Source organism: Nicotiana tomentosiformis, chromosome 12 (genome assembly GCF_000390325.3).
Source record: "Nicotiana tomentosiformis chromosome 12, ASM39032v3, whole genome shotgun sequence".
Lineage (NCBI taxonomy): Eukaryota > Viridiplantae > Streptophyta > Magnoliopsida > Solanales > Solanaceae > Nicotiana > Nicotiana tomentosiformis.
The window spans coordinates 102,772,710-102,893,097 of record NC_090823.1 but is presented as its reverse complement, the minus strand read 5'-3'; the positions used below and the strand labels follow the sequence as shown (position 1 = coordinate 102,893,097).

The 120,388-nt window shown below is 38.0% G+C and overlaps 6 protein-coding genes, 1 long non-coding RNA gene and 1 pseudogene across 14 annotated transcripts; 4 read left to right on the top strand and 4 right to left on the bottom strand.

Annotated features, from left to right (window-relative positions):
• Positions 1 to 24,160: 24,160 nt before the first annotated feature.
• On the top strand, positions 24,161 to 39,251 carry LOC104098418 (uncharacterized). 2 transcript variants are annotated; one of them, XM_070191440.1, is made up of 10 exons: positions 24,161 to 24,371; positions 25,709 to 25,791; positions 25,896 to 25,973; positions 26,760 to 26,872; positions 26,974 to 27,039; positions 36,564 to 36,665; positions 36,764 to 37,301; positions 37,810 to 38,015; positions 38,105 to 38,268; positions 38,344 to 38,498. In XM_070191440.1, the coding sequence occupies exons 1-10, from the start codon at positions 24,250 to 24,252 to the stop codon at positions 38,354 to 38,356; spliced, it is 1,485 nt and encodes a 494-aa protein (XP_070047541.1). In that variant the 5' UTR covers positions 24,161 to 24,249; the 3' UTR covers positions 38,357 to 38,498. The 2 variants fall into 2 exon arrangements, with proteins under 2 accessions (XP_070047541.1, XP_009603435.1); XM_009605140.4 differs by lacking the exon at positions 38,344 to 38,498 and adding an exon at positions 38,755 to 39,251 and having other exon boundaries at positions 24,163 to 24,371.
• A 2,173-nt stretch (positions 39,252 to 41,424) lies between these two features.
• Positions 41,425 to 48,967, bottom strand: LOC104089043 (casein kinase 1-like protein HD16). Of its 6 annotated transcripts, XR_011413060.1 has the most exons (20): positions 48,306 to 48,967; positions 47,326 to 47,457; positions 47,150 to 47,223; positions 46,974 to 47,043; positions 46,815 to 46,870; positions 46,627 to 46,698; positions 46,324 to 46,418; positions 46,146 to 46,212; positions 45,919 to 46,048; positions 45,620 to 45,838; positions 45,376 to 45,518; positions 45,128 to 45,302; positions 44,876 to 44,966; positions 44,625 to 44,782; positions 44,333 to 44,521; positions 44,147 to 44,220; positions 42,979 to 43,057; positions 42,757 to 42,877; positions 41,781 to 41,913; positions 41,425 to 41,682 (listed from the first exon to the last, which is right to left on the bottom strand). XR_011413060.1 is itself a non-coding variant. In XM_070192184.1 (17 exons), exons 1-16 carry the CDS (start codon positions 48,714 to 48,716, stop codon positions 44,161 to 44,163), a joined length of 2,142 nt encoding a protein of 713 aa, XP_070048285.1. In that variant the 5' UTR covers positions 48,717 to 48,967; the 3' UTR covers positions 42,455 to 43,057; positions 44,147 to 44,160. The 6 variants fall into 6 exon arrangements, 2 of the variants coding, with proteins under 2 accessions (XP_070048285.1, XP_009592153.1); XR_011413058.1 differs by having other exon boundaries at positions 42,757 to 43,057; XR_011413061.1 differs by lacking the exon at positions 42,757 to 42,877.
• A 6,135-nt stretch (positions 48,968 to 55,102) lies between these two features.
• Positions 55,103 to 85,336, bottom strand: LOC104101842 (uncharacterized). Of its 2 annotated transcripts, none has more exons than XM_070191643.1 (11): positions 84,962 to 85,336; positions 84,567 to 84,611; positions 84,430 to 84,486; positions 84,036 to 84,105; positions 83,748 to 83,789; positions 83,513 to 83,586; positions 82,892 to 82,962; positions 82,658 to 82,740; positions 82,419 to 82,528; positions 75,883 to 75,945; positions 55,103 to 55,557 (listed from the first exon to the last, which is right to left on the bottom strand). In XM_070191643.1, exons 1-10 carry the CDS (start codon positions 85,157 to 85,159, stop codon positions 75,883 to 75,885), a joined length of 813 nt encoding a protein of 270 aa, XP_070047744.1. In that variant the 5' UTR covers positions 85,160 to 85,336; the 3' UTR covers positions 55,103 to 55,557. The 2 variants fall into 2 exon arrangements, with proteins under 2 accessions (XP_070047744.1, XP_070047745.1); XM_070191644.1 differs by lacking the exon at positions 55,103 to 55,557 and adding an exon at positions 75,627 to 75,724.
• Positions 69,266 to 69,895, top strand: LOC138903551 (uncharacterized; annotated as a pseudogene).
• On the top strand, positions 73,368 to 74,620 carry LOC138903484 (uncharacterized). Its single transcript, XR_011412616.1, has 2 exons — positions 73,368 to 74,165; positions 74,369 to 74,620. It is a non-coding gene; the product is annotated as an uncharacterized lncRNA (long non-coding RNA).
• A 969-nt stretch (positions 85,337 to 86,305) lies between the features above and the next one.
• LOC104101841 (protein NRT1/ PTR FAMILY 1.2-like) lies at positions 86,306 to 91,296 on the bottom strand. The gene is made up of 4 exons (XM_009609367.4): positions 91,103 to 91,296; positions 89,787 to 90,004; positions 87,841 to 88,391; positions 86,306 to 87,460 (listed from the first exon to the last, which is right to left on the bottom strand). Exons 1-4 carry the CDS (start codon positions 91,203 to 91,205, stop codon positions 86,602 to 86,604), a joined length of 1,731 nt encoding a protein of 576 aa, XP_009607662.1. The 5' UTR covers positions 91,206 to 91,296; the 3' UTR covers positions 86,306 to 86,601.
• A 12,897-nt stretch (positions 91,297 to 104,193) lies between these two features.
• LOC138903144 (uncharacterized) lies at positions 104,194 to 104,712 on the top strand. The gene has a single exon (XM_070191065.1). It carries the CDS (start codon positions 104,194 to 104,196, stop codon positions 104,710 to 104,712), a length of 519 nt encoding a protein of 172 aa, XP_070047166.1.
• Positions 104,713 to 112,195: 7,483 nt separating this feature from the next.
• Positions 112,196 to 113,004, bottom strand: LOC104101844 (uncharacterized). Its single transcript, XM_070191064.1, has 2 exons — positions 112,810 to 113,004; positions 112,196 to 112,684 (listed from the first exon to the last, which is right to left on the bottom strand). Exons 1-2 carry the CDS (start codon positions 113,002 to 113,004, stop codon positions 112,196 to 112,198), a joined length of 684 nt encoding a protein of 227 aa, XP_070047165.1.
• Positions 113,005 to 120,388: the final 7,384 nt, after the last annotated feature.

Below are 120,388 nucleotides of genomic sequence, written 5' to 3'. Positions count from 1 at the left end.
TCCACATAGGCCTTGTACTGGGCCACCATTTCCTTGGGATCAGCAAAGGTTGTGTCCAATTTGGACCTCAATGCCGCATATTCTCTTCCAAGAGCATCCCGTTCCACGACAGCCGAGCTCACATGTGCCCGGAGATCATCGTTCAACCAAGACCACTTATCGGCTTTGTCATTCGCCACCCGAAGTTGGTTCTCTACCGACGCCAACTCTGCCTTCACAGCTTCCTTCTCCTAGGCCAGCAGGTCCATCTTCCCCTTCTACACTTCGATCGTGGCCTTGACCTCGTCCATCTCAGCCCGTGACTGGTCGATCAGGTCAACATTTTGTTAGACCTGCGAAGTTGTGTTGTTAGTCACCATGACTAGCTCCTTGTTTTTAGCTTCAAAGACCTTTACCTTCTCAACCAAGTCGGCATGTTCTCGCTTCAGGGTTTAGGCCTCCTTCTGAGCTTTTTCCAGCTCGGCTTAGAGAATCGGGAGGTCTTTAAGGGCCCCGTCGTGTTGCTCACTAAGAAGCATGTACATGTCCTTCTTCCAGACCTGCTTTTTGAGCTTGAACTCGAGCTAGCTAATTTCCAAGCGGGGCCTGGAGGAAGCTTTCATGGTGAGCCTATAAAACAATAAAAGTAGTAAAAGACATCAAATCCTAAGTGGTACAAAGGTGTTGACGTCTTACTCGGTTCAATGCCTGCTGCACCTCATTGAAAAGACTTGACGTGCCCACCTCGTTCATCTTTGTCTAGTTCTCCTCGGTCACCAGGAATCAGAGGTATCTAGCTATGCCCACCAGAGCAGACAGGACCCGAGAATCCTCTGGGATTGTGAGAAAAACCGTTCTCTTGTGCTCGGGGTCCTCGCTCGACGCGGGAAATTGCTTCACTAGTTTTGGGCTCGAACTCGGCCCTCCAGCTCCCGAGGGAACGTCCTTCTTCGGGATCTCCAGGTGAACTAGCCTGGAAAATTCCTCCAATGTGGACATGTCCATGCCATCAAAAAAGGAGATAAGGGGATCATCTGAGCCCTGCACTCCTTTACTTGACTTTTCTTGGCCCGCTTGGGCCTCTTCGAGCATGGACTCGGTATAGGAGGGTGTCTCCATGATGTCAATGACGTCGGTCGTCGCCTGCTCCCCCGTGGGGGTCAATCCATGGGCGACGAAGATGTCGTCTTATTCGGGCTCATTCCTGAGTCGGTAGAGATAGCCAGGGTCCGGTGCCCTGGACTAGGTATTCTTTTTGGGATTCCGGGACCAGGTGGCCACCCTCTTCTTCCTCTTCCCCTCGGGGTCTGGGGAACCCGAGGACTTTCTCTTTTTCTTCTTCTTCTCCTCCTTCGCGGAAGCCCCGGGTTGTCCCGAGACGGAAGGTTCGGCAGGCAAAGACGGATACTCATCCTCATCAAGCGGCCTAAGTTCGGTGGTCTTTGGCAGACCTTTAAGAAAAAAGAAAAGGTTAGCACTGTATAAGTTAAGGGCATGATGATAACTATTTCAGGGAAGAACCTCACCATGAGAACGGGCCTCCCATTTTCCCTTCGAAAGTTTGCTCCATGCGGCTCGCAGTACAGTATCTGCTTACAAATCCCGTCGATCCACTCCTAGAATCGGGGGATTACATCGGGAACTTGGGCAAAAGTTGCATGACCACAAACACAGGCGATGAGAAAAAGAACAAAAAGGAAGAAACATCCCGGAAAGACTATACTTACGGGATGCGTTCCACTCCTCGGGGAACGGCAGAAACTCGAGGGGGATCAGGTCTTCGGTTATCACCCAAACAAACCTCCCCCGCCAGCCTTGGTCTCAGTCCTCGTCAATGCTCAAGAAATGAGCCTTGCTTGCTTGGCGAACGAGCTTGATCAGTCCCCTTTAGAAGATTCGTGGACTGTACAGGTGGAATAGGTGGTCGAGGATGAACCGAAGAGATTCAGTGTTATTCACGAAATGGCACAAGAGGATCACAATCCTCCAGAATGATGGGTGGATTTGCCCAAGGCACACCTCGTACCTCTTACAGAAATCAAGAACTATGGGATCCACAGGGGCGAGCGTGAAGGGATAAGTGTAAACACTCAGATACCCCTTCATGTGAGTAGTAATATCGTCATTGGGCCCTAGGATGACCACGTCCTTACCCTCTCACTTACAGTCCGCTCGGACTACGGGTAGGGTTTCTTCAGTGACGGAGCATATGTATCTCCATGCTCCATCGCCTCGGCCTTGTTGACTAGATGCCTTCTCGATCTTAAAGTCACCCTCGATAGAATAGCCCCCAGGTACGAAGCTCTTCATGGAGGGCTCTGGAGCCACCTCGGGAGGGGCCACCTTGACATCTACGACCGGATAGGAAGATGAAGGGGCAACATGCTGAGGCACTGATTTGGAAGTTTTAGCCATCGTGATCTGGGAAAATATGAAGATTTGAAGGGAAGTATGGAGACTTGAAAGAGAATATGAAGATTCGAAGGAAAAATATGAAGATTTGAAGAAAGAGTATGAAGGTTTGAAGGTGGGATGAAGATATAAAGATCTCAGTTGGAAATCCAAGAACAAATATGAAGGTTTGAAGATCAAAGATGAAGATATGAAGGCTCAAGAAGTAAGGTATGAAGATTTGAAAAAGTTAAAAGCCGTTAGAAAATTCGAAGGTAAAAGCGAGGATCGAAAAGTGAAAGAAGTGTAAAAGGTCGAAGCTTTTATAGGAGAAAATGCAATCAATGCGCAGCGTTTCACATTCAAAGACAGACAGCCGATGACTGACACGTGTCCGAAGTCAGAACGACGCGACTGATAGGACGTTTCGATTTACCCGTCATCTCAGTTATAAAATATAAGGGAAGAAGTCGAGGTTCATCTATTCGTTTCCCATCGATCCGACGAACCTACTCTCCGAAAAATGATGGGACTATCTATATACGGATAAAATTGGGAAAAATGCATACCCCAATTTCTTGGTGAAAAAGACGAAAGATGGGCACGAACACACGAGGTTGAAATCGAGGCTGGGTGCCTTTTGTACCGAGACCCATGAAAGGTGAACAATGTGCTCTTCGTCAGGTGTGATAAAGCAACAGTCCCCGGACCCTAAACGAGCTCTAATACCTCGAAAAATATGGCAAATGATTACGCATGACTAACAGAGGGACGTGATATCCGTATCTAACTGAATATCACATCGCAGATCTCGTTCGATGTCAGTTACAGATCAGTAATTAACAAGAAAGGAAGATTTTTTTTTACCCTTTTTAGACTTGTACTAGGGATGAAACTCTCCTACTATATAAAGGGAAAAATTTTCTTTCATAACACACATTGTGACACGCAAACCAATACAATACAAATTTAATTTTTCTACTTTTTAGCTATTGACAAGTTCTTACTTTATTGTTTATTCTTCATTGACAATTGGCTTCGAACCAAGGGTCTGATCGAGGGCAAAACTATTGTTCACCCTAAGTTCGAGCTGGGTCGTAACATTACAATTGGTTTGATTATTCATTTTGTCTTTAACTCGTTTATCTAATATTCTTGATTATTTGTGTTGAATCAATTCACATATTCTTAAAATCACGTACAAATTTAATTGTTATTCATTTTAAGGGTAAACAAAGATGAATATCATATTTAATTTTTTATTTTCTGAGGGATTGTTCACGATAAATAGAAATTTGTGGACTTTCAACAGTGACTCGTTGAGGCAATGGCTAATTTTACTGATTTAGGAGGTCTTTTGAGATGAGGACTTTTAAGATGAAGAGAATGAAAAAAAATAATGATGGCAGCGTATTGAATATGGTGGAATGGTGGTGGACCGACAGGAGCTTTGATTGTGAAGAAAAAGACAAATTGATTTTTTAAAGAGGTGGGAGAATGAAAAATTGGTAAAATGAATTTAGGCGGTCTTTTGAGATGAGGACTTTAAAGATGAAGAGAATAAAAAATTGGTAAAATAATTTTTTTAAATAGTGGGACCCACATCTTACACATGTCAAAGAATAAAATGCTTAGTATATGAGGTGTCAGTCATGTCACAACAAGTGAAAAATACGTTCAGCCGGATGTGTTTATTAGTGTTCATTTCATCAAGTAGAGGTGTCCAAATAGAAAAAATAAAAATTTATATATCGTGATGGTAAATTGATGCAAGTTTAAGTGGCTACGAGGTCGTTTTGCCTGATTTATAAGCATTCTTTGATCGCGATTTATAAGTCTGCATCTGCGAAAAGCGAGGTATAAGTACAATTATAAGGCCAATATAAACTTAGTTATGGCGATATAGCAATTAGTAAGTCGCATTTACGTATTGCGATAGTGCGATTTACACGTCGCATTTATGTATTGGAATTTATAAGTCGCATTTTGAATTGCAATTTATATGTCACATTTATTTGCAATTTACCTTACGATTTATAAGCTGCAACTATATTTGTGACTATTGTCATTGCGATTTATAAGTCGTATTTTTTAATTACAATTTATACGTCACATTTTTAATTGTAATTATAAGTCGCATTTTTCAGTTGTGATTTACAAGACACATTTCCTGAATGTGATATATAAGTAGCATTCCTCAACTTTGATTTATTCACAAACTACACTATTTTAATATGCGACTTAAGCTAACTTTATCTTTTAGGCTGTCAACAACCTCGATTAACTTAAGATGCATGTAAATTGCATTTCACTTTTGTATTTTACATATTTTTGGAATTTTGACAAAAATTACCCGCCGAAAAGAAATTTTCAGCCAAATATCCCGCATTTTAGGGGGACTCCATGTTACCCTTCTTATTGTGTCATTTTTATTACTTGTGTCTTCCTTACTTAAATTGAATCGTCATATCATTAATACTTTGAATTCAAGTATTTCGCTAATATGAATCTTGGTACGGAACTTTGGATGATATGCAATACAACATACATATACTCAAAAAAGAAATTAACTTAAACCAACAAAAGATACACACAAAAAAATGCCACGGTAGCAGTCCAAATTTGGAGTTTTGGAAGTTTGAGTTAGTTTATGAGCTTGGTTGTTGTGGATGTACTTATCACATAGTAATACCATTTTTTAAGGAAACTACACAAACTGCCTATTAAAATCAAAGTATTTACCCGTTTTTACCCAATGTTAAACTTATTATAATATATACTTTTCTAACTAAAATTAATTACAAGTCTACACATCCCCAATTTTGTTTGACCATCTAATAATCTTTTCTTCCTATTTTAAAGATCCAAAATCATGTAAATACCATCATAAACCTCCATCGTTGTCACGACCCCAAATTCCCTCCGTAAAATATCGTGACGGCACCTAGTCTCTAAGACTAGGTAAGCCTAACAATATGCGGAACATTAAATAAAACTTAGAATCTCAAAACTCCAACAATTTCATAAATAGAATCTATAAACACAATGCGTACAACTCCCCAAAATCTAGTGAAATATAAGTCACAAGCTCTAGATACAGTGATAGACAATCCTATATATCACTTTCTATAAAGTATAAAGAAATAAGGAGGACAGGATAGAAGGGGACTCTGAGGCCTACGGACGCGGACAGGTATACCTTGAAGTCTCCAATAGCAAGCTCAGCGCGCTAGTGCCGGGACTAATAAGATATACCTGAATCTGCACAAAAATAAGTAGAGAAGCGTAGTATGAGTACACCATAACGGTACCCAATAAGTGCCAAGCCTAACCTCGGTAGAGTAGTGACGAGGTCGGGTCAAGGCACTACTGGAGATAATAAGAAACAAGACCGAAGATATAATGATATAATAATAATGACAAAGGAAGTGAAACAATAAAGAATTTACGGAAAGTTAAAAACATGGAATCAAGGCAGTTAATACAACACGAAAGGAAAACAAGGATTTTACATGCTAAGAAAACGACAACCAAACAAATACAACAAATAGAGAAGATCTACAGGGGGCCCTACCTATGTACCGTATCGTAGTCCCAAATTATAAAAGTAACTCACAGTCTTTCCTTATATCACCGCGGGAGCCTTTACATTTAGTTTTGAAAATTATTATCCCAAAATAGCACCCCACGTTTTAGCCCACCTTATCACACCGCATGGCTTCTAGTAGTTTCCCTACTAGCCACGCGTATCAAGTCCACCTTATCTCACCAGATACGTTTCAACACCCAGACCTTATACTACCGCATGTGTATCAATAGTAACAACGGCACGACAGAAACCTCGTTCAAACAACTAAACAATCCTCTCAACAATAACACGAATGCCAAAAACATAACAACTCAATAAAATGATATTTCATAACTTACACTTTGCCTCAATAGAAACCACGGCCTTTGTAACTCAACACCAAACTCAACAATAAGATATTATAAGGATAGCAAATTTCAAGTAAAGAATCCCACAGTTAAATAATGAATACGGAATTAAGAAAGCAAGTAATTCAATTAAACATGCAGTACAAGTTGCAAATAAGAGATAAGACAAGTAGACATGTGAAATTAGACTAAACATGGTGGCTATAACATGCTGAAGTTACTCAATTAAAGCATGAAAGAGAAATTATGTAGCTAAAACCAAAATTTTAACATTTAGCCAGTGTACGCACTCATCACCTTGCGTACACGGCCTCCACATATCACGATTGGCACAATAATACCAAATCCTAAGGGAGATTTTCCCCATACAAAGTTGGACAAGTCACTTACCTCAAACTACGCTAAATCAATCAATTAGAAGGTCTCTCCCTCTATTTTCCAACTCCGAGCGGCACTATAGGAAACTAATTTAAATAAGGAAATTATGATCTTAGCAAAGAATTGAAAAATCGCCCCAAAAGTCAACTCGGGGCCGCATTTCGGAACCCGACCAAAGTTATAAAATCCGAACCCTCATTTGATATCGAGTCCAACCGTACAAGAATTATCCAAATTCGAACTCATTTTACCTTTCAAAACCCTAAAACTTAGCATAAGAACTTCTAAACGTTTTTCCAAATTTTTCCAACTCAAATCCTTAATTACATGCTAATAATAATGATAAATTAGTATAATTTAACCAAAATCGAGTCAAGAACTCTTACCCCAACAATTTATCTGAAACTACCTTGAACTTTCGCCCCAAACCGAGCTCTCAAGGTCCCAAAATGAATTATGAAATCAAACCCTCGAACTCCCCTTTCTGCCTAGCGACATCCGCTTATGCGGCCTATGGGTCGCTTCTGCGATGCCGCACCTGCGGAAAAAACTCATCACGGGTGCGAAAAACACTTAGTCCTAAAATTTTGCTTATGCGTACCATTGCTCGCACCTGCGAGCCCGCTCCTGCGAAATATTTCTCTACTTATGCAAAGGACGACCAATCACCCCTCTTCCGTATCTGCGACCACATATCCGCATATGCGGACGTGCAGATGCGGTCCACTCCTCGCACCTGCGAACCCAACTAGCTAGGTCATTTTCGCAACTGCGCTCCCTAGCTCTCTTTTGCGAGTCCGCGCCTGCGGTCAATCCCTCTGCATGTGCAATGACACCAAAACAACCCAGCTTTAGTAGAACATTAAGTCCAACAATTATCTGATTTTAATCAGATTCACACCTGGGCCCCCAGGACCCCGTCCTAATATACCAACTAGTCCCAAAATACATAACGGACCTACTCGAGGCCAAAAATCACATTAAACAACACGAATTCTACGAATCACAACACAAATTCAAGCCTAAGAAATTATGAACTTCCGAATTCCAAAACCAACGTCAATTCATACCAAAACAACTCCGATTGACCCCAAATTTTGTACACAAGTCATAATTGACATTATGGATATATTCCAACTTTCATAATCGGGATCCAGCCTCGATATCAAGAAAGTCAACTCCCAGTCAAACCTTTTCAAATTTCTCCAATTTCCAACTTCGCCAAATCACGCTGAAACGACCTACGAACTAGGGCTGCTTATCGGGCAGATCGGGCGGTTATTTACGCTTAACGGTTCAGCTTATAGGTTATCAGCTTTTAAATATATTAATCCGCTAGCCATCTGATAAGATATCAGGCGGATTGGTATCGATTTAACTATTATCGGACAGTTTATCGGCCTATTTGAATATGTATTACAGATGCCTATTTTGGTAACATACTGATACAAACAATCTGAGGCATATTTAAAAGGTACCATCATTCGGCGTAAATTCTACTCGGCCTAACAACTAGGTGTTGCTGATGTATACTAACTTCAACTCATGTTCATATAGCTAAATAATTTGTAAAAATACATATGCTTATACTAATTTCAAGATAGATTTACCCCAACTTCTAGAAATCTGAAGCATACTTAAGGTTACAGTGATATGGTGATACCACAACGGCATAATAAGATATATTAAACTTTTTCAACATACTAATAGTATCACAAAACACAAACAATAAAGTAAAAAAGAAGAAAGAATCTTATCGTCTGATGCCATGGCTATGGCCGTAACTGACGAGTGGGTTCTTAGATTAGAGGTGACATATGGAGGAAACGAGGAAAATATTAGAGAAGAGAATCAAAGGCGAGAGCGGTTGGGTTGTTATTATTGTGGTGTTATTGGTGTGTTGACTGTTGCCTCAACCTTTAGAGAGTAGAGAGTCTGAGAGTGAGAGGCGACGCCAGAGGGAGAGGCGAGATGGCTGGGTTCTGTGACTTGAGGGAAATTAGAAACTAAGAATTTAAATTTTAGGATTTCTAATAGTGGATAAGTGGAATGGATATTTAATATACATATGGATAAAATTATAAAAATATATAAATATAAAAAAATTTAACGGGTTAACGGTTTATGATAAGAAAATTGAATAATTCGCCCCCAAACCGATAAGCTGTTAATAATAAAATTTCAATCTGTTCACCACCCGTTAATCCGATAACCCGATACCAATAATCCATTAGCCACTTTTGTGGTTTGATTTTCGGTTTCGGCTCGGTTTTGAACACCCCTAATACAGACTTTCGAATCAATATCCGGACATGCTCCTAAGACCAAAATCACCATACGGAGCTATTGGAACTATCAAAACTCCATTCCAGAGTCATCTTCACACAAGTCAAAATGCGGTCAACTCCTACGACTTAACCTTCCAACTTAGGGACTATGTGTCCCATTTCACTCCGTAACTCACCCGAAACCAAAATCAAACACCCCAACGAATCACGTAACTATAATATAACACGGATAAGGCAATAAACAGAGGATCAGGGACGGTACACTCAAAACGATCGGCCGGGTAGTTACATCCTCCCCCTCTTAAAATAAATGTTCGTCCTCAAACGAGTATAAAGACATACATGAAGTGGTGAAAAGATGAGGATAACGGCTACACATATCATGCTCGGTCTCCCAAGTCCCCTCCTCGACTGGCTGACCCCTCCACTGAATCTTTACTGAAGCAATATTCTTCGACCTCAACTTTCAAACCTGCCTGTCCAAAATGGCCACCAGCTCCTCAACATAAGATAAATCCTTGTCCAACTGCACTGAGCTGAAATCCAACACATGAGACGGAGTACCATGATACTTCCAGAGCATAGAAACATGGAACACTGGATGAACTGCAGTTAGATTAGGTGGTAGTGCAAGCCTATAGGCCACCTCCCCAATATTCTCAAGCATCTCAAATGGTCCGATATACCTAGGGATGAACTTTCCCTTCTTCTAGAACCTCATAACACCATTCATGGGCTAATCCCGAAGCAAGACCCGCTCCCCAACCATGAATGCAACGTCGCGAACCTTCCGATCCGCATAACTCTTCTGCCTAGATTGGGCTGTACGAAGTCGATCCTGAATCAATATAACCTTTTCCAAAGCATCCTGAACCAAGTCTGTACCTAATAGCCTAGCCTCACCCGGCTCAAACCAACCTACTGGAGACCGACACCGTCTACTATACAAAGCCTCATACAGAGCCATCTGAATGCTCTACTGGTAATTGTTGTTGTAGGCAAACTTCACAAGCGGCAATAACTGATACCAAGCACCCCCAAACACCATCACACACGCACGAAGCATATCCTCCAATATCTAAATAATGCGCTCGGACTACCCGTTCGTCTGAGGGTGAAATGTCATACTCAACTCCACCTGCGTGCCTAACTCATGCTGAACGGCCCTCCAGAACCGCGATGTAAACTACGTACCCCGGTTAGTGATGATAGATACCGGCACACCATGAAGCCTGACGATCTCGCGAATATAAACTTAAGCCAGCTGCTCTGAAGAATAAGTAGTCACCACTAGAATGAAATGAGTTGACTTGGTCAACCTATCCACAATCACCCAAACTACATCAAACTTACTCTGAGTCTGTGGGAGCCCAACAACAAAATCCATAGTAATTCGCTCCCATTTCCACTCTGGGATCTCTAACCTCTGAAGCAATCCACCAGGCCGCTGATGCTCATACTTTGCCTACTGACAGTTTAGGCACCAAGCTACATACTCTACTATGTCCTTCTTCATTCTCCTCCACCAATAATGTTGCCTCAAGTCCTGATACATCTTGGGGGCACCTGGATGAATGAAGTACTGCAAATTGTGAGCCTCCTCGAGAATCAACTTACGCAAGCCATCTACATTAGGCACACATAGCCAACTATGCATCGGTAATACACTGTCACCCTTAATAGTGACCTCATTGGCATCGCTGTGATGAACAGTGTCCTTGAGGACAAGCAGATGAGGGTCAGCATACTGACGTTCTCTGATACGATCATAAAGAGAAGATCGAGAAACCACACAAGCCAAAACTCGGCTCGGCTCAGAAATATCCAATCTAACAAACTGGTTGGCCAAGGCCTGAACATCCAAAGCTAATGGCCTCTCTGCTACCGATAGATATGCCAAGCTGCCCAAACTCTCTGTCTTGCGACTCAAGGCATCAAACACCACATTAACCTTCCCGGAATGGTATAGAATGGTGATATCATAGTCCTTAAGCAGCTCTAACCACCTCCGCTACCGCAAGTTAAGATCCTTCTATTTGAACAGATGCTGTAGACTCTGGTGGTCGGTGTAGACCACACAAGGAACATCGTACAAATAGTGCCACCAGATCTTTAAGGCATGAACAATAGATGCTAACTCGAGATCGTGGACATGATAGGTCTTCTCATGCACCTTCAGTTGTCTAGACGCATAGGCAATCACCCTACCATCTTGCATCAACACCGCACCGAGACTAATACGCGACGCATCACAGTACACAGTATAAGACGCCGAACCCGAAGGCAACACCAACATTAGGTTTGTAGTCAAAGATGTCTTGAACTTTGAAAGCTCTCCTCACACTCCTCGGTCCACCTGAACGGAGCACCCTTCTGGGTCAGTCTGGTCATAGGTGCTGCAATAGACGAGAAACCCTCTACAAATCGACGGTAATACCCCGCCAAACCAAGAAAACTCCGAATCTTTGTAATTGAAAATGGTCTTGGCCAACACTGCACTACTTCAATCTTCTTCGGATCTACCTTGATCCCCTCACTCGACACTAGTGAATCAAGCTAGAATTGACACTACTGAATCGAGCTAGAATTGACACTTTGAAAATTTTGCATATAACTTCTTTTCTCTCAAGGTCTGGAGCACGGTCCTCAAGTGCTGCTCATGATCCTCCCGGCTCCGGGAGTACACCATAATGTCGTCAATAAACGCAATGAAGAATGAGTCAAGATAGGGCTGAAATACGTTGTTCATCAAGTGCATGAATGTTGGTGGGGCATTGGTCAGCCCAAAAAACATCACAAGGAACTCGTAATGACCATACCGAGTCTTGAAGGCAGTCTTCGGTATATCTGGCTCCCGAATCTTCAACTGATGATAGCCTGAATGAAGTCAATCTTAGAGAACACTCTGGCACCATGTAGCTGATCAAATAGGGCATCAATACGTGGCAATGGATACCTGTTCTTCACTGTAACCTTGTTCAACTGGTGATAATCAATACACATACGCATAGAACCGTACTTCTTCTTTACAAATAAGACTGGAGCACCCCAATGTGACACACTGGGCCGAATGAAGCCCTTATCAAGCAACTCCAGCAACTGCTATTTTAACACTTTCAACTTTGTTGAGGTCATATGATAGGGTGAAATAGAAATGGGCTGAGTTCCCTGAAACAAATCAATGCTAAAATCGACATCCTTATCGGGTGGCATGCCTGGAAGATCCACCGGAAATACATATGGATAATTCCTCACTACTGGAACTGACTCCACGGTAGGAGTATCAACATTGACATTCCTCACGAAAGCTAGATAAGCATTACACCCCTTCTCAACCATACGTTGAGCCTTTAGAAATGAGATAACCTTGCTAGGAACGTAATCTAAAGCACCGCTCCACTCTATCTGTAGTAATCCTAGTATAGCCAGCATCACGGTCTTGGTATGACAATCGAGAAGAGCATGATAGGGCAACAATCAGTCTACACATAAAATAATATCAAAAGCTACCATACTGAGCAATAATAGATCGGCTCTGGTCTCAAAACCACCAAGAACAACTAAACACGAACGATACACAAGATCAACAACAATAGAATCTTCCACAGGTGTGGACACATAGACAATAGAACTAAAAGAATCACGGGATACACCCAAATATGGAACAAAGTAAGACGACACATAGGAATAGGTGGAGAACAGATCAACTAAGACTGATGCATCTTTATGACATACCAGAACAATACCTATGATGACTGAGTCAGATACAAATGCCTCTGTCCTAGAAGGAAGAGCATAATATCTGGCCTAGCCTTCCCCTCTAGGTGACCTCTACCTACTCGACCTCCATCTCGAGCTGGCTGTGCAGGTGGAGTGGCAACGGGTGCGGTAACCATGGCCTGAGAAGCTTGAGGACCTGGTGGAATATACTGAGCTTGAGTAGTCGGTGGAGGTGGACCCCTCCTGAGTCTGCGGCAATCCCTCACCATATGACGAGTGTCACCACACTCAAAATAAGCTTTCAGAAGGCATGGCTGTTGTGGATGGCCCGGGCCTGATCGGCTGGACTGGCCGCTGAAAGCACCCCGTGCAGGAGGTGCACTAGACAATGGTGGCGCATAATAGGGAGCCAACAGCCTAGGAGTGGCCACAATACCGCTGGAGGCTAGAGGTGCTGAATGAATAGGGCGACTCACATAGCCCATACCATGACGAGCTGCAATTGGGGCACGAGTACCACTATATGTACCAGAATCTCGAGGCCTATTGGTCTCCCTCTCCTCTATCTCCCGAGTCCACATACCCTCCAATCTCCTAGCGATCCACACTACCTGTTGGTATGTGATGTCCATCTCCAACTCTCACGCCATGCTAAATCTGATACCGGGGTTGAGTCGCTCGATAAATCGACGGACTCGCTCTCTAACAGTAGCAACCAAGGTTGGTACATGCCTAGCCAAATCACTGAACCGGACCACATACTCTGACTTGGTCATAGAACCCTGGCGCAACTGATCAAACTCTAAGCGACATGCATCTCTGAGACTCTGCGAACAAACTCCCTCAAGAACATATCTGAGAACTGAGTCCAAGTGAGTGAAGCTGCCTCGACCGGACTACCCAAATCATATGCTCGCCATCACTGATAAGCCGCTCCCTTAAGCCGGAACATAGTGAAAACAACTCCACTAGCCTTCCTAATACCCATAGTACGGAGGATACGGTGGCACTCCTCAAGAAATCCCTAGGCATCCTTTGACGCTAAACCGCTGAAAGTAGGAGGGTGGTACTTCTTATACCTCTCGAGTCTGAGCTACTCCCCCTCAGAAACTACTGCCCTAACCTCGGGCTGAACTGGGGTGACTGGCTGTAGAGGGATGACCTCTAGAACCTGATCAACCCGGACCTGCTGCTCTAGGGTACGGGCGCCGAGAGTCGGTGCTCCTCCCCCGGTCTGAGATGTGGCAGGAGCAAGTGGGATCAACCCTGCATGAGCTAAGTGACGAACATGCTCAAAAACTGGCCGAGAGTCTCATGGAGTGCTGATGCGTAACAAGCGTCTCAGGTGCCTACTCTCCAACTGGAGCTACTGGTGGCTCCTCTGTAGCAACTCGTGCAGGTGCTCTGGCTGTACCACGTAGACGTCCTCAGCCTCTACCCCGGCCCCGGCCTCTCGAGGCTCTAGCAGGGGGCGCGGGTGTCTGGTCATCTGATCCGGCTGTACATGTCCTCACCATCTTTGAGAGAATAGAAAGATATAAATTTAGAATTCCAAAGCCAACAATTTCGCACGATAAGGAATCAAAGAAGTGAAGATTTTTCCTAACAATTCCATAGCCTCCGGAAGATAAGTACAGATGTCTCTATACCGATCCGCGAGATTCTACTAAATCTTCTTGTGACTCATAACACCTATGAACCTAGATCTCTGATACCAACTTGTCACGACCCCAAATTCCCTCCGTAGAATATCGTGATGGCACCTAGTCTCTAAGAGTAGGTAAGACAAGTCACTTACCTCAAACCACGCTAAATCAATCAATTAGAAGGCCCGGTCAAATTTTCTCAAATTCCTTCAATTTCCAACTTCGCCAAATCACGCTGAAACGACCTACGGACCTCCGAATCAACATCCGGACACGCTTCTAAGAACAAAATCACCATACGAAGCTATTAGAACCATCAAAACTTTATTTTGGAGTCATCTTCACACAAGTCAAACTATGGTCAACTCCTACGACTTAACCTTCCAACTTAGGGACTATGTATCCCATTTCACTTCGAAACTCACTCGAAACCAAAAACCAAACACCCCGGCGAGTCACGTAACTATAATATAATACAGAGGAGGCAATAAATAGGGGATTGGGGTTAGTACAGTCAAAATGACCGGTCGGGTCGTTTCAATCGCGGTTGCCAAGAGTACTACACTATGATATCTTATTTTCAACTGATTATTAGTCATTACCAGATAAAAATAATTGATGAAATTTCAAATATGAAAAAAATAAAATTGAAACTCCAAATGAATGAGTTCAAGATGTCAGATCTGATAGTGTTTTACTGTTGAAATTCGTTAGTTATTGTTTTTTAACGTATATATTTTACCTTTGATGCTGATTTTTGGAGATTTATTGTAAAAAATATTAAATCCACCATTGAAGGACCTTGAAGTTTGAAACTCATAAACTTGGTTTATTGAGTTTTTAATTATTTTGATCCGATTCTACGTGGATTTTGTTTGAAAAGTTGATTGGAGGTTGTAGCTAAAGTTTAAGTCAATTTGATGGAGATTTTACAGTAGCTTTCAGAAATTTGGTTTGAAATATAGTTGAACTAGCGAAGAAGACGAATTTGTATTGTATACTCAAATGGTATACAAATATACTATTTTGGTACACAATTCATTTCAACAGTATATTGTTACAGTATACAATATAATATAATATAATAGTATATTGTTATAATATGGTCCTTTTTAAACTTTTCCATTGGGTCCTCTTTTAATTTTCCAACGCATTTCACATAGTTTTTCAAAAAAAATTCTTAAGCAAAAATATTTAGTTTAAATATTGATTGGAGGTTGTGGCTAGAGTTTGAGTCAGTTTGGTAAATTTTAGTAGATTTTTGAAATTTATTTCAAAATTGAGTTGAGTTGACGAAGAAGAACGAATTTGTACTATATACCAAAATGGTATAAAAATATATTATTTTGGTATGCAATCCATTCCAACAGTATAATGTAATAGCATATTATTTTAATTTGGTCCTTTTTAAATTTTTTGAATTTTTTCGGGTCCTTTTTAAATTTTCAATAGAGTTCTTGTATTTTTTTTTAAAAAAAATTCTTATGCCAAACTTTTTAGCTTTAATATTGATGGGAGGTTGTGGCTAAAGTTTGAGTCAATTTGGTGAAAATTCTGGAGTACATTTTAAAAATTTAGGTTGAAATTGAGTTGAACTAGCAAAGAAGACTAATTTGTACTATATACCAAAATAACATACTACATACCATCTGAACTGGCGAAAAAGAATTTGTATTGTATACTAAATGATATACTATATACCATTTTGGTATACAGTTTATTCCAACGGTATACTATTACAGTATACTATATAATATAACAGTACACTATTATAGTTTGGTCCTTTTAGAATTGTTAAAATTTTCATTGTGTTCTTTTTCAACTTTTCAATGGAGTTCTCATATTTTAAAAAAAAATCTTAAACCAAAATATTTAGTGTGCGTTTTTTAGTTGGAGGTTATGGCTAACGTTTGAATCAATTTGACGAAAATTTTGGGGTATTTTTTTAAAATTTAGGTTGAAATTAAGTTGAACTAGCGAAAAGGACTAATTTGAACTATATACCAAAATAACTTATTATATATCATTTGGTATATAATATTAAATTCAATAGTGTACAATTTAATGCGTCGAACTGGCGAAGAAAAATTTGTATTGTATACCAAAATGATATACTATATACCAAAAAAAAAAAGGAGCAAAACATATGTGCAGAATTAGATTATGAAAACAAAAAGGGAAAAAAAATAATTTGAAATAATAATAAATTAAATTAAAAAATAAAATGAAAGCAAAAAAAAGAGAAGAGAAAATAGTTACAATGTATAAGTTGTTCTAATAATTGAACAAAAAGAATAAAAAAAAATAAAAAATATATATATATATATATATATATATTAAAAAATGAACGAATATTTAATATATCAGTTATATTTTCTTATTGTATAAAAAAGAAGAAGAATAAAAAAGATCAAAATAATAATAAATAAAATTAGATTATGAAGAGAAAAGGAAAATAAAAGAAAAAAGGAGTTAAATAAAATTAGAAAAGGAACAAGAAATAAAGAATAAACAAAAGAAAAAAAATGGAGCCAAAATTGAATGTGAAATATAATTACGGTATAAATAATAATAATAATAATAATAATAATATGATCAGGGCAAAAAATAAATGAACTGAAAAGGAGAAAAGGGAAAAAAATAAGAAGAAACCGATAAAAAAAAAGGAGAAAAGAAAGAAAAGAAGGAGAGAAATAAAAAAGGAAAGGAGAAAAAAGATAAAATTACTCACAAAAGCTACAATGGATAGAAAAGATAATTAGTTTGATGGGCAAAAAAGTAATTGAGCAGGGACGGGTCAATATTTTTATTTTTGTGGGTAATTGTGTCATTCATCCTTTTTTCAAATACAAGACGTTTCACCTAGAGTTTTAGGATTAAAATTAGTGGTTCGTTTGAAAAGAAAAAGGGGTTTCATAACTAGATAGCAAAAATTATTAACTTAAAAGAAATAAAATTTCAAGCTCCTAGAAAAAGACCGGCTTAAGTAATAATGTGATTTTTTTAGAGAATTCAAAATATTAAATTGATAAGTCCAAAATTTCTTTAAGTTTTATTTTTTATCACATTTATTAATACGTCTAGAAAATTAAAATTACATAGAATTGATGTGATGAAATAATAATAACCTCCTAAATCAAACATTATTAGATAAACATACTTTATTTACTTGGTATGTTTGAATTGCAACAAAAAAACGATATCAAGAGTAAATCCAACATAGTATAATTTTATATATATAAGACAATATAAATTTATTATACAATTACTGAAATAATATTTTATAAAGTGCAATACATTTTGAATTATAAAACACTATTTTGTTGAATCCTACTTTAGTAAAATTTATGTATACATTGTAAATTTATAAAATATGAGACTGGAGTTATCTTATTTATACATATTGAACATTGATAATCTATCTATCTATCTATATTATTATTAAAATGTGAATACAATGTCAGTTTACAAAAATAACCTTATAATATTAAGTATAATAACTCATAATAAAAGGACATTGCCGGAATTTTAGACATTAGCCTTATAATCCTATTAATTTTATGACATAATACTACACGTTAGAAATCCTACATGATTACCTTTAGGAATCATATTAGTATAATTATTTTCGGACTGTCTAATTCATATAAAATTAAACAAGTAGATATCTTTAGTCATGTAATCCTATTACTTTTAGGATATACTTCTTACAAATTTCCATTACTAATTTAATTCGAAAATGTACTATAATGTCCTATTACTAATTTAATTTGAGAATGTATTACATTGTCCGAATCTATTTAGAAAAAATGAGAGTCTATATTACTATAAAAGCATAAATACAATATTAATATACCAAAATAGCCCTTAAAATATTAAGCGGGAGAACTCATAGGGAAAGAACATAACTGCAATAACCTATTTTTTGGACTACAATACCTTCTTTGTTAATTTTTAATATTTAAGATTTTAAAATTAATACAATTTTGTCTATTAAATTCTCATTAAAAATATGCAGGAAGGTTTAATAAAATCAATTTCATACAAAAACCTCTGTATTGGCAATACATTACCACTCCATAATGTCCAACACCAAAAAAAATAAAAGTAATATTAAATGGACTGCATAAAGAGTTGAAAAAAATAATTGCTCAGAGTTCTTATTAATGAACTATCTGGTTGAAAATTAATTGTTTGCGGGGGAGGGGGGGAGTGATTTATGTCAAGTACTACCAGTAGTTCCAAAATCGACAAAAGCAGAGACTGAAAAGCCAGCTTGCCAAAGTTATACTTTTGGCCTCAAATGAAAGAGATTCAACTCACAAGAAATATAAAGTAAGAACAGATCTAGTATTTAGTGTCTTCTTGCTTCGTGTCGGAAACGAATAAGAGCATCCAATAAAAGATGATTTGGTTTTTCCTGAATACTTAGTTATCAATCTCAATAGTAATAGTAGTGTATTTAATAAGAGAAATATTTCTATCATTAGATTAAAACGCTATTTATGCAAATCGCATGATAGAATTAAAAAAATATCCTAGTTAGAAGAAATGAATATGTTGATCAACTAAATAAAATGTTGATTGTAAAATTTTACAATAAAAAAAAATATTTTTCAGTTTTTGCCTCAGCAGAAAATGATACCATATTTATTACCAAGAAGAATACTTAAATACTTTAATGCCAAATGGCCTTCTACATGTTTGTTATCAAATTTATTATTTCTTATGTATGTTAGTGTCATCATATATATAACAGAATAAGTTAATATTGATATTCCATTGTATATAGGCTAATTTTGAAAAAATTATGTCTGTTATTGTAACGACCCGATCGGTCGTTTTGAGCTCTAGCGCGTCGTTCGGCGGTTTGAGACCTTGGGTTGCTTCATTTCATGTAATATGACTTGTACGCGTGGGCGGAATTTGATTTCGGGAAATTCAGAGTTGATTTGGAAAGGAAATTCTAAATATAGAAGTTTTAAGTTGGAAAAGTTGACCAGTGTTTGACTTTTGAGTAAAGACCTCGGAATCGGGATTTGAAGGTTACAACAGGTTCGTATGATGATTTCGGACTTGGGTGTATGTTTCGAATTGAGTATCAGGTGATTCAGGGGCATTTCGGTGATTAATAAGGAAAGTTTGCATTTTGAGGTTTTAGAATATCTTTAGTTTGATTTGAAGTGGACTCTAGTATTATCGATGTCCGTTTGAAGTTCCGAGCCTTGGAATAGGTTCGTATCGTGATTTGTGAGTTGTGCGTAAAGTTTGGCGTCATTCCGGAATATTTAAGTATGAATCGGACGCGTTCGTCAAAGTTTGAATGTTTGGAAGTTTAAAGAAAGGTTTTGATCGCCAATTTGTAGTTTTGATGTTGTTTGGTGTGATTTGAGGCATCGAGCAGGTTCATGTTATGTGTTTTGGGACTGGTTTGTGTAATTGGACGGGGTCCCGGAGGCCTCGGGTGTGTTTTGGAGATGTTTGGGTTGTGTCACGCTTTTTTTGATATTCAGGCGTCGTTTCTTTGGGCATAAAGGGCACTATATTGAGCAAACGATCGTTGATTTGTGATTGGATCAAAATCTTAGATCCGCATCGTAATTACGAAGCCATAGCAATAAGAATCGTCGAATTCCGATGTCGTATGAGAGAGTTATGCCCATTTCCGTGTCGGACAAATTTTTTTGTTTCTGGTGCGAAGCTTTGTTCTTCGCGAATGCGAAGAAGGATTTCTGGGTTGATCGGTCAACGCGAAAAATTACTCTTCGCGAACGCGAAGGTCTCCCGCAAAGGCGATGAAGAAAAATTACCTGGACAGTATTTTAAACCGAGAATTTTAGTATTTTGGGCATATCTTGAGTTCTAGAGCTCCATTTGAGGTGATTTCAAGGCGTTGTTCTCGTCTCAACACGGGGGTAAATATCTGACCTTTATTTTGATATTTTTCCATGATTATTTTTGTTGGATATTATTTTTATCCGTATTTGGATTGTAGAAATGGGGATTTTGAGCCCCAAAGTTGAGAAATGGTAAATCCTGAATTTGAGGGTCGATTCATAAATGAAATTGGATGATTTTCTCGATATAGACCATATGAGTTATGAGTAATATTTATTTTCAATAATTTTTGAAATTCGGGCACATGGGCCTGAGAGTTGACTTTATTGACTTTTCTAGCGGAGTTGGGAATTGTTATAAATTGATCTATTATGAGTATTAGAGTATATTTTTATTGGTTTGCATATTGTTTGACTAGTTTTTGAGCGACTAGTTTGAGGTGTTAGATTGACGTTGGAGCCGGTTATGGAACTTCGGAGCGAAGTAAGTCTCTTGTCTAACCTTATGAAGGGGAAACTATCCCCTAGGCGATATTATTGTTATGTGCTACTAGTTGTGGGTGCTACGTATGCACGAGGTAACGTGAGTCCGTATGTGGCTAAATCATGTTTATGTTCGAGTAGACTTAGGACTCTACCATGTAATATTTGAATTATTTGAACTCATTTTGCCGGCTTAATTAATTGAAATTATAATTGAACTTGATTTAGAAATTACATATATATTAGGCCGAGCCTTATCACCTTGAGTTGTTGGCAAGTTATTTGAGAATCGGTAAAGGTTATAGTCACTTTGTGTTCATATACCGTATCGTAATTCAAAAATTCCTTTCCTTTCTTGTGGAGCGAGCCGAACGCCTCTGTAGGATCATATACCACACTCTTATGGGAGCGGATCGTTCACCTCGGCAGTATAATATATGCATCTATGGTTCATATCGCTCGACCCTCGACACTGTATATGTTATGATGGGACCAGCCCGTTCGCCTCGGCAGTATCATGTTTCTTTTGGGATCGGACTGTACGACCTCGGCATAATCGTACGTTATATCGCTAGCAGTCCGAATATTCACGAGATTTTTCCTTCCACTGATACCTTGCATTTTATATGGTATTTCTTATTCATTTGGTATTGGCACTAGATTTTTTTCGAGCCGTCGAGATAGGATACGAGATTGAGAAGTTTATATTGTTAAAAGAAATTTTGAGAGGTTATGTTGGTTACTGTTTCATCCTACTATTACTGTTGTGCTTCATATTTATTTAGGATTTAGCATACTGCTTTATTGGACCTCTAGTAAGTATCGGCGCTGACCCCTCGTCACTACTTCTCCGGTGTTAGGCTAGATACTTACTAGGTATGCGTTGATTTACTTACTTATGCTACACTTGTTGCATTTATTGTGCAGGTATATATATATATATATGTCTAGTGGTCTTTTGGGCGCAAGGGCGCGGCTATTGCAGAGACTTTACGGCGAGCTACATTCCATGTTACAATCTGCGGCATATAGAGTCTCCATCAGAGTTATTTATATTCTTCTGTCTAACTTGTATTCCAGACATATGTTGTATTATTATTGTACTCCTTAGTAGATGCTTATGCACTTGTGACACCGGGTTTTGAAAGTTCCTACTGGATGTTCATTATTGTAGTTCACGTAATTATTATCATTTCACCTTGTAATTTATATTTTATATAAAAATTGGAAAATAAATTTACGGGTTTTCTACGAGTACCAGATTTTACTCTACTTATTTATTGTGATTCATAATTTCGAAAATAATAAAATGAGTAACTAAGTTGATTGATCACTGTTGGCTTGCCTGATGGCGGCGTTAGGCACCATTACGACCTACAATGGATTTTGGGCCGTGACAGTCATATTACTGAAAAACTTAGATACGCCGAATAGCTTATGTAATAGAATACATATGGTATATAGAAGTTTTGACAATAACGTCATACGTGCAAAAAATGTGATACTGGTCAATGTGCTTCTAAGTATATTCTTATCCGTGATTTCAACTTTCGTCTTCCGAAACTAAGAAATATCCTTTTAAATTTGTGTGAAAATAAATTTTAGTATATTTATGTTTTGCAAATATAACAAATAAAGTACAAGGACAAACATCATAAATATTGGACTATATTTACCGCAATATGTTTTCTTGCACGAACAACTGTATGTTGCACTTTCAAGAGGGATATCAAGATTGACAACAAGAGTTTTGGTTAAGGCAGAGCAACCAAATCATTAGGAGGAAACATACACAAAAAAATATTGTCCACAAAGAAGTGTTCGTTAAGATACCATCACGTTAAATACTTTTAAACTATAATACATAATTATCTAACTAACATGACAAAATTGATCACAAGTTTTGATGATATTCTTTTATTTTAAATTCATGTATTATGTTAATGTAATAATATTTTCCGACATTTAGATGATTGTTATATTATTATACATAAATTTTCTCTCATTAATTAAATTTTATTGTTCCTTCATATAAATAAATGTTTAAATCATCACGTGCCATTATTAACTTGCAACGCACGTTCATAGATACTAGTACTATATTAAAAGCTCGAAGGCCCTTAGCGAAATGTCGTTCGCCTTTTTTACCCTTTAAAAATAAATTTTACACTGGACAAACTTGTTATTTAATTATTCTCCTAATATTTAAAATTTTAATATCAATTAAATTTTATCTATTCCTAATATTTAGGATTTTAACGTTGACTAAAATTGTGGTCATTAAATCTTTCCTTATTAGGATTGGGTAGTAACCCCTAATATTTAGGGATTTAAATCCCTGCAAAATCTATAAATATTTTATAATAATTAAATAACAAGCACGCATCCACCTCAAGCTTTCTGCAAAATTATACATATCTAGGCAAATTCATAAGTCATTTATGTTCAAAGGAATCATTTATATAAAAGAAAATGACGTCTGGGCCACAAGAAACAACTTATAAATCCAGTATTTAAATTTAATTAAATGCATTATGTGAGGTGAACGTTTAAATTCTAAACCCATTGCTCATACTTAATTACTTTTATGCATGTTTTTTCACAATATTATTTATCATCCATATTATTTCTATTTATGCTGTTAAGGTTTTTATCACATGTTTCTATATATTATAATAAATATGTTCAAGTTAATATTTCTTTTGAGGTATCCATACATACAAGAAAATGAAAAATTAATCGCAAAATTAAAATTGTATTTTGATTTCAATTTTCATAAATATATTTCATATGTTTCATGTTTATGAGAAGATAGAGTTTACTTCTATTAGATGCAGTTATAGAATTTAAAAGACAAATTTCAATGTCTAAACTTGTAAGGAAAATTATTTACGGTTTGAAGTTAACTAATACTAATAAAAAATTTAAATACAAATCTGACTTAAATAATAACAATGTAAAGCTGAATGATTGGTATAAACTTCCAATTCAATTTGCAAGTGGTTCTCTTGGAATAAATAAAATGTTCCTTCAATTAATAAATGAGTGAATAATTTGACTTAAGGCTATGAGGAGTCTATGGAGCAATTTTCCTTCGTAATTAAGTTAGCTAAATAGGAGAAATATTTATCATTTTTAGAAATTTATATTATTGTCTTGGAATTTTATTATATAACTCAAAATACAATCTTTTATAATATTTATATGATTTCTTAAAATCTTTTGCTCATCGACACAGGTACTCGCGCAACACGCGTACGTTGAGACTAGTAATGTCTAAATGTTGAAATGAGTGATATTAATAAGAGTTGGAATTAAAAATCATGTCATTTAAAGGAAATCAAATTAATTATGTTTTGGCAATTTAAAGTAACCAAATACTATTAAACGTCTGTTATCCTCGCGGTTTACCGTTTATTACTTGTGTGTTGATGCAAACGCTGTCGTTTAAGGATCCATCGGGCAAATCTCCTGCTCTTCGCGGGTTCTCGTAGGTTCATTCATTAATCAGTCTACCAAACTTAGTAGTGTATTTTTACTACTCGTATAAAACACTTACAAATTGATTGAATCGAAATATAGTAGAAAAAAATGGAGGAAGATAGAATTCTAGAGAGAGAAAGGTACCAAATGGAGCAGATTCGCCAGCTGGAATCTGAGGAATTGCAAGTTGAAGAAGTGGATGAAGAAGAATCATCAGACGATGAATTAACGTAAAATTTTACTGTTTATCGTACTCTGATTTTCCGTTTCAATTTCGATGTGTTATTAAAATTTTGATTTAGGGTTTTTAGTTTAGAGTAATCGTTGTGCTTGGAGAGTTCAAGGAAAGTTGTTGGACAGATGGGTCTATTTTTTATTTTTTTTTGAGATTTATATGCTTAATTTAGCTATATCATTTATTTGCAAATTGGAAACGGAAAATGAAAGGAATAGTATATACAACAACAACCCAGTAAAATCTCACAAGTGGGGTCTGTGGAGTTAGTGTGTACGCAGACCTTACCCCTACCCCCTACCCGAGAGAGCATAGAGTTGTTTCCGAAAGACCCTCAACTCAAGAATACGAAAAGAGATAATATATCAGTACCATCAACATAAAACATAGAAAGGAATAGTATATGAAGCTCATAATTTTCTTTTGTTGAAAATTCCACTAAATTATATATATTTTGATGATGTGGCGTCGGGGCAAGATACACTTTTAGCTCTTCTTAGATCTTTTAAAAAGGACGCATTTTTCATGTTACCTGCATAGCTTCATGTCTTAATAAGTACATTAATGTATTCTCGTATTAGTTACGTTGGTTCAAACTTATATTGATAATAAAAAATAGAAATTTATAAGAAATTTGAAAATTTATAAGGGTGTGACTTTGCAGTCAATGAAGTGGGATGAAAACCATAGGAGATCATGTTCAAATCTTAGCGGAGACAAATAAGTGCTAAGTGATTTTGTCCTATCTACCTAAGCTTTGGTAGGTAGAGTTACTCGATAGTTTTGCTTGTGAGAAATAGCAGGTATCCGTTTGTATAGTTCAGGTGCGTGCAAGTTGTCCCAAACACTAATATGTTCAAATCTGAGTTGGAGGCCAGTCAATCTGATTCTTCTGACATAGTCCCAATGTGCTGATTGATATGTTCAGTCTCCTCTTTTTTAAAATGACGGTGCTTGATTGGGCGTGAAACTTAAGAAAGAACTTTTGGCACATAGCAAAAGTACCCTTTTTTTTTAATAACCAACGTAACAAAAGTATCCTTGGAACTTGTAGTCTTAAACATGCCATGATATTTCTATGGCTATAAGAACATTTTATTAGGGTAGAATGACAGGTTTAAAGTTAAAGAATTTCCAATTAAAGAAAGTTGTCATGCTTTTTGGAATTGACTAAAAAGGAACGAATGCCATATAATGAAACATAGTGAGTAACATTTTTCAGCTATGTGATCTAATGGAGTTTCATCTCCTAACAAGTATCAATTAAGAATTTCCTTACAAAAAGTACCAATTATGAAATGATCTTTTTTTGTACTTGGCTGTTGATCATAGTTATCGTACTTCGGCGGGAGCATCCGCATCTGGTGAATTTACTTATGACACCTCTTTGGCTGCCTTACATTCTTACCTTGGTGGTAGGTGTATTCTGCTTTTCAATTTTCATTTTTCATATACTTTTTCAGGATGATGTATTTCTCCACGCTGTTTGACTTATTGTTTTTACATTTTCTTGTGTCAGATGTCGAGGATACTCATAACAGGCTGTCCTTCTTGGACGGCGGGGCTGTCTTAAATGTTCCTCTATTCTATCTTGAAGGTGCTTGTATTATTCGGTTGCCTTGTGGCTATGCCTTTTTTCTATTAAAATTTAAAATAAATAAAAATAAATAAATATATATAAGTATTTATGGAGGAGAAGGAAATATGACCACAAAGTGTTTGACACAAGCTGTCTTAGTTGTGCAATTCTTGATGTGAGGTATGTTACTATATGATGTTTGTGAAGTTCAACTAGATCCTATGTTGTCTCAGTTTCTTCTTGAGAAGTGGCTGCACTTCATGAGTCTTTTACCATAAATGAATTTCTCTTTTCCTTTTAATTTTTTTTTTTTTTGAAATTTGTGTCTCTTTTATATCTAACCATGATTTTCTAGTGATTATTTAGATTAACCATTTCAGAAGTTTGGAACCCTAAATACTTTATTTAAGATTCATGACAGTGGTTTCTCTACCATTTCTAGTTATCTAGCTACAAGAATCATTTCATTTCCTTCTGATACTAATGAATGTAAGTTAATTCTAGATGGTAGCTATGGAGTAATATCTTAAGCTTTCATTCAGTTAGCACTAGTAGAGCTGTAAAATGGTCAAATGCTATTTTTCCAGCTAATTTCATGGTATGTTTGCTTAGTTGTTCCCAAATTAGCATGTAAGCTTTTCTTTCAGCTCAACAATTACTTCAGAGTTCAGATTTCTAGGCAGCAAATGTTAAGTTCCTTATCATAAATAAAAAAAAGGCAGCAAATGTTAATTGTGTGGGTTTCTTGGGTAGTTTAACATCCGTTATAGTGTCTTATGTGCTTTATTTTACTCATCTTCTTAGGAGTTGTTTTATTTCCCGAGGCTACACTTCCTTTGCGAGTTGTTCAGCCTAATTTCATAGCTGCTGTTGAAAAGGCACTGAGGCAAGTTGATGCTCCTTACACGATCGGCGTGGTAGGTGGACGCCTAATGTCTCTGATATTTTGTTCTCTTTCCGTAGAATTTGTTTCTCTCTTTGACTTTTGAGTGCGATTGCTGGTAAAATTTTATTCCAGATTCGAGTTCACAGGGATCCAATTAATGGAAGGATAAAATTAGCAACCACCGGTACAACTGCTGAGGTATGGAACTTGAATCCTCCGCCTTTCTTGATAGTTATTTTTTCGAATACCTAGTCGAGTTGATTATATTTCTCTGATAAAGTAATAAGTGACATGAATTTTGACTGTTTCTGAAGAAGAAGAAGAAGAAAGTTCATGTGGGTTTTTGTGACATTGCATCTTGTTACTATATCTGAATTCAGGTCCATTTATATCCCAAAACTGTTATAAGGTTGAAAGGTTTCTGGTTCTACATAATCTAAAGTAAAACATAAGGGAGAGAGCTTTCTGTTTTAGTTTATTTGAATTTTGAAAAAAGACATGCTCTAGAAGCAGGTCGAATCTGTATTGTCAACTTTTTGTTGGTAATACATCCTTTTCTACTGTAGTCGAAACTAATGAGGTGCATACAGTTTCTTGATGGCAAGTTCAAAATGGTGAAAGCAATGTCTAAAGTTCTTTCTTTCTGCTGTATGTTAGTTGCATGAGCTAGTTCTATTTGTTTCTGTTATTCCCTCTGTGCTTTCGATGTTGCAACTCATGGTTGTTTGGGATATTTAAGCTAAGAGTTGAAATGCCTTTTTCTTTTCCCTCTACATTAGCCAGAGATTGGTGGGAGAGACAATTTCTTTCTTTATTTATTTTGGGACTAAAAGTGTCACGATCCAATTTCTCCTATATGCCGTGATGGCGCCCAACGTCGCTGCTAGGCAAGCCTACGATGAATTTATTGCGTGATTACTTCTTTTAATAGGCTTACAAGTAATTAAATTTCATTTATTTAGAAATTTGAGAAATAAAGAGTCAAATGAATAAAATGAAAGCTTCTGAATGCAAGCATAAATATGTAAATACTCCAAAACCATAAAGTCTACTAAAGTGTGTGCCATGATCTGGTGTCACAAGTGTATGAGCACTAGTAGAATATACAAAACTCTAACTAATGTCTGAAATAAATAACATAGACAGAAAAATAAGTACAAAAGAAAAGCTCTAGGTGCTGCAGAACGACTCAGGATGCAGCTCACCACTAGGCCTCCGGGTAACGGGGGTGTGCGCCGGTATGTCCACCAGATGCACCTGCCTCAGATCCTGCACGATTAGTGCAGAAGTGTAGCGTGAGTACATAAACAACATGCACCAGTAAGTATCAAGTCTAACCTCGAAGAAGTAGTGACGAGGGGTCGACATCGACACTTACTATGGGCTACCAATAAAAGTACAGAAGTTCTAAATAAGCATGAGTTATGTAATCAAAATAATCACTAAATAACAAGCAACAACAACAACAACAACCCAGTATAATCCCACTAGTGGGGTCTGGGGAGGGTAGTGTGTATGCAGACCTTACCCTTACCCTGGGTAGAGAGGCTGTTTCCGATAGACCCTCGGCTCCCTCCCTCCAAGAACTCCCCACCTTGCTCTTGGGGTGACTCGAACTCACAACCTCTTGGTTGGAAGTGGAGGGTGCTAACCACTAGAGCAACCCACTCTTGTTTAAACACTAAATAACAAGCAGGAAGTAAATAATTCTTTCACACATGGTAAGTCCCAAATTAATTCCATCAAGTATACTTTTAACCTCTCAAGCCATGAAATGATATCAAATATATAATTAAACTCTGAGTATTAACACGCACGATTATGCCGAGGTCGTACAACCCGATCCAGAATAATGTGTACACTGCCGAGGGTCGAGCGGCACGAACCATAGATGCATCTATCTACTGCCGAGGCGTTCGGCCCGCTCCACAAGAAGAGAGGATACTTTATAAGCATTTGACTTAAACGTTATTAAAGGCTAATACACAATGTAATACAAATTCCATTAACGGTCTTTCACGATTCCTCTAACAAGTTCTAATATAATTTAGGCACTTTAATTAACAAGTAGAGTGCAAACATTTCAAATAATTCGTGATTCGGGTCCTAAGACTACCCGGACATAAGCATAATTAGTAGCTACGCACGGACTCTCGTCATCTTGTACGTACGTAGCCCCCTCAATTAGAAGCAAACATTAATTTAAATCACCTATGGGGTAAATTCCCTCTTACAAGGTTAGACAAGAGACTTACCTCGTCTCAAAGCTCACTTTCCGGCCTCAAATTCACTCTAAAGCCTCAACTCGGTGCCGAACAATCCGAAACTTGTCAAATGTTGTATAAATCAATCAATATATGTTCAAAAGTTCATATTCTAACTATTAAAGTGATTACCCAACCCTAATTGAAGGATTCCTAAAATTCATCCCCGGGCCAACGTGTCCGGATTCCCGAAATTTTCGAAGAAAGTTGTTACCCATAACCTTACGAACTCAAATATATAATTTTTACTCAATTCCATAACTATTTTCGTGGTTAAATTCCATTTTTATCAAAACCTAGGTTTTTCAACTAAACCCACAGTTTTTCACAATTTTTCATGTTAAAATCTACCCATAATCTATGTATTAAACTTACATTGGGTAGGAATTACTTACCTTCAATAGCTAGGTTGAAATCCCCCTCTTTAAAGCTCCAAAATCGCCCAAGTGTGTAATAAATGAGCTCAAAAATAGCCTAAGTCCCGTTTTAAGGTGTTCTGCCCAGCTGCCCCCTTCTTCGCGAACGTGGAAAGGGCCTCGCGTTCGCGAAAGCAAACGGTTCAGGCCTAGAAAAATATTGGCCATCGCGAACGCGGAGGCTTACCTGCCCTACGCGAGGGCAGCGTCGCGGACGCGAAGAACAACGGTGGCACCCCCACCCAGCTCGCCTTACCCTTCGCGAACGCGTCCCCCATCACGCGAACGCGAAGCACAAAATTTCCCCAGCCCAATTTCTTCCTCACAAACGCGAGGGTCCTTCCGCGTTCGCGAATAAGGAAACCAGAACTGGAAAATCTGGTTTTCCCAACTTAGCTCCAGGTGGTCCGAAACACACCCGAGCCACTCGGGACCCCGTTCAAATGCACCAACAAGTCCATAAACATAATACGGACCTGCTCAAACTCTAGAAACGCGTAAAACAACAACGAAACTAAGAATCACATCCCAAAACCAATTAAACCAAATTATGAACTTCAAGTTTCCAATTCGCTCCGAACGCGCCGAATCGTACTTAGACTACTTGAAATGACACCAAATTTTGCGTGCAAGTCTTAAATTACCATTCGGAACTATTCCCAGGCTCGGAATCCCAAACGGGCATCGATAACACCAAAACCTACTCCAAACCAAATTTAAAGAACTTTTAAATCTTCAATAAGCCAATTTTCAATATTAAGCGCTGAAACGTTCCCGGGTCATCCAAAACCCGATTCGAACATACGCCCAAGTCCAAAATCATCATACGAACCTATTGGAAACGCCAAATCCCGATTCTGAGGTCGTTTACTCGAAATGTTGACCAAAGTCAAACTTAGCCTTTAAAAGCCAAACCACGGAACCAAGTGTTCCGATTTCAACCCGAACCCTTCCAAATCCCGAACTAACCATCCCCGCAAATCATAAAACAGTAAAAGCGTATACGGGGAGTCTTATTTAGGGGAACGGGGGTCTAGAAAGCAAAACGGCCGGTCGGGTCGTTACAAAAAGTGATCCCATACATAATATTCAAGGTAATGTGTGATCAATTGATGAATTTTCCTTGAAGTTGGAAAAGTTTCCAACAGCCCCAAGGTACCAACCAAGACATTCAATGTTGGAGAATATTATTAATTTTAAGGATATCTGTATATTAAAGATGATCCTGCCTGTATCTAAACGAAACAACTGAAAGATATACATCCTTCAGATGAAAGCTGTTTTGTGTGGCAAAGTCTTAGATGTGGGTTACAAAATATCAAGCATGTCGAAACATGGAAATGATTTAAGTATGACCTTGGGACTATGAAACGGTGCTCCAATATGAAAGTGATGTTAGTTAGAGAAGGGGTGAGCATTGCCACAATTCTGATCTAAAAATGGCTAGAATTTGACACTATGATAAGCTTGTCCTGTTACAGAATGAATGTAAGTTCAGATACAGGGTAAGTTTTAGTACAACAATAAGGTTTCTCCATTACAGCAACAACAAATCCAGTGTAATACCACAAGTGGGGATTCTCCATTACGGAATTGATTTGATATATAGGGACCTTGTTGCTTGATGTGCTGCTCTGAGTTCACAGGTATCCTTAATTCTTGGGAATTCTCAGTTTAAGGTATTGCTAAGTTTTTATATTTGTCTCTTGGCGTTGTAGTGGAACATGCTTTCTTGGTAGCACTTGTGAGAAGGCACGGGAGAAAATATGTTATTGATATTGAATGATAAATACAATACAAGAGGTCCCTATTTATAGCTATACACTACAAGGAGATATTACTCCTCTTCCAACATGGGACAAGACTACACTATACATATCTGTAAACTAACACTCCCTCTCAAGCCGGTGCATACACATCATATGTACCGAGCTTGTTACACATATAGCTAATATGAGAACCAGTAAGAGACTTAGTGAAAATATCTGCTAGTTGATCATTCGACTTTACAAACTTTATAACAATATCTCCTTAAAGTATTTTTTCTCTGACAAAGTGACAGTCGATCTCAATGTGTTTAGTCCTCTCATGGAACACCAGATTTGAGACAATATGAAGAGCAGCTTGGTTATCACACACTAGTTACATCTTGCTGATTTCTCCGAACTTTAACTCCTTGAGCAACTGCTTGTCCCAAACTAATTCACACGTCGCCATAGCCATGGCCCGATATTCAGCTTCGGCGCTAGATCGAGCAACTACATTCTGTTTCTTGCTCTTCCACGAGACCAAGTTACCTCCTACTAGAACATAATATCCAGACGTAGAACGTCTATCAAAAGGTGATCCTGCCCAATCAACATCTGTGTACCCAACAATCTGCTCGTGGCCTCGATCCTCGAATAGTAATTCTTTGCCTGGAGCTGACTTTATATACCAAAGAATGCGAACAACTGCATCCCAGTGACTATCACAGGGAGAATCCATAAACTGACTTACAACACTCACCGGAAAAGAAATGTCAGGTCTAGTCACTGTGAGGCAATTCAATTTGCCAACCAACCTCCTATATCTCGTAGGGTCTCTAAGAGGCTCCCCTGTCCAGGCAGAAGCTTAGCATTCGGATTCATAGGAGAGTCAACATGTCTGCAACCCATCATTCCAGTCTCCTCAAGAATGTCTAAGGCATACTTCCGTTGTGAAATAACAATACCTGAGCTAGACTGAGCGACCTCAATACCTAGAAAATACTTCAATCTGCCCAGATCCTTAGTCTGGAAGTGCTGAAAGAGATGTTGCTTCAGATTAGTAATACCATCCTGATTGCCAGTAATAACAATATCATCAACATAAACCACTAGATAAATACACGGATTAGGAGCAGAATGCCGATAAAACACAGAGTGATCAGTCTCACTACGAGTCATGCCGAACTCCTGAATAATTGTGCTGAACTTACCAAACCAAGCTCGAGGGAACTGTTTCAAACCATATAGTGACCTGCGCAATCTGCAAACACAACCATTAAACTCCCCCTGAGCAACAAAACCTGTTGGTTGCTCCATATAAACTTCTTCCTCAAGATCACCGTGGAGAAAAACATTCTTAATGTCTAACTGATAAAGAGGCCAATGACGTACAACAACCATGGACAAAAAGAGACGAACAAATGCTACTTTAGCCACGGGAGAGAAAGTATCACTATAATCAAGCCCAAAAATCTGAGTATATCCTTTTGCAACAAGACGAGCCTTAAGCCGATCAACCTGGCCATCCGGGCCGACTTTGACTGCATAAACCCAACGACAACCAACAACAAACTTACCTGCAGGAAGAAGAACAAGCTCCCAAGTGCCACTCGCATGTAAAGCAAACATCTCGTCAATCATAGCATGTCGCCATCTTGGATGAGATAATGCCTCACCTGTAGACTTAGGGATAGAAACAGTGGACAAAGAAGATATAAAAGCATAATGAGGTGACGACAGGCGATGATAACTTAAACCGACATAGTAGGGATTAAGATTAAGTGTGGATCGTACACCTTTGCGGAGTGCAATTGGTTGACTAAGAGGAGACAAGTCCGCAGTAGGTGCAGAATCTAATACGGGGAGTGAATCACCTGGGCATGATGCTGGATGTGAACGACGATGATAAGTCAAGAGTGGTGGAGCTGTAGAAGGTTGAACTGGATTATGTGGAGGAATTGGAGCTATAGTTGGTGGAGCTACAACAGGAGCTGTAGGTGGTGGAACTGGGAGCTATAGGTGGTGGAGCTGGAGTGACTGAATCTCCAAAAGATGAAACTGGTAGTACCTCAGAAATATCTAAGTGATGACCGGAACCTGTGAAGTATGGTTGTGTTTCAAAGAAGGTAACATCAGCGGACATAAGGTACCGCTGGAGGTCAGGAGAGTAGCATCGATACCCCTTTTGTGTTCTCGAGAAACCCAAAAATACGCACTTAAGAGCACGGGGAGCTAACTTATCTGTTCCCGGAGTACGGTTATGGACAAAACAAGTGCTTCCAAAGATACGGGGTGGAAGAGAGAACAAAGGTAAGTGGGGAAACATGACAGAGAATGGAACTTGGTTCTGGATAGCTGAAGATTGCATACGATTAATAAGATAGCAAGATGTAAGAACTGCATCCCCAAAAAAACGCAACAGAGCATGAGATTGTATGAGTAGGGTACGAGCAGTTTCAATAAGATGTCTATTCTTTCTTTCAGCTACCCCATTTTGTTGAGATGTGTACGGACAGGATGTTTGATGAATAATCCCATGCGATTTCATAAACTGCTGAAATGGGGAAGACAAATACTCTCTGGGCATTATCACTACGAAATGTGCAAATAGAAATCCCAAATTAATTTTGAATTTCAGCGTGAAAGGTCTGGAAAATAGAAAACAACTCAGATCGATTTTTAATCAAAAATATCCAAGTGCACCTGGAATAATCATCAATGAACTGACAAAGTAGCGGAATACCAAGGTGGAACTTACCCGACTAGGATCCCAAACATCTGAATGGACTAAAAGTAAAGGGTGACTCTGTTCGATTATCAAGACGTCGAGGGAAATGGGAGCGAGTATGCTTACCGAGCTGATATGACTCACACTCTAGAGCTGACAAGTGAGATAAACCAGATACCATTTTCTCCAGTTTTGACAAACTGGGATGTCCCAACCGTTTATGTAATAAATCTGGTGAATCAGTAACAAGACAAGTTGTAGAAGGAAGACAAGATGTGAGTCCATGTGATTTAGCAAGGATAAGGTAATAAAGTCCGTTTAATTCATGCCCGGTACCAATGATCTGCCCCGTACTGCGTTCCTGTATAAAAACATGGTCATCAAGAAATAAAACAGCACATTTAAGTGATTTGGCTAAGCGACTAACAACTATGAGATTAAAAGGACTATTGAGAACATAAAGGACTGAATCTAAAGGTAAGGAAGGAAGTGGACTTGCTTGACCTATTGCAGTTACCATGGTTTGAGACTCATTGGCCATTGTGACTTTTGGAAGAGATTGAGAATACGAAATAATAGTGAAAAGAGATTTGTTACCAGAAATATGATCTGATGCACCTGAATCAATGACCCTAGACTAAGAGGATGAAAATTGGGAGAAACAAGTCACGCTATTACCTGTTTGAACAACATAAGTTATCTCAGAAGATGTCTGCTTACATGCTTTGTACTGAAGGAACTCAATATAATTTGCTAAAGAAACCATCCGACTATTCAAAACATCGGTTCCCATATCGATACGAGATGTCTGCTTATATGTTTTGTACTGAAGGAACTCAATATAATCTGCTAAAGAAACCATCCGACTATTCAAAGCATCGGTTCCCATGTCACTACAATTTGTAATAGTAGGATTTAACTTAAAATAGTGAAAATAAGTAACTCCTGCGAGAAAACTGAAGAAATAGCTTGAAAAACACTGTTTACAGCATGAAAACAGAACATTGTTCTGCGCCGGAAACACTGTAGCTCGCCGGAATCTACTGTAGCTGACGGAAAAACTCAAAGTGGTCGGAATGAAACAAAACCAGTGAGGGTAGAATCGGAATTACCATGCGATCCTACTGTTCAACTGGAGCCTTTTCAAAATCTGGCCGGAACAGTGCTCACGCGCCAGCGCGTGGGTCAGATCTCGCCGGAAATGTTTTTCTTTTCCAGGCGCATGAGGGCGCGTGGACGTGTGTTTCCGGTGGGGTTGACTGGGGTTTGGTCGCCGGAGCCTGAGGAGTCTTGTGGTGGTGTTGGTTTTTGCACAACACCAACAGAAAGTGATTTGCTTACGGACAACCTTCTAAGTCGTCGGAAAATTGCACGGCGAAGAGGTCTTTCTTCCCGGAAGTCGCTGGAATGATGCACAACGACGGGTTTCTCACTAATGCTCTGATACCATGTGAGAAGGCACGGGAGAAAATATGTTATTGATATTGAATGATAAATACAATACAAGAGGTCCCTATTTATAGCTATACACTACAAGGAGATATTACTCCTCTTCCAATGTGGGACAAGACTACACTATACATATCTGTAAACTAACAACACTTATTATTTCAATGCTCTAAAAAGAATTAAGGGTAGACAGTATCTTATTTCCCTTTAGATTCTTTCTCACAAACCCTTCTTCTGCGGTTCTGCCTTCTTTCACCGAGAAGGAGAATAACATTCCTTCGGGATGAAGACTTTGCATTACACTCAGCTGAGAAAGTACTTGATAAACAGAAAACTTTATGAAAGTAAAAGCACCAAGTACAAGAGTCATACAAGAGATCCTATTTTAGAAATAGAATTTGCTATTAGAAAGCCTGCGGAAAATTAACTATATACTACCTGGTCAAATATTGTCAAGAACCGGCGTCCATGCATTACTGACTTGGATGATTTCAGCTTTCTGAACATAAGACGTGATGATATCAGCTGATATAATGATTTTTGTCACGTAAATGTGATAAAATTCTTTCCATTCTTTAAGTGTGCAGCACAGAAAAATAGCATGGTTGTTTGCCTAATGTATCCTTGAAACATGACAATGATGAAATTGAGATCTGAAATAGCATGCCATGTCCTGTACATGATGTTTGGTCCTGTCAAAGTGACTTTGGTTAAAACCTAAATTGTATTATATGATTGGCATCTTGTTGGTAATATTTATGCCTATGTTTATGGATCAGTAACATGCACCGTAAAATGCTTGATGTCCATTGGAAATTAGTACATTTTATGACTCAGAAATTTAAAGTTCATGTTTATGCAATTTAATTCCTGAGCATTGTCACTATGATGTGATGTTTTTGGTACTAGTCCAACTTTTCCAGAATAATTATTTCGTTTCCTACTACCAATATATGTTAGTCAAGTTGATTTCTTAATCACCATGCCCTTTCAAATTGACATGCAAAAGGAGTAGGTGCATTGTATGGAGAGTTATGTATTTATATTTCAACAACACATCGAAAGATGGCTTATTCTATGACGCTGATCCTGGGTAGTTATGTTTATACTGTTTTAGATTAGGCAATATCGGCACTTGGAGGATGGTTCAGTGAATGTTGTAACTCGTGGGCAACAGCGTTTTCGTTTGAGGCGCCGCTGGATGGATGTGGAGGGATCAGTAAGTGTACAGCAAATATTATAATATTTATGAAAAAATAGGATATCCTTATCTTTAAATCCTAACAATTTCATGTTCCGTTGCACCTTTTTATCTAGCCTTGTGGGGAGATACAAATCATCAACGAAGATTTGCCATTGAGAACACCCAGGGAGGCTGTTGGAAGATTGGCACCATTAAGTATCCTTAGATCTGGTGTACATAATCAAATGCCACCTATAAATGGCTCTCGAGCTGACCAATATGGCCTTGGGAATGAAAATGATTCGGATGCAATGTCAGAGGAAAGTTTTGAGAGTGAACTTTCACCCACAGAAAGGAGGTTGCACCAGTCTGCTCTTGTTTCTTCTGATATGCTTGACGACTCAACAAGCAGTGATGATGAGAATATTGAGCAGCAGTCTCATATTCAACCTGCGAGATCTCCTTTTGATAATTTTCGGTCTTTCAGCACGGGAAAAAACAGAGAGGCTGTTGGCGTGAGGCTGGCTTTAGGGAAAAGGTCTATGCCAACTCACAAGAATGACACATGGAAAAAGTATTCTTTAAACCAGTTTCGTGAAGTTCCAAGGGCCTTCTGGCCCAGTTGGGTTTACCAGATGTACGATTCATACTCTCTTGCTCAAAGGGCAGCAGGTCGTGTGGTCTTCACTTTCTCTTTTTAGAAAATTATGGATGATTAATGTTCCAAATTTGATCACACTAGTTTGGATTCTATATAGCTGCACTATGACATTGAAATATTGGGTGAAAAGATCCTTGCTTCCTTTTCTCATCTGTTAAAATCAGTTTAGAAAAAAAAACAATAGGCTAGAAGATGGGTATTTTAATCAAAATTTACATCATGCTATATGTGATTTATGCGAGGGACTCATCTTTGCTTAACACTGACTCACTGAGCTATCCACTTGTCTTAGATGGTAATCGCCTGATTTTTCACAAAAATCATGGCTAGACTGATCTATAAAAATCTGAACTTTTTTTTCTCTGTTATCTCTGTACTTTTGTGGTCTCAATTGCACTTTGATAATTTTATTCTTCTGGTGTTTTCTCGTCTTTGATTCCAGTGGATCATTTGAATAAGAAGTTAGATTCTCCGTGGAATTGAGATGGTTTTGAGTAACATTGAGTTGAAATTTTGCAGGCCGATGGAAACAGATAGTTAGGGCACCAAGCATGGACAGTTACGTAACGAAGCCAGATCTTCTTTCATTTCATATTGCAAGTAAGATGCCCGTGTCAGTATCAACAAGGCAAGAGCTTTTGGAGATTGATGGAATATCCTATAGACTGAGACGGGAAATTGAACTCCTTGAGAGTTTTGACTGCATTCGATGTAAAACTTGTGAGGTAATGCAGAAAATGACACTACTGCTATTCTGCTGTTTTAAATAACTAAATATTGTGTTGCCAATTCTTGTCTCTTTTCCTCCTTGTAGCTTCTAATTGCCAGACGAACCGATATGTTGGTGATGTCTAGTGAGGGTCCCCTCGGAGCTTACGTTAATCCACATGGTTTTGTGCATGAGATAATGACACTGTTTAAAGCTAATGGGTTGGCTGTTATTGGCAATCCTGTTAAAGAATACAGCTGGTTTCCTGGGTAAGTTTTTTCAGTTGGCTGATTTTTACAGTCAATCATGTCAATTATTTTCATAATTGGACCTTGTTTGACCAGAATGCATGAGTAAATGGGTGTTTCTAATCCTCACTAAGGTGTCAAATGGGGGCACTTTGAAGACATCAGTGCCCAACAACTTTTGTGAGGGAAAGCAAAGTGTAACCAGTAGTTAGAGCCATCTTTCATTAAACTTCATCATTTGCTTATAGCTTCTTGTTCACCCATCTGGAATACGAGAAAGGACTACCTTCCTGCATTTATTGGCAATCTTTCTGCCGGATATCGATAATGAAGTATGGGGATTTGATATTTTAAGGGTAAATTGCAATCATGTCTTCATACTTATCCAAGAAGGAAATACTCTGGTTGCTGCTTAAAACCTTTGCAATAAGATATGATATGTCGGTTGCTATATCACACAATCTCTGTGTGAAGAGATTGGATAAGTAAGAATTGATTTTCTTGTAGGTACGCCTGGTCAATTGCTGAATGTGCCTCTTGTGAAACTCAATTGGGATGGCTGTTTACTGCTACGAAGAAGAAGCTTAAACCCAGGTCATTTTGGGGCATTAGGAGTTCTCAAGTTGCAGATGAGTCGCATTAAAATTCTAATGTGTTGTTTGCTTATAGCTATTTCTTTGGCTGGTCTTGTAAATTTGGAAGCTAACTTTTAATGTAGAGCTTTTGCACTTAGATAATAGCTCTTTCCTAGCCAATCTGGGATATAACAATTTTGTTTTTTCTTGAAAATATGTTCCTAATTCTGTTTGGGGGTAAAAGTTAGACTCTTGGCTTGCATATTAGACATCAGGACCTCAGGTTTGAATGTTTGGAGCGGTATTTGACATTATTACAAGAAGACATTGAGAGATGTAGTAAGAATTTTGGAGAGATAGAACTATTCGTTGTAAAACATGAACTCTTCTACCTTAATGTTATGATGAGTAACGGGGTTATGGAGTATAGCAGCAAGAGTGAAGGATATTTATGGAGTATTGTGCGAGTAATGCTTTTCTCATGAAAAGCTTACCAAGAAAAAATCTATTGAGAAAACATTTTAGCTCATTGAAGCGTGTCACGTCAGGTTGAGGCAAAAAAAAGTATCAGATAAAAAATCCTTATTATGCTACCATACCTCTTCCCCCCCCCCCCCACCCTCCCCTCCCCACACACACAAAACCCTTTTCCTAATAAGGTTGAGAATTTCATCGACTACCTGCTACCTCCCACCAGCACAAGTAACTCTTCCCACCAAGATCTAAAATCATCACCTTTGTCTGCGCTAGGAGTTGAACCCTGATCTCTGAGGTCTGCATTTACCTCATTAACCACTAAGTCCCACCATTTGGTGCAAAAAGACATTCACCACTCAACGCGTCACATCAGGTTGAGGCAAAAAAAGTATCAGATAAAAAATCCATATTATGCTATCATATCCCTCGCTCCCAAAACTATTTTCCTAATAAGGGTGAGAATTCCACTGACTACCTGCTACCTCGCACCAGCACAAGTAACTCTTCCCACCAAGATCTAAAATCATCACCTTTGTCTATGCTAGGAGTTAATCCTGATCTCTGAGGTCTGCATCTACCTCATTAACCACTAAGCTTCACTATTCGGTGCAAAAAGACATTCACCACTCAACAATCAAAGTGCAATAGCAATTGATCATAACTCATCGAGGCGTGTCACATCAGGTTGAGGCAAAAAAAAAAAGTATCAGATAAAAAATCCTTATTATGCTATCATATCCCTCACCCCCAAACCCCCCCAAAACCCTTTTCCTAATAAGGGTGAGAATTCCACCGACTACCTGTTACCTCCCACCAGCACAAGTAACTCTTTCCACCAAGATCTAAAATCATCACCTTTATCTATCTAGGAGTTGAACCCTAATCTCTGAGGTCTGCATCTACCTCATTAACCACTAAGCCCCACCATTTGGTGCTAAAAGACATTCACCACTCAACGCGTGTCACATCAGGTTGAGACAAAAAATGTATCTGATAAAAAATCCTTATTATGCTACCATACCCCCCCCCCCCCCCCCACACACACACACACACAAAAAACCTTTTTTCCCAATAAGGGTGAGAATTCCACCGACTACCTGCTACCTCCCACCAGCACAAGTAACTCTTCCCACCAAGATCTAAAATTATCATCTTTGTCTATGCTAGGAGTTAACCCTGATCTTTGAGGTCTGCATCTACCTCATTAACCACTAAGCCCCACCATTTGGTGCAAAAAGACATCCACCATTCAACAATCAAAGTGCAATAGCAATTGATCATAACTCATCAAAGCGTGTCACATCAAGTTGAGGCAAAAAAAAAATATCAGATAAAAAATCCTTATTATGCTACCATATCCCAAACCTCCCCCCCCCCCCCCCCCCCAAAACCATTTTCCTAATAAGGGTGAGAATTCCACCAATTACCTGTTACCTCCCACCAGTACAAGTAACTCTTTCCACCAAGATCTAAAATCATCACCCTTATCTATCTAGGAGTTGAACCCTAATCTCTGAGGTCTGCATCTACCTCATTAACCACTAAGCCCCACCATTTGGTGCAAAAGACATTCACCACTCAACGCGTGTCACATCAGGTTGAGGCAAGAAATGTATCTGATAAAAAATCCTTATTATGCTACCATATCCCTCGCCCCCAAAACCCTTTTCCTAATAAGGGTGAGAATTCCAATGACTACCTGCTACCTCCCACCAGCACAAGTAACTCTTTCCACCAAGATCTAAAATAATCACCTTTGTCTATGCTAGGAGTTGAACCCTGATCTTTGAGGTAAGCCCCGCCATTTGAGTGGTGCAAAGACATTCACCACTCAACAATCACCACTCAACAATCAAAGTGCGATAGCAATTGATCATAGCTCATCGAAGCGTGTCACATCAGGTTGAGGCAAAAAAAAGTATTAGATAAAAAATCCTTATTATGCTACCATATCCCTCACAGCAAGTATAACGGAAATTACTTTTTGACCCACTAAAATATTCTGCTCAACAGAGGAAAGCCAAGGAGCCAGCTCCAGTCATACGTAGATTGGAGAAGGATCTATGTGGACCACAGAATAACACGTACCATATTTGACATGGGGTCACCCAATAACAAAAACATACACCACAAGACTAGAGGGGCCAAGGATTGCATTTGCAAGCAGGGCCACCTTCATACAAAACACAGGTCAGCAGGTAACAATTTTAAGTTCAACCACAAGTACAGATCTCATCGGATTAACAGCTATCATTCCCACATTAATAAAATTGGTAAGTGGACTGTTGTAAGAATATTACATCGCAATGTTGCCACAATTTTCTGCAATCTCTTGGTCTATAACCGAGGCACACTAAATATAACCTACAAAATATAGAATATCCTGCAGGCAGCATAAGCATATAAAAAAGAACTAGTTATTGACAGCAGAATTCTCAAATCCTGCAACAAAAGAATGCAACCAACTGCCATTTGCATTACCTAAAAACCCCTAGACAACAGAGTCTGGACTCCACATGCTTGACCAGCTGATACAATCTTTTTGAAAAAGCTTACTTCCAATTTGCCAAAAAAGGACTACAGCTCCGATGGGAAACCGGCAGATCCCAGAATCCTTGGTATCACCCCCAAGAATCACAAGAAAATTTTAGATCCATATGGAGGGGTAATATCATTTTGAAATAAAGATCCGATAGTGAAAAACAATCCTAAGGAACTAGTAAAGTTAGACCTCTGTATAACAGCATCACTATATAACAATCATTCACTATAAAAGTCAAGTTTCTTTGGAACCAATTTTCATGTTATGTTATAATATATGTTCTTTGTAACAACACTTAGCTATAACAACCAAAAAAATCTAGAATAGATGAGGCTGTTATAGAGGCGTTTGACTGTAATTAAGGAGACAAGCAAGCAGCAGCCGATCAAGAGAACATCCCTGGAGAAGAGAGAACTTGAAATCACAGTCATGATTAGTTTGTCATTTCCTGAATTAGCCTAATTAAATTAATCAATGTTAAGCTGATCACTTTCACGTGAATTTAGACAATCTGTTCTCTTCTCTAAAGATACCATGCATACAAGGTGTACAAGTGCAGGGAAAATTCAAATTAATCAGTTAACTACATATTTGACTTTGACAAAGCCAGCCAGACACAAACTGTGTTCTAGCTACTGTGCAGAGTCACAGAAACAATAAAATGAGAAGTGCAATAAGCCTATTGGAGCTTATATTTTCAAGGAACCAAAGTAAGAAAAATCTGAGCATTCATCATCAAGCAACGGTTATAAGCCGGAGAGGAGTCCGCATACTTTTATAGAGTTCATGTCAAAGATAGACATTAACTCTAAACATCTTGTTACAGGGAATGGCAACAAAACAAAAACTAACAAGAGCTGGAAATATTGGATACTGTTTAAAAAAAGAAGTAACATGGGCAAGAGGCCAGCCAACCTTCCACCAGAATAGTTGCTTCTGAAAAGGCCTTAGATACTCAAAATCCAATTAGTTGTAACAGACTGGTAACTCACATCTTAAGTGACTCTCGTGTTGCTATGTGATAATAGACAATCTTCTGCAGCTCCAGTTATGCAACCACGTTGCAAATTTCAGAAGATAAACTATTGAGTACACACTTCAGTATGGTACCTCAAGTACTTGTTAGAAGTTTCTTACCTGCAAAGACTTCACTTGCAGGCAAATGTACCGGACATGCCTATTACATCACTCTAATGCACGCTAATGTCTTCATATCCTGAAGCTTAAATGAAGGGAATGACGACAGAACAAGAACTAACAAGAGAATGGAAATTTTGGAACTGCTAGGAAACAAATAAAGGTCCGGTTTGGAAGGAAAACCAGGTGAAAGAAGTCCCGGCCAACAATTTTTCACATTGTTTTCATTCCAAACGCCACCTGAATATCTGGAGTAACCACCCCTTTTCCGAGGCTAATAGTTTATAAGACAGCCTCAGAAACTGAAATATCCAATAATTCGAAACTGGTAGGATGTACTCTGAGATAGACAACAATTCTGTATTGTGAGGATTCATATTCTGAGACAGAAATTGGAAAATATCAACTAATTAAGATATCCAAGCCAAAACACTATATATATATATATATATATATATATATATATATATATATATATGTGTGTGTGTGTGGGGGGGGGGGGGGGGGACATGCACGCGACTCAGCAGTGCTAAGAAACAAAACTTAACAAAGAGTACTTGAGGATAAGAGTTCACTGTAGTGTAGAGGTATAACAGGAGGAGAGAGACCTGTGCTGAACAAATTATAATTCCCAGCAACCAAAGAGCCAAAATGATCATGAATACATAAAGAGTGATAGAGCTAACATATAAAGCAACAGGATCTATACAAGTAAGTTAAAATTCATTTCCAGGACAAACTCACAGTGAAGAATTAACCAACGTAATATACGGACTGAAATGAGACCAAACCAGGAAGAGGGGCAAGAAAGATAGAAATAGAAAATGAGATCGACTCCCAGCGTTCAAACTCCTTCACAAAACTTTAAATTGCAGGGTTCATAATACTACAAAATATACTTGCCTAAGAAAAGTATTTATTGTTCAAGCTGTACAATCTTTAACCAATATGTAAATTACTCCCATCCTAGCTCATGTACTGCCTATGCTAATAATCACATACATTGATGGCAATGGATTTTGAGAGTAGCCTCTCCAAACAAGGAGAAAAGCCAGCCTGATAAGCACGAAACGGTGTCGTCTATTTTTCTCCATTAGTTAAAAATATAAGCAGGAAATTGCTGAAGGCACATTAAGGGTATCTCATGACACCCAGAAAAGTTACCAACAAAACTTTGGTGCCTCAAGAAACAGTTCGCCCATAACAGACAGATGCAAGGTAAAGATTTTTTGCCCATTTCTCCTGCAGCGAGCAAAATCAATGGTTAACTCTGTAACCAGGAGGCCAAAAAAACGAGAGAATGACAAAAGGAGTGGATCATGTTAAGAAAAGCATAATTGATTAAATAAACAACCTTGACATGAGTGCTAGGAAAAGCAGAAGTACGAAGTGTCTCTTGTGTTTCATCTGCAGGTTTCCTTCTTGGAACACTTAGAACAAGAGCAGCTTGATCCCATGTGGCTGCAGTCGATGTGATCCTATAACCAGCATCCCATCTCCTATGGATCCCTTCACTAGGATAGAGAAAATCTAATTCCACGACCTGCAAATTATATAAAGCATTAATATACCCAACTCCAAATTTGAAGAAAATAGCAAGTGACCCTATAAATAAATAAAATAAAAATAAAATCCATGATAAAAACCTGATCAGAGAACCCAGCCCCACGAGACATAACAATTGCCCATCTATTTCCTGCAGTTGCCATGGCAGTGACATAAAACCCCTCTTTCCATTTTTTGTTTATCCACTTGAATGGAAAAGACTCGCTGACTTTGTATGATTGCTGCAGATACTGGGTACCTGACATATTACCAACAAAACTAGGTTTAGTCTGCTCTAATTTACAGATTATGGTGCAAAACATGTATAGCATGTTATCAAAGATACACTAACCCTTTGACATGATAACTAATGAGCTCCCATTATTAGCTCCTGCTATGGCACTAATATAATAATTCTTCTCCCATTGCTCCATAATCCATTCCTATGTTTAAACATAAACAGAGGGAATTAGCTAAAGCCTGAAGGAGTAAACTGAATTATGCATAAGTTTACTATAGGTATAGCACATTAGACATGCAAATATACAACATAATTTAATTTGAACATGCTTCAAGATTAACCATTCATTGGGACATGAGAGACCTTGTGAAGAAAAAGAGGTGACAGTTCATAAACTTGGGCACTAAACCCAGTCCCCGCATCCATGATTAGGGCCCACAAGTTCGAACAAGATGCCACACTGCTGATAAATAGTCCGTCCTCATTTCCTTTCTCGATGTGCTGAGCTAGCCTCATATCAGCAACGTTATAGTGATACCTGCAAGCCCAAACAGTGTCACTGCATTGTTCACAAGCTCAAATCAAAGATATTTCGGCCAAACTGCATATACCTTTGCTTCATTGGGCGCCGAGCATTGTAAACACTGATCCATTGTGTCGCAGGCATTCCCATGCGAACCTTCTTCTTTGGCTGTTCATCATCATCTTCTTCCAATGTCAATCTTCCTCTTTTCTGCCCAACTTGGTATATAAGCTTTAGAAAATGAAAAACACGTTAGCAAAATTCTACTTCTGCTGCTGATTCTTCAACATAAAGAGAAGCCTGCAATAAAGATATATGCAAATAATACCTACCTTCTGTGCACCATCAGTGTTGATTGGCCTGATGTCCGGATTTGGACCTACTACTCCATCAAACAAGGAGATATATTTAGCATAGTTAGGCTCCTCGTCAAACTTCAAGTTCACAACATATTCCACAAACTGTCTAAACGGAGCAGGGCAGAAGCAGCAAAGAGTTTCTGGAGAAGTTGCCATCTTTTTCTTACAGACAAGGAAACCTTTGTTCTCGCCCTACACACAAAATAAATGGTGTCATCGCAAAGAGATATTTACAAGTAAAATGCCGCTATTAAGTTGAGAAAAATGAAAACCTGGTATCCCTGCCAAGGCAGCCGGCCTCGGAGAAGAAAGACGAGAGTGTAAGCCAGCGACTCTAAATCATCCCTTCGGCTTCCAGTCCTTCCAAGGTGAGCATGCACACTAGCATACCTTACAGTTCCTCTGAGGCAATGGTTCTCTTGATCGTCAGTGGCCACAGACACAAAACAAATGTAGCCAAACATAGAGATAAGACAAATAGAAGTACTGAATATTGTACCTAAAGACATCAGGCCGTTGATCATATTCCACATGTAAGCCAGTAGAAGTATCACGCCACCTTGTTGCTGGAGCATTCAAACAGATTGATCAGCATGACCATATTATGCAGAATAGAGCATGATGAAGATTCCAAATCGAAAGACAAAATTCTTCTTTTCTAATTTTAATTTACTCACCTAACCCAAGGTCAACAAGAAACAATTTTTTCTCATCAGGAGTTCCAGGAGTTCCAAGAAGAAAGTTTTCAGGCTTTACATCTCCATGCACATACCTTCAAAACAATATAAGTGAGACAAACCAATCAGATCAATTAAACATTGTTTACCTATTGTGCCTCTTGTTTTTTGTTTTTCTTTTCGGGGAGGTCAGAATAGACAGTGTAAGTCATAATGCCCAGAATTTGTAACTATCTAAAGATAGAAAACAGCTTCCTATATGTAATATGCTAGGAACTGCTGATCTACGCATGACGTACTTACCCTCTGGAGTGCAATTTCTCGAGTATGGAAATTGCTTCAATGGCAATGCATGCTACCATTTCAATAGACATCCTAAATCAAAAACATAAAAACCAAAAGGCTGGCGTTGAGGTCCAAGGAACAGCAATATGTTTAAAGATAAGAATGTTCTATAATACTATAAATAATAAATAAAGAATAGATCTTACGCATGGGAATTATTGTTCCAAACATCCCACAAACTAGGACCAAGCATATCCATAACCTGCAATTTGATTACAGGAATTCAGCAGTTCAAATGGAGATAGGAATCAACTGCAACTTGAAACGAATGATAAAATAACCCCATTACACTGCAGATGACATACCATAATATAGTAATCACCTTGACGTCCCTTGTAATGTACACGTGGTATACCATGACTACCACCAAGGGCACTAGAAGCAACAGCAAAGGGCATCAACTATTAGAAAATCTTTTGTTACCAGATATCAATAATATAAAAAGACAAACAGAAGGAACAAGTGTTAAATGACCACATACTTGTAGACCTGCCACTCATAAGGTGGTCCATAGTTACAACCTTTGCTGCTTCTGTGCTCGAATTTCAAGGCAACCTAGAACCAGAAATGATAATTTCATCATATGCATAATTAAGAGAATCATCATCAGCATACAACAAATAAAACAGTAAATAATAGGAAAAAGTAATGGTGTACCTCGAAAGCTCCTGGGCCAGTTCTTTCATGTGGATTTGGTGGGTTTGCACGACGACCCACATACACTTGACCAAATCCTCCTTTACCAAGTTTCCTATCAATCCTATAAGCTGGTGATCCACCAACCTGGACCTATTGCATGCAAAAGGAAACAATGTAATACAACAATCAAATCAAATATTTCAATGTAAAACCAGGGAGGAAGTGAACAGCTGGAAGAAAAACAGTATAATATCTCCATGTTGACGGGACTAGAGACCTAATAACCCCAGCAACCACAAACAAATATATCAGAACCAAAGTTAGTGACGAATAACTAATAGAATAGAAAAATATATGTGTCTATTTGTGTGTGTGATGTCACAGCCCAAACTAGGGGCCATTCCCTGCACTCAGTAGGTTAGACCCTACCAAAGCATCTCAACCCAGCCCATACTCAGCATGTCCTTCAATTCCCATAAACAAAACCTCAAAACAACAAATTCTCACTGAGAAAACTGACGATAAAATTCAAAGGAGGCAGAACAAACATAAGGTATAAACCAGTAATCTAAGTGCAGTCCCAAATACACCCTAAAAGACTATCTTTCCACAGTAAACACAATAGTACTGCAAAACGTTTTTCACCAATTGCAGATAGAAGTTCTATGCCCTGATGGTGCAAAAAATAATTACACAATCAAGTCACTTTTAGATAATTACAGGTAAATCTCTTAACTAGCATTAATTGATAATCTAGTAACAAAGAATAACTAACCTAATATCACAAGTTAAAATTCACTATCTTTACACTGGCAGTATATATAACTTAAAATCCTTTTAAAAAAGCTATAAACTCGGACCTAGAAATCTGCAACCTCGTGACTTGCAGAGTACAGACTGAAAATCACATGGTCAATTTAATGGAAATCACACAATTATCTAACTTAAGAGACAAATTTGTTAAATGAAAACAGAGCATAAATAAAATATAGTAATACCCTTTCAGGCAGTGGAGCAGTGCTGCCTTCATCCTCAGCAGCCAAATTCTTATCGCCGCCGCTTTGGCCGCCTCCACTATCATACTCATCCATCTGTTTTTCTCCTACTTCTTCTTCCTCCTTCTCTACTTCCTTCTTCTCCTTATCCTCTTCACCGCCAGACGCTGTTTCCTTTACAGCATTCTCATCATCTACTGGTAAAATTACTTCTTTAACCTCCTCGTTATTTGTATTTTTCTTCTTCCTTCCTCCAACTACTCTATTTCCTGGCGCTCGCCTCTGTCTCGTAGTCCGTGCGACAGTCGCTCGCCTTGTAACTCTCTTGTTGTTGTTGTTGTTGTTGTTAGGTTCTGCTTCAATCGGTCGACGGCCTCTGCGCACTCCACTACGCAGTTGAGGCATATCGATCATCCATCAACTTGACAAAACCCTAAATCGACCTTCATCAATCAGGCTGCCTTCGAACTTCTAGAATCTTCCACTACCTCACACCACCACCAACGGATCTTCGAGGTATAATCGGAATTATATCAATTGAAGCTTTAGGAGATCTGTGGAGAGAGATGATGAAAACAATGGCTCCAAAACAACGTGCTTTGCCTCAAGAGAGACGATGAAAGTGATGAATTAAAGAGAAGGCAAATTCTGGTTCTTCTCTTTGATTTTTGTAAATTTATTACTCTTATAATTTTATTTTGTTTTCCTTTTCTTTAATTACTCTTTAATTTTATTACTCCTATTGGCGATAAGTTTTCTCCACTTTTTCCGGGAAAAAAAAAATGAAAATATTGTTTGGTTATAAAAGGTGATGAGTTTTTGGACAATTTTTTAAGATTTTAAATTTTTCGCTCACAAAATTTTAACTTTTCTCTCAAGTAAAATACATGTATAAATACAATTTCAACTTTCAAAAATTATTTTTCATCTCATATTCATCTTCAAAGACATTCAACCAAATCTAAATCTGAACTAACTTAGTGACTCAGTTAGTTGGCTACCTTAACTACAAGATAAATTTTTACCTTGTAATCCCCCCCCTTATTTCCCTCCCATATCCTTAATTTTTTTTCAAAATACAATATATAGTTTGAATTAGCATATATTTTAAATATTTTAAAATTTTATGATAAAAATTATATAATATTTATGTGCTTATAAAATTTTGAAAATTGTGGTTTTAATATGTGATAACATTTATATTGTCACGATCCGAAATTTTCACCTTCGGACAGTGATGGCGCCTAACATTTCACTTGCTAGGCAAGCCAACGTTAGAATAATATTAACCATTTTAAAATAATTTTTAAATTTATCAATAACAAAGAAATAAATGCTGAAGTAAAGTCTGAAATATAGTGAATAATCCATAAAAAGAACGGTGTCTAAATACCATCCCAGAATTGGTGTCACAAGTGCACGAGCTTCTAGAATAATACAAATAAAAGTCTGAATAAAATAAAGCTGCCTAGAAACAAACACACAGCTAAAGTAAAGTAGACGGGGGACTTCAGAACTGCGGACGTCGTGTAGTTATACCTCAAGTCTCCTCTAGTAGCTGAAATCTGAGCAAGTCCATGGTACGCCGCTGGGACCAACTCCGAAACCTGCACAAGAAGTGCAGAGTGTAGTATCAGTACAACCGACATCATGTACTGGTAAGTGTTGAGCCTAACCTCGACGAAATAGTGACGAGGTTAAGGCGGTTCACTTACATTAACTTGTACGCAATATTAGTAACAACAACAAATAATAGAAATAAATCAGATAACTCATTTATAATAATTGAAGTCAACTCAGAAGTTATAACTCATTATTATTTCAACCAATTTCCGTTGTAGCGTGTAAACCGCTCCCACAATATATTCATATTCAATCCTCTAATATATTTGTTTTAGTCAAATATATATAGACTTTTAACAAATCTGTTGCAGCGTACAACCTAATCCTCCAATATGGACTTTTTAATAAGTTTGTTGCGGCGTGCAACGTGATCCCCCAATATATTCATTTCAATCAATTCTATTACGTATATGGACTTTTTTTAATAAGTCTGTTGCGGCGTGCAACCCGATCCCCCGATATATTCATTTCAATTGATTATATTACGTATATTGACTTTTTAATAAGTCTGTTGCGGCGTGCAACCCGATCCCCCAATATATTCATTTCAATCGATTCTGTTGCGGCGTGCAACCCGCTCCTCCAATATATTCATTTACCAATTCTTATAGAAGAAATTGCCCCAATAAATACAACAATTAATATAAAATTTTAAGACAATAAGCATAGAATAATTATGATTTAATTATGAAACAAACAATGACAAATAACAATTTATTATGAAAATCAGGGAGAAAATAGGTAGTTTAATGTTTAATATGCTAAATGTCAAGTAGCAATTAATACACATAATTCAAATAAGATATAACAATTAATGCATGAATTCAAGAATTAATATTTGACAAAGAATAGGATAGAAACAATTATTATAATAATTAATTCATGATTTAAAATAATTTATGATTTTTCAAGTAAATATGCAAACAATTAATTTGACGACGTATAGACACTCGTCACCTCGCCTATACGTCGTTCACATGCATTTCACATAACAAATTATTTAAGGGTCATACTCCCTCAAGTCAAGTTTAACCACGACACTTACATCGCTTTGCAAATTCCAATCAATTACTCGACCAAAGCTTTTCCTTTTAAATTTGTCTCCAAAAGATTCAAACCTATTCACAAACAATTCGATATACTCAATACGAATCATAGGAATTAATTTCATATGAATTTAATAATTTTTCGGATAAAATTCAAAATTTATTTAAATATTCGACAGTGGGAGTCACGTCTCAAATCTCGAAAAAACTTACGAAATCCGAACACACGTTCCGATATGAGTTCACCAATACAAAATTTATCCAATTCCGATGTCAAATGAACCTTCAAATCTTAAATTTTCGTTTTTGGAAGATTTTATAAAAATCTAATTTATCTCCCAAAATTTCACGGATTTATGATATAAACGAGTATGGAATCATGAAATATAATCAATATATGATAAGTAACACTTACCCCACTGTTTTTTCGTGAAAATCGCCCAAGAATAGCCTTACCCGAGCTAAAAATTGGAAATGATTGAAAATGGGTCGAAACCCCATTTCTAAAACTTAAGTTATGTTTCTGAGATTTTTACCCTTCGCGAACGCGGCCAGTGCCTCGCGTTCGCGAAGCACAAATTTGTGCTACCCAATTTTACTCTTCGCGAACGCGAGGGCTACCTCGCGAACGCGAAGCTTACCTGGCTTGGCCTTCGCGAACACGAGATGCCCTTCGTGAACGCGAAGGCATATTTCCCTATTAGCCTCTTTCCCTTCACGAATGCGAGGCTTCGATCGCGAACGCGAAGCTTAGCACCTCAAGCCTTCGTGAACGCGAAGCACAAAATGTGCCAGCCCCAATTTGCTCTTCGCGAATGCGAGACTCCCCTCGCGAACGCGATGAAGGAAACCAGAAGCAGGTTCCTGCAGTTTCCTCGGGTCCAAAATTGATCCGTTAACCACCCGAAACCAACCCGAGCCCTCGGGGTTCCAAACCAAACATGCACCCAAGTCCTAGAACATCATACGAACTTGCTCGCGCGATCAAATCGTCAAAATAACACCTAGAACTACGAATCGGACACCAAATCAAATGAGGTTTTCAAGAAAACTTTAAAACTTATATTTTTACAACCGGACGTCCGAATCACGTCAAATCAACTCCGATTCTCACCAAATTCGGCAGACAAGTCATAAATATTATAATGGACCTATACCGGGCTTCGAAACTAAAATACGGGTCCGGTGTCAATAAATCCAACATTAGTAATTTCTTAAAAATCATTAAGCTTTCAAGCTTTTAATTTTTTATCAAATTTTCATATCTCGGGTTAGGGACCTCAAAATTCGATTCCGGGCATACGCCCAAGTCCCAAATCACGATACGGACCTACTAGAATTGTAAAAATACTGATCTGAGTCCGTTTGCTCAAAATGTTGACCAAAGTCAACTCAATTGAGTTTTAAAGTTCTATTTCACCTTTTAATCCATTTTTCACATAAACACTTTCCGGAAGATTGTACGGACTGCACACGCAAATCGAGGAGTGATAAAATAGTGCTTTTTGAGGTCTTAGAACACATAATTAATTATTAAATTTAAAGATGACATTTTGGGTCATCACATGTATAGTTATAAAATCTTTTTAATAAAGATAAAAAATAAAAATTTAATAATTTCCAAATTTAAAAATATATCATTTTTTGTAATATACTAAAAAGAAAAATATATTTCACAATTAAAAAGGAAGAAGTAGTTAGTGTGTGCTCAAAGAGGTGTTATTATGTGGACATATGAGTGGTAAAATGGTTAAAAGAAAACTGTTAACCACTCATATTGTTTACTAAAAATTAGAATGAACTTTTTAAAAATAGGTCAAATATGGATAAGAACCATATTATCCATTTAGAAAAAGGATAACCAATGGATCTAACTTTTACATTTGTAATGTCTCAAACTGGGGGTTTCTCAAATTAGGGGCACTAAGAATTCTCCCAAAAGTGATTATATGCAAGAAGTCATGGATAATATGGGTAATATCCGCAGTTAACCTATTTTTTTATCCTTATTAAATATGAGTCAGGTCGGATAATTAAACCGCTTTTCATTATCCGTTTTCGACCCGAGCCATATCCGCCCGACCCGCCGGTTTGACACTCCTATGTGGACCCATCCTTTATTTCTTATTCATTAACTTCTCGAATAAACTACTTGTGATGATCGGGGCTTTTGGTGATTGTATTTCATAGTGGCGGTTGGCGAATGAGAAAACGGCAAATAATATAAGTGATTCTATTGGATGTAGTTTATATAGTTAGAAGGACTAATTACTTCAAATTTGTTCTCTTTTGTCAACTAAACCTAAGTTTAATAAAATAGTCTAATATGACATAAACACACTCTTAAAATTCGTTTGAAACAGTAAATAAGCATTCTCTTGCTTGAAAAAAATAGTAACTTGACCAAAATTACTGTCCAAGTTCTTGCGCTTATTTACGCAAATGTCTGTTTCAAAATTACTATTTAGATTTTATCCTTATTTTCAAAAATATTGTGCAAATATAGCCCTTAAAAAAATTACCCTTCTAGACAACCTTAGGCTTAGGTCTAATGTTTGCTCATATATTGATCAACCTTACAAACAAAATATTAGATTGTCATCTTAAGCTTGCAATAACTTATAAAATTTTCGGATTGTCGCTAATGTTTCTCATAAGTTGTAAAGAAATTAAAAAATGGTCATCTCTAACTATCCCAAAAGGGACAATAACAATTTTTTTTGAAGTTCTTGCATCCACTACTCGACTTTTCTTTCATTACTTGAACCATTTTCCTTTCATTTTCTTCAAAACCCCAAAATTTCAGAGAGAACACTCTTTTTATTCGAGAAGTTAGTTATGCGAGATAAGAACTCTTATAAAGAGTGTAAGTGTTTGGTTTTAAAATGCCGATATATTTGCAATTGCTTCATATTACAGGAGTATTTTCTGTAATTTACCCTAAATGTTATTATACACAATAACTAATATTACTAATGAACAATACAGTCAGACCTTTCTATAATCGCATCACTATATAACAGTCATTCGCTATAAAAGTCAAGTTTTCCTCGGAACCGATTTTTAAAGTTATATTTTACTTCTCTATAACATTAACATTCATATTTATAGCAGAACGCTTTTTGTAAAATTACTCCTCTATAACAACCATATAAAATCATTAAGATTCCTAATAATAGTTTTAAAATATATGCACGCAATCTTCTCCATTAAACAAAGTTTTTATCTTGCATAAGATATAAGATTTAAAGATTTGCACATGATATCTTTTTCATTGGACAAATTCCAAAAAAATATTTAGATAGAAAATTATTCTGTTACTGTTAAGCTCTTCGATTGTCTTCAAGGGAAAGCTATTGGATACCTTTTTGCTGAAAATTTGGACACGAAACTTCGACAATTCAAGTGTTAGTAAGAGAATAAATCTACAAAAGAAGCTACAATTACAAAGTTCTTCCATCAATTTTGAAAGATTTTGTTTTTCTAGGCAGTTTTAAAATGTCCGCTTTATAGTTTAAATCTTTATACATTTAGTTATGAGTTTATTAATAATGTATTAGCATTCTTCAATATTTAACTAGTGAAATCTGCATATCTTTTGAGATTTTAAATTTGAATAATTTTCTTATCTTTTATATGTAACATTAAAAAAGGAAAAATAATTAATTTTTGAATAATATTTATCTATAACAGCCAAACAAAATTTAAACGTTAAATGTTGTTATAGGTGTATAATAGCCATTCACTATAAAAGTCAAAAAATATCGGAACAAACGAGGTTATTATAGAGAAGGTTGATTGTACTAGCATCCAAATACAGTCGCTAATAAATGTTATTTTATACAATATACAATAACTAATTAATATTATTAATGAACAACAGTAAAAATAGAAAGGGAAGGCGATAGGAATTACATTACACATTTTGTTTCTCTGTAAAGTGAAAATTTAGAGGACTGTTCCACGAATTCTGCCATTATAGAACAATAGAAAAGAACATTTTGTTTTTTGTTTTGAACTTGTTTTTCAGATAGTTTTGTATAATTTGGAATACAATTATTGACATTTCACCTTCTTTCGGCACTAGATCCAATACTAGCCAAATGAGAAGCAAATACGATCCAGTTCAACAATTTTAACCACACAAAAAAAATATAGAAAAAATCCAGACGCAGGTTTTATGTCATTCACTTGCATGCATCCGAATAAAGGAACTTGAAAAACTGAGAAAAATAAATTATTTCCCTGTGGTCACAAAGGCACTATTTGAACTGCACTGTACAATTCCAAAACGAGTGACCTAATGACTGCAGCAAAATTAGGTTCTCATCTTCCTCTTTTAAATTTGTCAAGGAAAGGAAAATGAAAATACAGTTTCCTCACAAGTATGAATCACATCTCAGATCCAGCACCCTTACATGTTTGCCTATAGTTTTTACGGGAAATTTGAAGGAAGAACAGAAGCGATTAAGTAGCTTGAGAACCGAATGAGAATGAATAACATCTTCTTCTCTTGGGGTTGGAAGATCAAACCCCAAGCGCCCAAACGAAACAAAAGGGAGACGCAAATACCGTTCATGTTTGACCTGCAGGAGTGTTCCCATGCATTTTTTGGTTAACCAAACATTCATATCACAATATGAATAAACTGTTAAAACATGAATAAACTTAAAACAGTATATCTCATTCCTAACCGCGAAGCAGTAATTCTCTCAGGCTAAAGGTAATAAATATGTCTATAGAGCATTTATGCTAACAAATGGTAGTTTCACAACCCCATGAATTAGAGAAACAATGTATGACAACCTAAATTGTTTGTTCCGAGTATGCCAAACATGAAACAACACATGAAACAAGGAATCAAGCAATTCATTCTATTAGGGTAAAACGCGACACAATGGGGAAAGTTCCTATGCTTAATGACAATATAGGTCTACTACATTCTATTGGATGAACCGAAGTTTCCCCATATAAGTACCTACCATGATGATCAAATAAGAACACAGTGAACAAGCGAGGTCACGAACGCATTCTCTAGCAGGTAACTTATTTTTTTCACTGAACAAAGATGCTTCCAAGGAAATAAGATAGCAAACAAGATATTGAGTTGTTCCAAGGGTTTAGGAAAGTAAGCGGACTAGAACTAACTGCTATGCAATGGATTAGATAATATGCGCTGGTTGGAGACAAAACTATATATTTTCAAATAAATGGGGATGTCGTTCAAGCTAAGATACAATTCTAGCTTCACCCAAACGAAGCAAGAGCAGGAACTACTTTGACGTCTTGTCGTAGGGTCTATTTGTTTTTTTCTTTTTATGATAATAGCTACAGAGTAACAACTAATTTTTGACCACACCCGAATTCTATACTATTTTAGTGTAAATATTTTTTCTAGGTCTAATCTTGATATTTTAAACTTTTATCTTACTTTTAATAGGTTTCATTTGAGGAAAGTTATATATATATATATATATATATATAGATAGATAGATAGACAGATATATATAAAAATGCCTATAGAACATTTTTTTTGTTGTTGTAAAGAGTAAAAGAAAATTTACAAACAATATATGATTTCTTTTAATTAGAATTTTAATAAATTATGGTATTTTTCTTAGTAATATTAAAAGTATATGTAAATATTTAATTTTCATATATATATATATATGTGTGTGTGTGTGTGTGTATATATATATATATATATGTATAGGTGTGTGTGTGTTGTTTAGTCTATATATGTATAGGTGTGTGTGTGTTGTTTAGTCTAGAGTTAGTTCATTAATATTTGGTCTAAATAGTTCAATTAATTTCTTCTTATTAAAAAAAAAAAAGAAGCAACAAGCATTCACGTGACCCTTAAATTTTGGTAACAAATGTAACTTTCAAAAGAGATTCAATCCATCCATGATTCTTGTACAGTTACATTGCTTTATTTTCGGATATTGTGCAGATTTTCACTCTAACCTCTTCCCTCTATTATCTCATGATCACACACCCACAGCATCACATACACACACGATCTCACCCTCATATCTCCGAATGCATAATCCCATTTCATATATAAAAGGACACAAAAAAAAAAAAAGAAGAGAGGGGACGGATAGAGAAAAACCTAGCGCCGCCTATCATCCTCCTCACCAAGATCCCAGCACCAAAAAAAACATACTGTGAAATAATTATCTTCTCCTTTAATTTTCTATTTTCCATAGCTATGTAAACTCACCACAACAACATCATCTTTCCCGTTGAGCATCACTTCATCTTCCCTTCATTATTAAAGCCATTTGCATCTCTAGAAATATCAAAACCTAACTGCAAATTTGCTCTCCAAAAGACAGCATCCCTCTCCTTTCTTCCATTAACGCAACTGAGTTTCTCTCATCCCGTCACCACAAGACCCAGCAGGAAACAAAAACTCAAAAAAAAAAAATGTTCGAGGTCAGAGTCCGAGTTTTTTTTTCCGGCGAGCTTCGAGGTCGCCGAAGGACGTTGTCCGAGGTCTCTGTTAAGTCGTTCGTCGAGGTTGACGCGTCCAAGGTTTCCGGTCCTAAACATTTTCAGATTCAAAGAGTTGTTGCTCTTGAGGTCCATTCTTTCTTCTCTTTTGTTTTAGTTTGATAACACTATCTGCTGGTATCTGATTGTTGTCACGTTTTTGGGTGCTTAATGTGATGAATATATTTGAATTTCTTTTCTTAGCTTAATACACTAAGTGATATCAGTAGAGTATAAGATTATCTGTTATTTGAGTTACTTTAAAGGCTTTTAATTAATGATGAATCCTATAGTGCTAGGTTGCTGGGCATACCAGTTGGGTTGATTTGCAGTCTCACAAATTCAAAACAAGTTTTCTGTCATTGGTAGATAACAATAAGAGAAGGCACATTTCTAGAAGGCACTTTGCAAAAACTGGGCAGGATTAGCTAAAGTAACAGTATATTTCTAGAAGCAATTTTCGAATTCATTTATTTAATTAGTGATATATGTACTTTGTAACTCAAATTCCGTGAAGTGTTATATTCATTCATTTGGAAACGTAATCACGTGTAATCAAATATTCAGGTGAGTACATCCACACTCCATGAATACTCATCTTAACCATTTGAACTCCAACACCCCTTTTCACGTAACTTAAGCCAAGAAGATGTAGTTATTCTCAATTTGGTAAGATATAGAATAGTTGGAATACTTTCCTTCACTAGTAAATTAGTTAAAATAATAAACACACACCCTCAAGTTCACCATGCTTTCCACATAATTCTGTTTCACAAATAATCTCAAAGTTAGCCTAGAATATTAACTTATAAATATTCATAAAATGTTTTAGGCGTGTTCTAATCTATTATCGTGATTGTGTACACGTTCGCGTGACATAATTATGATTCTCAAAATAAATCAAGGTACGCGTTCGCGCGACTTTGGCCAAACAATCTTGAATAATAAAGTGTTATTAATTGTGTACACGTATGCGTGACATGATTCTTGACGCGCCGAACGAAATGAGTATACGTACGCGTGACTCATTTTGAGATAATTTCATAATCACGAATAATCAAGTAATTAAAAGCGGTAAAAGATAAAACGCACATAGGTTCTAAAATACGTAATTAAACAAATAATTAAGCCGGGTATATGATTATAAAGCGACCGTACTAAAACCACGAAATCCGGGAGTGCCTCGCACCTTCTTCCGGGTTAACAGAATTTCTTATCCAGTCTTCTGGTTTTGCAGACTTTAGAACATAGTCAAATTTTCTCGATTTGGGATTTAAAATAAACCGGTGACTTGGGACACCATAAATTATTCCAAGTGGCGATTCTGAAATTGAATAAATAATCCCATTTCAATTAATGTCATTTTAATTAGAAAAATTTCCTTATCTCCTCGGAAAAAAGGAGGTATGACAGCTCTGGCGACTCTGCTGGGGAACGCGAATCCAGAATCTCTGGTTCAGGGTTCAGAATTCGAGCTTGTAATATGATATATACTTGGCTTTATTGATTTGATATTATTACTGTATTTTTGGGACTAATGTGCTAATTACCGCTTTGATATTACTTGAACTGTATTAAATTGTCCTCTCACACCTCCCTTCCGAGTCTTCTGAATTTATGGTGCACACGTGCGCGTGGCCCACTTTTCTGTTAGAAGTCATACCAATTAGAACGAGGCTGGGTCAGTAACTAGGCCGGGTAGACTTTCGTGCTCCCGGTACATTGCTCCCACCTCGGCTCGAGTTGTCCGCTTGGGTAAGCCATGTCTAGAACACACCCCCAGGTTTAAACCTAGAATAACATAGCCTCATGCCGGATCCCTAGTAGGAACGTTTGTTTGCATCATGTGCATTTGACTTTGGGGACTCAACACAGGGGTTGGGTCCGTCTAGGACATGTGTACTCGAGAATTACATGACCATCCTGATACATCTTATGTGCTACTTGTGCATTATGTTTGATTTGGTTTGTGCATGTTGACCGATTTCTAAAATATAAATAAAAATATAAAAATATTGAGGAAAAACCGGAAAGAAGAAAATATGAGGGAGAAAATTTACCCGATTTTCGAAAATCTCAGTATTTACCCCAAAAAAATATAAGCCTGAATTTTTCAAAAAAAGTGTCATCCTATTCCTGAAATATTTACGAACTACGCGGGTCTGATTCTCACCGGATGTGAGATACGTAGGCAACCTTCATAGGGTTCAGCCCCATTTTTATAAAATAACTATAAAAAAAAAAAATGTGTCTAGTGTTTTTTTAATCAAAAAATAAATAAGCAGACCCAACTTCGGTTAATCCCAAATCGTTCCTGTCGGAATAGCCTTAGAACATCTTCAAAATTGTTGAAGGGTTGTTCTCGCAAGAACGGACGTGTCTGTCAATTGGGAATCACTTTTATCATAATGCCCTTCCCCCGGCCCTAAAACTATCCTTGAAAGTAAGAAGGGGCCATAGTTGCAAAAATAGCCACCCTTTCTTCGGTCACAATTGCAAAAATAGCCCCCTTCTCGTTGATTTTTCTTAAAATTGAGTTATTTACAAAAGATTGTTTTGCAAAAGGAGTGCATTGGTTCTGTCTCTTGAGACTAGTGTCAACCCTAACCTTAACCACCCACAGGTACAAAATGAGCACTGTCCAGAACACACCATTCACAGTTGTAGACGAGGCTCCACTTCAGCTTCAGATGTGGTGGTATGATTTAGAAGAAGATGATCAGAAATGGGTCACCAAGCACCTGGGAGCCCTTACAAATATTATGAAAATTAAACTACGGGACGATTTGATTGAGGCACTAGTGACTTTTTGGGACCCCGTTCACAATATCTTTCGCTTCTCCGATTTTGAACTAACTCCCACTTTAGAAGAGATGGCTGGATATTCCGGGTTTGGCAGGGATTTGAGAAACCAGGAGCTCATATTCCTAAGGGCTCTTTCTGTACACCGATTCTTCGATCTTCTGAACATTAGTAAGCAAATTAGAAAGACCAACGTAGTCGAAGGGTGTTGTTTTTTTTTTACTTCTTGTACTCTAGGTTCGGGCAGCCACATGGGTTTGAAATGCATGAAAAGGGCCTTAACAACAAGCAGAACAAAGACACATGGCAAATTCATCGTCGCTTCGCCTTCATAGTGGCGTTTCTGGGAATTATGGTCTTCCCAAACGAGGAGCGGACAATTGATACCTGCATAGCCAGGGTTGTACAGGTCCTCACTACCAAAGAACATCACACTCTTGCCCCGACCATTCTATCAAACATTTATCGGGCATTGACTTTGTGCAAGTCCGGGGTAAAATTCTTCGAAGGGTGCAATATTTTGTTACAAATATGGTTGATTGAGCATCTCCGACATCACCCCAAGTTCATGAGCTATGGTCCGAGCAAGGACAATTTCATTGAGAGTTACGAAGAAAGAGTAAAAGATTACAACTCTCCAAAAGGGGTGGAAGCCTGGATATCCCACCTAAGATCTTTAAATGCAAGTCAAATTGAGTGGACTTTGGGATGGCTCCCGGTAAGAGAGGTGATACACACGTCGGCCCTAAAAAGTTATTTGTTGTTGTTGGGTTTGAGAAGTGTCCAGTCGTATGCGCCACATAGAGTTCTAAGACAGCTAGGAAGGTACCAAGTAGTACCTAAGGATGAAGATTTGAGTGTGCAAGTGATTGAGCTACACCCCGAAGCCCCACTCCCCGAAGCTTTAATCCAGCAAATTTGGAATGGTTGTCGCTACTTGAAAGGTGATACTCAGGTGCCAGATCCTGCGAGAGGTGAGGTAGATCCGGGTTATGCTATATGGTTTGGGAAGAGGTCTCGCGTGGATGATGTGCCAGAGCCCAAAAGGCCCACAAAAAGGCCGCATGTTCAAGCCTTTGATGATAAAATCCAAGAACGGTTGGCCTGAAGTGAACGGGAAAAGGGATATAAAACAACTATTCATGCCTTAGAAGAAAGGCTGAGAAACCTCAATTTTGAGAAAGACTTGCAAGAACAAGAAGCCGAAGGGGAAAAGAAGAGTCTGATCCACAAAAATGAAGCCTTTCGTGCTCAACTTCAACTGATGAAGAAAGCCTCTGAAGTGCCAGTGAGAAGTTGGAAAGACCAGAGAACCATTGCCAATCTGATAGAAAAGGTGCAAGATTATGATTCCCTCTTGACAAAGACTGAAAAGGCATTGGACAAAGCCAAGGAAAAGATCGTACAGCTGAATGAGAAGGACGAATCAAGTAAGGATCGCCAAGTAACAAAATTTGAAGAAGAGAGGGCTCAATTCGAGAGAAAGAAGGCCTATTGGGTACGTTCAGAAGCTCAGCTCCATGCACAGTTTGACGAAATGAGAAGGTACAATAGAGAATACCAACATGCAGATTTTGATAACGAGATGGCTCAGGCGAGACTCGAGCAGGCTAGACTTCGGGCTCAGTTGGAGTCAGCCTTAGATCGTGAGGGCCACATAAGGGAGATAGCCACCACTCGCCAGCAGCAGTTACAAGATCGAGACCAGAATTTCCAGTACTTCAAAGAGCAAGTCCATAATTTGGCTGTTTATACCGCTCAAAGTTATGTGAACTGCCAAGGGATGGATTATGAGAAGTTTTTGGAGCATGCACCTACTTTTGCCTGTCATCTTGCAGCAGAGTTAGAAAGGATGTACCGTACATTAGGGGGTCAACCAGGGCAAGCCCCACCATGAGCAGATGTTCCAGTGTTTGAAAGCAAGAAGATTGTGGAGTTGAATTATAGTCGTAGTTGTTAGAACTTTTCATGTAGTAGTTATGTTTTAGTTTGAGTCATTGTTGAATCTTTAAAATCGCTGTCTTTTAGTCTTGTCAGAGTTTGGTAAGTCATTTTCAATGTAATGTCCTTTCTGTTATTGTATTATTTCGTTTTGTTAAAAAAAAAACTACTATTATTGTTTTCCCCTGAACTACGTAATGGTCTGATTCATGCGGCGTCATGATACGTAGGCAATCCTCATTGGATGCGATCATAACCAAATAAAAAGCGTTAAATTCAAGATGAAAATAAACCAATAAATCAATAAGCCGAGATGAAGCATAAAGCCTTCCAAGATCATTTTAGAAATGAAAATGGCATTAGGTGCATGACATATAATGTGTGATTAATATCTGCAAAATGTCTAACTCTAACACGTTTGTTGTTTGTCATTTTAAAAGATAAAGTAAAACAGAGGTGGTTGGTTTGTGGTTTAAACTGGCGACTCACCCTTACAACACGAGATTAAAAGGAAAAATTAGAATGGCAAACAACAGTGAGAATGAGTCAGATAATGATGATGTCCATGGACAATTGGTTGAACAAGGTTCAGGACTAGTTGAAGAAGTAAGAGTGTTGAAGCGACAATTGACAGAGATGTACCAAGCCTGGGTGAATGGACAAGCACCGCCCTCACTACCCATAGGGCCTTCGGATAATCTTCATAATGTGTCAATTGACACTCAAGTGCCAATCTCCATAACAAGTAACCCATTGCACCAACCTGGATTCAGTCCGAGCATTAACCTTCCCACTATCCCCAGTACCTCCATTCCACGTCCTCCAATCGCACCCCTCAGAAATGACCCACCTACTATACCCATTGTCCATACTTTCACTGTCCCTCAACCGGCTCTTGCTCAAAAGTCCAATAATGATCCACAGCTGGATGCTCATGATGCCCAACATTACTCTCCAGAACTGACTTTAAAGGTTCCAGATTCATACAAGCATACTCCTCATAACGTGTTCCCAATTGAGATCGAAAAGCCCGAAAAGAATATGGAACAAAAGGAAATGACCAGAAAAATGAAGAGCTTGGAACAAACCATGAGAAACATATAGGGTTTGGGGGGCCACAAGAGTGTTTCGTTTAACGATCTGTGCATGTTTCCCCATGTTCATTTTCCACCCGGCTTCAAGACCCCCAAGTTTGACAAGTACGATGGGCATGGTGATCCCGTTGCCCATTTGAAGAGGTATTGTAACCAATTAAGGGGAGCGGGAGGCAAAGAAGAATTGCTCATGGCTTATTTTGGGAAAGTTTGACAGGAATTGCTTCAGAGTGGTTCATAGATCAAGACATCTCTCACTGGCACGTTTGGAATGACATGGCTCAAGATTTTGTCCAATAGTTTCAGTACAATATTGATATAGTGCCAGACCGTTCCTCTCTCGTCAACATAAAGAAGAAACCAACAGAAAGCTTCAGAGAATATGCAATCAAGTGGAGAGAGCAGGCTGCTAGGGTCAAACCACCAATGAAAGAGGTAGAAATGATTGACTATTTTCTCCAAACTCAGGATCCTGATTACCTCCATTACATGTTGGCCGCCATTGGTAAACCTTTTGCTGAGGCGATTAAGATTTGTGAAATAGTAGAGAATGGCATGAAGTTAGGTAAAATTGTGAGTCAGGCAGCCCTTAAGGCGACCAAACAAGTAATTCAAAGCGGGTCAGGCAGTTTCGGAAATCCGAAAAAGAAGGAGGAATGATCCATGATGGCATCTGGGTTCGGGGGAGTTCAAAGAGGAATAGCTCCTTCTTACGTGCAATTCCAACAAGGACAATCCAATTCTTCTCAACATTATTATCCACCTCAAGGTCCCCGATACTCAGTTCCCCTGCAACAATACACAGTGTTTAATGCTCAGGCTTATGCTAGGCCTCTCAATCACCAACAATGGCGGGCACCGATTCCACAAGGCTCCCGTCAACTCCGGCCGAATTTTCAGGCAACATATAATCCTCGTCCCCGACAAGAATATGTGAGAGAACAGGAGCCAAAGAAAGAGTTCACCCCAATTGGAGAATCGTATACAAGCCTATTTCGAAAGTTGATGCAGTTAAAGTTGATTGAACCTATTATGCCGCGTTATGTGAATCCAAATTCAAAAGGTTTTGACTCAAATGCAAGATGTGAGTATCACTCTAACACCCAAGGGCATAGTACCGAAAATTGTTGGACATTAAAGAAAGCCATTGAAAATTTGATTGAAGCAAAGGCAATTGTGGTAACAAACAATGAGGATACTCCTAATATCACAAACAATCCGCTCCCAACTCATGATAATACACATTTTATTGGGATGATTTGTGATGATCGGGATTATAAGCAGTCTCGCAAGACAGAGATGGTTGTTAGAACCATAGGGCCAGAACCAAAAGTGATAGTGAGCTCGCCGCAATTGGCACCGTTGATGGTGAAAGGTGCGAGTTCTAGTTTGAACTTGGCATGTTCTGAAAAAAACGATTCTCTATGTTCCTGGAAGCACAAAAAAGGTTGAGGTTCAATTGGGTGGGCCAAAACTTTACATCCCCAGGGGCATTCAAAAGATCATTCTGAATAATGGTTTGAGGAATATAACAGAGCCAGTCGTGATCCGACCTGTTGCCCAACTCCTAGTGACAAACACAAAAGCTATTCCCTGGAATTATAACAAGACTGTCATGACATACAAAGGAAAAGAGATAGTTGAAGAAACAGGTGAAATGGGGGGCTTGACCCGCTCTGGAAGGTGTTATTCACCAGAGGAATTGAGAAAAGCTAAGTAAGCCAGGGAAAGTCACTTGCCAGTGAAAGAACCTGCTGCAGAAAAAGAAGCGGAGGAATTCCTTAAGAAGATGAAAATGCAAGACTACTCAATCATTGACCAACTAAGGAAAACTCCTGCTCAGATATCTTTGTTATCTCTGCTTTTGCATTCAGAAGAGCATCGTCGTCTGTTGATCAAAACTCTGAACGAGGCATATGTCTTAGAAAAGACAACGGTGAATCAGCTAGAAAAAATAGCTGAAAGATTCTTTGAAGTAAATAGAATTACTTTCAGCGATGATGATTTGTCTGAGGAAGGGGCTGGCCACAATAGAGCTTTGCATCTTATGGTCAAATGTGAAAGGCACTACGTAAAAAGAGTCATGATTGACGGAGGCTCAAGTGTAGATGTGTGTCCTCTTTCTACTCTACAACAGCTGAACATTGACACAAACAAAATTCGAACCAGTAATGTCAGCGTCAGAGCTTTTGATGGTTCAAAAAGAGACACTATTGGGGAAATCGAACTCACCATGACAATCGGCCCGGTTGATTTTAACATTGTCTTTTAAGTGTTAGATATGGAAACTTCCTATAATTTTCTTTTGGGAAGGCCGTGGATCCATATGGCCAGAGCTGTACCATCCACCCTACATCAAATGGTCAAATTCGAGTGTGACGGGCAAGAAATTATTGTTCATGGGGAGGACGACTCATCCGTCTATAAAGACCCGTCCATTCCATATATCGAGGCCAAGGAAGGATGTGAATCCATCATATATCAAGCATTTGAAGTGATTGAAGTGGACCAAGTGAAAGAAGGAAAACCAATTCTGCATCCCCGTCTTTCAGCCACATCTATGATGATAGCTTCGCTGATGTTGAGGAACGGCTATGAACTAGGAAAAGGATTGGGATCCTCTCTGCAGGGAATTGTGAACCCCATTGCTCCATTTTCGAAGAAAAATACCTTTGGCTTGGGCTTTAAACCAACATCAGCTGACATAGACAGAGCCAAGGCCCGCAAAAAGAATGGTTGGAATCTGTCCAAACCAATCCCTCACATTGCCTACTCTTTTGTCAAGCCACAATTTGAAGAAGTCCAAAATCCTTCTACTCAGGATGCCATTGACGGAGTTTGCCAGGGTCTCAAAGAGATGTTCTATGAGATCAATATGGTTCAAGTTGGGAAGGGCCCTAGCCGTGTAAGTGTTCAACTAATTGGTCCAGATACATCGCTCAGCAACTGGGAAGCAACTCCTCTTCCCATCAGGAAGGAGTCTTGGTAGCCTGTTTTGTTGTTTTTTCTGTATTTGGATTATTTTAAGGGTTGTAATCCAGATATTTTAGTTTAATTGCTTTGCTGTGATGTTAACCCTTCTATCCTTTCAAATTCAATGAAATGAAGTTCCATTTTCGTAGTAAAATTCTATCTTTTTATTTTCCTAATTTTTGTTAATTTCTTATCATTTTCAGTTTCGATAATGCTGGCTTTAAAAACATGGCATGCACGCGGAATTCATGCTCAGATCTTAAAAAGTTGTCTAATCTCGAAATAATGAATCAAGAAGTTGAGTATGACGAAGATGAGGCTTTTAGAGAAATAAAAAGGGAATTGGATCAATTTGAGAATAAGCCTAACTTAAATGAAACTGAGGCAATTAACCTGGGAAGTCCTGAAGAAACCAGAGAAACAAAAATAAGCATTCATACTGAACAAAGGACGAGGGATGCCATAATTCAAGTTTTGTTCGAGTACAGAGATGTATTTGCTTGGTCGTATGATGACATGCCGGGTTTGAGTGCCGATCTAGTGGTCCATAAGCTTCCCACACATCCTAATTTTCCACCAATCCAACAAAAACAAAGGAAGTTTAAGACAGACATGAGTGATAAGATTAAAGAAGAAATCACGAAGCAACTAAGTGCAAATGTGATCGGGGTCGTCCGATACACTACATGGTTAGCAAATGTTGTGCCAGTGCCAAAGAAGGATGGGAAAATCAGAGTTTGTGTTGACTATAGGGATTTAAACAAAGCAAGTCCAAAGGACAACTTTCCCACCCAACATTCATATCCTTGTTGATAATTGTGCTAAACATGAAATCCAATCTTTTGTGGATTGTTATGCCGGATATCACCAAATTCTGATGGATAAAGAAGATGCAGAAAAGACCGCCTTCACAACTCCATGGGGAACTTATTGTTATAGGGTTATGCCATTCGGTTTGAAGAATGCAGGGGCAACTTACATGAGAGCCATGACTACCATATTCCATGACATGATGCATAAAGAGATTGAAATGTACGTTGATGATGTGATCATTAAGTCGAGAACACAAGCTTACCATGTGCAAGACTTGAAAAAGTTCTTTGAAAGGCTACGAAGGTACAATCTCAAACTCAATCCAGCCAAATGTGCATTTGGAGTTCCTTCTGGGAAGCTTTTGGGTTTTATAGTTAGTCGAAGAGGCATTGAGTTAGATCCCTCCAAGATAAAGACCATTCGAGAGCTGCCTCCCCCGAAGAACAAAACAGAAGTCATGAGTTTACTCGGAAGGTTGAATTACATTAGTAGGCTCATCTCACAGCTTACAACCACACGTGAGCCTATTTTTAAGTTGTTGAAAAAGAACGCCGCTATCAAGTGGACAGATGAGTGCCAAGAAACTTTTGATAAGATCAAGGAATATTTGTCAAATCCCCCTGTTTTGGTCCCGCCGGAACCTGATAGGCCTCTGTTTTTATATCTGTCAGTAATGGATAGTTCCTTTGGTTGTGTTCTCGGTCAACATGATGCCACATGCAAAAAGGAACAAGCAATATATTATTTGAGCAAAACGTTCACCACTTATGAGGTCAAATACACTCTTTTGGAAAGGACATGTTGCACCTTAACCTATCTTTTGGCCTATACAACTTACCTCATATCCCGAATGGATCCCCTGAAGTACATCTTTCAGAAGCCGATGCCAACAGGCAAATTGGCAAAGTGGCAAATCTTGCTTACAGAGTTTGATATTGTTTATGTCACTCGCACTGCCATAAAGGCACAAGCTTTGGCTGATCATCTGGCAGAAAACCCGGTTGATGATGAGTATGAATCTTTGAACACATATTTCCCAGATGAAGAGGTTAATTTAGTTGAAGAAGTAGTCCAAGATGACAGTCAAATTTGGAAACTATACTTTGATGGGGCTGTCAACATCAAAGGCGTAGGGATTGGGACAATTCTGGTATCACCTACTGGGCAACATTACCCTGCTACGGCGCGACTTCGTTTTTTCTGTACAAACAACACAGCAGAATATGAAGCTTGCATCATGGGTCTGAACATGGCAATAAATCTAAATATGCATGAATTGTTGGTGATGGGAGATTCAGATTTGCTTATTCGGCCAGCTCAAGGTGATTGGGAGACTCGAGACATCAAGCTCATTCCATATAGACAATGTGTGGAGGATCTTAGCAAAAGGTTCAAGTCCATCGAATTCAGGTACATTCCCAGGTTTCACAATGAATTAGCTGATGCCTTGGCCACCCTAGCCTCAATGCTTCCATATCCGGGTAATACTCACATTGACCCATTAGAAATTCAAATTCGGTATCAATATGGTTATTGCGATACAATTGAAGCAGAACCAGATGGTGAACCATGGTATCGTGATATTAAACAGTTTTTAAAAATAAGAGAATATCCAGAACATGCTAACATGGATCAAAAGAGAACTATTAGGCGACTCTCTAATGGTTTCTTTTTGAGTGGGGAAATCCTATACAAAAGAACTCTGTATTTGAATTTGTTGAGATGTGTGGATGCCAAAGAAGCTGAAATGATTATGAATGAGGTGCATTCGGGAGTTTGTGGTCCGCACATGAATGGATATGTTCTAGCAAAGAAAATCCTTCGGGTAGGATATTATTGGCTTACTATGGAACGAGATTGCTTTCGTTTTGTTCGCAAGTGCCATGAGTGTCAGATTCACTCGCCACCTTCAGAGTTGTATCCTATGTCGGCTCCTTGGCCTTTTGTTGCTTGGGGAATGGACGTCATTGGCCCAATCGAGCCAAAAGCTTCAAATGGGCACAGATTCATCTTGGTTGCAATTGATTACTTCACCAAATAGGTGTAAGCTATTACATTGAAAGCAGTTACCAAGAAAGCAGTAGTAGACTTTGTTCACTCCAACATCATCTGTCGTTTTAGTATTCCAAAAACCATTATTACAGATAATGCTGCTAATTTGAATAGTCATCTGATGAAGGAGGTATGTGAACAATTTAAAATTGAGCATCGCAATTCTACTCCTTACCGTCCCAAAGCTAATGGAGTTGTTGAAGCTGCGAATAAGAACATCAAGAAGATTCTTAGAAAGATGATCCAAGGTTCTAGACAATGGCACGAGAAGCTGCCTTTTGCTCTTTTGGGATACCGGACAACTGTCTGTACATCAGTTGGCGCAACGCCCTACTTATTGGTTTATGGAACTGAAGCAGTCATACCTGCTGAAATTGAGATTCCCTCTCTCCGAATCATTATTGAAGCAGGGATTGAGGACACTGAATGGGTGAAGTCCCCATTGGAACAGTTGAATTTGATTGATGAAAAGCGATTGGCGGCAGTTTGTTTTGGTCAGTTATACCAACAAAGAATGGCACGCGCTTACAATAGAAAAGTGCGCCCAAGATAATTCGAGATAGGACAACTTGTTTTGAAACGTATATTTCCGCACCAGGAAGAAGCAAAAGGAAAGTTCGCCCCAAATTGGCAAGGTCCTTACCTCGTCAAGAAAGTATTGTCAAAAGGAGCTCTACACTTGGCAGATATAGAAGGAAAGGTGACTGATATATCCGTCAACGCAGATGCGGTCAAGAGATACTATGTATGACATGGCTCTGTTGGGGCATTCTTATATTTAGCATTTTCAGGTTGGGATGACGAAAGGCTATCATTCTCGCTACCCAAACACTGGTCAACCCTAGTTATCCCTTTGAAGCCTTGTTTATATTTCTTTGGTTTCCCCTCTTTTGGAACCAATGTACTTTTAAAAAAAAAAAAATAATCAAAATAAGTTCATGTTAATTGAACTACGTTCGACCTGATTCCGAAAGGATACGTAGGCAGCCTCAATCTAGGGTTCGGTCACACCAAAACAAAAATCCACATTCTCCCAAAAGTGAAAACTAGGGCAGATGTCACAATGGTTCGGCGATGATTTCGCTCGAAAGGTTCCAAAGTTGTAATTCAATCCAAATTCTTTTTACCCAAATCCTTTCAAGTCCTTCCGATCAATTGGCGAGAATTTTCAAGAGTTGGAGGATACGATTACTAGGATCATATGCAACCAAATTAGAGAAATAAAATGAGAGAGTCCTATTGGTGAAAACCCTCATGGGCACTGTAGGGCGATGGCAAAAAGAGAAAAATAAATGAGAGAGTCTTATTAGTGAAAACACTCACGGGCACTATAAGGCAATGGTGAGTTGAGAGAAAGACAAATGAGAGAGGTCAATTGGTGAAAACCCACGAAGGGCATCATTGATCGATTTAGGTCTTCATATATCTTGGCACAAGGATGGTTAAGACAAAGAACTCAGTTTCAAAGTGAAGTTTACAATAGATTTCGAGAATTAGAAGGTTCAAATGGATCGGGTATCCAGTCCAAAATGCATGTCATATTCATTGAAGTCAGCATATTCCTCCAGATAAGTCCTTTTTTTTCCCCTGAAAGGGACACTTCTTGATCAAGTCGTAATACCTGTTAGTTCACTTTCTTGTTTTCTTTTGCATTACTTTCTTGAGTCCCTTTCAGTCTAATTTTGTCAAAGCAAAGCAAAAAAAAGGCCACAAAATTAGTTACAGTTTCCCCGTTATATAAAGCAAAGATTGTTGGGCATAAACCGTATGGGCAAAGGCATAAAGCCATATGTGATTTTCCTTGACGAGCAAAAGGCTGGAAGGACTGAACAATGTTCCAAGGGTCAACAAAAGTTACTCAGTTAAAAGATTTTTAGGAGCAAGGTTGTTTGCACCACAAATACAAATGGTGATAGGCACAAAATAGTCAGGTTTCGATGTTGAAAAAGAAGATCTCCAGAAAGTAAGGATAGAATCTCCCGGCAATTTGTACGACCATCGACTGAGTTAGTTTTTTTAACAAGTGTAATGGACGCAAGGTCAAGTCACCCAAGAAATCAAGGCCATAAACTGACCACCATTTTAAAACTAACGAATCTTTCTTTGTTTAAAACAGGAACTGAACAGTTTTAGGAAACAGTTCGTGAAGGGACGAACCCCACCAAGAGAAGTTCTCAAAATTCTTGTTTTTCTTCCAATATACATATAATCATGTTATTTTTAGTTTAATTTTAGGGAATCAATACCCTATCTTCAATACAGGGTACTACATCCCCTGGCTGCATTATTTATTGCCTACATAGGGTACGTCATTCCCTAGTAGCATACCAGAGTGCCACGAGCCTCATTTTATTTCTAACACAGGGTACTGCATCCCCTGGTCGCATTATGTTTTGCCTACGTAGGGTACGACATTCCCTAGTAGCATTCCAGAGTGCCACGAGCCTCATCTTATCACCAACACAGGGTACTACATCCCCTGATTGCATTACTTTCTGCCAACATAGGGTACGACATTCCCAGTAACATCTCAAAGTGCTACGAGCCTTATTTTTATTGCAAACATAGGGTACGACATTCCCTAGTAGCATCCCGAGGGCCACGAGCTTCACCTTATTGCCAACACAGGGTACTACATCCCTTGGCTGCATTACTTTCTGCCAACATAGGGTACGACATTCCCTAGTTGCATGTCAGAGAGCCACGGGCCTCATCTTGTTGCCAAACACAGGGTACTACATCCCCTGGTTGCATTTTAGTGCTAACATAGGGTACGATATTCCCTAGTAGCATCTCAGAGAGCCACGAGCCTCATCTTATTGCCAAACACAGGATACTACATCCCATGGTTACATTTTTATTGCCAACATAGTGTATGACATTCCCTAGTAGCATTTCAGAGTGCCCCCAGCCTCATTTTATTGCCAACATAGGGTACGACATTCCCTAGTAGCATCCTAGAGTGCCACGAGCTTCATCTTATTGTCAACACAGGTTACTACATCCCCTGGTTGCCTTCCTTCGTATTAACATAGGATATGACATCCCATATTATTCAAAAAAAAAGAAGGAAGAAACTCGTGTCTTTTTCAATCCTTTATTGTGCAATAGCAAAGATAGTTTTATATATTTTCAATAACTCACAAAAATTTCCTAGTGCAAACTGTTGCAGAAAATTTTTGTTTGTTTTGTTTGTTTGTGATGACTTGTAGGTTTTTCTGCAAAGTACGGATTGGATGTGCAAAAATAAGATTCCATCTCTTGCCAGAGAAAGTGGAATATTTGATCTCAATACCAGCCTCAACCAGCTTTGGCGTAATGCATGCGGAGACATAGGGTCTCAAGATCCATCTTCTCATCAGCTGATCAAGAAACAAGCCTATGAGAATATTTCATAGTCTATTACACCGAGAGCTTCAAGTTTCAGTCTAAAGTCAATGGGGAAGCAAGTCAAGAATCAAGACAAGATTCCAAATGGCATTTAGATAGGAATTTTGTAACTCTTAGATTTCAAGAGTATGTAATTTTCTCTGCATTTTGATGAAATAGTAGGTACCGCAGATCGGAACCTCGACAAAACTTCACTGGACTCTCCATCTAAGCTTACTCCATTATTCTTCTTCCACTTGAACTACATGTGACCTGTTTCCCTTACAAACCGGGATATGTAGGCTGCCTAAAACCAAGGCTCGGTCGTAACCTCTTCTTTTCCTTTTTAAATAATAGTGAGGTCAAAAATCAATCACCTTGTTCACTTTTATTTGCCTGAAAACTCTTCATATTTCCAAGCAAAGAGGGGCATGCTGCGAACAACTAATTTTTTACCACACCCGAATTCTATACTATTTTAGTGTAAATATTTTTTCTAGGTCTAATCTTGATATTTTAAACTTTTATCTTACTTTTAATAGGTTTCATTTGAGGAAAGTTATATATATATATATATATATATATATAGATAGATAGATAGACATACATATATATATATATATAGACATATTTTTTTTGTTGTAAAGAGAAAAAGAAAATTTACAAACAATATATGATTTCTTTTAATTAGAATTTTAATAAATTATCGTATTTTTTTTAGTAATATTAAAAGTATATGTAAATATTTAATTTTCATATATATATATATATATATATATATATATATATATATATATATATATATGTATGTGTGTGTGTGTTGTTTAGTCTAGAGTTAGTTCATTAATATTTGGTCTAAATAGTTCAATTAATTTTTTCTTATAAAAAAAATAAAAATAAAATGCAACAAGCATTCACGTGACCCTTGAATTTTGGTAACAAATGTAACTTTCAAAAGAGATTCAATCCATCCATGATTCTTGCACAGTTACATTGCTTTATTTTCGGATATTGTGCAGATTTTCACTCTAACCTCTTCCCTCTATTACCTCATGATCACACACCCACAACATCACATACACACACGATCTCACCCTCATATCTCTGAATGCATAATCCCATTTCATATATAAAAGGACACAAAAAAAGAAGAAGAGAGGGGACGGATAGAGAAAAACCTAGCGCCGCCTATCATCCTCCTCACCAAGATCCCAGCACCAAAAAAACATACTGTGAAATAATTATCTTCTCCTTTAATTTTCTATTTTCCATAGCTATGTAAACTCACCACAACAACATCATCTTCCCCGTTGAGCATCACTTCATTTTCCCTTCATTATTAAAGCCATTTGCATCTCTAGAAATAGCAAAACCTAACTGCAAATTTGCTCTCCAAAAGACACCATCCCTCTCCTTTCTTCCATTAACGCAACTGAGTTTCCCTCATCCCGTCACCACAAGACCCAGCAGGAAACAAAAACTCAAAAAAAAAAAAATTGTTCGAGGTCAGAGTCCGAGTTTTTTTTTCCGGCGAGCTTCGAGGTCGCCGAAGGACGTTGTCCGAGGTCTCTGTTAAGTCGTTCGTCGAGGTTGACGCGTCCAAGGTTTCCGGTCCTAAACATTTTCAAATTCAAAGAGTTGTTGCTCTTGAGGTCCATTCTTTCTTCTCCTTTGTTTTAGTTTGATAACACTATCTGCTGGTATCTGATTGTTGTCACATTTTTGGGTGCTTAATGTGATGAATATGTTTGAATTTCTTTTCTTAGCTTAATACACTTAGTGATATTAGTAGAGTATAAGATTATCTGTTGTTTGAGTTACTTTAAAGGCTTTTAATTAATGATGAATCCTATAGTGCTAGGTTGCTAGGTATACCAGTTGGGTTGATTTGGAGTCTCACAAATTCAAAACAAGTTTTCTGTCATTGGTAGATAACAATAAGAGAAGGCACATTTCTAGAAGGCACTTTGCAAAAACTGGGCAGGATTAGCTAAAGTAACAGTATATTTCTAGAAGCAATGTTTGGATTCATTTATTTAATTAGTGATATATGTACTTTGTAACTCAAATTCCGTGAAGTGTTATATTCATTCATTTGGAAACGTAATCACGTGTAATCAAATATTCAGGTGGGTACATCCACACTCCATGAATACTCATCTTAACCATTTGAACTTCAACACCCCTTTTCACGTAACTTAAGCCAAGAAGATGTAGTTATCCTCAATTTGGTAAGATGTAGAATAGTTGGAATACTTTCCTTCACTAGTAAATTAGTTAAAATAATACACACACACCCTCAAGTTCACCATGCTTTCCACATAATTCTGCTTCACAAATAATCTCAAAGTTAGCCTAGAATATTAACTTATAAATATTCGTAAAATGCTTTAGGCGTGTTCTAATCTATTATCGTGATTGTGTACACGCTCGCGTGACATAATTATGATTCTCAAAATAAATCAAGGTACGCGTTCGCGCGACTTTGGCCAAACAATCTTGAATAATAAAATGTTATTAATTGTGTACACGTATGCGTGACATGATTCTTGACGCGCCGAACGAAATGAGTATACGTACGCGCGACTCATTTTGAGATAATTTCATAATCACGAATAATCAAGTAATTAAAAGCGATAAAAGATAAAACGCACATAGGTTCTAAAATACGTAATTAAACAAATAATTAAGCCAGGTATATGATTGTAAAGCGACCGTGCTAAAACCACGGAATCCGGGAGTGCCTCGCACCTTCTCCCGGGTTAACAGAATTCCTTATCCGGTCTTCTGGTTTCGCAGACTTTAGAACATAGTCAAATTTTCTCAATTTGGGATTTAAAATAAACCGGTGACTTGGGACACCATAAATTATTCCAAGTGGCGACTCTGAAATTGAATAAATAATCTCATTTCGACTCCCTTATCCCCTCGGGAAAAATGAGGTGTGACACCTAGCACTTTCATGAGCGAGTTTCGGTCTGACTTATGACAGACAAAATAGTATCTGCAAATTAATAGGCCGAAATTTTTGTGTTTGTTCAAGTCTATAAGATGACTAACTTACAACCCACTTAATAAGAGACAGAAGCATGAAGCTTTAGAAGTACGATAAATACACCCTCTGGAAACCACATGGACACCAATATCAGGAGAATTGTACCAAGGCATGAAGAATCCAAGAAAACATGATGTGCAACAAGCCTAGAAGGTTCTGAGAACGAACACAAGCAGCAAAGAAGAATACATATACACAGTGATGGAGAGCATGTAAGTAGGCATTGAGAATAATTATTACATTAATTAAAGGAGGCATTGAGAATAATTGTTACATTAATTAAAGGTTCTCAAGCAATTGCAGGTCATCGTTACCTATTTTCCATTTACATAATCCAGAAGTCTTTTGTCAAGCTCAAAACGCCCACAAAGAAGTTTCTGCAGTAAAGAATTTGCAAATGGCATCAGCACAGAATTCCAGCATTAACAGAATACAGATAACTGAAATCTCGAGAAGGACAAGTTAAAACAGATTCTAAGATGCCAAATTCAAGTACCTATATTTTCACCAAGGAAGGAATAAGATATTGCTAAGTGTCATGTTTCGGAACAAGCAAATATAGCACAGAGAGCAAAACTAACCTTGTTTTCTCGCTACTAACTTTAACAATCACAAGGCTGAACTGTCTATGACTATTCACTGTGCTTTACGTTCTTATTTGTTAGTTGTTTATCTCTTTCTGTTATTTCAATTTGTTTTTATCAAAATATTTTTAAATAATCTAGTTGTGAAGTTTGAAAAACAGATATTCAAAGTAAACACACATACATGAAATGCTCAGGCAGCGAGTGTGCAAGTAGGTCAACAATAACAACAACAACAACAACAACAACAACAACAACACACCCAGTAATATCCCACACCGTGGGGTCTGGGGAGGGTAGTGTGTACGCAGACCTTACCCCTACCTTGTGAGGATAAAAAGGCTGTTTCCAATAGACTCTCGGCTTAGGAAAGTATAGGCACCACATTAATGAAAATATAGACAAGAAGGGACAATACCAAGAAGCCATATAAATGCAGAATAAAAACAACCAGATAGTAAGGTGATCAACAATGAAAGAAACAACGGTTAGTCATAAAAACCTACTACCAACAGAAAGCGAGACTGCGTGCCAATACTACTGTTATGAACACTCTAGACTACCTACTCTACTATCCTAATCCTCGATCTCCATACCTTCCTGTCAAGGGTCATGTCCTCGGTCAGCTGAAGTTGCACCATGTCTTGCCTAATCACCTCTCCCCACCTCTTCTTTGGCCTACCTCTACCTATCTGTAGGCCCTCCAATGTCAACCTCTCACACCTCCTCACCGGGGCGCCTGTGCTCCTCCTCCTCACATGACCAAACCACCTAAGTCGCGCTTCCCGCATCTTGTCCTCAATAGGGGCCACACCCACCTTGTCGCGAATAACCTCATTTCTGGTCCTATCTAATCTGGTGTGCCCGCACATCCATCTCAACATCCTCATCTCTGCTACCTTCATCTTCTGGACATGAGCGATCTTGACTGGCCAACACTCAGCCCCATACAACATCGTTGGTCTGACTACCACTATGTAGAACTTACCCTTAAATTTCGGTGGCACCTTCTTGTCACACAAAACACCGGAAGCGAGTCTCCATTTCATCCATCCCGCCTCAATACGATGTGTGACATCTTCATCAATCTCCCCACCCCCCTGAATAATAGATCCAAAGTACTTAAAACTCCCTCTCCTAGGGATGACCTGCGAGTCCAGCCTCACCTCCCCTTCCCCTCCTTGAGTCTCGCCACTGAACTTACACTCCAAGTATTCTGTCTTGGTCCTGCTCAACTTGAAACCTTTAGATTCCAGGGTTTGCCTCCATACCTCTAATTGCGCATTCACACCATCTCGCGTCTCGTCAATCAATACAATATCATCTGCAAATAGCATGCACCACAGCACCTCCCCTTGGATGTGGCGCGTCAGTACATCCATCACCAGAGCAAACAAAAAAGGGCTGAGTGTCGACCCCTGATGCAACCCCATCATCACCGGAAAATGGTCCGAGTCCCCACCTACCGTTCTCACTCGGGTCTTTACTCCATCATACATGTCCTTAATCAACCTAACGTAGGCAACAGGTACACCTCTAGCCTCCAAACATCTCCACAAAACCTCCCTCAGAACTTTATCGTACGTCTTTTCCAAGTCGATGAACACCATATGCAAGTCTTTCTTTCTCTCCCTATACTGCTCCATCAATCTCCTAACAAGGTGGATGGCTTTTGTAGTCGAACGCCCCGGCATAAACCCAAACTGGTTCTCAGAAATACACACTCCTCCTCACCCTTAGCTCTACCACTCTCTCCCAGATTTTCATAGTATGGCTAAGCAACTTGATACCCAATTTTGGATATCACCCTTGTTCTTGTATACAGGAACCATCGTGCTCCACCTCCACTCTTCGGGCATCTTCTTCGTTCTAAAAATGACATTAAATAACCTAGTGAGCCACTCCAAGTCTGCCTTGCCCGCACTCTTCCAAAACTCCGGTAGATTTCATCCGGCCCGGTCGCTTTGCCCTTGCTCATCTTACGCATAGCCCCCTCAACTTCATCAACTCTAATCCGCCTACAATACCCAAAGTCACAACGACTCACGGAGAGTTCCAAATCACCCAGGACAATGTTCCTGTCCCCCTCCTCGTTCAAGAGACTAGGGGAGTAGGTCTGCCATCTCCGACGGATAAGCCCATCATCCAACAAAACTCTACCTTCTTCGTCCTTGATGCACTTCACTTGGTCCATTTCTCGCGCCTTGGCTAACCTGAACAACCTCTTATCAACACCTCGTCCCTCGGGTTCCTCATATAAACGACTAAAAGCTGCAGTCTTGGCCGCTGTAACTGCTAACTTTGCCTTTTTCTTAGCCAACTTATAATGCTCCCTATTCGCCATCTTCTCCTCGTCTACACTTTCCACTAGCTGCAGATACGATGCTTTCTTGGTTTTCACTTTTCCTTGCACCTCTCCATTCCACCACTAGTCTCCCTTGTGACCACCAAAGTAACCCTTTGAGACCCTTAATACCTCTCTTGCGACTTCCCTAATGCACTGCGCAGTCGTGGTCCACATAGCACTTGCGTCCCCACTACTTCTCCAAGTCCCCCATAGTCACCAGCTTGGCCCCCAGCTCCTACGCTTTAGCTTCCGTCAAGACTCCCCACTTGATCCTATGTTGGCTATACATCGCCTTCTTCCTCATGATCTCAAGGTCCATGACCAGGAGCCTATGGAGGGTCGAGAGGTTTTCACTCGGGATGACCTTGCAATCCGTGCAAAGACCTCTATCGGACTTCCTGCAGAGTAAATAATCAATCTGAATCTCGGCCACCGAACTCCGGAAGGTGACCAAGTGCTCCCTCTTCTTCGGGAAACTCGTGTTTGCTATCACCAAATCAAATGCTCTAGTAAAGTCCAGCAAAGACGTTCCTCCTCCGTTTCTATCTCCAAAACCAAAGCCACCATGCACATCAGCCACCGAACTCCAGAAGGTGACCAAGTGCTCCCTCTTCTTCGGGAAACTCGAGTTTGCTATCACCAAATCAAATGCTCTAGCAAAGTCCAGCAAAGACGTTCCTCCTCTGTTTCTATCTCCAAAACCAAAGCCACCATGCACATCATCATACTCCCAGACGACGCTCCAATGTGGCCGTTAAAATCTCAACCTATGAAAAGTTTCTCGGTATGCGGGATACCACACACCATCTCATCCAAATCCTCCCAGAAACGCCTCTTGACTTCCTCATCCAAGCCTGCGTGGGGTGCGTACACACTGATTATGTTCAAAGTAAAACCTCCAACAACTAGCTTAATAGTCATCAACCTGTCATTCACCCTTTTAACCTCCACCACTAGTTCACGGAGGTCCTTATCAACCAAGATATCTACCCCGTTCGTGCCCCCACCCTCCCAGAATACCAAATTTTGAAACTACCCACATCCCGCGCCTTATCTCCTACCCACCTAGTCTCTTGTACACAAGCTATATTAATCTTCCTTTTCTCGAGAATCTTCGCTAACTCTACATATTTTCCAGTCAAAGTTCCTATGTTCCAAGACCCCACTCTCAGCCTAGTAGCTCCCTTAGCCCTCTTACCCCCTTACCCTCCGCACCCCCTCCCTTAGCACTCTCAGCCTAGTAGGTCAACAAGCTCAGAGAAAAATTTCTTTGATAAGAAATCCACAACAATCGTATAAGAGAATCACTTGGAGACCGAGGTGGTAAGAAGCTAGGAGGGCCAAAAGAGGAAAGTGTTCCATTGTCCTATTCCATGTGATTGCAATGGTGGAGGAGAAAAAATATTAACGTGGAGTTATTTTGGCAGGGAAAGCATCATATTTTGGTTGTGTTTGAACTTTTGGTAGAATTTTTTAAAAGTCAAAAGGATTAATGAAGTCATATATTAGAATCTAGATTTATATAGAATAGGAGAAGCAAATCAATGTAATGATGTCAAGTGTCATAATAAAAATTCAACAAGTGTCAAATTTTAGGACAAAATTAGTTAGGTTAGTTAATAATTAGTTACTCTTTTTGAATTTGAATTTAAAATAATTAAATATCTATATATTTTTAAATAAACTATTATAAAAAAGCAAAAAATATATAAATATTTAACTTACAAAACTACTTTAAAAATGAATAAAATATATAAATATATAACTTCAATGTAGATATATATAAAATAATAAGACTAATTTATTTTTTGAGATGAGAAAGTTTTTGAATAATAATTCATACGGTCATGTTATATGCTATATGGATAAGATAAAACTAAAGACAAAAACATAAAAAATAATTTTAAAAAATATGAAGATATAATTTAACTTCTAATGTAGTAATCTTAATAAAAAAAATTAAACGTTCAGATTACGTACAAATCTATCTATATAGAATAGGAGAAGCAAATCAATGTAATGATTCCGAGTGTCACAATAAAAATTCAACAAATGTCGGACAAAATTAGTTAGGTTAGTTAATAATTATTTACTCTTTTTAAATTTAAATTTAAAATAATTATATATATATATAACTTCAATTTAGAGATATATAAAATAACAAGACAAATTTATTTTTTGAGATGAGAAAGTATTTGAATAATAATTCATATGGTCATGTTGTATGCTCTATGGATAATATAAAACTAAGGACAAAAACTTAAATAATAAATTTTAAAAAATAAATAAAATATATGAAGATATAATTCAACTTCTTATGTAGTAATCTCAATAAAAAAATTAAACTTTTATATTAAGTACAAATGGGAAGAAGAATTCAATTTAATTTCTTATTACAAATAATACAAAAATAATAATTATTATAATTATTAGTACATTTATGACATTTATTAGAAGAACTTATCTGTTTAACCTTTAAACTAATTCAATACCATCCATTAAGAAAAATAATATAATAATATTTGTATTGTAGTTAAGCACTAAATAAAAAATCAAAATATTGTAGAATAATAACTAATGTATAAAGAGGAGAATATTATAATGTGATTCTCTCCACACTTAAAATTTAATTGATAAAATTAAGTAAATAAATAATACTCAAAAATATTATTGATAAAATTAAATATCGAACTAATTATGAGAAAGTCATACAGGATAAAGTCAAGTTATATTTCAAGATTAATACAAAATTATATTCGTTGTATTATATTAAATTGGTAATTTATTAAAATTTTATATGATAATTTAATAATATTAAGTAATAGATAATACAATCATATAAGCAATAAATAAAAAAATATATAAATTTATGGGAAAATATAAAAATATAATACCTATAATTAGAATTATGATGAGAAAAGTCGTACATATACACATAATTAAAATCATAATAAACAAATAGTTATAAAGGAAAAATACTAAAAAAAAGAATTTGAAGCGATAGTACCAAATTAGTAAATGTATAGTACCAAGTACTTGCAATTTTAATAAAAGATAAATAAGGAATAAATAATTTATTTGATTACTATATGATGTGTATTCTTTGATTATGTATAGATTTTATTATATTTCTGCACACTATATTAAAAAGTAAAATAATAACTAAGATTTAATAAAATAATATAATATATTAGATCATAATTTTACAAGATTAATATTACGTCAAATTATCCGCGCATCGTGGGGGTTCTAACACTAGTGTGTCTGAAATACACAACATCTTATATTCATTGAACTAGGTTTTCAGAGATATTCTGTATTTAGTAGAATATTTACTTGCGTTGTTAGGAGTAGAGAAGAATTTAACATATTGTTGTGGCAAAGATCAGTTGGACCAGACTATAAAGTAGCCCAAATCTTCACCAGCACACGATTGCCTAATTTGTGATCAGATGTTAACGAAGAGATTGGGTCTCTACTTCTCTTCTATGGGTTCCCAGGCTTACTTAAGGAAAGGTCCTAACTAAACGAGTCATGTATGGAAACTTTTTGTAGGGAACTGGACTTAGGCTAACATTGGCTAGTCCTAAGACAAGGAAAGCACTAAGGGATGTGGCAAAAAAGCGGGAAAATAGCTGAAGCCAATTGAATTTGACTGATCAGTTGTGCATATACTATATCCAGAACTGTGCAAGATGTGTTATACAAGAAAAGATAGTCTTTAACAGGCTCAATTTATCATCCAAGTCGGAGATGGTTCCAATGAAAAACAAATTATAAACGCCAAATATACGGAAACAGAAAAAGGCATAAAGTGAAGCAAACAGTTTAAATATGCAATAGGATATATTAGATCCGCTTGGGAACAGAAAGAGAGGGCGTACAACACAGTTGCACCATATATGGTAGCAGAGGATACCTTCGTAATGGTAGGACCAAAAACATATGGCTCAGAATCGAACTCTGGAAAGCGTGCAACCTCTATAGCATTCTCAAATAGAATGTACACTGGAAGTTGGTTCAAGCTTCCTGCATTAGATCTCCAAATGAACCAATCAATACAAAAGTCAAACTAAACAGGATTAGCACTTCAACACCACAAAACCAATAAATCCAGCTCATATAACTCATGTAACGGTAGAATAAACAATAACACACCAAGAGGAATGCCAATTTTTTCAGCAGCATTAGGGAAGAGTCCAATATCAACCGTCCCAAAAGATAAATTTGCATTTGAGTATCTGTTCAAGAAAATATATATGAAAGTGCATTTCCAACAAACAAAAAAAGCTCTCAAAAAGTACAAATTTGGGTGAACAAATAACTAACTTCATAAAATGCTTTTCGTAAGTTTGTATGATAGTTTTGATCATAATGGAGCATAGCACTCACGTTATTGAGAGTTCTGGGAAAAAGGAACTTGTGCATACGCAAGCCGGTGTGGAGAAAGCACGAAATTCGACCTGCCAAAGGTGACTATCAGTAAAGTATAAGAGGGAACAAATACAGAGATTTGTATTAGTTAAACATTCTAATCAAGCAGCATGCTTGCTCTATTTAGCATCATTTACTCAATTCATTTACTGTAATTTTGAAAGAATTTTTACTAAATTTGCTAGTTTGCTTCTGTAATACATACACGGAAGAATCTGAAGAAAAAAAAGAAATAGATATATGGAAGAAAAGGGAGAGTATGAATTGACGGAGAGCACTTAGGCACAACAAGAATAAAGTTAACAACATAGTGCTGACAACAGTACAGAGCCAAGAACATTCAAAGTTTGTTTGCTCAACTACTCAAGGAATACAGGATAATGCAAAAGCTTATATAGCAGAAAGGAGATTTTCAAAGACCAGGTCTTTGTAAGTTTCTGTTCACACAAATACCTTTCAAGAGTATGCACCAAATCTCCTAAGCTTTCACAATCACTAAAATAGAAACATTTATGCTTTTTTACCAGAGGGCCACAACACTAAGTAGAAAATACATATAAAAAACTGCAGAGAACCAACCAGCCAAAATCGTGATGTATTCCCTTCAGTAAGCAAAGTCTCCAACTGCAATGGTGTCAAATGATTTGAAGAACCTGGACATTTACATTAACACTCAGTGTACCTTTTTATTTTATTTTTATAACCACACTCCGTGTACTCTATTATGCCAAGATAACTATAGAAAAAACTATTGTAGCCTCACAGGAAGCTTATCTAAGTATGGTAAACCAAACAATAGGAGTAGCAAGAGTACCTAGTCCTTCATATGGAGGCTGCTGCGCTATAATGTGTATAACTGGAAGGAAGAAATCGACACAATGAAAGAATTAGATAAAATTACCAAGTTCAGACGATATTCTCAAATAAGCGTAACAATGAAATTGGAAAGGTTAAGAAAGTCAGTAAGTCATCCAACTACTAAATAGATTCCTCATAGTGCTTATACATGGATCGCATTATGACAACAATCATAGTGTTTTTTAACCTTCCCATCAAGTTTCAGCTAGATTTTATCGGAACTGAAAACTAGAGTAGGACCCACCTAGAAATGCCACTGTGTACCAAAGCGCCAAGTGATAATCCAAAACTAAAGCAATGGCAGTAAGGAAAATCTGAAAAGAATCAATTTTGAGTTAAATATTACCAAAGTAAATAATAAGAATTTAATGGAAGCTATAAAGGAACACTTGGCTGCAAATAGTAATGAAATTAGAAAACAGAATTCCCATAATAAATATGATGTTCAAGTATGCACAAACTTAGTAAGTTAAAGATTTGCAAATCAAGTTATCAAAAAAGCTAAATATTTGCAAATTAGAAGTAATTCGTTCTGAACAAAATTGAGTCATATTCAGTTATTTGAAAACATAATATGCATCATGATGACAGAGAGCAGAATAATATGAAGATAAAGGGAGTAAAAGAACAGATATAACCTTAGCAAAAAATAAAGTATCATGAATGAAGGATTCCCAGCTTTCTGTCTTTACAATCTGTCATGCATAAAAGTAAAACAACAATGTCAATTCAACAAGTATACATAGATTTCTCCTTTTCAGGTCACAATTTTTACCTTCACAACAGCCAAGACGCAGTATGCAACAAACACTTGAATTTCCTGCCAATGAAACAGCAAACTGTCAGCATATGCACAAATGAAAGTATGAGTGAGTAATAAACTGAAACTACCAAGGGTGTGGCTTAGTGGTCAATGCAGTGGGAGGAAAACCATAGAGGTCTTAGGTTCAAATCCTAGCGGAGTCAAAAAAACACTAGTGATTTACTTGTGCCGATGGGAGGTAGCACATACCCGGTAGGATTGTCAATGTGAAAAATTTTCAAACAATTATATTACATAGGAAAATCATTCTCATCATCTATTGTTTTGTATCAATATGGCTGCACATACAAAAAAACCTTATGTAAATAAAGTGTAAAGTGAGACTCAAGTAGAGAAAGGGCAAATACTCGTTTAAGAAGGAAAGAGTTGCGAGCAGGAGAGAGGAGCTGAGAAGCGGAGAATCGAATGGGGATGTAGGAGAAGAAAACGAGCAAGTGAAATAGGTAATAAGGCTCCGACACCATCCGATTTAACGATCTCACTGGATCGTAAGTATATTCCTGATTTCGTTGAACACACGGTCGGCCATTGTTGTTTTTTGACATAGCTTTTGCTTATGCCAATGATCCGACTTCGTATAGCTTCTTTGTTGAAAAACCAGAGAGCTTACTGAGTTTGTAAAATGCGAAATGCTAAAAATTATTTCACTTGAACTGGGAAGAAATCTAAGGCACCCAGCTTGATTAGATTTTAGAACTTGACCCAGTTACTAAAGTGAGAGTTATTTGCGTTTTGCACCCTAATGTATGCAACCTTTTTAATATTGTACCATATTCTTTTATCTTTTATTATTATTAACTTCCTAACATATCTATTTCGTTGCAAAATTATAGAACTTGTTCTCATTTTATTTTTCTAGAAAACTGGTGATTTTATATTAGTGCATCAACATAACACATTATACAAATGTACCTTTAGCATCTCGTACAATCCAACTTGAGAAAAACTTATCCCAAAAATTACCTTCAAGAAAAAAAAAATCTAGCTAAACTATGAGATATTTTTGCTCAAACTTCTGGGAATTTTGTACAAAATAAACATGATCAAGCAAGTTGGTTAGCTCCCAAATATCTTCACATGTCACTTCTATCTCTCGTGAAATAGCTACTCATTTCTGTCTTGTGGTCAGATAGAATCTTGATAGTCTTCCAAATATTACTAATAGCACATTCAAAAGCCTCATTTCTATCTCTCATGAATTAACTAGTCGTTTCTAGATTATATGAACGACATTCTTAGGGTAAGATAAAATCTTCACATTCTTCCAACTATTACTAAAAGCACATTCAAAAGCGTTTTTAAGCACATTTAAAAGCGTTTTTTATAGCAAGCGCTCCAGCAGTCATGACTATCCAAAGACGCAACACCAATATTGTCCTTTCTAGCATCACGAAAAAGCATACATGATTCAATCAACCAATACAATTTATTTCATTGGGAACAAAGAAGGGGAGGGGAAAGGGAGAAATGGAAATCCAAGTAATGGATTGACATTCATATTTGGGGTATGATCCTGTATTCCTGTCTGAATAAATATTACATCTTGTTTAATTTTCCTTGATAACTTCATCTGTACAAATATAGATTGCCTAAGTAGTATTTTTGGCGAACTTCCATATTGAGGAATGAGGATATAATCCGCCATAGTCACGTTATAAAATATGGTGTTAATGTGTAACCCAGACAAGCTGTACAACAAGATAAGTATATAAAGCTTCAAATCATTTAATAATCCAAGCTAAAACTATCTTCTGATACATACATTAGCATCAGCCATGCTCAAAATAAAGGCACACACACTGATAACTCATCATTGCCGAAAAACATAATTGATCTCAGGTTCTTTTCCCCACTCTACATCCCTCCCCTTTTCGCATTTAGTTCGTGCATAATATTGACATGATATATACTAGTACTAGTACGTGGATTGGCAACTGTGTCGCCTTTCAAGCTAAGACATCTAAGAAGTTCTTGTACCCATTCATGGCTAGTCTTCTTCAATCACCTCCCTGTTCTCTCCTTTACATGGACCATAAGCTCTACTACAAGCAATATAACACAGTAGGTTAACCACGCTTAATCCTGCAAGAACCAAATAATAGTAGTCGAAATGACCCTTGTTTATATTGCTTGATACCCAGCTCTCCTGCCCTCCTCCTCTCGTCAATTCGTTGATAGTACTCATTATAAAGCTCGCTAGTAAGCTTGCCACTCCCATACCAACTCCTAATAGAGCAGAAGCTACACTTGACATGCTTCTAGGAAATTCTGAAATATAAAATTCGTTTTGGCCGATGGCATTTAGGGCCTCTGCAAAGCCACCAAGGCAATTTTGGGGAAGTAGCCACATTGCTGACATAGGGATCACGCTTTGTGGATCATCCGAGTACCCCTCCTTGATTGCAATACTTCTCCGGACACCTTCCACAACTGCCATCACTAAGACTGACAGGAAGGAAAGAAACATCCCAAACCCCATTCTCTCTTTCGTGCTGAAATGAGCAGGTTTCCCGGTCAATTTTGATGCTATGGGAAGAACCAAACGATCATAGAGGACAATCCAAAGAATAGCAGCGATGACAGCAAAGATTCCAAAGGAGGCAGCTGGGATTTCAAAGCTTGAACCTATATGCCGATCCATGGTAGTCGCTTGAAGTACTGGAAAAGAGGTCTGGCTTATATTTATGTTCATGATAGCTCCCGTCAACCAGATTGGAACAACATTGAGTAATGCTTTCAGCTCCTCTACTTGATCTACAGTGCAAAGACGCCAAGGATCTGTTGCTTCTCCATCTGGGCTCAAATCCAGCTGAGGATCTTGTACAATGCAAGCCTTATTCAGAAACCTAAAGGCAAGAAATTGAAGATAAAACGCAATACAAACAAGTATATCAGGAACAAAAAAACATCCAGTAGCTTTATGAATATTGAACAGCATGGCATTAGGACCCTTAAACAATAAAAAGCTGGATACAGGAGCACATTGAGTTATATTTGTCATCAGCTGACACAGGTCGATGCAATGAACTTCACAATTTCCTATAGAGGTGATAGAAGTGCAACAGCAATAAAATGATGGATCACATAATAGTTTAGTTCAGGACGAAAGAGCATACAGGCTAAATAAGCAAAAAATAATTTACCATATTGATAGGTTCTTTTTCAAGCATATACAGAAAGTAAGATGACCAACAGAAAAGCTAACAATTGGTAAGAATGAAGTTACCTAAGTTTTTCACTAGGAAGAACTATCACTGATCCTTTCTTCTGATGGTATAGTATATCTTCACTCTGTGATGACAATCTGAGACATCTATTTCTGTAAGAGGCTACAATCACTTGAATTAACCCAGTGATTAAGCTCGATTTAGGCTTCAGCTTCACGTAGAATGGATTACCCAAAAATATTAAAAGAGTTGAAAACAACATTAGCAAAACAGGAGCTCCAAAACCTAAAGCCCACCCCATGTTGACTTGGATATAAACAAGACACGTGAGAGAAACCAGGACAGACAAAGCATACACGGCATAGTACCAGCTGAAGTAGCTCTCTATTGCACGCGCATTTTGTTGATATACTTCCCGTTTCAACTGATCCGAACCAAATGCTAAAGATGAGGATTTGATTGCACCTGCTCCAATGGCAACGAGGCCCAAAGAGGAACACAGGAAGAAGAGTTGGAACATCTCTGCTGATCTGCAAATGTTGTTGGAACCGATACAGGGTGGAGGTCTTGCTTGCGGAATCACTGATGTCAGCCAAAACAGAAACATCCCCTTCAAAACACATTGAATATCTAGAATTATAATTGGTGAATTTACCAAGTTTAAGCAGATCATTATGATTCTTCATATTACAAATTTGCAACAGATGGGTGATAATGATTCCTCCAATTCTCAAATTTTGAAGAAGGATCAAGCAATTAATGGTGATTGCTACCTCCTCCTCCTTCCCTCAAGTCAAAAGCTGATGGCTCAGTCGCATCAAATAGGAACACAGGTTGTGCTTTTATTTGCGTGATCATACTGGTAAGTTTATGGCTGCTATTTCTAAAACTTTGGGTAAACATAGAATGACATTTGCTGAGACTACATGATATTCATGTTAATCGCAGCTTTGTATCAGAGGTGGATAATTGAATGTGACCCTAATTTGTTAGTTACAGTCATACAAGGTGCTGCAAACATACAAAGGCAAATACAAGATATTGTGCTGAAGATTAAATACTTACTGAGCCTTCTAACCTACAAGTTGAATTATTGTTATGGTGAGGCCAATCGAAGTAATAGATTACTTGGCTAAACAGTGCTCCTTGAATGTGGAGTCTGAATTGTCTTTGGCTGTACTAATAGCTGCTTTGCTAAGTCTACTTCGTTCAAATGCTGCTCAAACTCCCGTATTTAGGTTCATTAAGCTTGGACATTAGTTTCTCTTTACAATATACTCAAATCTTTTGCACAGAAGAATCCTTTCCTTCTTGCATTTACTTACATGTACATGCATCTATTTGTAAAGAGATTGGGGTTTGTCCATTTCTCTTTTAGGCATAGAGGAGGAAAGGTCCCCTTCCCTTTTGTACAAATTTTCTAAAATATTACTAATAGAATATCTCACCTAGAACTCCAAGGTTGAAACTAGTTTCTTAGAAAAGATTGTGGGAATATAATTAGGATTAGGACCTAAAAGGGATGGCTAAAATGGTTACTTCCTGTAACTTCTTACATATTGCACTTTGTACATCCCAGTTTTAGACTGACTGCACCAGAGTCTGGCTCAATAGCTTTCTAAGCACTACCGATATTGTCTCAGTTAGCACACCACAATGACAAACTAGACCAAGCTATCACATTCAAATCACAAGACCTGTAATTCATTAAGACGATCTCATCTGAAGGACCTTCTTCCTAATGTCTTAAAAAGGCAATCAGTCAAATACAAGCTATTTGTACATTAAACAAAATAAATAAAGGAAACGAGTTATATATGGACATCCATACTGTCGCCCTCGTCTAAATGAAAGTGTGGTAAACAAGACTAATGGATGGGAAGGACACGTCTCACGCACGTAAGTGACAAACACTAGTATACAAATATAAAAGGTCCAGAAGATTCCATAAGGTTCATCATAGGTCATAATCAACCAACAAGCAATTAAAAAGCATGAACTTTACCACAAGGGTAACAACAGATCCCAGTCCTATCATCTTGAACCGGCCCACAAAAGAATCCGCCAGAAAGGCCGCAAGAACTGGAGCAATGTTGGTAGTTGCTGACCAGATGTAAAGAATATTGGACCCAGTAGTCATATCCATGTGATATTCATTCATCAAATACAGAATCAGATTAGGAGTTAGAGCATTAGTCGCCGCATTCATCAAAGCCGCATTTCCTATTCAAAATCAGAAAAACAAAAGGCCAAACAGAGAATTAGAAGACTACCCATCTGTTTCATTGGAATCTCCAAGGACAAAAAAAATTACTCCCCCCGTCCCATTCTTTATGTGATGCAGGTTGACTTTACTTTGACTGGGCACGAAGTTTAAGAAAGAAAGACTTTTGAAACTTGTGATCTAAAACAAGCCATAAAGGTGAAATGGGAAGTTAAAAATAAATTATTTCTGAATATTAAAAAGATAATTCTTTTTAAGACACTCTCAAAAGGAAAGTGTCTCACATAAATGAGGACGAAGGGAGTATCAAATTCAAGCTAGTTAAAGAGCAAAAGTCGCCGCATTCATAAAAACGCATTTCCTAACCAAAATCAAAAACTAAGAGATTAAACAAAGAATTAGAGGACCCCCAACTGCTTCATTGGAATCTCCAAGGACAAAAACATTACTACCTTCGTCCCATTTTATGCGATGCACTTTGATGCCTTTGACCGGGCACGAGCTTAAGAAATAAGGAATAGTTGCACGAGTTTAAGAAACAACGAATTGTTTTTAAAATAAATAATCTCATAAAGGTAAAATGAGAAGTTTACAGTTAAAGTGTTTCTAAACGTAGAAATGTACGGGCATCACATAATTTGGGACAAAAGGAGTATCAACTTCAAGCTTCATAAACAGCAAAAGTCGCAGCATTCATCAAAGCAGCATTTCCTAACTAAATTAAAAATAAAAATAAATGATCAAACAGAGAATAGGACTCCCCAACTATTTTTTTTTTAATGAGTGTCCAGGTCAGCTTGCGCACACAACTTGACTATTCTACCAAATACCTGCTATCTCATGCCAACACAGGTACCGAGTAACACTGTCCGTCAACAATTAGGCACAAGGAAAGAAATCACAAGTATTTTTTACTTCATGGTTCTCCCTCCCTACTTCGTTGACCACTAGATCCTTAGATGCGACTCACCAACTATTTCATTAGAATCTCCATGAACAAAAATATTATCAAATTTAAGCTCCGTAAAGAGCAATTGCAGGTGTTTATCAAGAAATTAACACACAAATAAAGTAATTATGTTACGGGTACGACATACCAAGTATGAAAGGAAAGGTTCTGAAACCACCCTTTTGAGTTTCAGAAGCATCTAGCAAAGGCTGTTCGATCATTTCGCCTTTTTCACCTGAAGAATTCTCCATGTTTTAACTTTGTAGCATCAGAGACACACTCAACTCAGAGAGTAAAGACAGTTACTCTGCGACAGAAACGAAGCGCATAACAATTTTAATACTACTAGCTAATACAGTATATACAAACAAAGAGCAACAAAATCCCGAGGAGCTGGCGAGAAGTTATTTGACTTGACCCTACCTCTTCCGCGTTTCCTTTTTTCCATGACGTACGTGTCCATGTTCTCTGTCAAGTTTTGTTACTTAACTCTTACTTTTTCTTTTTCTTTTTCTTGTTTTACCAACTTAAATCTGACTTCAGATATTTTCTTTTCTGAAATAATAGTATTATAATTATCCTTATTAGTAGTATTAATTATTCTATACAAGTATTTCAAAACGTGGGACTTTCGGGTTATAAATAATGCTCAGAGAATCTAGTAAAGAGTTTCATTAATATTTTATAACCACTTAAATGTCAATGATATAATTAAAATTAAAAAAGAATTCTAAAATTTATGCACAAACAATCTGGGCACATACTCCCTATCAGGAGCGAATTCGTCAAAAAATTACATTATATATATAAGGTAAATTTTGATTAGTACCTCTATATGTTATATTTTGAATTCTCCTGGTACATCCAAAAGGTATAGCTCAGACTCAGTGGTCAAAAGAATTTAAAATATTTGTTAGGTTGTTAGTTCAATTCTTACTTACCACAATCTTTTTTAATTTTTTTCTTTTTTGAACCCGGACCGCAACCTACCATTTTCCAGTTTTGATTGGCGAGAGAAAAAACTTTGATGTTTAGTTTGGTGGAATTTTTGCTTTCCCAAACTTATATTTTTATTTAATGAAATGGTAAAGCACATTTACTTTGCGACATCTGACTTGAAAACATAAAGAGCGAAATTAGATGAAAAATGGACCGTATTGGCGTATTGCCAAATTGGCATCTCATCTCGTGAATATGTATGGACCGACCTCTTTATGCCTATGAACGCGTGTTATGTTTTGGACTCGAAAATTGACTTCAGTTGGTTTCCAAGAAGAGTCATTTTCAATTAAGCGAAAAACAATTTCTTTAGAAAAATGTTTTCTTGAATAAATAGTTTAGCCAAACATATGAAAATTAAACAATATCCTTCATACCAAGCACTCCTAGTGTTTTATTATACCAACGTAAAAAGTTATGTAGATGTTTCCTCTGTTATTTTCGCAATAATTATGCATAATATTTTTTTCCACAACATAGTTGACCTTTAAATTCCATTGCAATAATCACCCATACAAAGCTATGGCTAATTGACGTTTTACGCACATTTGATCATCCTTGTTTGCATGCAAAATTACTATAGGCATAACAGTTTCTGCATACACACATATAAGTTTATGTTCGATCTAATATTGAAAAATAGTTAAGTAGACCTTTTAAAAATGACACAAGTTAATTATTTTATGATAGGGGGTTAGTTCTTGTATTACGAAATATTTGTCAATTTTTATGCTTCTATTGATCTGAATTAAGTGAATTTTAACCAACATGGAAGAGTGTAATTACTATAATTTCAATATGATGAAAATTACAGCTTATTATATTTTTAATGTAACTGCATATTTAAATTATATAGATATAAAATTTAATCAATGAAATAATTTAACTCAAGATATTTGTCAAAATTCTCAATAAGCAATTTTTGTAAAATAAATTGAAGTTATAGATTTTTAACTTAGGTATAACATGTATTTACTCTTTCTTTTAAAGTTAAAGCCAAATTAAGTGTTCTATTCAATTTGAAAATTTAAACACCAAAAAACAACTTTTATTAATACAAAAAGTAACTTTATAACATGTGAACGATTTGTTTGATATCTGTCAGCATCAAAATTTGTAAGGGATCTTTACACAAATAGCCAGCCATATTAATTCTTTACTTTTTCTAACCATATACACAGATTATACATAATTAATACATAAATTGTGCATATATTATATATTCACCGATTATTTTTAGTTTAAGTGAATGGATGAGCGGCTATTTGGGTTAATTCTTCAATTTGGTAACTCTATAATGGACTGTATATGCAATTGCTCATCACCATGTACATGTAGGCCTGTATGGACCAAGGATAAGACTACCATTTCGACTGTTTAGTCCTCATAATTCAAGGGAAAAGTGCATAAATAGCCACTTTTAAGGTTGTTATTTGAGCAATAACTAACATTGTATTTCTACTACTGGAATATAAGCTTTTTGGGGCAGTAGATATAGTAGGTATATTGGGGTTCTTATTTGCTGCAACTATAATATTATGTTCCAAAACCTCAGCAAACAGCAGATATGGTAGTCATAGACTGAAGGAAATCACCATATAGTTGCACATAGGATTTTCTTATGTAAATGCTTAGCTAATTTATGTCATCAAATAGATATGAAGTGAATGTAACAGAAATGCTAGTTCTAGAGTCAAAGTATAATTAGCTGATGTACATAGGTATATTTGGTTGAAGTAAAACCTTTTGATTTTGACCAAAAAAAGAAAGTTAATAACTAGTAACATTTACAATGTATTTAAATTTTAACCACTTGCAACATGCATATGAAGTTTGAATTGGTATTGTTTAACTTCAGCCACAACAAGTTCAAGAAGAAGAAGAAGTTGTGTTTGTCATATTTTTCAATATTCCAACATGTAGCTTCCTTTTATTCCCTATAAGTAGCAAATCACAGGCTCCAGTTTTCATTAACCGTTCTCCAAATTATATTGACAACAACTAATTTCTCATTTCATACTTATTACCCTACTTGACAAATTCAAGACAATTCTTTGAAAATGTGCATTATTTTGAGAACCCAAATACGAGGTGATTAAGTCTATTATGGAATTCACAAATACTTGTCAATTGTTGTAGCACAGTCACATAAGATCCAATTCTGTTCAAAGGCAAGAAGGATGGTGACTTCGTATCATATATCTTTATTATGAATAAGAAGCAGAGAATAACAGAATAATAAGAAGAAGCATAGCAGTAAAGTCTAAATTTTAAGTCATTGTAAATTGTAGGTATATTTTAAATAGAGCAGATATACTCAACTTCTTCTTTAGTAGGTTTATTTACAACATCTAGTGGTGCCCTCGTGGGCACGTTCCTCTCTGGGGCGGTCTGGTCTAATCGAAGTCAACTAACTCATATGAAATACGGAGTTCGAGTTCACCTAGCTGGTCGCTTGAGCCTATAGGCTTCCTTTCCTATGCGCTTTTCTACAAGGTCTCTTCTTTCAAAGGGCAATGAATGGGAGGAAAGGGGTTCACTAGAGTTTGTCTCTTGAAAATGGTTTTATTTATTTATTCTCTTGAAGGTCTTTCGTCTTCGGCAATCCAGAGACAAAGTCCATGGCTATCTCGTCCCACTTCCACTGTGGTATCTGAACTGGCTGTAAGGGTCCTACTGGTCTCTGGTGCTCAGCCTTAACCAGCTGGCACACTAAGCATTTAGCCACATACTCAGCGACATCCATCTTCATACCTTTCCACCAATAGTGTGGGCGGATCGTCCTGTACATCTTCGTGCTCCCTGGGCGCAGGAAAAAAGGTGAGTTATGCGCGATCAAAGGCATCCGAGCCGAAGTAACTCAATTCACCCGAAAGGAGAAGAGCGTCAAGCAGCCCCATTGGTTAATAATTCAAAATTTAATCAAATTGGAAATATCCAATCCACTACCCACAAATGAAGCTTATAATCCAACGAAGTTACGTATCTCACTAAGTTTCACAATATTTATATTTGTCCGAAAAATGCGATCAAGTGACTATTCCACCGTGACTTGCAAGAGACATTGCCTAAGTACAGTTAACCATACGATCAGTTGATGAATAATTATATTAACTAGGTATATAAAGCATAATCTTAACTATATCTAGATCGTGCCAAAATATTAATATATTATTTGGGGCGCACTTAGAAAGTAGTTTGGGCGCGTTAACATTTATTATTTCTTGTTAAATAGCATTTAGATTAAAGGAATACCATCCTAATGAAAGCATGATTCTTTTCCCTATATCAATAAATGAGATGACATAATAATTTAGAAAGGCAATATTGGATAACACGACTTTAGGCATGAAACTTGCTTCTATGACTCATACATAAACAGAAAAACTCATATGAATTGACCTGGATGATCCATGAGGGAGGGGATATAAAACTTATAATAGTCGCTACATTCTAGATGTGTCGCTTTCCTAATCAAAAGATACGCTTTCCTAATCAAAAGATAGAAAAGCATTCCTTCTCCGAAATTATGGGATAACCTTTTCGATTATTAGTAGCGACCTCGTGAGGTAGCCTTATATAATGATGGATATCATACAATCGATGCACAACAATCAATCCAGTTTAGTTTAATTTAAATATTACTTTTAAGTGTTTCTTATTATATTTACCCTTTACAAGCTTTCATAGTTCTAATTATAGCCAATGCTAGCCCGGATCCATTATCTTTCACAAAATTTTAGTATGTGACTCATAAAAGTAGGATGCCTTGTTTAGTAATGTCGGGAACCTCATACGAAAAACTCAATTTTTTTCTTTATGCTTAATCATATATTCAAAAAACTCAAAAAAAAATTTATAGTGAAGATTAGGCTCACTTATCAATCTAATCCTTATCTTTTATCCTCAACAATTCTTTGGCATGATCGATGGGACACTCAAGCGCGAGTGCATAAGTTATATTTTTGTTAGACATAAGTCAGCTAGGCGTATAAATGATCACGTCCAATTATACTCTCAAATTCAAAGTAGTACGGTCGATTGCAATAATAAACATAATAAAAGATTGGAGACGAACCCACGAGGAGTATGATGTGTGCTAGAATATCAAAGAGTGTGTCAATTCAATGAACTCAAAATAATATCCAAACAAAACATTGGTTTTTGCTATTACTTTTAAAATTATGACTATAGAATTTAATCAAACACTTAGAATGCGAAAATAATTAAAAAATAGTAATCAATGAGAGAAAGCACTAGGGTTGCTCTCCTTCGTGTATGCTATGCTATGGATATAGATGAATTCGATTTCAATCAATCAAACATGTATTATGACAAAAATATCAATAATACCAACTTAGTATTTTCCAACACTAAGAGTTTCTACTCACAACTGCCTTTTCAAGCTATTTAGAGTTATATGCAATACCATTATTTATGCCCAAGTAAAAATCTCCCTTTTCCGAGTTTGATTCTATTAATTGAGATGATATCAATTCCTTAACCCACACAATTTCTTGCTAATTGCTTTATACCTAAACTCGGTTCTACTTTTTCAAGTTAGAACTATGTGTGATCGGCGTTAATCTAGTGTTTACAACTACCAATCATAGAAGAAAGCATGGATCAATTAGATAACACAATATTTAATCAAAAATAAATTTATATTAATAACCCATAGTCATAATACCACTCCGGATTCACAACCCTAGCTAATGAGTTTAGCGAGACATGACAATAAAAGAAATAATCAAATTATCTTCAAATCCTGTCATTGATACTAATGGAGAAGAAGAAGAAGAAGAAGAAGAAGAAGAAGAAGAAGAAGAAGAAGAAGAAGAAGAAGAATGAGAAATCGTGATGTCACTTGTTAACCCTCAAGAAAACTCATAGCCGCTCGTACAATATTCTTCTATGTCAAAAGTTACTCAAGAAGGACCTAAAAGGTACTATTTATACTAGTCTGAAAAGCTAGACAAAATTATCCGCGTAGGGTCCTGCGTGGCCAAGATGCATGGCTCAGTGCTCTATTTCTTAAGCTCTTAATGTGTAGCCCGCGCAGCATGCGAGGCCACTTCCAGAACCTAAACTTTTAGCCTCCAAGTTCTTCAACTGTGTTTGTGACTTGAGTGGATGACTTGTGTGGCACACGCATGATGGACTTTTGCTTTTTTAGTTTTCTTCTCCGGTTTTGGCCTGAAATTGATGTTTCTTGCGGCTATTTGATGATTTTCAAGCTCTTAGCTCTCACTGTATAGGTCAAAATCTGCCTTAGAATATTTAAAACAAGATGGCGCTAAAGGAAGAGTCTTCAAGCTGTCATCAGTCGAGGTCGACCAGAAAGCAACGAGATTCGTGGTCGAGATATCAACAAGGGTCGAGGTCGAGCACCATTGGCAAAGTTGTAACGGCTAGTTTTTGAAATAAGATATTAAAGAGAATATTCTAGTGGATACTCTCTGCACTTGTACTATTAGGGTTTGTTAAGAAAATATCTCATATAAATAGAAAATGAGACAATGGTATAAGGCATGTGACATTCATTTGATAAGAACAAATCTTTGATTAAAAATTCTTTATCTCTCTTACAAAGATACAAACACTACCTTTTCATCTAGATTCTTGTTCGTAATATCCCACACCTTTCCGTTAGATCCGAGAATAATTTAAACTTTTGGGGATTTGTCTGTCACTCATCATTGTTATGAGGGATAGTAAACTAGTTCATACTTTATTTGGTGAATCACTCATTCTATTTACTTAAATATCATTTATTATAATTTATTGCTAGTTATTGCTACATTATTGACAAGAGGGGTTGCTCTGATGGTAAGTAACCTCCACTTCTAACCAAGAAGTTGTGAGTTCGAGTCACCTCAAGAGCAAGGTGGGGAGTTCTTGGAGGGAAGGATGCCGAGGGTCTATTGGAAACATCCTCTCTACCTCATGGTAGGGGTAAGGTCTGCGTACACACTATCCTCTCCAGACCCCACTAGTGGGATTATACTGGGTTGTTGTTGTTGTTATTGCTACATTATTGCTCATACTTTTTGGAATAGTTAATGCTTATTATTGTCAATCATCCACCAGATCTGACCAACATTAGTCACATTTTCGGAAATAACATCTAGAGATATTATTATTAACTAAGTTTAACCTATTGTTATATAAATTCAACTCTTTTAATCAAAAGTTACACTTTTTGGTCAAACCATTTGGCGCCGTCTGTGGGGATTTCTTAGTTAAACTTTTAGTTTCTTCTAGATCTACAGCCAACACGACCCTCTAACGTAAAAAAAAAAAGAAGAGATAAAGCAAAAAAACAAGATCTCATTTCTTTGTACATACAAAATCTTAACATGGCAGGTAACCGAGAAGAAGGGGCGAGAATAATCAATGACCTCCCAATTAACCTCGTGAACGTCATCAATGAAAGTTGTGAAACAACAAACGAAGGTGCAACGCCCAATGCCTCCCCTAGGCGAAATGGGTCACCGCCTCCTCATTGCAGCATCACAAAGTCTCTTGGTAAGGGAGCCTCCACATCAGTGGGTGAGAAGACGCCCCCGGCTGTAAAAAAGCTCCTCGAAGCATGGCTAAACGACACGCTAACCAACATCCTCAACAAGACCGCCCGAGACCCAGCCACAGAAAATGCAAGAACTTGCATTATACAACCAGCAGACGAGCAGCACAACCAACTCCCCCCTCCTCCCACGACAGGTATTACTCACAATATCGTTAATAGTGCACGCGACGACACTTCAGAGGCAATTCTTTTTGACCTATATGAAACCTAGCTCGTCTCAAAACAAGGGATATGAGATTTGGGAGCAACTTTTGGAGAGAAGAATGCAAGAAAACAACAAAGACTCTAATTACTTCATCCAATTCATTCAATACAGAAGTTTGTTTGATTTTGTGAATTGCGATGTCTTCTTGTTCTTTTAATACTTTTGTGATGAATAACTTTTCCATTATGGAGTAATCTTTCTTAGAGTTATTGAGAGATATTGTGATTTGACTATTGTTTTAGGTTTTTACTTTCTATTAATTGCCTGGATTCATTGAATGAGTTATTAATTGAATTGCAAGGTCAATTGTGGTTTTACTTTAATCGAAAGAGAAGTGTTGCTACAATTGGCATTATGTTATCTTGTTTGGGTTGATTTTACGCCTCTCATCGGTAATCAAAAGAGTTTAGAGAGTTATATTTAAAAGAATAGTCGAGAGATGTTCTTCGAAAAATCATGCATTCACTGTATTTTTGCATATGTTCATAGAACCTGTCATTAGGTTGGTTAACGGGACTCTCATTCATTCGGAAGAAGAATTTGAATCCTTAAGATAGCCTAATCATATGTTGAAATCGAAAGAGTCAATAGAAGTTTAGAGTGAACTTAGCATGGAGTTACCCGGAATAATAGTTGATCACATATCCTGTCACAACCCTACTTCTCACCTTGATATTCAATCGTTGTTATTTATTCATTAAATTTCCATTATTTTCTCAAAATCGATAATCTTAGTTTTTATTATTAGTCGATAATAACATAAATCAAAGGTTTATCTTCCTGAATAGTGTTAAGCTGAAGGGTTATTAGAACATTATTTAATCCAATCCCTGTGGAGACGATTTAATACTATACTATCTTTGACTAGCATGCCTAAGTTTTATACACCAGTTTTGCGCTCGGCAAAAGGGTCGATAAGATACTGGGCGCCCCTAAGATTTTGCCGAAGAGAGATGACGCGCCCCTAAGCTTTTGTCGAAGAGAGATGCCGGCCAATTCATCGAGCATCCTTATAGCGATGATGCCGCCCCACATGTCATACCAAAAACCTTTAAAATGCCGCCCTACCTCAGGATATATGATGGAACGACCGACCTTGAAGAACATAAGACTCACTATGTAACCGTCATGAAAGGCAATGACCTCGCCAAAGAACAAGTATCTTCTATTTTGTTGAAAAATTTCGGTGAAACGCTCACAGGAGGAGAGTTAACATGGTATTCGCAACTACCTGCACATTCCATTGAAACTTTTCAAAGAGATGACCAACAAGTTTGTAACGGCCCATGCTGGGGCCAAGAAGGCTGAGACGAGAGTGAACAACATATTTTCTATTAATAGTCTCCGAGAGAGGGATTGAGGGACTTCCTCGCCGGGTTCAATCGAGTAAGGATGGCCTTGTCGAACATGTCAGAAGGGATGGCGGTCACAGCCTTCCAGAACGGGCTTAACAGGGATGGTTCGAGGGCGACTAGAAAGCTTTTAACTGACTGGTGAAGTACCCCCCAACCACTTGGGATGAAATACACAAGGTCCGAGCAGATGAGGACGACCTCAATGGGCCAAATCATCGACTGACCTCGGTATAGGCTAAACCCAGAAAAGATCGAAGAAATGATACCAGAAGAGACCTCGCAGCTCCGGGACCTAATAGGGAATGACATCAACCGTATGTCAGAGCGGTCGTTGCGCCCTCCTCCCGCCACGAAGAAGGCCCGCCCAGATTAAGGGCAGGGACTCACCGGAACGAAAGAGGTATGCCCTATTTATTATCCGCTCACAACTTTGTCACCTACAAATATAGTCTATGCCCTGGAGAAGCTTAGACCAAAGGTGAAATGGCCACAAAATATGAGGTCAGATCCGAGTACCAGAACGTCGGACGCCCTCTACGAGTTCCACCAAGAACGAGAGCACAAAACTGAAGATTGCATCGCCCTAAGGCAGGAGGTCGTAAACATGTTACGACAAGGACACCTCAAAGAGTTGCTGAGCGACTAGGGAAGTAACAACTTTGCCAGAGGACATGAACAACATCAAGGACCACCGAAACTTCCCTCACCAACTTGCACCATTCACATGATCATCGGTGGCGGCGACTATGCTTCCATCAACAACGTGAAGTTCACCACTATCCACAAGGTCAAACGGTCAATCACTCACGAATGGTATAACGAACTCGAAGAGAGTATCATCTTCGATAAGTCAGATACCAACGGTTTTGCTTTCCCTCACTATGATGCACTTGTTATTACTTTACGAATTTTAGATACCGATATGCGACGCATTATGGTAGACGATGGGAGCGGTGCGTGTATTATCCATCCTCGAGTACTTGCACAAATAAAACTCGAAGATAAGATAGTGTCACGCTGCATCACGCTAACTAGTTTTAACAATGTAGCCGAGCGAACATCTGGTGAAATCATACTCCCCGTTCTAGACGGTGGCATCACTATGGACACAAGGTACAACCCCATAATAGGGCGACCATGGATACACACCATGAGGGCCATCCCTTCTAGCTTATATCAGGTTATCAAGTTCCTGACTCCATGGGGAATATTCAGCATATGAGGAGAATAACGCACATCCCGGGAATGCTACTGCATCGCCCTAGATAGCATGGTCACTCAACAAATGAAGGACAAAGAAAAAGAGGCATATCAATCAACAAGGTCGAGGTCGATATATGACGATAGCGAGGACGTCATCAGAGACCCTGATATGGTCGAAGCTACAGGATCGACCGTAGAAGACCTTGACCTCATTCAATTATATATCAATGACCACAACAAGAAAGCTTACATCGGCTGCAAACTTCAGGAACTAAGTAAATTCCGTCAATTCTTAACTACTAACGCAGATTTGTTTGCTTTCAGCCATGCAGATATGTCGGGTATACCAAAGGAAATCGTCACACATAAACTGAATATCGACCCATTCCACCCCTAGTAAGACATGTTAGACGTAAATTTAACTCCGCATTCAATGACGCGGTACATGAAGAGGTGGAAAAACTGTTGGAGAATGGCTCCATCAGGGAGTCGAAGTACCCCTAGTAGGTCGCAAACGTGGTCATGGTTAAGAAAAGGAATGGGAAATGACGGATGTGCGTGGATTTCATAGATTTAAACAAAGCATGCCCAAAGGATTTGTTCCCATTACCCCACATCGACCAACTCATCGATGCAATAGCCTTGCACGAACTACTGAGCTTCTTGGATGTTTATTCATGTTATAATCAATCCTTATGGAAGAAGAGGATCAGGAATAAACCACATTCATCAACCACCAAGGGACGTACTGCTACTGGGTCATGCCCTTCGGGTTAAAGAATGCGTGGGCGACTTACCAAAGTTTGGTGATGAGGATGTTCAAGGACCAACTCAGTAATACGATGGAAGTCTATATAGAAGACATGTTGGTGAAGTCCAAAAGGATAGAAGATCACACACCAACCATCTGAGAGAAACTTTCGACATACTCAGGCGATACGGAATGAAACTGAACCCCAAAAAGTGTGCGTTTGGCGTGGCCTCAGGAAAGTTTCTAGGTTTTCTGGTATCATAGAGGGGGATCGAAGCCAATCCTGACCAAATTAAAGCCATCGAGGGGATATCAGAGCACTCGACCACTAAAACACAAGTTCAAAGTTTGATTGGCCGGATCGCCGCCCTGTCAAGGTTCATTTCACGATCATCGGATAGATATCACAAATTCTTTATCGTACTCAAGAAGGATAACGACCTCTAATAGACTTCCAAGCCCTGAAGGAATTAAAAGAATACTTATCATCGCCACCACTACTTTCAAAACCAGAGTTAGAAGAACGTCTCCTTATGTATCTCGATGTATCCGAAGTAGTTGTGAGCGTAATCCTGGTTCGAGAAACAAAGGTACGCAATCCCTCATCTATTATATTAGAAAATATTAGTCGACGCTGAGACGAGGTATCCTCACCTCAAAAAGCTAGCCCTGGCCTTAGTCGTAGCTTCGCGAAAGCTTGGACCGTATTTCCAGTGATACCCCGTCTCGGTCGTCATGACCTTCCCCTTGAGAAGAATTTTGCATAAACCCGAGCTATCGGGAAGGCTGTCCAAATGGGCCATCGAGCTGAGCGAGCACGATATCATGTACCAACCACAGACAATGATAAAGTCAAAAGTGCTTGCTGACTTCATCGCCGACTTCAGTGCAAAAGTAATGCCCGAAGTTACGGGAGAAGCCTCTCAATTTTCCCCCCAACACAAGACCTATGAGTCCTATACACCGACGACGCATCCAACGCGTCAGGGGCCAGACTAGGACTCATACTCGAAGTCCCAGCAGGCGAAGTGATTTGCCAATCCATAAGGTGCCCGGATATAACTACAATGAGGCCGAGTTTGAGGTCGTAATCGCAGGTTTGAGACTAGCACTTAAGTACGGGGCTAGACGTTTGAAACTACATTGTGATTCCCAAATCGTAGTCAACCAAGTCACAGGGACCTACCAAATCAAAGAACAAAGATTGTAAAAATATCAGAGTGAAATATGCAAGCTGCTGCCCGAGTTAGACGAATGCCAACTCGACCAAATTCCCCGAGTACAGAACGCTGAGGCAGATGACCTTGCTAAATTGGCCGCAGCTACCAAATGCATAGCAACCGGAGAAAAGAATGTAGTCCACCTCCTCAACTCATCGCTTAATCAAATTGAGGTAAGAACTATAAGCTTAACTTGGGACTGGCGCAATCGTATTATTACATATTTGCAGGACGACACACTCCCAAATGATTAAAATGAAACCAAAAAACTGAGAATGCAAGCGGTTAGGTATAATATCATCCACAACAGCATGTATAAGAGGACTTACGGCGGCCCTCTGGCAAAATGCCTAGGCCTAAACCAAACGCGGCGCATCCTTGAAGAGGTCCACGAAGGCCATTGTGAAGCTCACTCTGGCAATCGGGCTCTGGTCAGATGCCTCATACTGGCAGGATACTACTGACCCACCATGAAAACAAATGCTGCAAATTTCGTGAAAAAATGCGAGCAATGCCAAAAGTACGCTCCGATGATTCACCAAGCGAGCGAACACCTCCACTCGGTCACCTCACCTTGGCCGTTCATCAAATAGGGAATGGACATCGTGGGGCCCCTCCCGGCAAGGTGAGCTAACGTATGATTCCTTTTGGTTTTAACTGACTATTTTTTTAAGTGGGTGGAAGCAGGAGCATTTGCCCAAATACGTGAATAGGAAGTGATCGCCTTTATATAGAAAAACATAATATGCCAGTTCGACCTCCCCAAAGAGATCAAATGCGACAATGGACCCCAGTTCACGGGAAAGAAGATCGCCAAATTTTTTGATAAATGGCATATCAAAAGGATACGCTTGACGCCATATCACGCCACGGGCATCGAGCAAGCAGAGTCCTCTAATAAGTCGATACTGAACATCATGAAGAAAAGGCTTGAAGACGCCAAGGGACTGTGGCCAGAAATATTACCAGAAGTACTATGGGCCTATCGAACAATGCCAAAGACGAGCACAGAAGAGACGCCCTACTCTTTGGTCTATAGGACCAATGCAGTAATACCAGTCGTGGTCGGAGAGCCCAGCCTAAGGTACTCCAATGAGAGAGGACCAAGGAACGACGAAAGCAGAAGGCAGGAGCTCGACGAACTTAAGGAACGAAGAGACATGGCATGCAAACAGATTATCGCCCAAAAACAACAAGTAGAACACTATTATAACAAGAAGGCAAAGGTCAAGCCGCTCAAAGTCAGGGACTACATGCTTAAAGCTAAAACACCAGCGAGCAAAGACCCACGGGAAGGCAAACTAGGAACAAATTGGGACGGCCCATATAAAATCACGGCAAAAGCGAACAAAGGGTCATTCCAACTAGAAACAATGAAAGAAAAGTTGATGCCAAACAACTGGAATATTACCCACCTCAAGTACTTCAACTTTTAAGGGATAAAGCGTCCCTCAAGTCGTACTCTTTTTTCCCTCACTTGAGTTTTGTCCCAATTATTTTTTCTCAATGAGGGTTTTAAAGAGGCGGCGAAGGGAACACTTCAAGTCGAAGTACACAAAGATGGGGCCAGGACGGTAAGTTCATTGTTCGACCTCTCAAGCACTCTCCAGGTCAACCAGTGAAGGGACTAGATAGACTGGTAGTGGGACTGGAATGCCAACCAACGCCCGAAATTTGTAAATTTCTCCAAATGTACGACCAAAGCAACAATGTTTAAAGTTTACGGTTTCGACAAACTTTGCACTTATCGGAACACCTACTGGCGCTCGGCCATAATTAAACTTAGGTTATGTTCGACCTTGTTCAAACTAACACCTACCAACCCTCAGCCATAATTAAATTTAGGTTATGTTCGACCTTATTTGAACTAACATCTACCGTCCCTCGGCCATAATTAAATTTAGGGTATGTTCGACCTTATTCGAACTAACACCTACCGGCCCTCGGTCATAATTAAAATTAGGTTATGCTCGACCTCGTCAAACTGACGCCTACCGGTCCTTGGCCATAATTAAACTTAGATTATGTTCGACTTTGTTCGAACTAACACATACCGGCCCTCGACCGTAATTAAATTTAGGTTATGTTCGACCTTGTTCGAACTAACACCTACCTAACTTCAGCCATAATTAAAATTAGGTTATGTTCGATCTCGTCGAACTGACGCCTACCGGCCCTCGACCATAATTAAATTTAGGTTATGTTCGACCTTGTTTGAACTAACACCTACCGTCCCTCAGCCATAATTAAAACCTTGTTTGAACAAATGCCCACCAACCTCAAGCCGTCATTCGCCATTAAGTGATCACGGTCAGAAAATCAAGGCAACCAAGCGACATAATCAAAAAACATACAAATGCAAAAACGAACTACATGAAGAGAATTAGATGCAAATAACGAAGTTGGAATTTCATACGTGAAATATGTTTTACAAAGGCTCATGAAGAAGCCACCAACTACATGTAAAAATATACAAAAAATCAAAAGAGAAAACTACTGGCCACCACCATCATGACCTTCGACATCCCCGCCGACTTGGCCCTCAACAACGTCGCCCCCTTACCTTCAACACCCTCGCCATCACCGTCTTTTCCCTCAGGATATGCAGCATCATACCAGGAATTCTGCTCGAGCCGGTTTACACCTTTGTCCCCCTCATCCTCTCCGGCCTCTGGTGTAGCGGGGTCATACCCGCAAGTGACTCGAGCTTTGCAAGCCTTAACACGATCATCTTCGAGGGTGGCCTCAAAAATAGATCCAGCCGTATGCAAATCTCTAAACATGTCTAACTGGGCCTCAGCATGAATACGCTCCTCGTACAACTCTCGAGGAACATTAGGAAAATCTGAAGTATGGGAAGAGGATGGTTGCACCAGTTATCGAGCTTTCTCGGCCTCAAGAGCAGCAACTCGGTCGTAGAGGCCAGAAGTCTCTTTCTCCAACTCCTCAATCCTTTCATCAAGCCGCTATTCTTCAAGCCTTGTTGTTTCCAAGTCATTCTCTCACTCAGAACGGAGAGTCTGAATCACTACCTCAGGAGCCTCCACCTTCCTCGAGGCCTCCGACTGAGCGAACTCCATCTTCTCAAGATCCTCTGTCTTCTCGACGACCTTGCCACTTAGAGCATCTGCTCTGAATTGACACTCCTCAAGCTGGGCATGCAGCGAAACCACCTGAGCTTGGAGATCGCTGCACTGGCTTTAACCCCTTTACTGACTTTGCGCTCTTCCTTTTTACCTCTCAATGTCCCTTCAAGGATGTTGCATTTCTCAATGACCCTCACCAATTTGTCATCTTTCTCCTTCAACTCTTCACGGAGGGCCTGCAAGTTGCCGCCATCACCAAAATGCCTGCGAATCTCCTAGTGCTTGCCCCGGTACTCAAAATATTTACACTCCAACTTCTCAAATATTTTCTTACGCTTCTCCTTCCTTGGAGAACTTTCAATCTCTAGGATCATGGTCTGCAATCATAAGAAGAAAAAGAAAAGAAAAAAATGAGAACTCCCTCTCCAACAAAGGCGAAACACTGAATAAAAAACACTAAAGTTAGAAAGACGAAGCCCTAAAATACTCACCCTGAGAGCAAGGCCGGTTATGCTCCTCGACAGAGTGACATCGTCCAGCTCTTTGAGGGTTTCACCTTCTACTTTGGAGTAAAAATAGATGACGGAATGGACTACATTCTCCGTATTTTTCAACAGATCACGATCCATAGGGGTCGCAATGGTCCTCGTAGACCCCTCCAACCTCACCTCGAGTTGGGTAAACCCCTCCTTCATCATCCTCATGTCAGCGGCGTCAACGTTTGAGCCCATCTCATAACCATATTCGGCAATGCCTTTGTCTCTCCCATCGACCGACAAGGGAGTATCATCAGCTGGTTGCGAAGCCGACGGCCTCTCCTACCGTAAAGAATCAAAATCCCTCGCAGTCGGCCCTTCGGTCTCCGTCATCGCAGAAGGGCAAGGCACGTCTTTGTCAGCCCCTACCGATCTCAGAACCTCAGACACCAGCTCTACGTCATCTTCAAGACAATGGTCGCCATCTCACGAAGGGTAAAATCATCCATCATAGAGTCCACGTCCCGGGAAACCCCGTCACCAACGTCCACTGACCTCCTCTTACGAGACACCGAATCCTCGTCACTTGGAAACGATTCCTCCTATTCATCCACAAGATGGTACAAGGGGAAGCCGAAGGTTTTGCTATCAAAGTATCCGTAGATAGAGAATAAATTGATGCTGAAGCAGCGGCAAGTGGGACCGAGGAGCGATCAAGCTCGTCCACGATCGTAGAAGGGGTTGAAGCTGAAGAGGTAGCAACTTTCCTCTTACGGAATGCAGGTGGGGGAGCTCTCGGCCTCCTCGAAGGCCCTCGGGCTGGAGTTAAGAGAAGCGCAAAAGAAAAGAAGGTCAACCAGAGTGAACCACAAAAGTTGAGTAACCAGGAAGCCAAAGCAAAGAAACTCAACGGTCGAGGAAGGAGCAGGCCCAAACTTCTTGAGAAAGCCCGACCACTCACGAATCCGCGCGATATGAGGGAGGAGTCGGCCAACCCAATCAGAAATGTCCCCGACCAAAAGAGGGGGAGAAGTCTTGGCTGCTTAAGAAAGGAATAAGAGATCAGAACCCGCGACTATGCAAAGCAAACCAAATGCCTTAACACAGAAAGGTTAGACACTTACGAGTATAATTCCAAGTTTCAGGGAAGCCCTCTGCGTTGGCCACATCGTCCTCAGTTCTGACAAATAAGAAGTTGTGCCAGAACTGGCGGCTAACCTTGTCATCCATTTTCACTACCAGACACTTGCCCCCTCGGTGGCGAAGGTTCAACATCGTCCCCCTATAGAAACTGGGGGCGAATAAATGCATCAGATGCCGAAGCGTGATCTCTACCTTGGCCAGCTTTGCAAACTTATAAGCATCTTTATGAGCTTGTAGATGTACGGAGCGAGCTGATTCGGGTAAACGCCGTAGAAATGACAAAACTCCTCCGCCAGTGGAAGAAGGGGAAAAGTGTAGTCGACATGAAAGGGGTAAGCGTAGAACGCACAATACCTAGGGCGATGGACTTGCACAACGTCCTGCTCGGTAAGGACCAACTCGATGCGAGGAGGAATGCCATATTTATCCCTAAGCTCCGATAAATCGGCCTCCTTCATCGTCGACTCAGATATTTCGGGCTCAACTTTAGGTACCTTGAAAAATCATACATGACTTTCTCACTACGAGGAATTATCTCCTCCATCGTAGAAAAATTCTCATCCTCAACAGTAACGGAGACGCCCTCCGCGTGAGAAGAGAAAACCATCGCTAGGGGAACCGGGTCGCTTTCCTCGTTGGGACCAGAAGATATGTTAGACATATTTCCAACAAAAGAGAGAGTGTTCGAAGCAACATGGAGTTAGAACAAACAGGGAACGCTAGGGCAAGGAAAAGAAGAGAAACAACAATAGAAGAAGAAGAAGGAAATACAAAGTTTCTATATGAGAAATCTGTAAAACTTGAGGTTATGCCTTCACATCCCTATTCATAAAAGCTCAAGCGTCGAAACCGAGAAATTAGGCCATTATTACTTGGCACCACTATCGAAGCGTCAGATTCAACCAAAAGACGTATGTGAAACGATGCAACGCATCTAGAAAATGCATCATCACGACGCATGACGTCGTGACATCACTTTGATCCTGGAACAACGTAACCTCAAAAATTTGAGGCTCATGAAAGGCCACGTTGCCAGCTCGCCTCAAACATCACGACCCGACCCACTCGTCCAATCATATCGACTACGACGAACAAAATCCGCTCATCAAGCCCGCCTAAGGCCGGCCTCAATAAGCGGAGGAACTAACTGTATAGGTCAAAATCTGCCAATATTTAAGACAAGATGATGCTAAATAAAGAGTCTTCAGGCCGTCATCGGTCGAGGTCGACCATGAAGCAGCGAGATTCATGGCTGAGATGTCAACAAGGGTCGAGGTCGAGCACCATTGGCAAAGACGTAACGGCTAGTTTTCGAAATAGGATATTAAAGAGAATATTCTACTGAATATTCTCTGCACTTGTACTATTAGGGTTTGTTAACAAAATGTCTCATATAAATAGAAAAGGAGATAATAGTGTAAGGCATGTGACATTCATTTGACAAGAATAGATTTTTGATTAAAGAATCTTTCTCTCTCTTATAAAGATACAAACACTACATTTTCATCTATATTCTTATTCATATTATCTCACACCTTTCCATCAGATCTGAGAATAATTAGAACAATTTGGGATTTGTCTGTCACTCATCATTGTTAGGAGGGATAATCAACTCGTTCATACTTTATTGGGTGAATCACTCTTTCTATTTACTTAAATGCCATTTTTTGTAATTTATTGCTAGTTGTTGCTACATTATTACTCATACTTTTTGGAATAGTTAATACTTATTGTTGTCAAAGCTCCACCAAATCTAACCAACATTAATCACCTTTTAGGAAATAACATCTAGAGATATAGATATTAACAAAGTTTAACCCATTGTTATATAAATTCAACTGTTTTAACTGAAAGTTACACTTTTTGGTCAAAAACTCACACAACTCCACGGCCAACAATTGTATCATTCAAAACATAATTAGTCTGTTAATCACATAAACCGGGGTATAACTTTATTAAAAGGCGTAAGAGAAGTTAGGAAAATACCAACTTATCAACTCCCCAAACTTAACTCTTTGCTTGCTCAAGCAAATCAAAACACAAGTCATATTCATAAGAACAACTAGATAATCAAGCTAGCAATAACATTCAGCCACGACTCAGCCACAATCTAATTTCAAGCACAAAACTCACAACTTCAATTGGTACCAATAATTAATCTAAAGCATATGAATCATCATATCTTTTTAAAAAGCTCAATTTTTATGCGAGAGCTCAAATACTACCGACCAAAGCAACAATTGAAGTCATGACATTAAGTCCTCTAAATTTGCCTCTTCCTCATACAATAACTTTCTTTTGCTCATTCATCCTAATTGTAGAAATTGCAACTCGAGTTTCCATGTGCCCTCACAATCAATAAATGAACCCACACACATACTATATCTTTTAAAACAAGAGTGGGATGACAAATAGAAAGAATTAAGAACTCTCTCTCACAAAGATGTTCAACTGCTCAAAAAAGGTACCATAAGCTTTCCCTTCGTGTAACTCTCCATTAATATAGGTGCACCTAGTTCAAAATTATTTAAGAATTATGGAAATGTAATGTAGGCTTTTGGTTAGAGGTGGGATATCAATATAGATAAGAAGTGATTCCGACCTTCTTAAGCACTACAATTCAACACTTCAAAGTACTTTCTTGTCAAAATTCCACCCCTTTGCTCATTTATCAACTTTAACACAATGTCAACCCTTTTTATTTCACAAATATTTTTTAATTTTCCTTTTTGTTTTGAAATATATACACTTTGGGATATATATAAGTATGGTATCAATATGGTAAAGTCACTTTCACCTTCACTCATTTATCTTCCACAGCATACTTTCCTCATATGATCCTTCAAACTTAGGCTAAAAGCCTAAGTTGTAGCTTCAAGTACTCAAGAAGGTCAAGGCATCAAAAGAAATCAACACAAAAGGGAAAAGATTTATAATGTGGTTGCCAAATAAAAAAGCTAAATGCTCAAGGGGTTGACTAGGGCAAACATGTAAAGGGTAGGCAATTTAAAACACAAACGGTCCAAGGAAAGCCTAAAATTATTTTTAAAGTAAGTGCAACCGAAGATTTCATCTTGATACGCACTTGGGTCAAGTTCTAGACTACAAAATAAGCAATAAAACTCAACAATCCCCCCCCTCCCCATGGAACATGCAACGCTCAAGTCGAATATGTATTCATGGTCCAATTAAATCCAATGAACTCATTTAGTGAATCAAAAAGCAAATAATCGAGCCTAAAAGTCACAACAAAGATCATTTCTTTTATTATAAAACTACCATCAAATCATATGCTAAGGTTTAAATTTTATTGGTACCAAACAAGCCATAAGTTGGCTAATGGATAAGAAGGTCAGTATCGACACTAATTTATTAACTACAAACTACCACTAAAAAGCAAAAAGGATACCCAGTTCAATATTACATCTTTGAAATAGAACCATCACGAAGAAAATCCAAAGAGGTTATTGCTAACTACTAGAAAACATAAGATTATGAACTAGAAGTAACACCTAAAATCATGAATACCCTTTCCCCAATTTATCACCAACAAATCTAGCTTCACTCCTCAAGTGCCCAACTTGTTCAAATTTTAACATCAAAACACATCAAAGTAACAGATAAAAGTAATGCTAATTTATTAACTAAAAATAAAATGAACGAATTAAAGCAAACAATCTGGGTTGCCTCCCAATTTCACCTAAATAATGTCTTTTCTCTATCAATTTCACCAAAATAATGTCAAAGTCTTTTCCCACTCACCTTGAATATTCTCATATCATCTTCAGATTTCAAATCCATGACACCAAATAAATAAGTACACATTAACGAATTTCAATTGTCTGCACCATTTTGATTTAAGCTTTTCGTGAAACAATTTGAACCTTAAATTGTAAAGAAGAACCATATCCCCCTGAGTAAAACTCTTTCTTTTTTATTTTCTTGGGATATAGGTATTTCTTCCTTCGCTTGTACAATGATGCCTTCTCATAAGATTGGAATCGCATATTGTCTATGGGATAATTACTTGAATTTAAGAAAACTGTCCTCAAGGATTTATTATGACACAGTTCTTTCATATCCTCTTCTACCATTTAATCTACTATATCAATTATATAGATCACTCCATAGTCATGCAATTGCTTCATTAGCTTTTGGAATATAAGACTTCTTCTTCACTATTCAGGTAAAATTTCAGTTCTCCTACTTCCACATTACAAATGTCTCGCCCCTGTAGCCAAGAATGGTCTAACAAGTATGATGTGGACCTCTCTATCTACTTTGCAATCTAATATCACAAAGTCAGCTGGAAAGTAGAAACGACCCAGTTTGATAAGAATGTCATCAATGACCCCCAATAATTTTTTCAAAGGTCGATCTGCCATAAGAAGCTTCACAGTAGTAGGACTAGGATCACCCAAACCCAATCTCTTAAACACGTCATAGGGCATTAGATTAATACATGCCCCCAAATCACAAAATATTTTGGCGAAGCTTGTCACACTACTAGTACAAGGGATAATAAATGCCCTCGGATCTTCCATTTTTTTTACTCCAGTCTGTGAAATAATTGCACTGCACTGATGTGTCACTTTTACTATCTCAAAGTTGATATTTTTCTTCTTGGTGACCAAGTCTTTTATGAACTTGGCATACCCTAAAATTTTCTCAAGTGCCTCCATAAAAGGCACATCATTATTGATCTGGTTCAGCAAGTCATAGAATTTTTGCAACCGTCCCTCTTTTTATTGTTTGGCAAACCTTTGCGGATAAGGAGAGGTAGCCTAGGTAGCGGCTTATAGGCCTCCTTAGTTGCTTGTTTGATTACTTTATTTTCGTTGGAAGGTATATCAATCACATCTAAAGGAGAACTATGTGCTTGTTGCATCTTTTTAATCACATTCGGATCTACTGTCGGTACATCGACTTTAGGAGGATCAACAACTCTAGGATGTGTAATGTCATCTTCTTCATCATCTTTAATCAAATGGTTCTTATTAAGAACTTTACCACTCCTTGCCATAATTGCAGAGATGTGGCCTATACCCTAATTTCTCTTTGGATTTGTAACAGTATCACTTGGTAATGCTCCGCGTGGCCTGACATTCAACTGAGATGAAATCTGCCCCAATTGAGTCTCAATCTACTTGATTGATGTGGTATAAGAACCGGCCACCCGATTCATTTCTCTCGTTTCTTTGTCAGACTTCTCCTGGCTTTTAATCATTCTATCTATCAGACCTCTAAGCTCGGGATCACCAGAATATTGTCTTTGACTTTTGTTAGTTGTAATTCTGAGATAACCCTCCATTGCGATTTTCTTACTTATTGCCATTCCAACCTTGATTGCCTTTGTTGGACCAATTCTAATTTCCCCCTTGCCATTGGTTGCCGTGACTCCATTGTCCTTGGTTGTTAGATCTTTGTTGACATCTTTGATAGTTACCCACATGTTGAGCTTCCTCATTTTGTATTTGGTAACATTGTTCTTGGAAGTCGCCCTCTTGATGTGATCCTTGGGTAAAATAAATGCCCATTTGACCTTGGAATTGGTTACCCATTTCTATTTGATTACATCCCGAACCTTAAACATTGTTCATAGTATTAACTTGCCTTGGCATTTGGTTCTTGTCTAGCAGCTTCAATGTTATTGTTAATTTAGCAATTTATTCTCCTTGAGCTTCCATTTTCTTAGTCAAGTTTAACATAGATGGATCCCCTTAGGGTACATTAGCTTTAGATTGACAAGCAGTTGATGTATGTGTCATTTTATCTAATGTCTTCAGCGTCTTGATATGTCTTATTCATAATATTTCCCAGCCAATTGGTTCACGATTGGTGGTATTAATACCACGGTAGAATGATTGAAGATGCATGTTGTCAGTCATGTCGTTGTTTGGACATTCCTTAATCATTCGCCGATATCACTCCCATATTTCATGTAGTGCCACTATCGGATGTTGTCCAACCCCAAAATTTCATCTCTCAATATGGCCATTCTCTCCGTTGGAAATATTTGCCCAATAGCTTCTTCACAAGTTTGTCCTATGAGCGAATTGAATGATTTGATAATCTTTTCAACCAATCTAAAGCCTTCTCTCTCAATGAGAACAAAAATAACCTCAATTGCACTGCTTCATCCGAGACATTTGGTTATTTATTTGGCACAAATCAATGAAATGCTTGAGAAGTTTGTTGTCATTCTGATTCGGGTCTCCTATAAAATATCCTCTATCTTGAAGTATGTTAATCATCACACTAGTGATTGTGAAGTCATCCCCTTATCCTTGGTGGTACAATCGCAGTAGCATATCCTCAATTTTGCACCGCTTCTGGTGGATCTTGATGTACTCTAGGTGCCTGTGGAACTTGTTGTTGAAGTGGTGGAACTTGTTTGTTCCTTTGGTTTCGATTTGCTGCTCAAAACGCACGGGGTACTTCCCCGATAGAACCTAAAGGCAAAACGCCAAGATCGTCTTCCGCCATCACAATCTATACCAAAAGCAAACATATCAAATTAACAACAAAGAAAAGATAAGAACTCAAATAACACAATAATAAAGTAAAAAAGAGCACCGTACTTCCCGGCAATAACGCCAAAATATGATCACGTCCAATCCTTTTCTCAAATTGAAAGCAGTATAGTCAATTGCAATAATAAATCCAACAAAGGTTGAGGTCAATCCCACGATGAGTATGGTGTGTGCTAGAATATCAAAGAGTGTGTGAATTTAATGAATTTAAAGTAATCTCCAAATAAAAGATTGATTTTGCAATTACTTCTAAAATTATGACTACGGTGTGATAGGTGTTAATCTAGTATTTGAATCAACAAAATTATACAAGAAAGTATGGAGCAATTAGATAAATAATATTTAATAAAAATGAATCTATAATAATTCATAGTCATAACACCACTCCGGATTCACATCCTGTAACAATCTGATCGGTCGTTTTGAGCATTTGTACTTCGCTTGGTGGTTTGAGAGAATGAGTAGCTCTATACGATGTAGTATGACTTGTGTGTATCGTCGGTTTCGGTTTTCGAGTGATTCGGAATTTGTTTGGGGGAATGATTCTCAACTAGGAAGTGTTAAGTTATAAGAGTTGACCAAGTTTAACTTTTGAGTATTTGACCTCGGATCGGTGTTTTGATGGTTCCGTTAGGTTCAGATGGTGATTTTGGACTTGGGCGTATGCCCGGATTTGCATTTGGATATTTCTAGAAGATTTCGGCACTCATTGGCGAAAGTTAAAAATTTAAAAGTTTGGAATGTTCATAAGTTTGTCGGAGAATTGACTTCGATGTTATCGGGTTCAGATTGTTGTTACGGGAGTTGGAATAGGTTCGATATGTCATTTGGAACTTGTATGCAAAACTTGGGTTCATTCCGGATTGGTTAGGCTTGAATCGAACACTTGGTTCGAAGTTTGAAGTTTATGAAATTAAGAGATTGATCTTGATCGACGATTCATGGTTTTGATATTGTCATGCGTAAATTGAGGCCTCGAATAGGTTTGTGTTATGTTTTGGGACTTGTTGATATGTTCGGATGGGGTTTTGAGGGACTCGGGTGAGTTTTAGGGTGGTTTCGGACCATTAGGCCATTTTAGCTGCTGGGTTTTAGCTACAGGGGTGTACATTGCGACCGCGTATAATTGATTGCGATCGCGATGAGTAAAATGGGAAAAATAGACCTGTGAATCGCGACCGCGACAGCATTTATGCGATCGCATAGATGAAATTATGTTGTCAGTGACTTGATTTTGGAAGGTTATTTCTTACGATCTATAAGGAATTTGGAGTTGATCCAAAAATAAAAGTTGTAGCTCTTTGTGTCTAGGTTTCAGAAAATTAAATCATTTGTCATTTGAATCTATGTACAAAAAGTTATGGCTAATATACTACAGGTTATCTGAGAAGAGTCTGGGAAGGGTTATAGAAGTTTGTTCATCACGATCGCGGGGAAATGGCCGCGATTGCATAGGGTAAAAATTATCCTGGAAAATTTTGTAATCGCGATCACGAGGTTTGAGACTGCAATCACGAAGGGTACCCCTGAAACAGTATATAAAGTACTCTATTTCGAAGGTTTCAGACATATTAGCATAATTTGAGATATGAAGCTCGGATTGAGGCGATTTTTACCACATGGATTGGGGTAAGTATTTTCTACTCGATTTTGATTATATTTCATGAATCTGTCTTTGTTATTGGCATTTGATTGATGATTTCAAGAGAGAAATTGGGGACTTTTGGTCTAAAATTTCATAAAGTAATTTTTTGAGTTTTGAACATCGATTCAGAGTCGGATTTGAGTGAAACCGGTATGGTTGGACTCGTAATTTAATGGATTATCGGATTTTATAAGTTTTATCGGGTTCCGAAGTGCGGGTTTCAGTTTAACTTTTTTGTTGGCTTTGGGCTTTTGATTAAAGATTCGACCTTTCTCGATTGGATTCGTTTCCTTTGGCATTATTTGATGTTATTGAGTTACTTTTGGCTAGTTTCGAGTCGTTGGGAGGTCTGTACGCACGGGATGGCATTTTTATAGTATTGTTTGGCTTGGTCGATATTGAATTTAGCTTGTTCGAGGTAAGTAACACTTCTAAACTTGGTGCTGAGGGTATGAACCCCCGAATATATGTGTTATGTGTTTGGTGTTGAGGTGACACACATGCTAGGTGACATGCATGTAGGAGTGCACCGTGTGAATTATGACTCGGTTGATTATGTGGTACTGCGTAGCTACCTAATCTTGTTTTTATCCATGAAATTTCTACGTGCTAGAGTAATTGAATTGATCTATGTTAGAAACCATGTTTAGGCTATATGCTTATTATGTTAGGACTCAGTGAGATCATTTGTGTTGTGGAGTTATTTGCTTAAATTGTAATTACATACTCAGTCATATTCATTCATTTGCATATTATATCTCAATCTTTGTTATCATTCGTTGTCACATCATGCTATAATTGTTTGGGCTGATTGGTATGAGATTTGTAAGCCCGAGAGACTGAGAGAGATTGATGATTGAGTTGGGACCTGAGGGTCGACCGAGCGATAGCTTCGTGATCGATAATCGAAATAGAATCGATTGGCCTGAACCCTACTTCTCTTTCACTGCTCGGGTTATCCTAAAGCTGCTAACCCATATTGTGAGTGATATTGATGGGATCGAGCTACACGACCCAGCAGGTTTTATTGATTCATGATGGGATCGGGATGCACACCGCAACTACACACACACATATAGATATATATATATGGATCGGGCTGCACGTCGCAGCAGGCCACATTGGCTTTATATTAGCACTTGGGCAGGATTCGTCCCTCCGAAGTCTGACATACCAGCAATGAGCATAAGTACTGAATAATGCTGAGTGACTGTGTGTACTGGGTGATTGAGCGTGATGAGTGGGAGTGAGAGACAGTGAGATTGAGTACTCTGAGAGTGTGAGTACACGAGTTCATCACTGTGATGCACTGCACTTGACATGCATACTTGACATACAAGCATATAGATGCATTTACTCATTCTACACGGTTTGGTGACATTTATGATTTCACATGCACATTGACATATAGGTATAGAGATGTACTTTCCTCATGCTATCTGAGAATGAAATATCTTATCTATTGTTGAAAATTTTTGAAAAAAAAACCCACAGTTTTCTGATTTACTCATACTTTGGTAATTTTCGTGAAAGATTTGGGTTTTAGTGTTATACTTAAAAAGCATGCTTATTTTCCATATATGTGAACAAGCTGAGCATCATATCTTTGAGTTATTACTTGTACTGTTTTTATTATATTGTTATAAGTTATTTTTGGCTATTGGTGCTGGACTCTGATCGTTGTCCAAGCTCATCAGTGCTTTCAACCTAAGGTTAGATTTATTAATTATTGAGTACATGGGGTCGGTTGCACTCATACTATACTTCTGTACCTTGCGTACATATTTTAAAATTGTTGTTGCTGTGTATGGTGGGAGCTGGCATCGAAGATGTACCTGCGTCCCGGTTATAACTGCCTCTTGTTCATGGTAGCTTTAGATTTATAAAAATCTGTTTATGTACATTTCAAATAGATGATGCATTTATTTCATTCGAGTTTTGTAAACTCTAAATCTTAGAAGCTCATGATTTGTACTACCAGTCCTTGGGAAGTTGTATAAAAGTCCAATTATTTCATCATTTATTTTCTTTGTAAATCTCGTTTTTGTTGGATTGTTGCTAATTGGTTTACCTAGCGGGTTGGGTTAGGTGCCATCACGACTAGTTGGATTTTGGGTCGTGACACATCCATAGCTAATGAGTTTAGCTAGACATGACAATAGAAGAAATAATCAAATTATCTTCGATTCCTGTCATTAATGCTAATGGAGAAGAAGAAGAAGATTGAGAAACCATGATGTCACTTGTTAACCCTCAGGAAAACTCACAGCCTCTCGTACAATATTCCTTTCTGTCAAAAGTTACTCAAAAAATACCTAAAAGGTACTATTTATACTCGTCCGAAAAGCTGGACAATTATCATCGTCGGGTCTTGCGTGGCCATGCAGTATGCATGGCCCAATGCTCTATTTCTTTAGCTCTCAGTGCGTGGCCAAGATGTGTAGCCCACACATGTTGCATGACCACTTTTAGAACTCAAACTTTCAGCCTCCAAGTTCTCCAACTGCATGGATGACCTGTGTGGCCCACGCAGGATGTACTTTTGCTATTTTCGTTTTCTTCTTCAGTTTTGGCCTGAAGTTGATATTTTTTGCGGGTATTTGATGATTTTCAAACCCTTAGCTCTCACACAACTCCATGACTTATAATTATATCATTCAAAACATAATTAATCCATTAGTCACATCAACTGGGGCATAACTCTATAAAAGGCATAAGAGAAGTTGAAAAAAATACCAATTTATCAATAAACTTATGATCTTATTTGACTATATTTTGATTGTAGAATAAGCAATGACTATTAGTATAATAGGTCTATGAGTCAAGTCGTTCCCACATGGAGCTATCTTAATTTCTAATAAAATTATTATTAAATTTTTTGAAGATAAACAATCGTAACAATTGAGATTAATCAGTAACTAATAAACTAATGTAATTAAACCAAGCAACTAAAATAAAGAATATATTTCACTCTTACATGATGAAAGAATCTAGGTATTATTACCACTATTATTGAATTTATTTATTTTATCCGGTCATATTTAACTTCAAATGGCTTTTTATTGTTAATGTTTGATTGCGGTGGACTAGGATAATAGGTCTAAATATAATACAAGTTGATTGGTTATAGCTTGCTCGAGGATGAAGTGCCCAAGAAGGCTCTACATGCTTTTGCCTTCGAAAAAGGGTCAAAACAACCCCACGACTATTGAAATTGATATAAAAATGCTCTTTATCTACCTATTGAGCTAAAAATGTTTCCACCATTAATTTTGTGTCTCTTTACTGCCCTTGAAACTAATAGCCACACCCTATTTAAAAAAAACTAAAATTGTTTAAAACGTGACCTCACATGATTGGTCTAATTTTGGGTTCCATAATAAATTAGAAAAAAAAAGCTCTACCTTTCTCTATACTCATATGACCCACTTTTCCTCTCTCTTCCACTTTATAGCCTGTTTGGCCAAGTTTTTTTTTGGACCAAAAGTGCTTTTTTGGTCAAAAGTACTTTTGGCCAAAAATTGAGGTGTTTGACCAAGTTTTTAGATGAAAAAAGTATTTTTGAGGAGAAACAGAAACAGTTTTTGAGAAGCAGAAAAAAATAATTTCTCTCCAAAAACACTTTTCTGAGAAGCACTTTTGAGAAAAATACATCTAGAAGTAGTTTTCAAAAGTTTGGCCAAACACTAATTACTCCTCAAAAGTGTTTTTCAAATTAATTAGCCAAACACAAACTGCTTCTCACCAAAAGTACTTTTTTTAAAAGTACTTTTGAGAAAAACACTTATCAAAATAAGCTGATTTTAGAAACTTGGCCAAACATGCTATTAGTATTGTTTCTCCCATCAACCCTCCCTCCAATAGCAGGGACAATTGAAAATATACAATTCATGAAAACACCATAATCAAAACTATTATCTATTCACGAGTCAATTGTAAATAATTCTTGAAACATCTTACTAGCATCTTAGTTGGGCCAAAAAGAAAAACTTAGAAAAAATACCACAAGAAAAATAAAAATAAAAATTAAGCTCAAGAGAAAATATATAAAAGAAAATAGATTAAATTAAACAAAATTTAACAAAAAAAGGAAAAACCTGAATAATGTTACTATCTTCGGTTTCTTTCAGCTTTGGAATAAAAGAAGTATCACATCATAAATTATTTTAGTTTTGGGTAGGATTTGGAGTACTAAGAGGAGCCTTTCTCAAGCTTTGCTCCATAATTTT

Coding starts and splice junctions, on each gene's coding strand:
- LOC104101841 (XM_009609367.4), bottom strand. CDS start 91,205: ATGGAGAATTCTTCAGGTGAAAAAGGCGAAATGATCGAACAGCCTTTG. Junction 90,005..91,102: donor AACCTTTCCTTTCATACTTG/GTATGTCGTACC, acceptor GATTTTGAATAG/GAAATGCGGCTTTGATGAAT. Junction 87,461..87,840: donor CTTCCTAGTGAAAAACTTAG/GTAACTTCATTC, acceptor TCTTGCCTTTAG/GTTTCTGAATAAGGCTTGCA.
- LOC104101842 (XM_070191643.1), bottom strand. CDS start 85,159: ATGTCAAAAAACAACAATGGCCGACCGTGTGTTCAACGAAATCAGGAA. Junction 84,612..84,961: donor ACTCTTTCCTTCTTAAACGA/GTATTTGCCCTT, acceptor TTTCATTGGCAG/GAAATTCAAGTGTTTGTTGC. Junction 82,741..82,891: donor TTCCCAGAACTCTCAATAAC/GTGAGTGCTATG, acceptor TTTCTTGAACAG/ATACTCAAATGCAAATTTAT.
- LOC104089043 (XM_070192184.1), bottom strand. CDS start 48,716: ATGATCGATATGCCTCAACTGCGTAGTGGAGTGCGCAGAGGCCGTCGA. Junction 47,044..47,149: donor TATGAGTGGCAGGTCTACAA/GTATGTGGTCAT, acceptor TGTTGCTTCTAG/TGCCCTTGGTGGTAGTCATG. Junction 46,871..46,973: donor AAGGTGATTACTATATTATG/GTATGTCATCTG, acceptor ATCAAATTGCAG/GTTATGGATATGCTTGGTCC.
- LOC104098418 (XM_009605140.4), top strand. CDS start 24,250: ATGGAGGAAGATAGAATTCTAGAGAGAGAAAGGTACCAAATGGAGCAG. Junction 36,666..36,763: donor GGATGGATGTGGAGGGATCA/GTAAGTGTACAG, acceptor CTTTTTATCTAG/CCTTGTGGGGAGATACAAAT. Junction 38,269..38,754: donor GAATACAGCTGGTTTCCTGG/GTAAGTTTTTTC, acceptor ATTTTCTTGTAG/GTACGCCTGGTCAATTGCTG.
- LOC138903144 (XM_070191065.1), top strand. CDS start 104,194: ATGAAGAAAAGGCTTGAAGACGCCAAGGGACTGTGGCCAGAAATATTA.
- LOC104101844 (XM_070191064.1), bottom strand. CDS start 113,004: ATGGCAAGGAGTGGTAAAGTTCTTAATAAGAACCATTTGATTAAAGAT. Junction 112,685..112,809: donor TACCTTCCAACGAAAATAAA/GTAATCAAACAA, acceptor TTGCTGAACCAG/ATCAATAATGATGTGCCTTT.